General features: G+C 42.3%; 2 protein-coding genes and 1 long non-coding RNA gene across 8 annotated transcripts; 1 reads left to right on the top strand and 2 right to left on the bottom strand.

Moving 5' to 3' along the window:
• Positions 1-18356: 18356 nt before the first annotated feature.
• Paqr9 (progestin and adipoQ receptor family member 9) lies at positions 18357-20653 on the bottom strand. Its single transcript, NM_001271152.2, is given in 1 exon segment — positions 18357-20653. A coding segment is annotated over 1 exon segment (1122 nt). The 5' UTR covers positions 20512-20653; the 3' UTR covers positions 18357-19389.
• Positions 20654-31643: 10990 nt separating this feature from the next.
• Positions 31644-33381, bottom strand: LOC120094231 (uncharacterized). Its single transcript, XR_005488388.2, has 2 exons — positions 33213-33381; positions 31644-32776 (listed from the first exon to the last, which is right to left on the bottom strand). It is a non-coding gene; the product is annotated as an uncharacterized LOC120094231 (long non-coding RNA).
• Positions 33382-50894: 17513 nt separating this feature from the next.
• On the top strand, positions 50895-115957 carry U2surp (U2 snRNP-associated SURP domain containing). 6 transcript variants are annotated; one of them, XM_006243554.3, is made up of 28 exons: positions 50895-59269; positions 67557-67601; positions 69202-69333; positions 73832-73930; positions 76012-76126; positions 76576-76709; positions 77481-77548; positions 78022-78116; positions 78196-78228; positions 78322-78404; positions 79073-79238; positions 79415-79626; positions 80535-80578; positions 83532-83636; positions 84728-84794; positions 84875-85038; positions 86997-87159; positions 87533-87612; positions 90021-90108; positions 92017-92139; positions 95412-95568; positions 97006-97101; positions 97751-97817; positions 100116-100275; positions 106385-106495; positions 108497-108615; positions 109946-110122; positions 111354-115957. In XM_006243554.3, the coding sequence occupies exons 1-28, from the start codon at positions 59225-59227 to the stop codon at positions 111490-111492; spliced, it is 3087 nt and encodes a 1028-aa protein (XP_006243616.1). In that variant the 5' UTR covers positions 50895-59224; the 3' UTR covers positions 111493-115957. The 6 variants fall into 6 exon arrangements, with proteins under 6 accessions (XP_006243616.1, XP_038938488.1, XP_038938487.1 ...); XM_236501.10 differs by having other exon boundaries at positions 59103-59269; positions 78196-78231; XM_039082560.2 differs by lacking the exon at positions 109946-110122 and having other exon boundaries at positions 78196-78231.
• Positions 115958-144179: the final 28222 nt, after the last annotated feature.

Raw genomic sequence — 144179 nt, 5'->3', positions numbered from 1 at the left:
GACAGAAGCTTCCGTGTTTATCTTTGACCTCCTAACCCAGTCATGTCCTCTTCTGACTTGATTGGCCTTTGCTCTAACTGTTCACCTGCTGTCTGCCCTATGGAGATAACTGCCCCATCAGCAGACAGCAGTCACACAGCTGCCACGTTGGCTGCGTCTGTAAACTTTCCCCGCTTGACTCTTACCTAGGACCCAGGCCTTCACCACGGCCCTTGCATCTCTGCAAACAATTTTGTCATATTTCCATTAAAAGGGACAGCTAAATCAATATTTTTTATCTGTTTTGTTGCCAAAATTCGATGACCTGTCACAGTTCTTACCCAGCACAGCTGATCGTTAGTGTTAAAATGTTTTTAATGTTGTTTATGAACCTGTTCTTACTGGCTCCCTCTTCGGTCCTCAGAGTGAAACTTTGATACACAGTTTTAGCAACGTTTCCTTGTACTTTTCCTAATTCAGAGAAATACTGTTTCATGGTTAGTGGTGAATCTAATTGTATATGTCCTTTGCAACCATTCTCCAAGACTTTCCCCATAATTCCACTGTGGAGGGTTCTAACATATGCAAATCCTGAATTAGTCTACTAAGCTTCCTATTACGATAACCGTGGCTTGGCTTCCAACCTATAGACGAGACTCAGTCTACTGATGCTCAATATGCTGCTACAATTCTGTTAGGCCTTTGATGTTTGTTGCTACATTTAATGACTGGTAAATCTTCATAAACTAACTCCCTCACATCTGTAACTGTCGGTATTTGTAAGTTGTGTTGAATAATTCTCCTATGAGGCTTTTTGTTATTATATAAAGCAATCCTTTCAAATATTTTTTTTCTGTTGTGTCTATGTTATAATTTGATTTTATAGGTCAGAGGTTTGCAAACTTTTTTTTTCCTAAAATAGTGTCTCAGACGTCACATGTCATGCCATCTCTAAGTACAGCTACTCAGCCCTGCCACTGGGGCCCTATGTCAACCATAGAAAACACACGTGAATAAGAGTTGCTGGGGGGAAGCAGGGCTTTATTTATGGACATGGAAATTTGAACCTCGTGTCATAAAGTAGTACTCTTCTTTTTTTTTCTTTTTTTTTTCTTTTTTTTTGGTTCTTTTTTTCGGAGCTGGGGACCGAACCCAGGGCCTTGCGCTTCCTAGGTAAGCGCTCTACCACTGAGCTAAATCCCCAGCCCCAAGTAGTACTCTTCTTTTGATCTTTTTTTTTTTTCTTCAACCACTTAAATATGTGAAAACTATTCTTAGCTTGTGGGCCATACAAAAGGAGGCAGAAAGTTTGATTTGCCCTGTAGCTATCGCTTTCTAAGTATAGGACAGCTCTGGCTAGAGGCAGATTTAGGTTTTCTGGAGACCGAAGCATTTCTAATTAGAGGAACTTTAAGAAAAGGACACAGGGCTGAGGACATTGTTCAGTGCAGGAGCACTTGCCTACGGGTTGAGACCCAGGGATCAATCCCCATTACTTCCAAAAGAAGATGGAGAAAGAGAAGAGGGGGGGAAATCACATTTCCAAGATTAGTTACAGTGGTTTGTAAGCAAACCAGGCAAGCAGGAAGCTCTGGACACTGAGCTTTAGAATTTAGGTGATTCTGTCTCTGGGAACTAGGAAGATGCTGGAAGATTCTGCTGTGGAAATTGCTGTGGTTGGTGAGTGGAGTCACCAAGGGGACTTTTTCAACTTCAGGTTTCAAAGCTCTGAGAGATGGCCTGAGTTAGGCACTCTGGGGACTGAGCCTGAGAGTCAGTGACTCCCCTAAACTCCCCAAGATGAAGCTACCATTCGGCCAAGGCTGGAAATGTCTACTTAGTTTTTTGGTTTTGGTTTTGAGACAGCTGGCCTTGAATTCACAGAGAGCCTCCTGCCTCTGCCTCCAGAGTGTGGGCTGCTACACCCAACCTTCAACTCACATTTTATAACTGAGCGGATCCAACAGTACTGGTGCCCCCAATACAGTTGTTGCTCTGAAAACATTGCTTGCCAGGGTTTTATGATATTGTCACATACTCCTAGACCAAATATTTAGCTTTATCAAGAGTTCAGTATTAAGTGATCTCAGCTGAGCACACATACACCACACTCCCACACACTTCATCATCTACTCTCATGGTTTCTTTCTCTTTTTCTTTTATTTCTTACATGGCAGGGACTTGCTCTAGCCCAGGCTGGCCTGCGTCTTACTCTGTCACTCAGGCTGTTGTCATACTCACAGTCCTACCTCAGCCATCCAAGTGCTGGGATTACAGACATTACCACAGACTGGCCTATTCTCTCGCTTACCTTCGCGTTCACCCACGTGTAGTGAATGGAGTCATCGTGGACTCTGCCTGCTTTAGAATTCATTACTTGTTAATGTTATAGATCTAACACTAAGCATTTGAAATGTTGCTTTCCCGTTTCTTTTGTTTGTTTCTGAGATAGGGTCTTATGTTTCCCAGGCTGGTCATAAACACACTAGCTGAGCTCCAGATCCACATTTCTTCACTTTCCTAAATGCTAGCTAGGATGATAGACTTGTACCGCCATGCCAGACTCTTCAGAGTTGGAAATCTTCAAGTTGGCACACATGTCAGGTAATCTATGCAACAAATAAATGGTTTGTAAGGAATGTCTGACAGCGCTGCCATCGCAGCCCAGAGATTTGGGCTAATAAGCCTGGGCGTGAGGATCCGAGCTGTCGTTTGTTAAAGCCTAGGATTAATCATTGGATTTATATATAGAAGCCTGTCTTCATGTCCTGTGAGTACTTGTTTCCCGGGGCTTGTTCAGTTATAAGATTATTTCATTATGCTGAGATGCCTTCTTGATTGACATTGGGCCGATTTCTGTGCAGAACAGGTAGGCAGGCTGTTGAGCTCATTTACTTTTGGCCACTTGGGAGCCCACCTGGCTTTTAGTAAACAAATGCCGTGTCACTGCCGGTAATACAGCCCTTGTGCAACTGGACACTTCATTTCGGGGTCTAAGAAGGCATGGCCTCACTTTTGCACTCTGTTCTTATTAATAGGGACTTAAGAGTTTAATATCACAGGAAACTTGCAAACTCAAATGCCTCTAATTTTGTTCACTGACAGGAAGCAAAACTACTTTCTTTGGTCATTTGGAAGCATGTACTGATTTTGCCTCTTTCTGGGACCTCTCCCCTGGTTAGAGGTTTTCATTCTTGGAAGCTAAGCTTCTATCATGTCAAACTGCTTCTTCCAACAAGGACTGCCAAATTATCCATTTACTCATCTTTTCATATATACATACAGATATACATATATATACACACACATATATATATATATGTGTATATATATATATATATAGTGTGTGTGTATAGTGTGCTTGTGTGTGTGTGTGTGTGTGTGTGTGTGTGTCCTAACAAGGTGCCAGGGACTGTGATGGATGCTGAAGGTCCAACCTGTGGTCGCAGAGCCTGGGCTTTCCTGAGCAGTGTGTTGGTTGGGCTTTTTTGTCAACTTGACATAAGCCAGGGTCACCTGGTAAGAAAGAATGTCAGCTGTGAAGCTGTTCTATCAGACTGGCTTGTGGGCGAGTGTTCAGGGCATTTTCTTGATTAATGATCGATGTGAGAGGACCCAGCCTACTGCGGGCAGTGCCACCCTGGGGAGGTGGTCCTGGCTTATACCAGACAGCAAGGTGAGCCGACCAATCAGCAGCACTTCTCCATGGTCTCTGCTTCAGTTCCTGACCTCAGGTTCCTGCTCTGTGTTCTCAACACAATGGCCCATAATCTGCGAGTTGCTTCCCGAGTTGCTTTTGGTCCTGGAGTTTATCACAGCAACTGAGAGCAAACTATGGCAGAGGAGGAAACACAAGAGAAGGACACTGAGTGATGAGTGATGGGTAGGAAAGGAAATGGTGGCTGTATGATGAAGGATGAAAGGAGTCTGTCTATACAGACCTCAGAGAACAGCTACCATGAGCTGTCCAGCATAGAGGCACACTTTGAAATGGTAACACTGGTGCAAAGAAAACATGTAACATGGGGTTGGGGATTTAGCTCAGTGGTAGAGCACTTGCCTAGCAAGTGCAAGGCCCTGGGTTCGGTCTCCAGCTCCAAAAAAAAAAAAGGAAAAAAAAAGAAAAGAAAAGAAAACATGTAACATAACAAAAATGTTGACTTTAGTTATCTTTGAGGACATTATTTTAATTTACTAGCTATATTAATTATAAGTAGTATTTTATGTGTTTATATATTATATTTATATATTTATATCTATTATTTATAATTATGTTTACAGTATAAATGATTGAATTACTTATAATGTAATAATATATAATTAATATATAATTATATAATACAATATATAATAAAATATAAATTATATTTCTGTGTTATAACTAATTAAAATATCTTCAAAATATTGTATTTAAAGATAACTTTAGTCATCACTTGACTCTGTACTTTTAACATGCTTACTGAAAATTTTGTATGTGGTTCACACGTTGTCCCTATTGAAGCTCACTTATTGTCCTAGTTAGGCCTCTATGGCTCTGATAAAATGCCATGATCCAAACCATATTAGAAAAGAGCGGGTTTGTCTGGGTTTCGGTATTTTACAGTCCATTATGAAGGGAAGTCAGGGCAGGAACTAGAGACAGAAACTGTTGCAGAGACCATGCAGGAAAACTGCCTCCTGGTTTGCTCCCACGGCTCTCTCGGGGTGCTAGTTTTCTAAAACACAGGGCCATCTGCCCAGGGGTGGCTCACCCACGGTGGCCAGACCACGTCAATAATTAATCAAGATAATATCTATCTCGAGGACTTCCCCACAGGCTGCTGGCTGCTCCCAAATGTGCTCCTGTGGTGGCCTCACAGGAATCCAGTGAGAGTCTTGAGCCTTCTCTTCTCCCACCTACACATCACTTCCTTCTGCTGGATCTGAAAGAGGTCTTTCTGGGAGCCCTCTCATAAGCATAGTAACCCTGTGTCTCTAAGCATAGTTTGTGTGTGTGTGTGTGTATGTGTTGAGGTGCTAATGAAGTTTAAGAATTCTATTCCCAATTTGGGGTACAGCTGTTCCCCAAATTTTTTTGTTGTAAGGAACTTCACTCTGCCCCAACACAAAGTTGTGGACAATGACTACATAGCACCCCATTCAATTAACCAAGGATGATTCAAGACCCAAATGTGGCCCAGACAACTAAGGCCACCTATAGTTCAAGATGGCATGTGGATTCTCAGGAGAGGTTATGAACCGGCACCAGCATTTGTGGGGGGAGCAAAGGGGGCACTGTGACTTGAAAGATACTTTTGTTGAGACCATTTATGTAACTATAACAGCAAGAATAGAGAAAGTTCTCCAGTTAAGAGGATATACCACTGTGGTAGAGAACCAAAGTTCAGTTTCCGGAACTAAAGTCACGAGACTAACAACAGTCTGTAAGTCAAGCTCCAGGAGATCTGACCCACTATTCTGGCCTGCTCAGGCACCTGAACTTAAATGCACATGTCTATACCACACACACACACACACACACACACACACACACACACACACACACACACTCAAGAATAAGTAGAAGAAAGAGAAAGAACACTGAGTAGAGGGTTCATGGTTCATGTGTCAAAGCTGCCCCTTATGCATGCGGTAAGTCCCAACTTATATCATCTGAGTCAGATTGTTTTCCTTACATATTACGCTGACTCCTATAGATTAGCTTTGCATTTGGCAAGACAAAGGGAACACCAGAAATTAAAATGAGGGACTTTTGGCCAGGTTTCACAGCTGTCATTTCCATATTTGGCCTTTTCTCTAGAAGATAAAATTGACTAAAGTAAAATACCAAATTCAAGATTTAAAAAAAAAAAATCAAATCAAAACCAGAATAGAATCAAAACAGCAATAGCAGTGGAGGGAAAATAGAATGAGTGTAGTCTTCTTACGGCTGATTTACTGCATTACAGCAGAAACATCTGTCCTGTACATTTTATTAAATTGTTTTGTGGGTATGTATTTATGTGAGAGAGAGAGACAAAGAAAGAGGGAGGGAGAGAGATATTGAGGGAGGGGCAGTGAGAGAGAGAGAGAGAGAGAGAGAGAGAGAGAGAGAGAGAGAGAACCATGGTGTGTAAGAGAGAAAGAGAGGGACGGTGTGTGGTGTGTGTGTGCGTGTACAACCTGAAGGATTCAGTTCTCTCCTGCTATGTGGGTTCCAGGGATTGGACTCAGATCATCAGGCTTGAAATCAAGAGCCTTTACCAACTCATCCATCCATCTTGCCTGTCCCAGATCTATGGTTTGAAATCAGTTTCCTTTGGTGTTTTATGTTTCTGTGAACTAAAATCAGAACCTAAAGGAACTCTGAACTCACATTTATAGAACACCATCAGATCTACAGTGAGGTAAAAACCCACTCATACAACCACCACTGAATTAAGAGGGTTTGGAGCAGAAACCCTCACTCTCACTCTCCCGAGCTGCCTTAAGCCCTTGGCCATCATCCCGCCTTGACCGAAGAGCCATGATTATAGGTGTGAGCCACTGTGCCCTGCAATCAAATGGAAGCCATGATTATATCTTGAAGAGAATTATGTTTTATACTGATAAACATCCACACGATGTCCACCCTTCTGGAAGTTTCCTACACATTTTTCTATGTTGTAGAGGATCTGGGTGAGAGGGGAAGAAAGTGTGTGAGCAGGTGGACATGAATTCTCTCTTATTAATCCTATAGCTTTAAACATTACAGATTTTAAAAGCACCACCCCCCATGTTTAAAGGAATCATTTTACCTTGCAAGGAAAAAAAAAAAAGAGAGCAGGAACCGATAGTGGATTTCTGAAACAGGAAGAACATCATTCGCAAGTGGTTAAAAAGCACTGGAAGTTCTGTGGAACTGACTTCCTTCCCTTGCAGGCTGCGGGTGCTGAGTGCATGAGGAACCAGGATTCGTAGTTCTTCTCTTACCCCCTCTCACATGTCAGCGTTACGAACAGTCCATAGTTTTAGACATCCTTTTCTAGTATGTGCGTCTCAGTGTACTGTCTTCTTTGTGTGTTTGTGTTGGAATCTTTGTTTTTTAAGCATGAGGAATAAAGCCGTGACCTTCCTTTAGCTTTTTTTTTTTTTTTTTTTTTTTGAACTAGGGACAAGTTATTTAGGTCTGGCTAACCCTAAATGACTACAGAGGGCTGGAATTACAGGCTCACTATACCTAGTTTTAAATTTTTGAGTTTCCCTGTCTGTGTAGATTACTTACCTTTTTGGAACATTGACTGTTTGTATCATTGGGATCCCTAGACCAGACTCATTTAAAATTCTCATTAAAGGGGGAAATTTCTAGGTAATTGTCTTCCTATGTATCATTTCATTTTTATTTTGATTTCCCCATTTTCAGAATCGCCTCTAACACCCCAGTTTATGACAGGGTCCCATGAAGCTTCACTGGCCTCAAACTCATTCCGTAGCCCAGGCAAGCATGGACTTCAGTATGTAGCTAAGAACTGTCCTGAATTCATGATCCTTCTGTCTCCACCTCCCCATGATCTCAGTCACTTATGCCCAGCTTTTCTCACATTTCCGATCATCTTTTTCCCCCTCTCAGCTGGGGTGACACTTTGAACTCGGCTGCAGACAGCAGAACCCACTTAGGCGATTGGAGCGAAGAGTATTCATGATCAGGTGATGGCCACCTTACAAACTCACTGGATAAAACCACAAGAATCTAGAGCCAAGGTCAAGTTTCCTGAGGTCAAGAATGGCAATACGCTGGTGAAGCAGAAGTGCTGACCCTCCCACCCCCAGCAGTGGAATCCAGAGCTGCTGACCAAGACCTGGAAATGTAGTGCTGTCAGTGGTTTCTGTTCGTACTTTGAGACAGCTGACTTCACAAAGGCATGGCTGCAGAAGATAAGCCAGCAAGGGGACAGTGAGAGGAGCAGAAAGTTACAGGCCCTGGAGAGTGTCTCAAAGAGAAAGCAGTGGGAAAGAGGATCTCAGAAATGTCTGTCAGGCTGGGGGGATGGCTCAGACAGATTGCTGTAAAGCATGAGGGCCCTGAATTTGGATTCTTAGCACCCAGGGGAAAGCTGGGCATGGTGGCACAAGTCTGCAACTGCATCACTCCAGGGCAGAGATGCTCAGACCGAAGGGCTTACTGGGCAACCACTCTGGTTGAAGCGACAAGCTCCAGGTTCAGTGAGAAATCCTGTCTGGAAAACTAGGGTGGGGAATAATAGATGAAGACACTGGTCTGTGGCTTCCACACACCTGTGCATGGTCTAGTACATCTACATGCCTCCCTTCCCTACACACACACACACACCACACACACACACACACACACACACACACATACACCACACACACCCACACACACCACACCCACCACACACCCACACACACACACCACACACACACACCACATACACGCACACACACATGCATGCACATACACACGTACAAATACAAATAAATAACTAATTAATAAATTTATTAGTCATTGAGGGTGTGGTTAATAATTGCAGGAAGATGAATGGACTGAGGGCACAGTGGGTGAGAGGAGTAGGAGGTAAGGAAGAACAACATTCAAGCATCCAGCATCTTTCCAAGAGCTACTGTAAACCAGAGAGCAGATGATGGCTAAAGGGTAGTATAAGAGGGACAAGGCAATGTTCTTAACTGGGAAATGGAAGCCACTAGGAGTCCATGTTTTGATGCACTCATGACTAATTTGGTTGGGAGGAAATAGCTGAGGACACACTGTAGAGCAGTGCATGATGGGTAGGTACTGTGTAGTTCCTGAACAGGTGGGAGGTGGTGGGACCCGTAATTCAGGAGAGGTGAAGAGTCATGGGGTTAGAGACTTGAAATACCTGTGTGGAGGACTGGGGAGGAAGTACTATGAGTATCAGTGATGCAGAAAACCTGCCCTTACCCATGAAATATTGCAGGGCTGCCAAAAAGGGCTCAGCGGGTGAGCTGGTTGGCTTTCATCAGCCTGAAATAAACCTAGGCCTATTTGGGAAGAGGGACTTGCAATTGAGAAAATACCTCTGAGGGCCCAGCTCAATGTGGGTGGTGCTGCCCCTGGGCAGATGGTGCTAGGTTGGATCAGAAAGCAGTCTGAGCAAGCCAGTAGGAATGAACCAGTAGGCAGAGTTCCTTCAAGGCCTCAGCTTCAGTTCCTGCCTCTGGGTTTACCTTGAGTTCCTTCTCTGGCTTCCCTCAGTGATTGTGACCTGAGAGTTGTAAGCAGAAATAAACCCTTTCCTTCCCGTGTTGCTTTTGGTGTGGTGTTGTATCACAAAGAGAAACCCTAAGATAGCAGGCATAAGTGCTTGTCACTATGCATGCTGGCCTGAGTCCAATCACTATGTACTGTGTGACAAAGCTTTACCTGGGGAGATGTAACACACAGGTCTACTTCCCTAAGAGGGAACTTACAACAAACCATCAACTTCATGAAGTCCAACTTCATGAACCAATGAATTTTATTGAGGTTGCTTAAAAGGCTGTGGGTAAGGGGCTGCTTATAGGTGCAGAAATGACTCAACGACAACTGTATCACAAAAGGATACTACAGCATGGGTGACAGCTTTGCTCATATGAGAAGTCTTCTTTGCATCGGGGATGCTTAGCCTTTATTGCTTACACTGGCAGGGAGTGGGCTAGTGAATCTGGTCAGTTTCAGGGACTTCCTGAAACTATTTTAAGTTGTTACCTTCTTGTTTAATAGAATGTTTCTTACAAACTTACTACATGTTGGAAGTAGAGAACCAGCAATTTCAAATTGTCCTCTGATCTCCACACACGCGCTGTGGCACAACTCCCCACCCAATAGATAAATAAAAGTCATTTCTAAAATTTAATGAATTTTTACAAAGATTTAATGTGCAGATCCTAAAGAGTTGGGCTAGCTGAGTTGAGGTGGGCTGGGTTGTATGATCCAGTAAACCACCAGGCAGAAATAAAGATATTCCAAAGAGACACTTTCTTCTCTTGATCTATCAGACTATTGAGACAATAGATTCCAAGACAGGGGAATTTCTCTAGGCATCTCATGCTGGGAGGAAAGATCTCCTGTTGGGGGTAGTGCTGTGCAACTTGTCTCCAGAAAAGATATTTCACAGTTCTAAAAATCTTGTTTGGCTGGAGAGATGGGTCAGCGGTTAAGAGCACTGACTGCTTTTCCAGTGGTACTAAGTTTAATTCCCAGCAACCACATGGTGGCTCACAACCATCTGTAGTGGGATCTGATGCCCTCTTCTCTTGTCTGAAGACAGCGACAGTGTACTCATACATGTAAAGTGAATAAATAATTCTTTAAAAAAAAAACTTGTCAGACCACCTTCGAAGGCGAGACTGAAGCCCAGACAATGATGGGCCATCTCAAAGATGAACTTGGTGCGGTTGGGAGTGGGGACACTGGTTTTCTGTGTCTATCTTCCCAAGGTGGCTGCTTTTTACTCTAGTTGGCTATTTTAATTGGCTTTTTGTGGACCTGTTGCCAAACTTCAATTCTTGGGTTCAGACTCTGACCTCAAGTTTGATAACAGTCCTACTACACATGACTGAGGTAGACAAACCTTGCAGAAAAGCCAAGATAACTTTGAGTTTCAGCAGTAAATCCAATCTAAACTGAACCCTAAAATGAAGGGAACTTTGTAAGAGAAAGTCCAAAGGCTTCAGACACGGACTAAACAGTCTGCGTGTGACTGACTACTTGAGCCATGCTGAAGTTACTCTTTTCTTTCCCTTTCCTGTCCAGGCTAGGCAACGGCTGACATCAGTAACCAAGGTTGTACACTCAAGAAGGAAAAAAAGTAGAAGCCTGGAAAAGAAGAAAAATACCTTCTGCTCCCTTCCTTCCAGTCCAATCTCCTACCAGTTTACTCCACTGGCAGGATCTTTACACAGTCCAGGGAAGCCTAGGAGCAGCTTCTCCATGCAGACTGGGAGAGGGACAAGTGGCAAGTTGAGTCTGAGAGCAGCAGGAAGGTGTCTGAGCAGGTTCAGGAGACACCGGGTAGCCAGATGGAGTAGCCCTCTTCAGTGTGGCCTTATTTCATGTTGGGAGGCATCCAAATGTCTTAATGAATCCTAGTCTGGGGGGGGGGGGTTCTGGGGCTGAAGTACCAAGTCAGGGTTTAGGGTTGTCTTTGGGAAGTGGGGGAATGGATGCTAGAACATCCGGGTAGTCGGTGTGTTCTGTGACGAATGCTTGTATAGGGAGGACATGCGCTAGCTGCGGAGGGAGGGACCGGGCTATGGCTGCTACTGTTTCTGTATGTTAGCACTCTTCCCTCCTTCTGGCCTTCAGTAGGAATCCCATAGTAGTAGGACACTTGTTTGACTGCTTCAGGGACACAAGCTCTCACTTTCCTTTAAGGCAGCCTTGTCTTCATCCTCAATGACATGGATGTGTGGTTTGCCTCTCTACCATATGGCACTGAGGGTGGATGAAAAGGCTAGCAGTTAGTTTTGTCTGTCTTTCAGCCTTCCTGTGGGCAACTGTCTCAAACCTTCTGGTGGTTCTAAAAAAAGGCTCAAATGACAGCCAGCCATATCTTGTCTTTTTAAAAAGGTCATGTGACCTAAGGTAAGCCAATCAGATACTCTTTCCCAGAGTTTGAATTGGGGACAGACACAGCCAAGCTAGAGAGAAGCTGGAGTTGGCTTGGCTGGTAGCAGTGCCCTGGAGAACCACTCTGGAGAAGAGCAGGGGTTCTCAGCTGGACTCTCCCGCGTGGTCTGGCCATCAACTCTCCATATTCTCCGAACTGTCCACTGTTCCTTCTATAAACCTTGCTTCATTGAAAGGAAAATTTCCTGTCCCTAAGAACCAAAGCCTCCAAGAGAGTCGGTGTGATTTAAAGGCTTTAGTCCTAAAATGCCTCAGAGCTAAGTTGGCCTGAAGCTTTACTACTTTAGTGCTTAGTATGAAAATGCTTCAGACTTAAGCTGTCTTCCTTCCTAGTAGCATTTGGGAATGAAAGTATTGTAAATTCCCAACATTATTAGAGTTCGAAGAGAGCGTTCGCTGCCCAGTACCCATGGACCATGTACACACACCCTTTAAAAATCACTGAGTTTATTTATATCCTGCCTCAAAGTACCTTAGGAATTTTCCTTTTTCATTTAACTAATGCTGTAAAAAATAATATATGGAGGATTTTTCAGGGCAATAATATTCTTCTGATTGTCATATTTCCTTACACTTACCACGATTACACATGCTTTACTTTTTCCCCAGACAGTGGCTTGCTAGATAACTCAATACGAGGCTCAGGCCAGTCTCAGCCTCCTGAGTACTGAGAGTTTTCCCACACATTCAGTGTTAGTTTGGGAATACTTAGCTGAAGAATACACTCTGATCATTCACAGACACATATGAATCCAGGCCTCAACACTGTGTTTACAAATCATTTATTATTTCATACATTTGTGTTTTTTTGCAGCAAAAATGCATAGTTTATCGTTTTCGGATTCTTTTTTTCATATTCAAGACAGGAGAAACAAAAGTCTCAGAAAAGTAAAACCATAGCGAACGGCACAACAGAGATGAAAGGCAATTTGTTCAATCACATGCACAGAACTGACCCAAATGTCTGCTCCTATAGATGATTCGCCTTCATTTTTCTGAAAATCTGGAATTACGATGAAGTAATGCTCTTCTGTCCGAATATACCGTGAAGGCACCTTACAGTCCAGGTTGGAAGTTTTCACATCCTGAGAACTAATGCCTCTCTAGCTAAGTCAGCTCTTAGAGTGAAGACGAGTCAGGGTGGCCTAAGAAGAATCAATTTAGCAAGCACTGGAAAAAAAATTCTTTATGCCTGCATTCTTCTTTACTCCCATATTTCTCAGCTACCACCACTTAATGAGCCTTAGAAACTCCCCGTGAAACCTTTCCACACGATGTGTGAAGTCTCCCCTCTGCCTCTGCCCTAAGCCTGGGAAGACAGACAGCCCCTCAAGCGATGCCCTCATAAGGCAGATGGCTGAATGCCTAAGCGCATTGGGAATCCTTATAGGAATCTGTTGTCTTCAAGGCTGGATTTGTGGGAAGTGAAGGCGTCGAAGGTGGTTGGAATGGATTGGGGAAAGCTGGAATGAAGATTCAAATTCAGAGCTACCACATGCCTAAGTGAGAGGAAAAACCTGTGGAAGCCTCCCTTCAGCTCCCAAAGGAAAGCTTTTCTGTCCCGGCTTATGGCTTCCTTGTAGAGGCAAGAAGTAGCCAGGCCAAGCCTTCTGCTGTCTCTAGGGTTTGCTATGGTGACACTCCATCCACGGGAAATGTGCCTCACGCCCTCATTGCCTGGGAACTCGGTGGCCTCGTTAGAATAATTTTCCTCATGGCCCCAGAAAAGTAAACCAACTTGGCAGAGACAGATCTTTACGACCGAGTCTTCCCAAGACAGGGAAGTTAGTGACAGCTTCTAAGCAGACGACGTTAAAAGACCTTTTAAGTTTAGCTTTATTACACACCTAGAATCTATCTGATGCCTTAGAAAAAGAAGAAGCTAGCCTTTTTTTTTTTAAAACTACACAATATTTACAGTTTGAAAGACCCAAGAGGCTGTTATCATTTGGGTAAGAGCTCAGAGTGATTAAGTGCCCAGACAAAGATGAGGCTTTGGAAGAGCCCTGGTTCTCATCCGTGTGCTGAGGCTTGTTTTTAACAAACAAATTGCTATTACAAACTTTTTTTTTCTTTTTTTTTCGGAGCTGGGGACCGAACCCAGGGCCTTGCTAGGGCCTTGCTCTTGCTAGGCAAGCGCTCTACCACTGAGCTAAATCCCCAACCACAAACTTTTGAGATATAAAATTAAAATGTCTTTAAAAAATTTTTCCCATGCATTATTTCTGCATCCAGCAAGTTAAAAAAGAAAAGACTGTACTTTCTAAATAGAGATGGAACCAAAAGGAGGAGGAAGCGGGTCTCTATACTTCACCCAGAAACAGGGTTCATTGACATGGTGTCCTACCTTCCTAGGCGTGGTGGTAAACCAAGAGAAACAGCTAAACAACCATCTGAAGGCTCCTCCCGGCGATGCCTGCTTATTGTGTGTGTGTGCTTATTGCCTATTTTGGGTGGAACGGTAAAGCATGGAGAAGGTGGCCTGCCACTTTTACACATTGGAGAATGGATTTGCACACTCAAGATATTTCCTTGAGAAATGTCTCGTTCAGAACCAAAAGCATTAAAGCATCTGTGTTACATTCAGAAGCACAACACGGGGTGGGGACGGGTACTTCTAAGAACTTAAAGGGGCTGCTGCCCTGCACCAGATTGTAACTACGTATTGTTGCATACAGGTGTGTGACACACCCTGCCACCATCACTAGCTAAATGAGCATCTGGGGTCCTGACCTATCACTAAACCAGCCAGTTCTGCAGCTTGCTCACAGACTACGGAAGAAGCCATCACAAAACAAAGCAAAACGAAGAAGAAAAAAAGCCTACAAGTTGTTAAGAAATTCACAAACCAGAAAGGCAATGCATTTGTTCTCTGGGGAATGACAACAGGAATGTATGTTAAGTTTTTTGATTACTGAGAATGGATAATCATTTTGGAATTAAGAAAAATTTTTTGACAATATTGAAGACCTCAACTCTCCAGTAGGAAGGCTTGTGGCCCCTCATAAAGGGACAGCCTACAATGCCTCTTTCCACCATCCAGTGCTCTCTTCCGGGTGTCTAGACTCGATTGCTTTTGTTTGGCAATACGTGTCAGCAAATACGTGGCAATCTTTCAAGAAAACAACTTAAAATGTGATTCCCAATTAGCCCCTAATGCTTTTTTTGACCTATGCCCTAATTTTATGGAAACAAATTAAGCCACGGGATAAATGTACTACTCAAAATATCCCACGGCATGCAGTGTTGCAGTCAGAAGCTGAAGGATGTTGTTACGATGCCAAACAGAATCCCTCGCCACCTGTTTGAGCACGAACACTCTCAAAGCCCACATGCTTTTCTAGGGGCAGAACTTAAAACCAGGTAACCGTCCATAGCTGCGCGGCTGCCCTGTGCTGGCTGTCTGAGTCCAATTCTTCCTCTCTCTCTCAACAAAAGGATCTTAGAAGAGGGAAGGGAAAGGCCAGAAACATTTTGGAGATTTAAGCATTTAAACTCTGTCATAGGATCCGATGCCCCCTTCAGGTGTGTCTGAAGACAGCTACAGTGTATTTATATATAAACTCACGTGTATGTGTGTGGTCCTGCTTTGACTTTACAACACTATCTGTTTTAGGCACTTTGAATGAACCACTCTTAATGGTGTGGACGCTATAAACCTTGTAGCAGTTCATTGTTAGTACTGACGTTACCATGGTGATAAAAAATGCTAAACTCTGTTCTCTCTCTCTCTCTCTCTCTCTCTCTCTCTCTCTCTCTCTCTCTCTCTCTCTGTGTGTGTGTGTGTGTGTGTGTGTGTGTGTGTCTTTATACCTGAATTGTAAATTGTTTTCAAAAACATTTTTTAAAGCTAAGGGACAGAGGGAAAAGGTAAAAAGCTGCAGATAAATTCCTATTATCCTGATCTTATACCAATAGGAGAAAAAAAAAAAAAAACCAAACGTCAGCTCTGCTTTGCTATAGACAAAAAGGCAATTATGCGAATGGATCCTTGCTCAGCGTCTTACACACGGTAGATGTCCAGGAATCACTAGGAAGATCACATTGAAGGCTAGATGGACATCAGTCAAAGGAGCCTAACAGAGTCGTTCAGCAAAGGCAAACTTAATGGCTGAAGAACAAGATGACGGCGGAAATCATGTCAGTGGCTGGCAACATTTTAAGATTTTTACAATCTAATTTTAAAGGTACCCAGCTCTTAACGTGTCTTATTTCAAAATTGAATAGATATTAAAGGATATATTATCCATGATTACCCATGATATATCCAATTGATATCTGTATGCTTTGACTGTGTAATATAGACCTGCAGACTTACAGACACAACCGAGCACACAGCGATCTCTGCCTTCTAATAGCAGTTTGAAATTATGTCACCTTCGGCCAATGGTAAAACCATTAAAAAGTGACTTCGACCATACCTGTCGACTACAGCTTCGTGCCGATTACTAGCTGGGAGAGCTGAAGATTAAAAATCCTGCCTTAAAATTGTCCGACAGATTAGGCTAAGTGGTTTTCTGACTGAGCACTTACAGTGGGGTTTATGAATGGAAGCAGCCTAAGGCCACTCGGGACAGTTATGTAGCCCATACTTTTTCCTTGGGCTATTTATGGAACGTGTGTGGCCAGTGGGGAAAGATCATGTTTATTTTTACAAGCCAGTCACGACATGGAGGAGTCTGGACGACCTCTCTCTGGGAAGATCATCTTCTTCACCTGAGTGAAGGCAATCTGGGGAGGAAGAAGGCGTCTCCCTGTAGCCAACTAAACCCGAGCCTTAGGCAGCCAGCCCTAGAAGCAATAGGCACAGACATCAGTTATTTCCCAGGCACCCCTCCAAGGGGCTGCTCCTGGAGATGCCACCTAGGCTATGACTACAAACAAAAAGAAAATTGGATTTTATAATAGGCTTCAAATTTTTACTGCCAAATAGACTGTATAAAGATAGTGGAGTGAATTCTTATTTATAATTTGTCATATATTTCGAACTGTTAAAATACAATCAAATCTAATGCCTGTGGTGAAATGGAGAACATGGGAAAGTATTTTAGAGTTTTATTCTGATGGCTACATTACTCCTGAAATGTGTAATAAGCTGGGTTAGCTCTCTGCAAATAGACCGAGTAAATATTGGCTCTAAAACGGCATTATCTGCCTTAACAGAAAGAATATAGTTCAGCCAGTAACATGTAGTTAAACCGTCCCTGGTCTTGAATGGTGTATGTGGTGTATCTGCGAACAGGAAGGGAAGCCAATCGTCTTTTCAATTCGAATGTCCCATTGCTAATGCTAGTAGCACAGAAAGGGGGAAAGGAAATGTCCGGCGGAGAGGGGAGATGCATCCTCCTTTTTCCTGGAGCCTGGGAAAGCGGGTCATCTCACTGGCTCATGCATCATAATCACTTGAAAATGATATGGGTATGATTTTATCCTCAAGTGGCCTCTGCTTAAAGACAAAGACACACAGCTAGAGAATACCCAGAAGGTCTGCAACAAGAACCCAAAAAGACAAATTCTGGGTTTTACTTCCTGTTCCCACATTCATAGATTCTTTCAGATATCCCTCTCTTGAGAGGTCCTTCCAACGGGGGTGTCTCAATTAAAAAACAACAACAAAACCTACAAAATATTCCTTAACCTGTTTCTTTAGTTTATGAGTGAACACTCTTTGAGATGCTACGAGAAGTGACAGTGACATGCAAGTAAGTGTATGTGGATGCATCCTAATTTCCACAGTTATCCTTGGACATAAGTGCTCAATTAAGTTTCGTTGAGGAGCAGTATTAGTGGTAAGCACACATTATCAACCTCTGTAACCCAACAGAAATCTTGCATTTGCAAAGGATGAGACGTTGACATTCATCAGGGGTCATGCAAAGTATATTTTAAAATCCCATTAAGAAGTCCTAAATTCAATACATACATTCCCCACCACCCCCTCTCTTCGCTCTCTCTCTCTCTCTCTCTCTCTCTCTCTCTCTCTCTCTCTCACACACACACACACACACACACACACATTTAACTTCTGTGTGCAAGTGAACACACTCAGGGCATTGGTTCCTCCAGGGAATTGTGCCAAGATTATCTATTTACAAATACAGTAGCAAGTAAAAGCATGAACAAGACACCGACCTTTTCAGGAGCACCATCCTGCCAGTACTGAGGTAAGTGTTCGTATACCCTATGTGCTCGCCTTATGTTACACTACTATGCCAAGGCTCCCCATTCATTAATGTAGTGGCCTCTTAGCCTGAAGGACTTACCAAGAAGTGTGACGAATATTTAAATGCACTACTGTTAAAGAGTTGCCATTCTAATGACAGGTTAACATTTGTAAAAAATGTCTAACAACACTGGCCGATAGGGTCATTAGAAAGAATCTGCGGGCATGCTCCTAACTCTTCAAGGATTCAGGGTGACTACCAATCATTTCCACAGCTTGGATTCCAATGGGACTTTGATGTTTAACTGTACAATTGTAGTTCTTACTTAACTCAAAGATTCCAGTCGTAAATGAGATTCCTGCTTTCCTAGTAGAGCTTCCTCACGGATCCTGATTGCCTTTTAAATTTTAAGCAGGGATACATGCGCTGATGTCCATTCATTGTGGTTGCAGTAGGAACCTCAGCCACTTTAGTGGGCTGACCCTTGCAGAAGCGAAACACTCCGTACACCTTTAAGCTATTTCCGGCCTCACTACAAACCTAAACCCACCCCCATCTTCCCTCCCTTCCGTTCAATCACGATTTGCAGCAAAGTAGGAAAAAGAGTATGCTCTTTTCCCAGTACAAGAAGCTATGTTTGAGGACCAGTCATTTGGGTGTTGCTTCAAAAGGCACATTTATTTTAGTGGCAACTTAAATAAGTAGAGAGGAAAGAATCAGATTAAAAGGAAAAAAAAGAAAAAAGAAAAAAGAAAAAAAAAAAAAACCCCAAGGTGGGTTTTGTGGAATACATCAAAGTAAGTAGGAATTGGAGACCTATACAAGCCACTGGAGCCTAACCAATAGTCTAATCAGAGTCCCTAAGTAGTCATTCACAGTTTTATCATGACACTCACAGGCCTTCACAGAACACTGTTTAAAAATGTAGTCGAGAGCTCTCAAGCTTGCCCTAATGCCCGGCTCACGTGTGCAATGCAGAAGGCTGCAAAATCAAAACTACGTGACAAAGGAAATTCAGTGCATCTCACAGGCTTCGATAAATTATGGGAAAAAATCATTGCATATATTATCATTTAAATAACATCTGATACACATTTTTTAAATAATTAACCTGTGTTCACATTCCATGCATCGTCCGGTGGGGTAAGCCCCGGGTTTGCGTCTTTGTGCCCACTTCCCAACAAGGAAAGTTCCATTCTTTTGACAAATCCAATCATTTCAAGACCGCAGTAGCAGCCAGGGATTGGTGTTTAACCTCTTCACTGCACATCTGCCTTCACTAAGGGACACAGAAGACTGTTAGAGAAGCCAACTGCTTGGGGCTCTATCAGTAATCACAGACAATCCTCACTGTCTTTGCAAAATCCCTGGATATCATAGACAGTCCCTAATTTTCTTCCCGGAGGCCCTCTTCCTTCTGTTTCATCCCCATCTCTCTTTTTCCAAAGGCCAGTGGACTTGGGATTCCCCAACTATCAAGGAACCTTTCCCTTGTGGCCTGGAGCACCCTCTTCTAGCAAAGAAGGAAACAACAAAACTTGAAAACAAACCAACAATAACAACAGAAACTCCACGCAAACAGGTGGGCAAACCATAGCCTCCTCCGGGGGTGGAGGCTCACTTTTTACTGCAGAATTCGGTGCTGTTCAGGAACTTCCTGATGACCAGCCCCAGGCAAACCACCAGCAGCAGCATGTAGCCTACTGTGCCCGAGAAGGTGGGCGCGGCAGGGGGTGCCTGGAGGAACTGGCGCAGGCCCTCTTCCACGTAGTACACCTGGTCATAGATGCTGAGGAAGGTGAAGATGTGGAAGAGCTGGTGGCTGTGGCCGATGATGTCAAAGAGACCCGGCTGGATGCGCTCGGGGATCTTGCTCACGTTGAAGAAGGCGGCCACCACCAGCCAGAAGTAGCGGCGGTAGAAGTGCACGAAGAGCGTGGGGTTCTCGCCTCGCAGGTCGAAGAGCCAGCTCTCTAGCATAATGGGGCAGGCCATGCTGAGCGGCATGACGAAGACGAAGGTGCGCAGGGCGAACGGGTAGGAGCACCAGTCGGTGCGGCTCTTGCAGCAGGCTACAGTGCAGGCCACGGCCAGCACGAAGGCCACGGGCAGCACGAGCGCGCGGTAGACCGCGATGAGGCGGGTGCAGTCCACGTGCCAGCCCAGGCGCTGCTGCACGTATGGCGTCATGACTCTGGCGTCCAGCAGGCTCAGGCTGGGCAGCAGGTAGTAGTAGTAGGCCACGGTGCTGCCGAAGCCGTAGTAGCTGATGGAAGCGTAGTCCAGGTAGAAGAAGGCGGCGCGCAGGCGCAGCGACAGGCAGCTGAACACGTGCGCCGTGCAGCTCATGGCGAAGGTCAGCAGCACCCCCGACGCATAGCACCACAGCGGCAGCAGCCAGGGGTGGTGGAAGGGCACATCACTGCCGCCCAGGAAGAAGAGGCGGCAGAACTTACTGAGGAACAGCAGCAGCGGGATGAAGTGCGTCCAGAAGTTGAGCGTCTCGTTGGTGGGCTTCAGCACCGAGGCCAGGCACTCCTGCGCGGTGCACGGCAGCCGCCGGTAGCCGGACAGGATGAAGCACTCCACGAAGTCGTCGGGCACCTCGTCCCAGCGCAGCAACGGCTTGGTGGTGGCCGCCGGCGGGCTCCGGGGGACGGAGGAGGGATGCGAGCGCCGGGAGGTCGGGGCGGGCGGTCCTTTCGCGCCGGCGCCCCGCTGCTGCAGGCGCCGCGGCATGGTGCCCCGGGCTGAGCTAGGGCGCGCGCGAGGCCACCGCGGGCGCCGGTCGCCGTCGGAGCCTTTGTACGCGCGCGCGCGCGCGGGACCGCGGCCGCAGGTTGGCTACGCGGCCTCGGCTTGGAAGCTGGCTGCTCTGGGGGCTCGGCGCACCGGGCGAGAGGCTGCTGAGCGCGCGACTTGCCGGCGGCGTCCTCGCCGCGCTCGCGTCTCTCAGCGCGCGACCGGCCGCGCTGCGGTGGCGGCGGTGGCGCGGCTGACTGCGGCGGCGGTGGCGGCGGCGGCGCGGCGGTGACTGGGCATCGTGCGCGCGGGGCGGGCGGCGGGAGGCGGGATGTGCGCGAGGCGCTGGCGGGGGAGGGCGGCGCCGCGCAGGGCGGGGGGCCCCCAGGGTTAGGGTGTCTGCGCCGCGGCGGGCAAAGGAGGTGTCCCCTGGCTTGCGTCTCCTACCATCTCCCCAACCCCCCTTCTCGGGCTGCGGTCGCTCGGGCCGCCGCGTTAATGATTGATGCGGGGCGGGAGGCTGGCCAGAGACGCGGCCGCCGGCGCCCAGGGCGAGAGGGTGGGCGAGGGTGGGCGAGGGGGTTCGAAGCGCGACAGCCACGCCGGCGTTCTAGAGGACACAGGGGACCCGAGTTCGTGGGGGTGGGGGGCGGGGAGCCCGACTGGGCGGAGGGATGCTCTAACTGTAACCTGCGGAGGTGGCAGGGAGGGCACTGCGGTACCCGCTTAGAGACGGTGTCCAGATCCGAGCCTGGCGGTTGTCAGACAGCTGGTGCTGCCTCTCGGTCCTGCTCTCATCCGTGTGTGAGTCTCTCTCTCTCTCTCTCTCTCTCTCTCTCTCTCTCTCTCTCTCTCTCTCTCTCTCTCCTCTCGTGCGTGTGCGTGTGTGCGTGTGCGCCAGTGTTGCCCTCCTACTCAATCCACGCCAAACCTTAGTTTATCTCCTTGCTCTAGCGGTCCTATTCAGGTGCGTCACTATCCTCCCCTCTCTCTCTTTGTGGTGCCTATAAAGAGACCTAAAGGGACAGTTCCCAGGCTGATCTTCAGCTCAGCTCACCAACAAGCTTACCCCTTTGTGTCTTTAACGAGGAATCCGATGAAGGGCTCAGCAGCGCTCTACAATGGATTTAAAGAACAGTTTCAGATGGTGGTATGGGGATTCAGAACGCCTCTAAGGAGCTGAGAAAATTATTAAAAAGGGATTCCCAAACAGAGCCGTGCAGGAGCCTCAGGAGGTGTAGGTGACAGAAGACTATAAGTGTCTTCTGGAACAAACCTGAAAAGAGAGTTGAGATCTTTCTTAGAGACTTGGAATCGATGGGTTGGATAAACCTATGAATAATTCACCTTAGAAGGACCTGGCAAGGCTAGTTTGAGTTTATTCAGACAAGGGACCTGAAGAAAAGGATACTTGAAGAGTTCAAAGGTTTGTGATGAGCAGTGGTGTAAAAATTACCAAAACCTAGACTTCCAAGATGGGGTTTCCCTGTGACGTCTCAAATGTTCACCATGTTCCATCTCCCCGAGACACTCCGGGTGTGGTTTCATCTAACTGGAGTCTTCGCCTTGGTATCTATAACAAGGTCTACAGTTTTAAGGAGTTAGACACTTGTTTTATAGATTAAAAATATCTTAGATACTCTTTACCCCCATTTTGCAGATAAGGAAAATGGAGGCACCACAACCATGATAAGCATACCCAGGTGGTGAATGTGAACCCAGCCAAGCTACTTTTAGATTTTATGTATGAAACTAAAACACCCAGTAACCTCCTTCACTTTGAGGAATCGGGCGGGTAGGAAGGACCATCTATCCCATTCAGGAAAAGGCTTTTGATTTTCTTTTAAAATTTTATCTTATTCATTTTTATTTTGAAAGGGCTGCCTTCATCACTAAATCAAATCCTGTAAGAAGGTTAAAGATTTTCTTTAACAATCTGAATTATGAATAAGTTATTTGTAACTAGACTATCATTTTTGTATTGTAAATGTTTAAGATTAATCAAGTCTTTTTGGAAGTTCCAATCTACTCTCTGAAATAGTTTCCACTCATTGATTTTGCAAACTCTTGCACAATCAGGCCAAAGGTACATGTTGGTTTTATATCTTTCTGCCCTATCACATATTTTTGGTTAGTGGGTTTGCAGTGAATTTAGGTTTCATTGGCGTTATTTAACTGGTCATTTCTTTATCTTTTTCCCTTTTAGTTTTTTTTTTTCCTTTTAGAGTTTTAAAAATGAACTCTAGCCTCCTTTAACATGTGGAGAGGGGCCCAAGGTAATCTGTAAAACCAATTAGGAGTCAAACACTTAATTCAGGTGGAGGAATGCTAAATCTGAACTCCAGGCAAATCAGAGAAAGGAATTGTTCATGTTCCCTTTGCTTCCCCAAACCCAAGCTGTCACCTGGAAAAGGTGTTCGACGTCGTGCTATAGTTCCCACATTCGCAGCCCCTCGGTTGCATAAGCAACTCACTTACATAATCGGGAGAAGTTTTACAGATTTTCTTTCACACGCAGAACTAGATTTGTTTGAGACAAGGTCTCCCTGTGTAGCTCTCTGTGGCTTTGAATTTGCTAGGTAGACCAGACGGGCCGTGAAATCTAGAGATTGACCTGCCTTTGCCTCTGAACACCAGTATGCACAGTCAGACTCTTTAAAATCAAAGGCCTTCAGAGCAGGAGGTAGACGGGCTGGAAGAAGGGGACAAGTGGAGGAGGAGGAAGCAGAGGAGCTACCAAGGGGAGGAGATGGGTGAGCATGAACCAAGCACAATGCTACACATTAATGAAACTGTCACAATGGAACATTATTTGGTTAAAAAAAGAAACCTTCAAAATAATTGGATTGATGTGACTGTCCAAAATTTCTAGGTAGGTAAATGGTATATATTTTTCTGATTAAGACAGAATTGGCCAGGCATGGGGACACATGCCTTTAATACCAGCATGTGAGATGCAGGGGCAGGTGGATCTCTGTGGGTTCAAGGCCAGCCTGGTCTACAGAGCAACAGCCAGAGTTGTTACCCAGAGAAACCCTGTCTTGGAAAAAAAACCCGGGGGGGAGGTGGTTCTAATAAAATATAGTGTTGTTTTATAACGTCAATATTTTATAACGTCAAAATGTTTCAAGAGGTTCTTTTCTTTCAGAAAGTGCTCTTCTCTCATATTCCTAACCCCGGGTAGGACACAGAACCAACTGATGGAATGGACAGGGTGACAGGGTGACTACTAACAAGGAACCTGATACAGAAATATGAAAATGTATAGAAATCCTAAGATGCACCTCTAAAAGTGTCAAAACCAGAAGAAACAGGTTGTACTGCCAAAGGAAAATGGTGTTCATGAAAGTTCTGTGGTCTAGACACAGACAGCAGCCTTTGCTATATCCCAGTAGAGTGGAATATAGCAGTATTAATGAAACAGCCAAACATATTTTGAGCAGCAATGCTAAGTTTCCCTTAACTACTATCAGTCAATAGAGGTTCTCGGATTCTTAGTCTTGAAATTCGAGAGCCTTTCCCCAAGTCCTGCATGAGCCGGGTTGTACGCTTGGCCTCGGGGGGTCTGCTTCTTCAGAGGCATGTGGCCCTCTCATCAGTGTGCTTGGCCATGCAGACAGAAGCAACAGGCCAGCTGCCGTGCCACTGTATATGTGTACTGTATGTGAGGCATCTCGAGGAAACCAGGCTCTCTGCATTGTTCTCGGTGGCCAAAACCCACCAGGAATGATACTGGCAAGGTAATGCTGTCACTCAGGTAGAAACCAGTAAGGTCTCCCAAGACAGGAAAGGGCCTCAGTCGCTTTAAGAGCTGCAGCAAACCAGAGGGATTCTCCCAATATGGTTTTCTTTGGTTGTGTGTCCTTCTATTGGGAGTAGATGAAGCAAACAGAAAATTCAACCCACAGAAAAACAAGCCCTTTTATGCTATACTGTTTGCAGGGACATTTTCCTTCCGTCCTGGAGTTTAAACCCAATGCCTTGTGTATGCTAGGCACAAGCTCTGCTGTGGAACCACATCTCCAGACCCCCTTCTAACTTTGTTTTGACACAGTCTTAATTGCTTGGGCTGTCTTTGGGCTCACTCTGTAAGCTCAGGCACGCTATGCCTTGAACTGCCAATCCTCCTGCTCCAGCCTCCAGAATAGCTGGAATTTCAGGCCTTCCTCACCAGGTCTGGGAGAAACCCTTTCATTTCAGTTTCATTGTAGTCTCAAACCAGCCAACTGAGCAGAAGGCCATATTGGACCTACCCTCAAGAGTCTGCCTGAGAATCCTCTCGGAGAGTCAGGCTCGGCAAAGAGCGTCCACTCTCCTAAAGATGCAAATAGCTTTGCTGTGTTCTCAGCCACTCTGCCAGGCCAGAGCGAGTCATGGTAGCCTTAGAGAGGCTGAGCTCCCTAGGCATGGGGAGGACCTGTGGCAGCCTTTGGGGAAAGTCTGGTGGGAAGGAAGGCTGGGTTGGACTCAGGAGAGGGCGTTAGTGGGTTGGGTTCTTATCTGGAGCTCCTGCTTCTAAGTTGGCAGCAGTTGTCTTTTGAAAAGAAGCTAAGGAAGACTTACAGAGACTATGTCCACCCGTCAGGGCCAATGCCACATTCTTCCACCCCAGCCAGTCCCTGACCCCCTTTCCCTACGAGTGGTCTCGAGGGCAGATGTGGATCTCTCCATTTTCAGTGGCTGTACTGTGAGGATTTCACTTAGTAAGCGGTTCGAGGACATCAGTGTGTAAATACGGTTGGGTGGGGGAGGGGCAGCACTGTGACTGGTAAGGAGAGCGATCAAAACTTTTTTTTTTTTTTTTTGACCTCTGCTTCACAATCCACTGCCCCTGTTTGTCCTGTCTGCTGCCATCCTCTTTTCCAGGACAGGGCGTCGCAATCTGGAGTGTTTCTCCTAATTCTGCCCTCTGTGTATCCTGTCCAGAGCCTGTTTTATCCTTCTACACAGGCCTCGTACTTATTGGTTGTATTGAACCCAGTTCCAGGTTACCTTCTGGGGAGGAGCGCACCAATGAGTACTACTATTTGCTTTTGGTATGGCCTGTTGGCTGGCTGCCACTTACTTGAGAAACCAAGTGTGGAGAGCAGATTACCGAGTTCCTCATTACTTATCTACAGGTTTTCTTAAAACACACGGCCGTGCACTCCGTAAGCATCCGTAACACTTCACAGCTGGGGGATGTTTTCCGGATTATGTAAGCATGAGTTTAAGGTTGAGACTTGGATCTCAGAGCAGGGTTACTATGTAACGCTTCCAGCAGGGCAGGCGGACTTCCCATCCCTGGCAGTTGTTCTGTTTACTGACCGTATACTGCATTCGGCTACGGTGATAGAAGCTTTACCTCTAATCCTCAGAAAGCCCTCTGCAAGGTGACGAGTACACCAGCCCGATTTTGAGACAGAACATGAGACAGGCTGAGAGAAGTTTAGCAGCCAGGTGGCAGAGGCAGAGTGAATCCTTGTTCGTCCCCAGCCCCTCCCTTATACCTGTACAAAGCAACACCCCCTGAGAAGTTGCTGCACGGTTAGCCATAAGCATTTCTGGTAAAGTGGCTTAACCTCTTCTCTCTGAAATTTTTTCACTATTATTGAAAAGCCTTGTTAATAATTAAGTGAGCACAGTCGATGATAAGAACACATTGATGTGCCTGAAGGTTAGCGCTGAGTGTTATTGAATATGGGTACCCATTAGGTCTTGCTAGAGGGTCCCCAAAGGAATGACGTCACAGAAGACGTGATGTGAAGGCTGAACACCGATGGGGCACATTTAATGTAAAGAGCATCCTCCAATAAATGAATGTTGAGCCCGGGGGTTGGCTGGACCCTGGAGAGTTGAGGGAGGCAAGCAGTAGTCTCTGATCCCTTAGATGATCCTTATGTTTAGCATAATATAGTTGATTATAGCAGTTGATGGCCATAGGAGGGAAAGGACCCAGCTGAAACATCAAAGGGCGGGGGGACGCCTCAGTTATCGCTCTTCACTATTGGTTCCATTGAGTTTGAACATGCAATAGTATTCATTGCTGTGACCTCCATGTCTGTTGCAAATGTTTATGGGTAAAATGACCTAGGCGCCATTCACTAAACTAAGAGAAGCGTATCACACTCCTAAGTATTGATTTCTTAGGGTGTGCCGGTGATCTCACATCCATTTTGTGCCCCATGTGCAAACCACAAGCATTGGATTGGGGTCACCCCGGAGGCTCCTCTGCACACTTAAGCCAATTTTACGAAGGGAACAGGCTTTTTTCCCCTCTAACAACGTAATTTTCCTCATGATCACTCACTGATCTCTGTCCTTGGAGCCATAAGTTTCTAGTTTCTCTCTCTCTCTCTCTCTCTCTCTCTCTCTCTCTCTCTCTCTCTCTCTCTCTCCCCCCCCCCCTGCGGTCATGATCAAAAGAAAGCTAGAGGATGTGTGTGTACTGTTGTTTGTCTGTTGATGGTTTAGAACATTTGCCTTCCCTCCTGCCTCTACCTCCCAACTGCTGGGGTTACAAGTGGGTACCACTGTTAACAATAGGAATATTTTAGTCTGTTTTTTCCTTTTGGACAGAGTTTTATGTAGCCCAGGCTGACACCTAACTCACTAAGTAGCTGAGGATAACCTTGAACTCTCGATGCTCTTGCCTCTACCTCCCAAGTGCTGAGATCACAGATGTGGTGTTCCATCAGGTCATAGGCATGTCACCCACACCCAGCTATTCTATTGCATTCTTTTTCTTTTCTTTTCTTTTCTTTTTTTCGGAGCTGGGGACCGAACCCAGGGCCTTGCACTTGCTAGGCAAGCGCTCTACCACTGAGCTAAATCCCCAACCTCCTATTGCATTCTTGATCCCTGCCTTGTCCTTCTGGCTTCTCCCTATCTCTCCTTCCTTCCTGCTTCTCTTTCTCCTTCTACCAAGTCTCACCTCCAGCTGCCTCAATCTTAGGCACTTCCGAGTGCTGGGCTGGCGTCATTTGCTGGATCTGTAGTGAGAGTCTTTGGAGACAGCTCGCAGGCACTAGTAAGCATCATTGTGCTCCAAGCCAGTGCAGGACGTGAGGGTGTGGAGGAGAGAGAGAAGGTGGAGCGCCGGTAGTGCAAGCACAGTCCACCTTGTTTTAAGCTGCAGGGAGATGGCTCCGCCATGTTTTTACTTAGAGTAATTTACCTAGGGCAGCTGTTTTAAAGTCAGGAAAGCTCTGACACCACCCTAAATACCAGTAAGCTTTGGCTGCTTTTCTAAATGTCGCACTAAAGGGGCTGGGGAGTTGGCTCAGTGGGTATAGGCGTTGGCTGACAAGCCTAGGGGTGAGCTCAGTCCTACATGATAGGAGGAAAGGGCAGACTCCTGCAGGTGTCCTCTGACCTCCAGATGTTTGTGGTAATTTGCACAATCACCAAGCCCAAAATAAATCTTAAAAAAAAAAAAATAGAGACTGCAGCCGTCTCTGACCGTGACCTCGTGGGGGTTAAGGCTGGGGCAAGGGCTGAAACCTCCGAGTCCTGAACTGTCCACACAGGCTCATCCCTGGAGAACTGTCAATCCCCGAGAACTGGCCTCTTTCTCCTAGTGTCTGCACACACACCACCGGGCTCGCTCACTCGTGATTAACACATGGATCTGGAGCTGACCAGTGGGCCTTCCTTTCCTTCCCACTTGACATAGCATGGATGGCCACCTGTGCACGTTTCAGACTTCCCGATTACGCTAACCTTGTTTCTGGAGGATGCTTGGGACGGAGGAGTGGGAACCGAAAGGCTCTGTGGGCTCCCATTCTGTCCAGTCTTCCCAGCTCGAGTGTGCACTGCAGACTTTGAATGAGCATTTCTGACAAGGCACTCAGCAATGGACCCTCTTCACCGCCTCTTAGGGGAGACAGACGAAGCCCGTGGGGCTGGTCGGTGTGAACAGCACACTGCATTCTGTTCTCAAATTCCCTTTCATTTTCCACTGCCCAGTAGTTTGATGTGGGGATGTCAAAACTACTATTTGTTAAGGCTTTTAATATATTATGTTTATGAGCATTTCTCTTGCATGTATTTCCATGTAGCACACGTGTGCCTGATACCTGAGCAGGTCAGAGAGGCCATCGGGATCCCTGAGTTATGGATGGTTGGGGGCTGCCATGTAGGTGATGGGAGTCAAACCCACATCATCTGCAGGAATAAGTGTTCTCTACTACTGGTCTGTCTCTCCATTGAAACAAATCAGAAATAAAGCAGAAATCAAGTCTCATAGAAAAGAGAGAAATATCTGACTTATTTTTTGTAAATAAAAATATTAACTAATGGTTTACTCTGTTTTCATACTTAGCATGGTGACTTGGCTGTGTAGAATGTCTTGTGTATAGAATGTGGGAAGGTTAATGTTAATGTACAGATAACAGGGAAGGGCTAAGTCAGGGAGGTGAGTATTTCTCCGTGCGAATCTGATGCAGAAAACAGCCAGCCACAAGTTTCCATACCCAGTGTTATTGTCATTAAAGCTGATAGAATTTTAAAATCCTGGCGCTACCTGCTTGTTGATGGTGCCCTGCTAATGGTTAATGGAGAGGGAACCCAGGGTGGGGGGCAGGGGGGCTGCCTGGAATTCTATCCTGTGTAGTTGGTAGTGCTTGGTTTGAGAGATAAAGATTCTGAAAGACTGAGACAGGTGATTTCCAGTCTTCCTCCTCCTCATCTTCCTGGCTGTATCAGCCTTCCTCTGGTTCCTCTAGGTCTCCAGTGTGTCTCACTAAGAAAGGCTGCCTGTGGCTGTGCCCAGACTGTCTCCTGACCACTGGCCCATTTTAAGAGGAGAGGGCTCATCTACAGAGTCAGCCATGCTCTGACACCAGGCCCTGAGCCTGGCACGGGCTTTCTTCCCTGGAGAGGGGTTGTCTTTTTCTTAGTTCACGGGTAGGCTGTGAGCTGCCCAGGGCCCTTGCACTTGGTTTACTCTCTACCTCATTCTGCCTCACACGCTTTTCTTCGTCTCCCTCCCATTATTTCTCTGCTTTAGCATCACCCACGCTTTCTCTATGGGATGTGATATGTGTTTTGTTCATTTTATGTCTTCCCTGATGAACTATAAGACCCATAAAGGCAGGGTCCAAAGGCTTTGCCCATTGGTTTTTCTCCAGGATCTGGTGTATAGTGGGCAAACGATGAAGATCTATGGGATGCTTAAGGCTCTCCAGTGGGCCAGCGAGGTGGCTCAGGAGGTCAAGGTGCTTGCCACTAAGCTTAACTACCTGAGTTGGATTACCAGTGCACTCAAGTGCACACGTGCGCGTGCACACACACACACACACACACACACACACACACACACACACACACACAAATAACTAAAGGCTCTCCTAAACGCTTCCTAAACCCAGAGCCTAGGCTCAACTCAGAGTATTCGTATTGACAGTGATCTGGCATAGTCTCCACAACCCAGACCTGCTAAGCCAAAAATAGAAAACTCAAAAGCTGTTGGCTGTGAACCTCAAAGACCTGGGCAGTGGTTTCTGCTCTTCACCGTTAATCACTTGGGGACCTTAAAAAGAAGATTCATGCCGCATCTTCCAGCTGTTCTAGAAGAATAAGGTGTGCTGATGTGCTGCGCTGGTGATTTACCCGGGAAGAAACGGCACAGAACCTGGGTCATCCTGCTAGAACGAGTCCCAGGGTTTTCATTTGAATTTTAAAGGTCAATTCGAACAAAGTAGTTTGTATTAAAGGGAATTCTTGAAACCCCGTCTATTAATAGCATCATTTCGCACCCCTGCCGCTCAGCACGGCCTCCCTGTGTTCTCACCTCTCCAGAAAACACAATAAATGTCAGTGCAGATACAGTGTCGAATGAAAGAAATCTACACTCTTTGATTTTGGCCTGAGCTTTTAGCACTAACAGAACCTCCTGAGGGAAGCTGGTTTAAACGCTGGGAGTTTCACAGTTAGCCTCTAAGACTACTATGCACCGAAGCCAAGTGTGCAGACACACAGAGAAACTTCAGCTTACGTGGGAGTCATGTCCAGTCCTCACACAGGGAGTTGAGGTGGCTACCCAGACGCACACATGGCCCTCGGCAAAGCCCTGTTTGGGAGAAGGGTGGGAGAGCAGCTGGGCCTCAGTTGCGAGCAGGCTTATTGAGTGTGTCCTCCTCTGATGCTGACAAACACAGTACTTTCTTCAGGGGCCAGGTGACCTGGCAGCTCCCGGGGAGCATTAGTGCTAAAGATGCGTCCAGGGCTGGAGTCCAGAGCTCAGGAAGAAAATGATCTCTGGGAAATGTGGGTCTGTGAGAGGTTGAGGAAGACCTGAGCTTGGCACCAATAACGGACAAGTAGAATCCAAACAGAGAGTGTTCTGCTCCACTGAGATTGGATTTTTCCTTCCCCGATGTGTCAGCAAAAAAAAACCGGAGTCGTTTTGTGTGGGGGTGGGGATGAGGGTGGGGGTAGGGGTAGTGGTGGTGGTTGTCTCATTTTGGTTTTTTGTTTATTTGCTTGGTTTTTGTTTGCTTGTTTGGTTTTAAGACAGGGTTTCTGTGTAGCTTCAGCTGTCCTGGAACTTGCTCTGTAGACCAGGCTGGCCTCAAACTTAGACATTTGCCGGCTTCTGCCTCTCAAGCGCTGGGATTAAAGGTGCATGCCACCGCCGCCCAGCTGATAGTTTTGTGTTTGTAAGAGCTCGTGTCTGTGTCTTTTGGTATGGTGACATGAAGACACTGCAGCTGTAACAGCTCCTGGGCAAAGAGTAGTTCGCCTTCTTGCCTGGCCTTTTCAGGAGCATTGTTTCCGAGGTCAGGACTCCTCTCTCTGTGTTTCCCATGTTTTCTGTCACAGAGTCTATGATGGTATTTAGCCTTGAATGCAAAATGTATGTGCAAAATGTATTTTTCCTTCTATCCCGTCTGTAAATTCAGCCTCCCAGTGTAGGGGACTCTCCTTCCTATGGACCAATCCCGAAGCCCAGCCATATGCAGGAACATTTCACTAGACGTTCCCCAGCCAAGAGCTGCCCCACAGAAAGGTAGGGCTGAGGGGAAGGCCTGCACTTGTTTCTTCACACAATAGCTGGAGCTCACCCCTGGTTCTTTCTTCTCTCCATAAGGGAGGGACTAGCAGCCTAGGTGTGTGCTGCACAGCATGGCAGACGAAACACCACGACCAAGGAAACAAGAGGAAAGGGTTTATTCAGTTTACACCTCCACATCACGCTCATCATCAAAGGAGAAAAAATAGGAACTCAAAACAGGGCAGAAACCCAGAGACAAGAGCTGATGCAGAAGCCATGGAGGGGCTGCTTACTGGCTCGCTCCTGTGGCTTGCTCAGCCTGCTTTCTTATGCAACTCAGGACCACCAGCCCAGAGATAGCACCACCCACAATGGGCCGGGCCCACCCCACCAATCATTAATTAGGAAAATGTCTTCCGGTTGGATCTTATGGGGACATTTTTCTAATTGAGGTTCTCTTTTAGATGACTCTAGCTTGAGTCAATTGACATAAACTCTCTGGGACGAGGTGACAGGCCATAGAACCTGGAAACGGTGGAGCTAGGCTCAGACAACTCCCACATGAAGGAGGTGGCTTCTTTCTCTTCGCTGTTTGGCAAGAACAGCTCATTGAGACAGCTGTCATTTTTCTAATTTGCATAAAAGGAAGCTAGTTTCTTCAAGTAAAGAATTTCTAGGGAAAGAGAGCTAATTACTTACTAAACCATTGGCTACACTCACAATTCTCTTAAGTTGTTTTGTTTTGTTTTTTACTGAAACTAAAGCTGTTTCGTGTATCCATCATCCTCTGTATATGAACTCCACCCTGTGCTATTCCCTCCAGGAACAGCATCTGTCTTTTTCCCCGAGCCTCTGACCATTCAGCTCCTTTCAATGGCTCACCCTCAGGAGTGCTTGAGTCGCAAAACCTATGACTGGTCGTTTTAACATTTTCATTTGTTGACTTGCCATAAACTCCCAAGAACAGAATAAGAGAGTGAAATATGTGAACAATTGGTGCCTCCTGTTTCATCAAATTTCTTTTTAAGGAAATTAAAACAAACAAATAAAAAAACCAAAAAACAAGAACGCAGAGTGTTTCCCTTCTGTTCTCTATCGCTGCTTATCCCACAGGGACTCCCAGATGTGTGGGGACCTCTGCTGGGACCCTAGATTCACATCCCTGTGTGCAGAAAGGTTCAGGCAGGACCCGCCTCAAAGGCAGAGCGGAGATGCCGGCTGGGTGAGCTAATGCACGAAGGCTTCAGCCTTAGAGAGACGGCACAGAGGAAAGACAGCTTCTCCCTGCTTAAGAAAGTATTCAGTAAGGGGAGGGGCACAGAGTTGGATGGCATTAGCAGTTATGAATTAGAACACCATGAGATCTCTCTGTGATTAACAAAAACAAACCCCGCCGTTTCTGCACTCAAGCATGGAGATGCCCCTTCCCTCGCCAGCTGTACTTTGTCGTGGCAGAGGTCGGTGGTGAGTTAGGATTTCGGTACAGTACTAACCACAGGCCATAGCCCCCAAGCTTCTAAGGACAGGCACCAGCCTAGTACACCATCACCCTGTTCCAGTCTCCTGGTACCGGGTACCACATGACAGGAGCCCAATGTAGGTCAAATTCATGAATGAATGAATGTGATCCTAGAGATAGGAAATACGAGACCACCCAGCCCTACATCGGCAAAGGGATTTCCAAGTGACATGCATAGCTTAAAAAGGAAAAAAGAAATCGTACCGACACAATCCACGAGACTGCTGGGATGACATCACACCCAGCAAGAACAAAAGGGAATTCTTAATTCTGGGAAATCTTTTCATGAGACAAAACCCAATCAGGAATTTTCTGAGACGGCGCAGCATTGTTTTGACTCCTGTTGGTGCCCTTGCCGGGCGAGGAGAGGAGACTCGCTGAGTCAGGATGCGTCCTGCTCTATGGTGAGTGGCTTCCTTGCATTAATCATCAGGCAGCGTGCGGGGCCCCACCCTTCCTTACCACACTTTCAGTGCAGTGTTTCACAAACTCGCAAAGAATGAAGAAAAGCATTTTTTGAAAACATCATGAAGAAGATGTTCCCACTTCCAGCTCTAACCTTGTTAGTATGTAGCAGCCGACTGTCTTGTTCGCCCTTCTTGTTCTTTTAGTATATATTTTCGGTTTACTTCTCCCCTTGGAGTTCTAGTCTCCTACCATTTGCTGCCAGTTTTGTTTTTTTAACACTACTGGATTGCATCTGCTTGTTTTATTTAGAATTGCTTATATGTGTTTTCCTAACCGACACTGTGCTATAGTTTTTGTGACGTATAATTTGCTGGAGGTTTTTATAACATTAAGGATACACTGACATCGTACAGTGAACTAAAAAAAGTGGTGGGAGGGGCTTAACTTTTCCCGAGGTCAGAAGGGCTGCGGTGCAAAGATGGCCAGAGTCCTTGTTCCACACTGTATACTCCACTGCACTGGGAACACAACAGTGTCCTCAACATTGTTATAAAGTAAAAGGCGAAGTTATGTGACATTGACACGAGATTAAAAACAAAAAACCTGCCTGCCTGAGGTAGCGCAAGCTTGTAACCCCAGCACTAGAGAGGCAAAGGTAGGATGATTCCATGTTCGAGGCCAGCCTAGTCCATATGTTCCAGGGCAGCCAGACCTACACTGGGGGGTGTTGTCTTAAAAGAACCCAAACCAGCTAAACAAATTAAAAAGAAAATCAAGTAATAAGTAGTTGTTCCTTCCTTCATGAGGGAGATTGAACTTAGGGCATTTTGAATGCTAGGCAAAGTGCTATCATTGAACTGCAAACCAAACCCATTAATAATAGGAATATACTACTACTAGTAGTAATAATATAAATTCTAAGAACAATGGGACCACAAGGAAGCTATCTAAAGCCATCAATTACCACAGTTAACAATGAGCAGCATCATTTTACTGAATGAAAAAGTAAGGCTGCTCTCAAGATGATCAGAGACGAGGGCTGATGCTGAGCTCAGGGCTATGGTATAATTGATGGTTTTAAAGAAGGTAATATTCTCTGTCTGAAAATCTAATAACGGGAAAAGAGAGCAAGCCTCTGCAGTACACTTCAACAAAGCAAGGCTCCATTAGAAACATCTGGAAGCCAGTCATGGTAGCACAGACCTATGACCTAGCCTGAGGAACTGAGACAAGAGAACTGAGATTTTGAGACCTATTTGGGCTATACAGTGAGTTCCAGGCCAGCCTGGGCTACACAGAAAAACCTTGTTTCCAAAACAACAGGTTTGGCTCATTGCAAGACACATGTACACACATTATCAGCTTTACTTCTGTGACTACACGATACAGGTGTGAACATATTCTATTCACAAAACTACAAGGTAACAGCAAATTCATGCAAAAATACAAGGAATTAGATAAACGTCTAATATTTTATCAAAGAATCTAAGTGGGCATTGATCATGTGACTGAGCAGATCCATGTATAAATGTCAATCCTTAACAAATGCAGGCACACTTAATACAATCCAAATCAAAACATGAAGGCATGTTTTCTTCGGAGATGGATAAACTGAATGTTTGCAGAGAATAAATGTCCACCAGTTTATTAATTTTTGGAGAAGTGATCATGGAATTGATTTTCCAAAGAAGAAGCAAAGCTTGGTCAGCTTAAGTCTCAAGTTTTGGTTTTAGAAAACACATGAGCTTCAGTGATCCCTTAAATTCTACAATCCACGATTTTCTTATCTATGGTGAACTTCATACGGTGCTTTTTACAGAATGCCTCGTGTGTAGAAATTGATCAGTAAATGTGAGTTATCATTACATGTCATTTCACACTCTAATAAAAATCCCAGGTGGATTAGAAATATAAATGCTTAAATTACAGAAAAATACGGTTAAAAATTATAAAAATACGGAAGACTATTGGTAAAAATCTCACCATGGAGGACACCTGAAAGACAGCAATTCAAGAAACCACCAGCGACAGAAGGAGTACAGTACAAGAACATAAGCGTTGAGTGCAGACTGGGAAATGGGTGACCCTCAGTGTTGCTATAGGTGACCCTCAGTGTTGCTCCTGGAGCTCCCAGAAGTGTTACATCAGCTGACAGACAATAAAATTTATACAGGCGTTTTTGACTCAGAAGTCTCAGTTTTGAAAAATTAGCTTATAAAAAGAGAAATGTCAATATAAAGGGCATATATGTTTAAGGAAAGTTGTCATGTGTATAAATATATTACATCATCAGAGGGAGGAATCAAATAGAAAATAATCTGAAAGTTTTTTAAACAGAGAAATAGGCAAACAAGTTATAGAATGTTATATAGTTCTACAAAAGAATAACTTACATGTGCATGCAGTTTTCATGTGAAATGATAGCGCAGGGGTTATGAGACAATAGCTAGCATGTAAGCTAACATCTCGTGCTATGGCTTGGACAGCATCTTGTGCAATGGTTTGACCTCCAAACCAAATAAAGCCCCAGGGATGTATCTCCTGTACAGGAGGCTTAATGTTCACTGGAGTAGGACCGAGAGGTGGTTGACCTTTAAAAGATGGGGTCTAGAGGGAGGTGATTAGCTGATGTCCAGGTCACTGCACTTGAAAGATATTAAGAAAGTTCCATGGGACCCCAATTAGTTCCTATCCAAGTCATCACAGCAGAGCATTCATGAGCCCTCATTCTCTCTGGCTTCCCGTCTCACATATTTCTACCATTTGCACAGCACCCCGCCTTGTCCCACCCCGATCTCACAGTCAAGGAAGCTCTCCCTGACCTGACAACTGCACCTCCAATGATGTCAGCTAGGTACTCATTTCTCTATAAAACAGTCAGGCCATTTATTGTGATGAAGTTGATAGCTGTCCTATACCAGTCCCTCTGGGTGTGAGGCTCTTGTCAGTGCTGTCACCAGGCTATTCTCTTAGCTGCATCTGCCTTCTTTTCCCTGATATTTTCTGGGTTTTTGCTTTCTCTGCTCTGCTTATCCGGCTTCCAGCTTTGTACTGTTCGTCGGTGGCTTCCTCCCCTATTCTCTTTGATGATTTAATTTTACCCCTCTCCTTTTAAAAATATCAACACAGTGACAGTCCCTGGAACAGGAGGAGGCCAACGTGCATGCCTAGCTGGCTTCCTTGGGTGAGAAGCTTTTAATTTCATGCACACACATGCATTGATCTGTATAGATTTCTCTGAGGGCAGAAGGTATTTGAAGGATACAGAAGAGTTAACATTTGACTTGACACTTGTTTGTCAAACATCGATTTGTCCTTGACTAGAAGGCCCTATGTTATGAAGAAAATCATCTCACTCTGTAACTGTGGGGTGACCTGAATCGACAAAGCAGTCTTTCATCATCATCCGGTTTGGTCCACTTTGAGCTACTTTTTCATAAAGAAGGCAAAACCCCCAAGCTGCTGAAGCAAACGACCTCCAGGTCTCCAAGCTGATTATCGCCTTTCTAACTGCAAACAGCTAGGGGCAGGCGGGACTTCTTCAGGATTGATGACATCCCCTGTCCGTGAGCTCACTAGCCACCACACTGTCTCACAGGCTTGGGTAGCTTTGCCTGCAATTTTAGTTTCTTCATTCTTGAGGTTTAAAGTTCCAGATCAAGGTCCAGCAGGGTCAGCTGCTAGCAAGAGCTCGTTCTGTCTTACAAACAGCGTCCTTCTCACATGGCTGGAGCAGTGTGTGTGGCAGCAAGGCGGGGCGGTGTGTGAGGTGTGGGGGGTGCTTCTTCTTATAAAAGGGCACCAGCTCAGCTGCATTAAGAACCCATCTCTATGTTTGTTTTATTTGTTTGTTTGTTTTTTAACTCCTATGACCTCTCAGAGGCCTCCTGGCCACCTACAACTGCGTTGAAGATTAAAATTTCATCCTGGGAACATGGGGGAGGGACACCATCCAGTCTTCAGTAACTATTTCTCAGATTTCTTTGTTAAATTTTAAAAAGGCCAAAGGCAGAGAAAAGACTGTAGGGAAAGAAACTCTGTCTGAGTGTACCTTGGTGACATTGTCTGAGAGCATAGGGAGATTTGAAAACTACCGGACCCTCTCGCTGTGCATGCGGTTGTAAAATGATTTTCTTTGCTTTTCTGCTAGCCAGTGGGAAAAGCTCATTAAGAGTCCGGGGAACAGCATGTTCCATTATCAACACACTAAACCACAGGATTAACGAATATTCTAGCAAAAGCAATCACATTTATTAACATTCCCACAGAGCTGTGGTCTGAAACAATAACCTTAACCATAATAATTTCATAGCCATTAATCAAATAAATGCATGACTTCTTCTGCTCTTCCTAGTATATTGCAAACTCCCTGGTAATCAAAGGAGGGAGGAAATGAATATTTTATTTTTTACGAGGGTAACTTTTGAAAGAGAATAAATTAAAAAATATGTAAGAAATTAATTGGCATTTCCTCCCAGGCTGTGATTCAGGCAAACCACTGCACAGTTTTAATGAGCCCCGTTTTCTCCGTAGTTAATGACATGACAGAGCTGAAGGAGAACCCACGTGATTGACAAGGAAAGGCTGTCTGAGATTCCAGAATACAGGAAAGAAGAGGTCGTTTCCTACCCATTCACCAAATATAATTCAGTGTTCCTTTTAAATATCTGGTTGTGATGGCTAGTGTTAATTATTAGATGTACAGAATCACTTGGGAAATGGGTCTCTGGTCATCCTTGTATGTAGGGGTGGGTGTTATCTTGATTGTATTGAAGTGAAAAGACCACCGTGGGTGGTGTTATTCCCTAGTAATGAACTATGTAAGTGGGGAAAGAGAACAGTAGCAGTCATTGCTCCCTGCTTCTCCACTGTGGGTGGGATGTGAACATCGCCCCAAGTTCCTGTGGCTGTCACTTCCCTGCTAAGGTGGATGGTAATCTGGAACCGGGAGCCAAATAAACTCTCACTGGGCTCGATTCCCCCCCCCCGCCCCCCGGGGGTATTACAGCAACTGGAAAAGAAACTAGGGGAGGGGTCAGAGAGGAGGATGGTTTGCAGGGCCAAAGAGAAAGAAAAAAACACTTGACTCGGAACAATGAGTGCGGAACGGTGATTCAAATGCAAAACCTCAGTCTTTATGACACCACACGTGGTGCAGTGGTCCTTACCTGCAATTATTTGCTAATTCCCTGTGTTATCTGGCCTGTTGCTCCATGTACCCCTCATATCCTTCTCATATCATATCTCGAGAGTGCCCCCTCGTGGCCACTGTAGGGGACAGTGCACTTCCTGTTCTATTTACTATCTCTTTGGCGAAACCTGCTGGAAGAGTGTGTTCATTCCACTCCAGCGAGGTCTTTCTCTGGTGTCACACACGCTACTGTCAAATCTCTTGCTCCCGTGGTTCCCTCCAAACCACTTTCCATGTGGCAAGCAGGGTGACCTTTGAGAAGTAAACCGTGTCATCTTCAACAAGAATAACATCTCTAGCCTTTCTGTGGACTCTCAGCTCTGTGACAACCCCTGCTCCACTGTCTTCTCAGGCACCATATTCTCCCTTTCCCTCTCTCCCTTTCTCCCTCTCTTTCCACCTTCCTCCTCCTCTACTCACTTTCTCAATTATTGTGGGAAAACACATACATAAGGGAACATATACACAAATGTTTATTGTGTTGTTGCTTTTACACAGCAGTTGAGGGTAACCTTGTGTCCTGCTTCCGTAGGAGCAGCGTGTGAGTGTCTTAGTTCCTTTCCTATTGCTGTGGAGAGACACCATAATGAAAGCAACTGTAGAAGTTTCACTGGGGCTTATACTCTCAGTGGGTAGAACTCACCACCATCACAGCCGGAAGCCTGGCAGCAGGCAGACAGGCGTGACACCCACCACAGCAGTAGCTGAGAACTTACATCCTGATCCGCAAGCACAAGGCAGATGGAGAGCTAACTAGAAATGGTGTGGGCTTTTGAAACCTCCAAGGCCACCCCCAGCATCACCCCTCCTGCAGCAAGGCCACACCTACTGATCCTTCCCAAATAGTTCTACCAAGTGGGGACCAGGCATTCAAATGCATGAGCCTAAGGGGGGGCATTCTCGTTCAAACCATCACAACTAGTGACTTGTCTCCCTGCTCTGGTAAAATACCCTGATGAAAGCAACTCAAGATAGAAAGCACTTATTTCAGCTCACAGTTCCAAGGTTTAGTCCACCGTGCCCAAGTCATGGCAGGGCGCCAGGATGGCTGGTCACATTGCATCAAGTCAGGACGGCTGTGTTTATTGTGTCAACTGACTTTCTTCTTTTTGTATAGAGCGGAACCCCAGCCCATGCTCAGTAGACAGCTATTCCAACCCTGACCACCCTAATCTAGATAATGCTTCACAGGCATGCCCAGAGCCTCCCTCAAAGAGGGTTCTAGATCAAGCCGACAGGATTGACCATACAAGGGGCCCAAACACTATGTATAGCTTTCACCCTTTGAACAGCAGAATTTCATGCAATAGGGGAAAAAAATCTAAAATGTAAGTTAATGTTGGTCAGTTTAGCAATGTCTATCAAAATTAGTTTCCCCCTGAGAGATTTATCCTGAATTCATGCTTGCACACTTGGAAGTGACTAAGTACAAGGTTCCTAGTCTAGCACATGCTGATTAACAAGGAGCTGGTTAAATTATGGACTAACACAGGCTATCATGTGTCCATATTGTCTTAGGGTTATGTCTATTACTATTGCTATTGGTATGATTTGCTTACATGCCCACTTTGTTGTCCATCGCTTAAGGAAATCGGGACAGGACCTCAAGCAGGGCTGGAACCTGGAGGAAGAGGCCATGGAGGGGTGCTGCTTACTGGTTTGCTCCTGTGGCTTTGCTCAGCTTGCTTTCTTATAGAACCCAGGACCCCTAGCCTAGGGATGGCTGGGCCCTCACCCACCAGTCACTAATTAAGAAAATGCCCTACAGCTGGATCTTATGGATTTTCTTTACTGAGTTTCCCCCCTTTCCAGTGATTCGAGTTTGTATCAAGTTGGCATAAAACTAGCCAGCACACATGGTCTGAACAAAGATGCTCTGACTGAAATGGAAGGCACTTCAAGATGAAGAACAGCAATGAATGTGCACAATATTTTTTATAAAATGGGAAGAAGAAACATCTGGATACTGTTCACATTGGTTAGGATGCATGAGAACACTCAGTTGTCATAGGAAATAGCAGGAGTTACCTACGAAAGTGGTGTGGGATCCGTGGAGATGAAGGACAAGAATGGGAAGGGAAACTTGGCAGAATATTTGGTATTTGGAACTTCAGAACATGGACTTACATAGCAGGATGTGTTCCTGCTGGAAGAAACACACCGACTTTCTCATGGAAAGAAAGGGAACAGATGTGTGTGTGTGTGTGTGTGTGTGTGTGTGTGTGTGTGTGTATGAGTGTAAGTGTGTGTGAGTTTGAGTGTGTGTGAGTGTGTGAGTATGTGTGAGTGAGTGTGTGTGTGAGAGTGAGTGAGTGTGAGTGTGTGTGTGTGTGTGTGTGTGTGTGTGTGTGTGTGAGAGAGAGAGAGAGAGAGAGAGAGAGAGAGAGAGAGTGCAGTCTTAACTCTGCCCTACAGAAAGGTTGGACAGGCTTCTTGTCATGGATGTTATATGTAGACATACTTCCTTTTTATTCTGTTTTATAGGGGGTAGGTAAGGGATAGGCCATATGCTTAAAACCCAAAAAGTATTAAAATATGGACAGAGAGGGCTGGAGAGATGGCTCTGCAGCTAAGAGCACTGTTTGTTCTCCCAGAGGTCCTGAGTTCAATATCCAGCAACAACCACGTGGTGGCTCACAACCATTTATACAGGGATCTGCTGCCACGTTCTGGCGTGCATGTGTAGATGCTGATTGAGCACTCCTATACATAATTTTTTTATTTAAAAATATTTTCCCCACTCTTTTGTTTTGTTTTGTTTTTCTTTTCAAGACAGGGTTTCTCTGTGTTGCCATGGCTATCCTAGAACTCTCTTTGGAGACCAGGCCTCAAACTCAGAGATCCACCTGCCTCTGCTTCCTGAGTGCTGGGGTTAAAGGCCACACCACCATTGGCTGGCCTTCTTTCCTATTCTTGTCTCCAGTCTACACAGAAGAAGGGCTGGAGGAAGGAGTCTCGGACTTGCAGGTTGAGGGGACAGAGAAGGACTATTCTTTTAGCTGTGTGGCTCAAGTTAGTTTGCAGGAAGACCATAGGGGCAGGAGATGGAGCACACGCCTTGCCTGACACCCACTAATCAGTAAACTGCAAATAATTGAATAAAAATGTTGTTGGGATGGAAAAACTATTGGGCAGATCAAAGGTCAGGTTCCTTCCAAGAGTACATAATGGTGCTAGTCCAGACACATGCTGGCACCAGACCCTTGAAGTGTTGTGAATCTGATTTGAGATACAATGAGCATGAATAGACGGGCTGTATTATGAGGATTCAGAAAAGCAAACTCATTGATGACCTTTAATACTGACTATATGTTGAAATGATAATGTTTGAGTACATTGTGTTAAATCAATAAAAGTAAGTTGCTTCTTTATTTTATAGACTAGATTTTACTAAGTCACCTAGGCTGGTCTTTGTTTTATTTCATTTTGCTTTCTTTCAAAACAGAGTTTCTCTTTGTGTAGTAGCCCTGGCTGTTCTAGAACAAACTCTGTAGAACAAGCTGACCTCGAACTGACAGTGCTACGTCTGCCTCTCCCTCCTGAGTATTAGGATAAGAAGCATGCACCACTACCTGACTCTAGAGTGGTCTTAAACTCACAAATAATTGGAATTATGCGCCTGTGCTATCAGGCTTGGCTTGGCTTCTATTTTAATGTAGTAACTACTTGGCCAATTGCAGTCACAGGTGTAATAGCTAGGACTTTATTTATTTATTTTTAAACATTTATTTATTTATTATGTATACGTCATACAGCTTTCTGCCTGCATGTATGCCTGCAGGCCAGAAGAGGGCACCAGACCTGATTATAGATGGTTGTGAGCCACCATGTGGTTGCTGGGAATTGAACTCAGAACCTCTGGAAGAGCAGACAGTGCTCTTAACCTCTGAGCCATCTCTCCAGCCCTAGGACTTTATTTCTATTCGGCAGAGTCGGATTTACAATGCAGGCGAAAGGGGATCCTTAGGGGATCAGCTCAGCGCATGACTGAAAGTCAGGGGCAGGAGAAGCATTTTGGGAATGATCCTGTGTGCCTTTGGGATCCAGGCGGTATTTGGGTTTTTCTTGGCTTGCTGGGAAGAGTTGGTTTCCAAAATACAGGGCGGGAAGTAGTCTGGGCTCGGCAGGTGGCTGGGTGAAAGGGTGTCTTTGAAAGCTTTCCTAATTGGTTGGCTTGGGAATTGTCTAGATTCTCTTTCTGTCATCCAAACGTACCTCCTCCTCTAGTCTTAATTGGCTAATAAGACCTGGAAATCAAACCCTTTTACACAGTACTGTTCCATGATTAACATTAACCTTTCTCTTAAATGTAAAGAAGACGTTCAGAGCTGGAGAGATAATGGTTAAGCAATCGAAGGTAAATACCGCTCATTCAGAGGACCCACATTTGGTACCCAGAACCTGTGTCCAGGGACTCACGACTGCCTTTAACTGCAGCTCCATAGAACCCAACACTCTCTTCTGGCCTTGGTGGTTACTGCACTTCTATACACAATACACAAGCCCATTTGTATAATCACACACGAATACTCACAATTAAAATAACAATAAAATCTCTTTTTAGAAATGTTGACCCTCTGGGGTTGGGGATTTAGCTCAGTGGTAGAGCGCTTGCCTAGCAGGAGCAAGGCCCTAGCAAGGCCCTGGGTTCGGTCCCCAGCTCCGAAAAAAAAAAAAAAAAAAAAAAAGAAAAAAAAAAAAAGAAAAAAAAAGAAAAAAAAAAAGAAATGTTGACCCTCTAACGAAAAACACAAAGTCAGATGCTAGGAGACGTTGCTCATGTAGTGCCTTGATCAAGATAAAAACAAAATGAATGAATGAATGAATGAATGAATGAATGAAGCATAAATCCTGAGAGCAAGCAATAGAAAAATGAGGTAAGGGGGTTTGAGGAAGATGAACCGGCAGCATGTGAGGGAGCTTCAGTTGTGTGTATCTTTGGATTCAATCCAATATTTATCCTACAGACACGGGCAAGGCAAAGCAGACATCTGTAAAGTGGAATTCATTGGAACACTGCTTTTAGAGAGAACTTTAGTGGAGACTGGATTTTAATAGAAATGTAAGAGAGCATCGCTTCATTAAAAGTGGCGTGACTTTAATGGTCCGCAGCTCGCAGACAATGAGCAACTCCACGGGCAGCTGCAGGAGGATGACTAAGAGTTTAAGTTGGAAAAGGAGGAGGTAGCAGGCAAGGGGAAAGGAAGCACAGAGACATTGTTTGGAGAAGAAGTTGTCATAGATCTGCTGAGCTAAAGGTCAATAAATATGTTTTTGTCAGTGAAATATAAGTAATTAGTAGGTGTTGTCTTCCAAGGTGGGGAAGCTGTCGTAGGCAGAACAGGAGAGAGAGAGAGAGAGAGAGAGAGAGAGAGAGAGAGAGAGAGAGAGAGAGAGAATTGACCTTTCAATGTGTACTGCTTTGTACTTTTAAAGTCTTTATGATATAAATATGTTGCCAATAGGACAACTTAATTAAAAATCGTGAATGCTTCTATTTAAGCGGGGACTCCTCTTTCCTTTGCTTCAGTCTGCGGTGCAGCATTTCCCCAGGCTACGCCCCTTGTTACTTACGAGCAAACTGGAATTCTTTCCTCCCGTTCTGTCCTGACAAAAAGTTTTGTGCATCTATTTGACTCCGTAAGCCAGGGTCCCTACTTTAGATTTCAAAGATTTCCCCTTCTCTTTCATCCCTTTCTGCAAACTTAAACATTTACCATGCGACCAAGTCAAGTTGATACATGCCCATAATCCCAGCTCCTGGGAGGCGGAGACTGGAAGATTAGGAGTTCCAGGCTGGTCTGTGGTTTTCAGTAGTTTGAAGCCAGTGTGACATCATTCCACACCTGTGGATTTCTTCTTCCTCCTCTTCTTCCTCTTCTTCATCTTATACGGAGAGCACTCATCTCCTATTCTTCCTTGTTGGAAATGCTTTGAAATCTACATTTTGATTATATAAAATTGAAGCGGGTGGGAGGTGTTGAGGAAAGTCAGGCAAACCCAAAACCCTGTGGGTGATGTGCCCTCTAGTGGTTAAATACTCGAACTGTTCACTAGCGCCTTGTTTTCTCAAAAACCAAGGACTGCATTATTTTAAAAAAAATTTAAGTGAAAACTCTTACTCCAGGGTTCAGGGGCTGGCTAAGCGAGTAAAGGTGCTTTCTACGCATGCGTGGAGTCTTGACTTTGATCCCACAGAAAAGCGGAAGGAGAGAACAGACTCTACCTACTTGTCATCTTTGTGGCATATGCACCCCCCACATACAACACATCCTACATGCATAATAATAAAAAAGTTTTTGTTGTTGTTTTTGGAGACGAGGTTTCTCTGGGTAATCCTGATTGGCCTGGAACATTTTAGAGCAGGTTAGCCTTGAAATCAGAGATCCGTCTGTCTCTGCCTCCAGAATGCTAGAACTAAAGCTGTGAGCCACCACGCTTGGCATAAATTAATTACCTTTTAAGTTCTATACTTTCTAAAAACAAAACAAAAAATGCACACAAAAAAGTGGGCACACGCAAATGTGTATGTCAAGAATTGTGGGAGAAAATGTATATCAAGAATATGACATCGTTGTGGAAGAAAATGAGTAAAATGTACTTGGTTCCCACCCACCTTTCCCAAGACAAGTGGGCTACCGTCACTCACCCAGGAGTGGAAACCTAAACTAACTGCAGTCTAAGCTGCTCCCGAAAGCACCAAGGGAGTCAATAAAGCACACAGTCACTGGTGTGGGTGATGAAAGGCGCCTCGTTTTAGTGAATGATCTAAGAATAGGTAAGATTCAGAGGAAATAAGGAGTTTCATTTGAGGAGTTGTCCTTGTGCCTGCTATGATAAATCAGGGTCTCAGAAGAAGCTTATGGAGAATGGGGCTGTGGTTCTCTGAGAGCACTTCTGACCAGTTGGGCAGGAAAGTCAGCTCCAATCCGAATGAATTCTAGTCATCTTTATGAAGGCCTTTGTAAAGGCCCTGGTGATTGCACCAGGGTCACTGTGGGAGATTATCCTGCAGGACAGCATATACTACAGCTAAGGGAAGAGCATCTCACTTCTGTGGCTGTTCACTCTGGACCCTGGCAGAAGCTCACAGGTGCTCTGCAGACCACTTTGCTTGGATTTATCACCTGGGAAAGTGGCTCTGATATAGAGTAACCCATGCCTGTGATTTGGTCCCTGGGCTAGCCCTTCATCTTTCTTGGGCTTTTTTCCTCCTTAAGTTTGTTGGGGTAGAAATCTCGGCTCATGTTTGGACAAACCACACTAGGCCAACATGGTTCCACATGGAGAGATTTAATGAAAGGATGAGGCAAGGGAGAGGAACGAGAGAGAAGAAGAAGAGTAGAAGAGGAGAGGAGTAGAGGCCGGCCATGAGCACGTGGAGGGAAGAGGGGAGGACAATGGGGAGAGAAGGGACAAAGGGGGAAGAGGGGAAGAGCAAGAGAGAACAAGACCAAGAGAGTGAGGAGGGGACAAGCAGCCCCTTTTATAGCATCAGGCAAACCTGGCTGTTGCCAGGTAACTGTGGGGGTGGAGCTTAGACAGAATGCTAACAAAGTTGACCATTTTAACATTTTATGGGACATGTGTACTGAAAGGACTGAAATGAACAATGATTGTGCTTCTTTTCCTCCCTGGGCCTCAAGTAAAGGCCTTCAGTTCATTACAATTCTCAGTTCAGGGCCACCATCATTAGTCTGCTCAAGCTTCTTTGTGATTCATTCATTCATTCATCCATTCATTCATTCATTCAATTGTTTATCCCCCACCCCCATTTTGAGACTTTGTCTAGTGGCAGTAATTGTAAAGTGTTTCATGTGTATCTTTTTGTTTGTTTACTTCTTGTTTGTATAACTTATTGTTTTGTGCGCATCTTATATTTTTCATTTATTCAGTCTGTTTGTTTGTTTGTTTTTGGAGATCCCAGGCTAGCCTAGATTTCCCACCCTTGTCAAGGATAACCCTGACCTCCTGATCTCTCTGCCTCCTGAGTGCCGGGAACATTGCCGCCATTCCTCGTCCTGACGATTGAAGCCAGGAGCACGTGCGTGCTCGGTGAGTATCCTACCAACTAAGCCTCATCCCAAACCCTTTTTGTTCGTTCATTTGTTTGTTTGTTTTTTGAGGTAGGGTCTTGTCCAGGAAAAGTTACAAGGTCAAGAGTCAGATATAAAAGAAAGAGGGCGGGTAAGTTCTACTCCCACCCCCGGGGACCGAACCCAGAGACCTTTTCTCTATCTGAAGATGGATCAATTGGTGAACCTTTCGTTGACCTTTATTATGAGCAGCACTGACAGACTCATCCATTCTAAGAACAATCTAGTATTACAATCAAATAAGTATGTGGTGCCAACTGGCCTGGAATTACTATGTAGATTGGGCTGGCCTCAAACTTGCAGTGTTTCTCCTGCTTCTGCGTCTGGAGTGCTGGGATGACAGGTGTGTGCCCCCACAGCCAGCTCTAATACAGAATACTCCTTGGTGCGTATTTACTTTATGAAAATCCTCTTACCAGATCGAGGCTCTCCAATTATCTCTTAAATCCCTACCACCAAAATAATACCCTGTCCTTCTAAAACCTAAGAAGGATGTTGTTGGGATATATACTGCAGGGGAGGGGATTTCTGAGCCATGGAGTATGAATATATTTAAATTTAAATGAAGTGCAAGTTTGTTCTCAGAATGGATGAACCAGTGTCGTCTTCATTGTAAAGGTCACTGAAAAGACTATACCTTCTTTGTGGCAACTCCCACAAAATGTTTCAACTTAAAAGTCCCAGGTCCAGTCTGTAGGGGAGGAAAGAGTGGAGCTTGTTTTCCATCTGTCCGTCCTTTCCCTTAGATTGGATTTAATCTTGTACACTTTTTGAATGATAACAGCATTTTCTAACTCTATTGTGTGAGATCTGCACCAGAGTTCAGGAACTTACAGTTCCCAGTGTTGAGCTTGGAGCCCTTCCAACACCATGCAGAAAAGCGCAGGCTCACCTCTCAGAGCGGAGAGACACATGGAGAGAGATCTCTCAGATCAGTCTCCTCAGCGGAGATGCCCAACACTTGAGTGGGCCATGAGATTCCAAAGCAGAAAAGGGATGTCAAGCGGAGCCCCGTCCAAATTCCCTACCTACAGAATTGTGAGCTAGGAAAACGGTTGCTTTAAGTCAGTAAGTTTCGGGGTGCTTTTCTTTGTGGCCATAGATATAGAGTAAGCACCCACCAAAAGACTCGCTGTTTCCCACATCCCCACAGCTGCCTGACATTGGCCAGCTTTCTAATTTTTACTCCTCTTACAGTGATAACCTGATAAACTTGTTTGTTATTTTTCCAGAATTGCTATCAAAGTTGTGGGTTGTTTTTTTGGTGTTTTTTTTTTTTTTTGTTGTTGTTGTTTTTTTTTTAATATCTGTAGTAGACTTTAGCCTTTTCCATTTAAATTGTTTATCTTTTGCTCAGCTGTCTTATTAAGTCCTATCAGTCCTTCATGATCTTCTTGGGAGGGGTGCCTGTATGTCCCAGGTTTTGGCATCATCTTCAAAATTGAAGAAGCACACACAAAAGCTGAGTAACACAGGATTTTATTCAAAGGCGAAACTAAAGTACAAAGGAGAGAGCACGGAGAGAGCAGCTGCCTCTGAGAGACTGGTGCATCTCAAGACTGTGCCTAGTCACTACTCGGGGGGCTGTCTTTCCCGAGTGCAGATACTACTCGGGGGCTGCCTTTCCTGGGTGCAGTCACTACTGGGGTGGGGCAGCCTTTCCTGGATGCAGACACTACTGGGGGACTGCCTTTCCTGGATGCAGACACTACTCGGGGGGCTGCCTTTCCTGGGTGCAGACACTACTCGGGGGAACTGCCTTTCCTGGATGCAGACACTACTCGGGGGGCTGCCTTTCCTGGGTGCAGACACTACTGGGGGGCTGCCTTTCCTGGGTGCAGACACTACTCGGGGGGGCTGCCTTTCCTGGGTGCAGACACTACTCGGGGGGAACTGCCTTTCCTGGATGCAGACACTACTCGGGGGGCTGCCTTTCCTGGGTGCAGACACTACTGGGGGGCTGCCTTTCCTGGGTGCAGACACTACTCGGGGGGCTGCCTTTCCTGGGTGCAGACACTACTCAGGGGGCTGCCTTTCCTGGGTGCAGCAAGAGCTGCTCACTAGAGGCAGAGCTCACTGGTTTTCTATTTTGATTGGCCGGCTTAGGTTGTGCAAGCACTTCCCATAGCCTTTCCCACAATGCATCTGGCTTTGACCACAAGCATGCGCGATCAGGCACAAGCATAAGACGACATGTAAAGGATTTTCCATAAAAGTTCACTCACAGGATGTAGTTTGCATTCCTACACATGCACCCGAAACCAGTCCAGATTGGTTCAGCCCGCTGCCCTAATTCCAGTATATGATCCGAGAATGTGTTTGATCACAAAAGGAGCGTTGTTACAGGTTTCTAGGGACCTATGGGTCAGAGTGACCAGTAGCTTTGTTTGGAGAGGGGTCTGTATACATCCTGTTAGATGGAGGAATCGGAGAAACTGTTGCTGAGTGCTTTGGTAGGAAAGGTGTGCATAGTTAGCTCAAGCCAAGATTGTTGTGTTTTATAAAAAGGAGAGAAGGAATATGTTTGGTGAAAGAAAGATACGTTAAGGTGTGGGGGAAGTGCGCGCCTCCGTGGGCCATGCTGAGGCATCCGTTTTCCCTGAGGGACCAGCCACAGGATGGAATAGTATAGAATAGAGTTTATTCAGGGCATGGGGAGGGGAGTTGAGAGGGCAGTAGAGACAGAGAAAGGCAGAGAGAGAATAGAGGATAGAGGAATAGAGGAGTAGAGGCCAGCCATGAGCACGCGGAGAGAGGAGGAGGGTATTACAGAGAGGGGGGAGGGGCAAGAGGAGAGAGGGAGAGCAAGAAGGGGCAAGCAGCCCCTTTTACAGTGAGTCAGGCACATAGGTAACTGTGGGGTGGAGTTTAGACAAAATGCTAACAAAGATGTCACATGTGTATTTCCCTCAATAACTTTTCATTTTTTATCTCTTCAATTCTGTAATCCCTCTCTGCGTGTATTATTCCCCCTTGAGACAGGGCCTAACTATGTGGGTCAGGCTCATAGGTTATACTTCCTCTGCCTTTCCTCTGCTGGCATCACAGGTATGTATTGTTGTTGTAAAAATATAAAAATAAAAAAAAAAAAGTATTGTTGTCTTTTACCTTGCTGGGTCCGCACCGCGGTGTCCCAAGGTATCTACTAGATATCTCTGTGGAAACACATCCCAACTCCGCCACAGCGGCCCAGCGTCTCCAGCCGCCGCGCACTTTCTTACACTCAAACCCTCACATAAAAGAACACATAACACAATAATCTTAGATCCAATTGATAAGATATAACTGCCCACCTAAACATACAAAGCCCAGTACCATCCATCCCTTAAGAACATTGATAACGGGGCTGGGGATTTAGCTCAGTGGTAGAGCGCTTACCTAGGAAGCGCAAGGCCCTGGGTTCGGTCCCCAGCTCCGAAAAAAAAGAACATTGATAACAACCTGTAAATACACAGAGCGAGATCTTTACAACAGCCTCCATTGTCCTGCCACTGCTTCGCTCCCTCTTGTCTCCCTCCCTTTTCGTTCCAGTCTCCTCCTCTTCGTTCAAACTTCTCTCCCACCCATCCTTCCTTCTCCAATGACAGGCCTCCTTCTATCTTGTACCTGCCTCTAACCTGTACTTTACAAATTCAATGGGGGAGGTTTTGGTGAAGTCACCTGATTCCTGAGTAGTGACTAGGCAGCAGTCCTTGGGGCAGTGGAATTAGCATCAAAATACAGATAACTCCAGGGCAAACCACAACAATGTACCACCAGGCCCTGCTCTGTTAATCTCTACTTTTAAGTCATGATGGTTTCTAAACACAAAATTCTTAATTTTTAGTGTGATCAAATGCATCTGTTTCTTGCTTTATGGCTTATATTTGTAAAGTTTGGTTTGAGATGTTATATTAGTTAGGATTCCACTGCTGAGGCAAAACACCACGAGGCAACGTATAAAAGGAAGCATGTAATTGGGTTTACAGTTTCAGGGGGTTAGAGTCTGTGATGGCAGAGAAAAGACATGGCAGCAGGCAGCAGGAAGAGCAACTGAGAGCTCACGGCTCACAAGCAGGAAGCAGGGGGCACACAGGGAGTGACGCTGAGGCCTCAGTGGCACACCTTCCCCAACCAGTTCACACCTCCTAATCCTTCCCATACAGTTCCACCAACTGGGCCGCCAGTGTTGAAACAGGAGGCCCATGGGGACCGTTTTTATTCAAACCACCCCAGATGTGCTTTCCTGCTGAGTATGTGGAACACACATGCAATTCCAGTATTCAAGAGTCGAGACACAAGAATCTGGAGTTCAAGGTCAACTTAAACTATGGAACAAAAATAAATAAATAAATAAATAAATAAATAAATAAATAAATAGGCTTTCTGACCTGAGTCCTCTGGAAGAGCAGCCAGGGCTCTTAATCACTGGACCATCTCTCTATCTCCTTATCTTGATTTTCTGCCTCAGTTTCTCCAGTTCTGGAATTATGATCATGAACTGCCACACCTATTAAAGTCAGTATTCTTTTTAGGGTTTCTATTGCTGCAATTAAACACCATGGTCCCCCTCCTTCTCCAAAAAGCAAGGATTTACTTGGCTCGCATTTTCACATCATAGTGCATCACTGAAGGAAGCCAGGACAGGAACTCAAACATGGCAGGAACCTGCAGGCAGGAGCTGATTCAGAGGCCATGGAAGGTACTGTTTACTGGCTTGCTCCTCGTAGCTTGCTAGGCCTGCTTTCTCATAAAATCCAGGACCACCAGCTCAGGGAAGGCACCACTCATAATGAACTGGGCCCTCCCTATCAACCACTAACTAAAACACGCTTTACAGGCCTGCCCACAGCCCAGTCTTAGGGAGGCATTTTCTTAATAGAGGTTCCCTCTTCTCAGACGACTCTAGCTTGTTTCAAGTTGACATAAAGCCAGCCAGCACAGTATTATCTCAAGTTTACACTTGAGGAAACTGAGATCCCAAAAACTGAAGTTCACTACGCTGCTATGTTCATGTGCCCATACCATGGAGCAGGGTCTAGACTCTTTGCCTCTTATCCCACACAGCGTGCCTGGATTTTCAGCTCATGGTCTATTTACCCTCCAAATCCACTCAAGGCCAGTGGGGCCAGGTGAAACTCTGTCATCTCCGTTTCTGAGTGACTACCTGAAGAGCTAGTAGCCTACTGCTCTTCTTATTCAGATCCCATAACATATGTTTTTAAACAGCAAGTCTGGTGCCAGCAATGATTAAAGTTCTAAAATCAGTGTTCTGTGCTGGATTTGGGTCACACCGGTAGTAATTTACAAAAATCGACCCGTGGACAGCAGGAATGATGTAAAAATTTGTAATTATAATATACGCGATTCAGCTAAATGATTTAAGGAACCAGTGAGTCTGGGTAGGTCCTCACAATAAAAAAAAGAGGTGGGGCAGTGGTGGCTATGCCTTTAGTCCTAGCACTTAGGAGGCAGAGGCAGGCAGATTGCTGAGTTTGAGGCTAGCCTGGTCTACAGAGTGAGTTTTAGGAAAGACAGACAGACAGAGAAACCCTGCCTCAAAAAAAAAAAAAAAAACAAAAAAACAAAAAAACAAAAAAAAAACCAACCAACCAAACAAACAAACAAAAAACACAGAGAGAGGGTGTGTTTTCTCCTTTACTCTTCCTCCTTTCAGCAGAGCCTAGATTTTGATCAGATAATGTATCCCCATGTCAGCAGTGTGTTCTGTATAATCCCATCCTAGCCATCGTATTCTTCTGATCATTGGTTGGTTTAACATGGACATCTCTGGCCACATGGGGAAAAATTTTGCTGGGATGGTTTCTAGGAAGTGCCCTCCATCAACCCTCTAGTCTTAAAGAAGGGTGGAGCATATATATGTATGTTGTGCCACTAGTCAGTCTCCTGCCTCCAACCCTTACCTGCTCACTGCCAAGGCATTAAAAACAAAAAAATTATACCATGGTATATGACAACACATTTGAAACTAAGCATCGAATTCAGATAGTGACGGGCCAGTTGCTGTAGTCCAAGGGTGAGAGGATTGAACCAAGAGTAAGCTAAGGATATTGGGAAGTGACTAAGCAGGTCCTCATAGGAGTTAATCACATGAGGGGCCAGTCAGGGCCCAGACAGAAATCCACAGGGCCTAGCGGGAGAGCTGGAGCTCAGGGTGCAGCTGCAGCACAGGGGAATAGCCAAGAAGCAGAGGAGATGAAAGGAAGGCAGTTCTTGTGTTCACTGAAAAAAGGGAAAGGAAGGAGTCTTTTCCAGAGGCAGTGATGGGAAAGGTGCCCAAGGAAAAGTCCACTGCTTTGTGGACTGTGAATGTAAGCAAATGCAATATATTACATATACATACATACTTATACTGACACACACATATACATCACATACATCATATACATATATTTACATTGTATACACATATACCTATACACACATATACATACACACATACACAGATATACATATATGTCACATATATGTACACATCATATACATATACACCTATGTGCACATACACATATACATACACACATGTAAGAGTTCCAATTTTTGTTTATTGAAGAATGTTAATGATATTATGAAGAATAGTGGTTAGAGTACTTGCTGCTCTTGCAGAGGACCTGCGTTAGGTTCACAGCACATGCATCACCATCTAGAACCATCTAGAACTCCAGTTCAAAAATTCAGTGCTCTCTTCTGTCCTCCAAAGGCACCAGGCATACATGGGGTGCACATACATAGGTGGACAAAATACATACACATGTAAAATAAAAAAATTAAAAATCAGTATCCTCAAACTTTTATACAGAAATATAAATTTTCAATTGAAAAATCCCACCATTCAATTGGCAGCCATACCCCGGCACATCTCAAATAGGCCTGCATGGGGGCTGCGTACTCCCGTTGCCTGCTGCTGGCAATGGGGGCTGGAGATGAGGCTTAGTCTTTGTGCTTGCTCAGGCTCTACTGGTGCTAGAGTTGGAGTGACACAAGAGCATTAGCGTGGCTCCTGTGTGAGGACGGCATACAGATGTGTGAAATGATCTACATTAAAGAAAAAAAAGTCTCCATAAGAGAATGTTGCAACTCTTTAATACATTTTTTTTTTAAGAAAAAAAATTATGCACAGTACAATACTGTGTGCCTGAATCCCAGCACTCAGAGTTGGGAGTTCAAGGCCAAAGTAGGCTACATAGTAAGACATCATCTCAAAAACAACTCAAAATGAAACGATAGAATTATGACCTGTGGGGACAACACACACACACACACACACACACACACACACACACACACACACACACACACACACACACGTTCAGAAATACCCCTGAGAATTCGTGAAACATATCAACACAGAAAGCAGTAATTGCTTCTGTTGTGTAGTGATTTAAACATTGCTTTTGTCTTCATCTGAAGCAATGACACATCTCCAAACAAAGTGAAAAAGAGCTACAGTAAGAGAGTATGTGTCCCGCCACTCTGAGCCCCAGAATCTTGTCTTCTTCCTCAGTGCCAAGTAGAGTTTCCGGTTCTGAAAGGAATAGTGTGTGCCTTCACAATTAGACCTTGTTACATTACATCGGGTAATTTGTTGTGTGACAAATGACCCAACATTTCACTGGTGCCAAACAACAAGCATTACTTTAAAGCCTCGTATTCCCCCTGCCTCAGAACTGGGCTGGCTCTAGTGGGGACTTCCTGAGACAGGCTGGTGGCAGGCTACCAGCTGGTGCAAGTCCTCTGTAGCTCTGCTGAGCCCCCTGCTGGCAGGACAAATCTCCTCACAGGTTATTGGACAGGCTGATTCATTTGGTCCCTGGTTTTTGGCCTGAGCCTTCCTTCAGAGTTTTGCCACATGGGCCTCTCAATGGGAGCCCGGGAACTGGATGCATTAGAGCAAACATGGGAACTGGACGCATTAGAGAGAGCGCGCGCTCTTGGAACGGCAGCCTGTCAGTGTTATAATCTGACAGAGACCAGTTGAAGCATCCGTTGAAGGGAAGGGACTCAAATGAGGGGCTGACCTAGCTTGGAGGCCGTCAGAGGCCACCTGCCACGCTTGTACTGTATTTTTAATCTACACATGCATTTAAAAAAAAAAACACACACTGACGCGCGTTTCTGTGCCATGCCTCCTTCCTTATTTTCCCCCATGAAGCTGCACAAGCCCCATGTGGTTCGAGAGGCTCCCCCTCATTCCAACACTGACGTGGCATCTCAAGCCCACATTACATAGCATTCTTAGGGTGTGTGGCTGTACTTGAAAGACCCATATTGGCAGACTCAGGGATACTTGGGGTTGTTGTTGGCCACACACTGGCTTCTCAGCATGTGTATTACATTTTAATAGCTACAGCCAAATTGCCATCAGGGGAGATTGAACTAAACTACACCCCAAAGCAAGGACTGTCTGCTTTATCCACAGCATCATGATACTTCTCCGTGTCTATGGAGAAGTGCTAGTTAACTGTTCCATCGCTAGACTCTCCCAGAGGTTAAAAACCATTTTGTACCTTGAATTGAAATGGAATTGGTTGTTCCATGCCTCCAGGAACGTACAGGGAATATTTGCTCCTTGTGAACTGTTCCTGTGGCCTCCAGCCTTGATCTCTTCTGTCCCTCACTTACAGAGGAGTCACTTTTTGCATGCCTGGTCACACTGATTCTTCTAAACATACTTCCAAGGTGAAAAATCAAAAGTGTGGAGTGGGAGGACTCCCACAGTACCAGTCTTTCTATGGGTCCCCACACGAGGATAGTAGGACGTCCTTTGCTGGAGAGATGGCTCTGTGGTTAAGAGCACTGGCTGCCCTGCCAGAGGACCCAGGTTCAATTCCCAGAATCCATATTGGGTAACTCACAGGAGACTGAACTCCACAGACCTGTGTGGGCATGCACATATCCACACACAGGTACATGGGATTGAAGAGAAAGTACTTTTTTTTTATTTAAGAAAAGGAACGTTAAAATGATAAATTCTATTATGTGTCTTCACTACAGTCAAATTTTATCTTACCATTCCCAGTAGCATCTCCAAATGTACAGAAAAAATGTCTACTGCTTGTCAGATACCTGTTTTTCATACAATCTGTGGATAATTTTGGATTACCACGTCTTTCTTTTTTTTTTTTTTTTTTTTTTTTTCTTTTCTTTTTTTTCCGGAGCTGGGGATTGAACCTAGGGCCTTGCGCTTGCTAGGCAAGTGCTCTACCGCCGAGCTAAATCCCCAACCCCTTTTTATGTGTAGCCCAGGCTGGCCTCGAACTCGTGATCCTCCTGCCTCTGCCTCCTTCAGCAAATCCTACCGGTGTGCGCCACCACAACCGGCACGTCTTTCTTTTCTTAAACACTTGTTCATTCCAAAAAGAACTCTTGGATATGTTTATACTACGAAGGACTGCTTTGCTGGACTAGTAGTTACTTGAAAATGTTATCACTGTATACCTGAGTGAGAAAATAAGCTATCTGTATAAATAAAAATTGGGGGACTGTTTCAAAGGTTATAACGCTTGCTGTTTATGCATGAGACCCTGAGTTTGGGTTTCTAAGCACCCACAGAAAAAGCCAGCTGCAGTGGCATGAATTCATAACTTAAGTGCTGGGGGGGAGGTGCAGAGTCAGGCAGAGAGGAGGAGGCTTGCTGGCCAGACTCTCTGAAAAGGTAACCTTTAAGGTCCTGTGTTCAACTCCTATGGTGGACGGAAGTCTCTTGAATAAAGTATCAATTAAGCAGCACAGTGGGTTTTGGCTTTGATTTTTCAAAGCCTACTTTAATAAGGGTTCTTAAACACTTCAACCTCCCTCCTAGCCTACCACCTGCCAGAGGTAGTGGAAAAGAAAGTTTACTAGGAAACGGGGATTGTGGACCTGCTTAGAAATAGTTCTTTGGGGTTATTCCAATCTTCGTTGTCAGCAGTTCAGTCCTCTAGCAAAACACCACTTCCAAATCAGGAACTGATGTTCCAACCAGAAGAAACCCAGAGACTCCCGCCGGTCGGCCTGAGTCCATGGAAGTGACAGGAAGCTGCTGGAATGTCATTAGAAGTTCTTTGGCGAGCTAATCTTTACCAGATCATGACAAAGATCAGCAACACAATACAAGATGAACCGATGAGGATCATCAGCAAAGACTAGCGAGGCAGACATCACCGACCTTTCTCCTGTCTGCTTCAGCAAAACATCCTTTCACTTGTCTGCCCTAGTAAAACACATGACATAACTGAATTTCCAAAGAAACCCGAAATTTCTACTTCAGTAAGCAAGGGCTTTACTAATTGAGCTACACTGTCAGCCTGGAACAATTATACATTCAAGGTCACTTTCAATATAAGATTCCACAACCATTTTTAAAAATTTCTTTTCATATATATGCTTGTCCATTCATGTCCAGGTAACCTGAAGAACGTGTCAGAGCTTCTGTAGTTGGAGTTACAGGTGGTTGGGGGTTGGGAGCCACTTGAACAGGGGTGCTGGTATTTAAATTGCTGTTCTTTAGGGGAAAAAAAGACCTCATGGGGATACTGTGGAACAGGCCATTTGAGTTCTTAATCAGGCTCCGGATTCAAAAGAAAGCTTGCTCAAGGTCAGTCTGGAACCAGGCCAGAAAATGGAGAGGCATCCTAGATAGAGGTAGTTGAAAGTAAAGCCTTATGGAATGTGTCAGTACAACCAGTTATGCAGGTCACCATAAAACATCAAGCTGACCAGGCGTAGGGTGGGGATGGGAATGAGTTCACACAGGATGCTCAGGTAACTGGTGTGGTTGTCAGTTAGAATTTTAGCCTCAGGATGCAGAATGTTTTAAGTTAAGCTCTGATAGGCATGTGGCAGGGTAGGTTTCAAGATCTTTTTTTAACTCATTGTTGGAACCCTGCTGTTTTTAATATATAAAAGCCTCCACCGTGTTGTGACTTGCAGAGACAGACATAAGGCTGTACAGTGTAAAACTTGGGAAAAAGGAGATTGCAAAGTAACCCTGTGTGTAAATGCTGCTGAAGAAAGGAACAGTAGGGGAGGGAGCTGGAAGCAATCATGAACTTTGAGTGTAGGAGTAGAGTGAGCAGACGGAGACACAGAAGCAGTATGTTTACCATACAGAAGTTGAAGTTTAGTTTTCGATTGATGGGGGTAGAGTGAAGGAGGTCGGAGGATCAGGGAATTTCCAGGGGTCTACATTGCTGAACTCTCTAAAAAGGTCAATAAAGTTTGGTGGCAGGCGCTGAGGTATATACAAGGCTAGCAGGGGTAGAAGCAATAATAACAGGAATCCAATGATCAGAAAGTAATGGTTGTTATACATGAAAGTACACTAGAATACTGTCGTGTCCTCTAGCCCAAATGCATTCATTTCCATTCTCAAATCCTGTCACACTTCTCCAATTCTGAGCCTCTTCTCTCAGACTGACCCTCATCTGTAATTGAAATCTAGGTGGTGGCACACACATTTAATCCCAGCAGTTGGAAGGCAGATCTTCAAGTTTGAGGCCGACCTAGTCTTCAGCTCAGGACAGCCAGGGGTGGGTGGGTGGGTGGGTTGGGGAGGTGGGTGGGTGGGTGCTATGTCTGGAAAAAACCAAAACCAGACCATCTCCTGCTCCTGTTCCCCTCCAATAAACAAAAAGCTGAGGTGTAGTGGCCCAAGACTTATCTCCAGGACCTGAGGCAGGAGAATCAGCAGTTCAAAGCCATCTTCTGCTACACGTTTGCAACTACACTTCAAAGAAACAGGCACTAGCAGCCAGAAGCCTCAGAGGGAAAAAGGCGCTTGCCAAGCAAACCTGCCAACCTCATTTCAATCCCCGGATCCCACCAACTCCTTCAAGTTGTCCTTTAATCTCCACAGTTGCTAGGGCGTGCCTGCACTGCACAATAACAATAAACAATACACAAATGATCGATTTAGACCAGAGTCTATATTACGACCCCTCTCCCCCAAGTCTCCGCAGGTACCATGCTCAGATGTCCTAAACGCTTTTTATCCGATTACTCTGGTTTTTCTAAACTCTGCAGTCAATGCTCACCATTTTTAACGTGAGCAGACAGCAAATTTGCCTTCCCACCAAGGTCTGCTCCCGAGGTGTCGTGACGCAAACAAGTGTCTCGACCGTCAGACTTATTAGCTGAGCTGAGACGCCCGGCTCACGTGGCTACTGCAGTTCTTTTAAAAGAGCATCTTCCTTTCCCCCTCAGGAAGTAGAACACGCTCGCATCTAACAAGGGTTGGCTCTAGGAAGAGAGTGACCGAATTATCAGTTGATGGCCTTGAAAGTCGGGTCAAGGAGAGTTCCTAAATTCCGCAGGCGCGTGACGTGACTAGACGCCGCAATTCACCGGAAGACCAGAGGGATGGGCGGGGCGCGTGAAGCGACTTGACGCGGAAGTCACGCGGCCCGGCGCCTCTGAGTTCTCTATTTCGGCATTCGGCTACTGGGCCTGGCAGGCTTCTGGCGCGCTCCGCTGATATCTGTTCTTTCGGTGCTCGACTCACCCGCGCTGCTGCCTCCGCTGAAGGAGGAGCAAAGCTCAAGATGGCCGACAAAACGCCAGGCGGATCTCAGAAGGCCAGTTCAAAGGTAGTTTCTCTTAGAGATCTCCGTCAGTCAGTGGGTCTTTGACTGTGGTCAGGAGCCTACAGAAATCCCTGGCCTTCGAGAGCTTACCGGGGTGAGGGGCTGAGGCCTGTTCGCCATAGTGGGCCTGGCACCGCTGCACCAAGGTGCGCAGGTTGAGAGGCCCGAGAGCGCGCGTCCGTCCCGGCTGAGATTCAGCCCCACACTAGCGTGCCTGCTGGCGAGCGGGGCTTATCTCTCGTTTGACTTTGGGGTCAGACCAGTGATTCAGACAGTGGTCCGGTGTCCTTGTGTCGCAGCTTGCTGCCCTCGGAGGCCTCCGGCTTAGCGACTGGGAGAGGCGGGAAGGTTCCCGATCTTAAGTGTCTGTTTCTTTCCCTCATCCCCCTTCTTTATTTTGGATCTCACTCGCTCCTGGCCTTACTCAGTTTCTCTCATTACCTTCCAGGAAATTAGCCTGGACGGTTGCAAGTGTGTGGGAGAGGCCCGCCGATGGAGGGCCTGGGGTTGGGACGTGCGGAGAGAGCCGCTCTCTGAGCCTCTGGATTAGTGCCACACTTCACATGTGGCTTTCCCCTCACTTCCCAAGAAGTGAAAAGTGAACATCACTTTTGAGGGCCGCAGACTCAGGGCCTCTATCCGTATGTGGGGTTTCCACTGGAAAGGAAAACTACGGTAGACCTGGAAATTGCCCAAAGGCTAGTGCCTTGCATTTGAGATTACAGGGAGCTCTGTGCATTGCTTGGGAAAACCGTTGAGCTGTGAAAGTAGTTTAGCGTTACTTAGTAAGGTTGTGTTAACAATTGGTATTGGTTGCCATCTTGGCCATCACGTTTAGTCCTATTTATTTATTTACTTAATATTATTTTGCTTTGAGATTCTCATCCCTATCTCGTTACTAAACCAGTTGTGAGGCTTTAGATGCAGAGACAAGAGTTGGGTAACACGTAAAAAGAGTCTAGGGACTTAAAAGTGTAGGATTATCTGCTTGCATTTGCAGTTTGGTTTGAGAAACAAACCAAACTTGCCTTTTTTACAATAAGGCTGACATTTATTTATTTATTTTAAAATTTTTGCCATTTTGCGGAATGATTGCCCCATATTTACTTTGCAAATGGTAATAATGATCTTACTAGACATTTACTAGTCCGGTGAAACTATGGTAGGGGGCCAGTTCTGGTTGTGCTTACACCAGACCTTTTACTGTAAGTCAGTTTCCTTTTTCTCCAGTAGATTTTCCCTCCTCACCTTTGTGGGGGAGAAGGTGAAATGAAAGGGTATCTCATGCTGCCACTCCTCCCTCAAACTCAAGACAAAAACAGCTGCCCACATCCATAATTACTCTTTGTTTTTTCTTTTTCTTCTCAAAGCATTAAGTATTCCCTACATGAGGCCTGGATAGATTAAGAGTTTTCAAAGTGTGTGTTCAGACTTCCTTCTAAAGGAATACTTCTCAGGACTCTGAATGTATAGGTGCTTATGACTCTGAATATGCAGTTTTTAAGTATTAAGTAACTTGTTGGATTTTTCCATTGATAATGTTGTCAGCTTATAGTCCTTTAGATGTCACTAAAGGGTTTCTTACTGTGTCTGGAAAGGGAATATTTAGATTCAGTTTTGCCAGGATTTTTCCATGTAATGGAAAATTGTTGGAGTAGCAAGGTTATAGATTTTGAAAACAAATGGCGTTTAGATTCAAATCCTGATTTAGTAATTAAGTCTATTTGTGATAATATTAAGGCAGATTTTCTGATCTCTTGAGCCTCAGGTTTGCTCATTTTATTACAGGAAAAAATATCTTTATAGGGCTGATATAAAGATTGAGTTACTATCTGTAAATGTATAGCGAACCTTACTTCAGTTTCTAAGTCTGTATATATGTCATCCATCCATCCTGCATACTAGTTTTTTTTTTTTAAATTTTTTTTTTTTAAGATTTATTTATTTATTATATATAAATACACTGTAGCTGTCTTCAGATACACCAGAAGAGGGCATCAGATCCTCTTACAGATGGTTGTGAGCCACCATGTGGTTGCTGGGAATTGAACTCATGACCTCTGGAAGAGCAGTCGGGTGTTCTTAACCACTGAGCCATCTCTCCAGCCCCCATACTAGGTTTTTGAGACAGGGCCTCACGTAGCCCAGGCTGGCTTGAACTTGTACTATAACTTTCAGCATTCTGATCCTCCTTCCTTGCATTTTCCCAGAGTTGGGATTATAGGCATATGTCAACTGTTTCCAGCTCCCTTTTCTTTTTTAAAGTCCTAGAAAGCACTGATTTGGATTATTAAGCCATCAGCTATCATAATGACTGCTGAAATTGCTGTTTTTTAAAATTTATTTTGAATGTAAGTCTAGACATTATTAGAATATAAGGTCATTTTGACCTTAGTATTTGGAATTTCCAGGGTTGATTTCTTTCTCTAGAAATAACAGGTATTTACCTTTTATTCTGTGCTGTACATTAAGTGAGTAGAGACTTCTATTTCATGCTTTTTCTATGGTAGTTAAAGTTCCATTAATATGGATAGAGGTGTTTATTAGTCATTTCTACACATTGAAGGGAATATTAATTTTGTATAAGATGCAGGGTTTTTGCCATTGACAATGGTGGACTCTCTATCTTTTACAAAAGTGTGTGTGTGTGTGTGTGTGTGTGTGTGTGTGTTCACATGCACACCCTCATGCTGCATATGTGAAAGTCAGAGGCCAACACCAGGTTCTGAGGATCAAACTCAGGTCTTCCGGTTGTGGCATATGTCTGCATTCTCTGAGTTATGCTCTTGGCCTCATTAATGTTTCTTAATTACAAAATACATAAACCACTAGAATTCTTTTTAGCTTTAAAATTAATTTCATGATGTACACAGTATATGTAGTTGTTCTTGCTAGGGGGACTTGATGGGGGGTTGCCCTTCCACGTTCCCTTTTATTTTATGTAATTGTTCCACACTTTTCATTTTTAATATTTCCTGGTAGACACTGAGCATATATTTTAGAAATGAACAGAATTTCGTTTGCATTTTTCCTATTGCTAAGGTATTGTTGCATGGCTTCAGGAGGGGTTTTGGAGTCATTGTAGCTCTGCTTCAAAGCAGAGAGACAGAACCTATGGTTGTTAACCTGAGATATTGTTAAACATAAAAAATAAGTTTATTTAAAAATACGTTATTTTACCAGGCAGTGGAGGCCCATGCCTTAAATTCCAGCACTTAGTATACAGAGGCAGGTTGATCTTTGTGAGTTTCAGGGCGGGGGGGGGGGGGGGGGAGACTATACACAAAGAAGCCCATCTTGAAAAACAAACAAACAAAAAAGAAAAAAATTATTTGACCCTTACTTTGTTTGCATGTTTATACATGTGAGGATTTGAGGACAACGATTATATTTCATTGTGTGGCTGTGACAATACCTGTCTCCTTTTTAAAAAAAACGTATTTTATTTATTGTGTGTGAATGTATGTGGACCTGGCTGGAGGTTAGAGTTTGGCTTGAAGGAGTTGCTTTTTCTTCTCTGTCATTTGGGTCTTGGAGATCATCCTTTGTTAAGGATGGTCAGACTTGGTAGCAAGCACCTTTACCTGGTAACCTGTTTTGCCTGCTCCAGTACCTTTTTCTTTTTTTAATCATTTCTTGGTAACCCTTTCTATGGAGATGTCTATGTGAGCAGACGTCTACTTACTTACTCTAGGTAGGAAACTGACAGGAAGATACCAGCAAAGTTCAGCTTGGTGACCCAATGTGTTTTATTGGTTTTACTTACAGAAGTGTGGAATAGAGGTTATTTACAGGAACAGAAATGATTTCAAAACAGCTACATGCAGTTGGTCTGAGCGTCTTCTGGGTACTGGTCTGTTTCAGTTGTCTTGGCTGGGCCCAGAATATCTCTTAGCAGTCCTCACTACTTTTAGTCTCTTGTAGGGTATCTGGTTAGTTTGAGGTACTTTCTGAAGCTTTTGGATTGTTTATTTTCTAAGTGTCTCTGCAGGATGAAATGTTTACCTCCATAGTAGAATATTCTGTGTCTGGAGATTTGCTCTCCAACATGGTGGTTAGCTTGGAGAGAGTTGCTGCACAGCACCATCAGAAGCTGCCTTACGGAGGTAGATGAACGAAACAGGAATTACTGAGTCTGAGCGTGTAGTACTGAATTGACAGACTGAGTACTAGTTAAAAATAGTAAAATTAGAATCTATTCAAGGCTTGAAATTTCTATTTATCACGTGCACGCAACATGGAGATTTAAGTTTGAAAAATAGTTTGTCAGCTTGAAACTGACCTTTAATATGTTATGATTGCAGCTTTATCTTAAAATATAAAATGGCTCAACTTTTTAGTGGTTAGCTGTGTTTTGAGTGGAAGTAGGAAGTATGGCACCACCTCTCCCATTTCTGAGAGACAGGATCTTACTATGTAGCCCATGCTATCTGAACTCACTGTGTAGCCTAAATTGGCCTTGGACTGATTTATTCAGAGTACTAGGATTATAGGCCTGAACATCATGTCCAGCTTAAACAAATTCTCTCCTTTCTTTTCCTTCTTTCCTTTCTTCTTGCTCTCTTCCTTCCATTTTTCTTAGACATGGTCTAATGCGCTAGCCTCAAACTCTCTATGTAGTTTTGGATGACTTTAAACTTTTGATCTTTATGTCTTCTGCATCCAGTGTTGGGCAAGTACTCTACTAATGGAGTTACATCCTTAGTCTCTGACTTTTTATTTTCTTGATTAGTTTTGGACTTGATTTTTTAGATACATTTATTTTATGTATGTGAGTGTCTTGAATGAATGTACATCACATGTGTATCTGATATCCAAGGAGTCAGAAGAAGTCATCAATCCCTCAGAACTACTGGTGGTTATAAACTGCCCTGGTTCTCTGCAAGAGCAACAAGTGCTCCTAACTCTTCCGACTTTATTTTTGACTTATTTTATGTATATAACAGTTTTGTCTGTTTGTCTGTATATGCACAACATGCATGTCTGGTGCTTGTGGAAGTCAGAAGAAAGCATCAGATCCCCTGAGATTAGAGTTGTGAGTTATAGACACACCATGTAGATCCTGGGAATCCTGGGTCCTCTGCAAGAGAAAGTAACGAGTATTCTAAACTATTGAGCAATTCTCAGCCTTCCTAAGGCCGTGATCCTTTACACAGTTCCTCATGTTGTGATGACCCCAACCATAAAATTATTTTTGTTGCTACTTCATAAATGTAATTATGCTACTGTTACGAATCTTAATGTAAATCTGTGTTTTCTGATGATGGTCTTAGGCCACTCCTATGAAAGGGTCGTTTAACACCTCCCTCCCGTCCCCCCCAACCCTCAGAAACCCTGAGAACTGGGCTCTAGATCATGTTTTAGACTTGAACCTGCAGCACTGTTTTGCTAGATTATGACTGTTGGTGTTAAAAATATTCTCTTACTGGACTGATTTGTTTCTAAAGATTTATCTTTTAATTCTTTTGGCTTTCTTTTGTGGAACTCCTCCCCTTGGAAAGTAAACCTTAGGAAGGAAATACAGCTGCTTGCCTTAGTAGTAGATGAATGAAGAGGTCATTCATTTGCTGTACAAATCGAAGACTTCTGTATCTCTAACCCTTTTTACAAAGAGCATAATTTTTAAAATAAAATTAATATTGGAGATTGCCTCTTAAACTGTGTTGTTGGGAATCGGTTCTAGGATCTTGCACACACTGAGGGCACCCTCTGTCTCTGAGGTATGTCTTCAACCTGGAAATAACAGTTTTGAAAGCCAATGACACCTGAGGCTACTGTTAGAATTACAGGTTTGTTCTTCACCTTTTAAGAAAATTTAGAAACATCAAACATGTATTTAAGCATTTCCTATTTGATAGTATTTGGGAGTGTGAGTCAATAATTAACTATATTATACACAATGTTTTAATACTCTTGAAAGCATTAAAACATTCTGTATAGTATAGTTAGTTATTATAAAATATTATTTTATGAGTATGGGTGTTTTGCCTGCATGTATGTCTGTACCATGTGTATGGCTGGTACCCACAGGGACCCAGAAAAAGGAGTTACAGATGATTGTGACCTGCAGTGCAGGTGTTTGGAATTCAGCCCATGTCCTCTGAATAGTAGCCAGTGCTCTCTAATCACCGAGCAGTCTCTCCAGTCCCAATGTTTTTTGTTGTTGCGTTAAGCCGAAACTTTTGTTTGTGGCTTGAGTAACTACTTATTAATGAGAGGGCAGAGTGGTGTGTAGTCTAGAGTGTTGCATTTTTGGGAGGTACTTGTGTAGCATGTTATATATATCATATAGTTATGTTGAAACTCTTTCTCTTGCCTGATCTTGAACTTGATGCTGAGATAAAATTTCAAACAAGAAACTTCCTGAGTTTGAGGGAGCATGGTCTGTATCAGGAGAGAGTCAGTACGAATAATAGAGCAAGGCAGAGCTGTTTCTGAAAGGAAGGAAATGATGCCTGCCTGAGTGGAGATGGGAGCTGCTCAGAGCTTAGTACGATTTGGCTGAACAGTGAGCAGAGTTCTGAAGGTTGTATTTTGGGGAATAAGATGAAGACTAAATGACTGGGAAATCAATTGTTAAATGTACGTTCATAGGAAGAATAAAACTAAGACTGGAAAGATGATGATTGGGCTAAATTGTGAAAGGATCTGGATGTAGGAGAGAAAATTAGGGGGACTGGACAGTCCTTAGGATAGTTGTACCAAAATATAAGGGAGAAAGGGTTTGGAGTCCCAGAGGTGAGATAAAGGCGCTGCATTGCTGGCTCAATGAGGTTTGCTCCCCATACCGCCACGTCCTTTCCTGGAAGCTTTCCCCAGGAATCTTCCTTTTTCTGCTAGGGATTTGCCTGGCCAGATGTGCTCTCGGTGGTATAGTCACATTGTTTCAGCTGCCTTCCCCCCCTACCCCCCTTCTTTAGTGTCTAGGAGGCCAGGGACATGGCTCAGCAGGTAAAGGTGATTCCTATCAAGCCTGGTGACCTGAGTTCTGTCCCTTGACTTGGGTGGTAGAGGAGAGAACTAACTTCTACACATTGCCTTTTGATCTTCACAAGACACACACGTACTCATGTATGCACATAAAGTAAAAAAACCTTATGAGCCTCAGCTTGCATGTCTTTGTGAATTCTAAGCCTACAATTACTCTGATTGGAATGCTGGGTAGCTGCTGTAGCACCTCTGGTAAATGGTTTGTGGTCTGACAGCTGACATCTTTAGTTGACATCAGCTAGTCCATCCTCTCAGGTCCTGCTGGTGCTGCTTTGTTTAAAGTTTATCACATTGTAGCTGACCTTTGAACTAGATACTTGTGGATTTTGAAATTTACCAACTTGATGGACCGTTATTTAAGTGACAACCTTTTTAAATTTTTGGTTTGCACTGCTATTTCTAATGCTATTTGTAATGTTTTCATCCCAAGCCCCACCACATGCCAAGGTATTGAATGGAGGTCAGAGGACCTCTTGTGAGAGCTGGTTCTCTCACCAGGTGGATCAGGGATTGAACTCAGGTTGGTGGCACCTTTATCTGCTGTCTGAGTGACCCTGAGAGATAGTCTTGATGATTAGATTACAAGTGTCTTGGAGTCAGAAGAGACTGAACTATGAGGAAACAAGTAGAGTTGGTTATGCCACAGATTAAGGATGTGCTGCCCCTTTAAGCTGCTCTCTTGCAAGCTCTCTTATAACAGGCTGAAAGGCAGATGTTTTGAGATTTGATGATAAGATCTTTCTTAAACTAGTTCTACAGTGAATTATTGTGCCTTCTGCTGGACAGTGAAGGTTAGTGTGTGTGTGTGTGTGTGTGTGTGTGTGTGTGTGTGTGTGTTTTCTTTCTGTTACAACCCATTATTTTTGTTTGCTCTGAGTGACTAGAAGAAGAGAGGGTGATTTCTCTTGTACTAAGAAGTTGCTGCTATGGCAATATTAGTTCTAGGCCTTGTGAGAAGCTTTTGTACAAATGTTTTGTTATGAATAGTGGTTGGTTCCCAGCCTGTAATATGCCAAGGTAATTCTACTTCAGATCTTTGATTAGTATTTGTTTAATATCTTTGGAAATATAGATTAGTATTTGTTTAATATTTAGAAATATGGATTGTTAATTTTAAAGAATTAATTTAGCACATTGGATCACAACTTTTTTGTAAGTTGGAGAGTGCCATTGTTTAGTTTCATTAGCTGAGAAGCAGTGGCTGAAGCTAGGGGAGATTAAACCTTGCAGCTGAAAAAGCAATGTAGACAGAATTTTCTGGTTCTTTAAATATGTGCTTTTTTTGTTTTGATACTTGTAGAGCCGATCATCGGATGTTCATTCATCTGGATCTTCAGATGCTCATGTAAGTATAAAAGATTTAGCTTGGGGTGGGGATTTAGCTCAATGTAGAGTGCCAAGGCCCTGGGTTCAGTCCTCAGCTCCAGAGGGAAAAAAAAGTCTTTTTATATATGTATGTATGTATGTATGTATATATATATGTATGTATATATGTATGTGTATATATATGTTACACGGTAAATGAATACAGTTATATGTGTGAACATCTGTGTCTTCCTTTGTGTTTTGTTTATATAAACTTCAAATTGTATTAGACACTTGACATGTATTTAATTTTTTATTTTACTTATAAAATTCTGTATACATAAATGACCCCTTTCTTGCTGCACTTTGTACCTGCCTTTTGAACTCCCTGCAAATCAGCTGGCATAAAGTGTGCTGTTCACTTCTTTCTCATGGCATAATGTTCTACTATAGAAAGATAGACTTGTTTGTTTTCCTAGTGGGTAAGTAACTTTTTGTTTAAAGTTTTTTGGCATTTTGAATACTGCAATAAATATTTTTCCACATGTACTGCAGTGTCGTATGCAGACTCCTACTACAAGTTGTTGAACGTTTTCAGCAGTATGTGAACTCAGAATTATTTTGTGGTAGGAGCTTTGGGAGATGGTACCTGTGTGAAAACTGGTCATGTTTCGTATCACCTTTGTTCAGGGGTACCGAGATAGGTAGGTAGATGGATCGGTCCCTGGACCACCCTGGCCAGCCAGCATCCATGGCTATTGAGTTCCCGGTTCAGTGAGAGACTGCTTTAATGAAAGGCTGGCAAGTGACTAAGGAAGAGAGATACTTCCTCTGGTCTCCAAACGTATGCACAAACAAGTATACACATGCTCTTCCCCCATGCCTCATGTAGGCCAAAATAAACCCCCTTTCTACAAATGCCAAGGCATGATTTACCTTTTTCCTTGTGTTTGCATCTTCCCTGCTAGTGCCGAAACAACTGGTAGGTGAACGTTAGGCACATTAGCATGAATCAAGGAAAGTGGCTCCAAAATACACTGTTGTATTCACTCCCATCTTATACAGTAAAATATGCTGGCTTAGTATTTCGGTGGGTGGGCCTAGCGTCTGAGAGGATAAAGCAGAAAGATCATGGGACCAGGACATTGAAGCTGAATCACTACTCAGGAAAAAAAAAGGAAGAAAAAAGGGTATTATTTTTCATGAAGTTATAAAACACTGAAGACTGAACTCATGCACGGGCCTTTCATTTTCATGTCCTGTGTGGTGGAACAAGTACATGTAAGGTCCTCTACTTCCTTGTTTGCAGTGGGGGTGACTACGCTGAAGACGCAGCTCTAGTCTGTGAACGACCCTTCTTGACAGAACGCCTGATGTATAAACTTGTTATCTGACTTGGGTATTGGACAGTATTTTGTTAACTGTTACTTCAAGAGTAACATGTTTCCAGTGTGATATTTCAGCTTTCAAGGGCAAGCCAGAGTTCATGAAAACTTAAGGAATTTACTTATGAACTTGGCGGTGTTGTTAATGTTTTAGATAACAGTGAATCTTGTCAGTATGTAGACACTTTGGATTAATTCTAGTTTTTAGTACTGTGGATGTCATATTTGAAACCATTTTTAAAACTTTATCTGAAGATGGACGCATCTGGACCCTCAGATAGCGATATGCCAAGTCGAACACGACCTAAAAGCCCAAGAAAACACAATTATAGGAATGAAAGTGGCCGTGAAAGCCTTTGCGATTCTCCTCATCAGAATCTCTCAAGAGTGAGTATTGCTAAAGATGACAGAGGACGGCTGCCGGTTTTACTCTGTCCTTGATTGAATGTAGTAGTTCTGTACTTGGTTCTTTTTTTGGTGTTTGAGACAGATCCCACCACATAGCTCTGGCCGTCCTGAAACTCGATTTGTGAAACAGGCTGGCTTCAAACTCAGATATATGCCCGCCTTGCCGCCTGAGTGCTAGATTAAAGATGCATGCCACCACTGCCTGACCTTGTTTCCTTTTATGCTATTTGAAATTAATATTCTTTATTAATGATAATTAGATGTTTCATTAAAGGTGTTTAATTTTTTAATTTTCTTGAAAAATAAGCATTTGAATGTAAGTGACCATTGTCATAATTACTGAGTTGTTAGAGACATTCAGGCGGTGGGACAGTGGTGGTGCTCACCTTTAATCCTAGCACTTGGGAGACAGAGGCAGGCAGGTACCCGAGCTTGAGACCAGCCTGGTTAACAGTTTAGTTCCAGGACATCCAGAGCTGCACAGAGAAACCCTGTCTTTAAAAAACAAAACAGAACAAAAAAAAGGAAATATTTAAGCAGTTAAGACAATCCTTGGATCTGGTGAAGTTGCTCAGAAAGGTGCAGGCTGTGTAACCCTAGAAACAAGTTGGATTGCTAGAGCCTGTGTACAGGTGGATGGAGAGAAATAACTTTACAAAGTTGCCTTCTGACCTCCACACACATGCCTTGGCATGCACATCCACCTACCTACAACATGCGTATATATGCACAGGGTGAAAAAGGATGTGTTCCTAGTGCTCTGAGAGCTTATGTGTTTGCTCTGAAAACAAACAAGAATAGATGTTAATCACTTGGATAAATGAAGTCCTAGTACAATCAGGAACACAGAGATTCTCCGTGTTTGTGTATGTGTGTGTGTGTGTGTTGTACACATATGTGTGTGCAAGTGCAAGTAGAGGCCAGAGGTCAACATTGAGAATCTTTCTCAATCACCCTGCCTTGTTTATTATGAACCAGGGTCCCTTACCAAATCTAGAATTCCACTAACGTTCTGCCGGCCCAGCTAGCTATTGGGCTCTAGACCCACGGTACTGGGGTTACAGACATGTTCTCCACTCCCACTGACTGCGTTGGTGCTGGGGATCCATACTCAGGTCCCATTGATACAGAGATTGCACTGACTGAGTTTCAGTCTCCCCAGCCCTCTAGAATTGGGTTTGTTACTACAGAACATCCCTTAAGTCAAGTTTTCTAAAATCTATGTAAAAAATAAAATTTTCTTGAGATAGATGTATGTTAGTGTATTTATCTAGCATGTATGAGGTCCTACGTTCAATTCCCAGCACTATTTTAAGGTGTACAACTTAAATAATTTTTCTCGTGAAGAAGTTTAGAAAATACTGTTATCAGTCAGCTATCATTAAACATTGATCATACTTAAAAAAAAAAGGACAGGAACTCTTATGTAGACCAGGATAGTCTTGAATTCACAAAGATCTTCTGCTTCTGTCTCCATAGTGCTGGGACTAAACACATGCTCCACCATGCCATAGGAACACGTCTTAAATTAGCTTTCTTTCTTTCTTTCTTTTTTTTAAACTAAAAAACCTAACTTTTACATAAAGGATTATATTCTTCATTTGAATAAACACTCAGTTTTTGATTTTGTTTTTGTTTTTGTTTTTTTTTTTGCCATTTCTCTTTTGGATATATAAACAAAATTTGAGCATGCAAAAATTGAGATGTTTCTTTTCTTTCTTCTTCTTTCTCCTTTCTTCGTTCCTTCCTTCTGTTTTTCCTCTCCTTCTTGTTTTGAGAATGAGTTTCTCTGTAGCCCTGACTGTCTTGATCTTAGCCAAAAGGCCGAGAAGGGATAGCCCTGGCTGACTTAAAACTTGTTCTGTAGACCAGGCTGCCTTCAACTCAGATCTACCTGCCTCTGCCTCTAGACTGCTGGGATTAAAGGTGTGTGCCACCATGCCTGGCTACAAATTTAGCTTCTTAGAATTGTGATTTTCCTCCAATTTCAATGTAATTTTCATTTGAAGCTAACTCTAATTACAGTGAATGATGGCAAGACATTTTATTCTTTTTGGAGGGAAACATGATTTTGAATCTGTTTGAAAATATGATTTTGGGGGCTGGAGAGATGGCTCAGTGGTTAAGAGCACTTTTGCCCAGGACTGGTTTAGTTCCCAGTAACCCACAGGTGACCTACAACCATCTGTAACTCCAATTCCAGGGGATTTGACACTCTCTTCTGGTCTCATCGTGCAAAACACTCATAAAATAGAAATCTTAAAAGAGAAGGAGAGAGAAAGAAAAATGACTTGTGCTATCAACTGCTTATGTTTCACGGAGGGCTTCAGAATAGGTGGTCTCAATGTTTGTCTACCAACTGTACTTCCAGAGTCTAATTTAGTACTTTGTTAGCTTCTCATTTTAGTAAGGAAGAGAAAAACTCCAGATTTCAGTGTTTAGGCTGTATTTAATAACTACCCTACTACCTTTTACATTTGTGAGTCCTGAGTAACATGAAACAACCAAAGGCCTATAGACTATTTAGATCAGATTTCAGAAGGAAACTGCTTCTAAATTGTACAAACGAAGGTCTCAGTAAAATGTTTCTCTGGACAGGTAGGTGGATCAAGTTGTAAGGGTTCTCGCCACCAAACCTGATGCACCAGCTTGCTGCTTGGGACCTCCATAGTGACGGAAGAGAGCTAGCTCTCTGAAGTGCTTTGGCCTTCACACATATGCTTTGCATATGTGCCCTGTCTCTAATATGAATACACACAAACACAAATAAAAATTTATATATATGCATTTTGATCAAATCCACCCTCTATTCTTTCCCTCCAAACTTCATGTGCTTTTTCTTAATTTTTAAAATTTTAATTACAACTACATCATTATTTTCCCTTTCTCGTTTCTCCCTCTATCCTCTCCTGTGTTCTACCTTCTGACTTCCTCTCAAATCCACTCGCCCTTTCTCTGACTATTATGGGTATGTGTGTATGTATGTATATATTCACATACATATCTAAATATAACCTGCTGAGTTGTTTTAGTGTTGCTTGTGTATGTATGATTTCAGGGCTAACCTCTTGGTATTGTAGAACCAGTTGAGGGCCTCATCCCTGGGGAAGACTAATTCTCCTTCTCAGCAGTCTTTAGTTGCCTGGCTTCTGTCTAGAGTAGGGCCACCAGAGATTTCCTTCTTCCGCTTTAGCATGTCTGTTGGTGGTGTTATTTCAGGTCATGTTTGGGCAGCCACATAAGGTTCCATGGGTGTCATTTCTCCTCGTCATTTCTAGGAGACAATCTCTCAGCAGACTTCCTGGTCTCTGGCTCTTATCTGTCCCTACAGTTGTGCTTTAGATGAATTCCTCAGGCTTGAGTGCCCCTCAGTCAGTCAGTTATTCCCTGTACTTTGAACAGTTGTAGTTTCTGCAGTGGTTTCTCACAGTTGCAAAGAGAAGCTTCTTTGAGGGTGAGAGCTGCTCTGTCAGGCAAAGGTAGCTCCAAGCTTGGTCACATCATAGCTGTGCTGTGCTGTGGGGATGGCAGTGAACAGGGACAGGATGGCAGAGGGAAGAAGGAATTCCACTCTGTATTCTCTAAACCCAGTGTGTTCAGTCAGTGCTGCCACGTACTGTTTTCTTATAGAAATTGACTCATTTATATGAACTGCTTGGCATGAGAAGTTTATTGGATTTCTTTTTAAGATTTTGACTTCTGGAGTATTTTCATATGCTGGAGGTGTCTTGGGCCCAAGACTAAACATGACTTTCATCTCTGTCTTATGTATATATTACACATACTGCCCAAAGGTAATTTGTTGCACAGTATTTTGCACAGATTTTGACCGCCATCTGTTCTTTGAGATCAGGTATAGAACGTTCCACTTGTGGTATTGAGTTTTTCAGATTTTGGATTTTCCGATTTGGAATGCTCATATGTGTTCAGAAAATATTGATAAAGTTTTATATGTGCTGGAATCTGAATGCAAAGTAGATGGTACATTCTCAACAAAAACATGGGACTATGTTATGTCACTGTTTTTGATAAATGAGGTACTTAATTAAGTTTTAAATGGATGTGGTTTTAGTACCTGAAATGGAAGTAGATGGTGACTCTGAGAGTGGGGAGGACACCTTCCCATCTGAGGATGTATCCTGCCAAAGCTACTTTTGCCCTCCCCTCTGCCCTGCCCCCAGCCTTGATATTTATTTCTTTGTTATTTCAACCTTTATTTCCCTTTAAAAAATGGCTCTTGCCTGTAACTGGCTTTGAGTTAGGAAATAAAAAGCATTCCTTAATTAGTGCTGTTACATCAGAATGACGCCTGATAGGCATCTAAGTTTGGAGTATGCCAGCTTTTCTTTGCATTAGTACTTTAAATTAGAAACACTTCTAAAGATGAAGTTATCAATTAAAGTATGTTAAATGTTATAGGTAACATTAAAATTTGTATGTAAAGACAAAATAATCTTTTTGCTTTTCCTTTTTACAGCCTCTTCTAGAAAACAAGCTTAAAGCATTCAGTATTGGAAAAATGAGCACAGCAAAGCGAACTCTAAGTAAGAAGGAACAAGAGGAACTGAAGAAAAAGGTAATGTTTGAAGTGTATTTTAGGTTATACTTAGAAGTGACCATGTAAGGGGGCAGTAGCAGCCATGTTTCCTATAGAATTTGACTTCTTGATATTTGCAACTCCACACGAGTCAAGTCTTTAACACAAGAGATGTTCAGAATTTTGTTCTCTGTCTGTCTTCTGATCTATAGCTCTATGTGATGATGTGTTCTTGTTGTCAAAGTGTGAGTGTGTGTTTGCGTGTGCATGTACGGTATTGTACCTATCTTCCTTAGATGAATGCTCTAGAGTGAGGGTACTTTTCTCTATTTATCTTTTTTAACTAAATGATTTATCTTTGTGATTACTTGTAGAATAGAAATATTGAACATTTTTATAGCTTTGTAGGGATTTGTGGTTTCGCTCTTTGGACATTATATTACAAATGATATGTTAGGAATGTTATGCACAGGTGCATTTTGGTTTTCTTCTAGTTTCCCTTTTGAGACATATTCCTGAAAGGAAAATTGTTGGAATGGTAAATTAATAAATGTGGTTCTTCTGTACTTGTCAATATTGTTCTCTGTAGGGCAGGGATATTTTGTTCTCTGTCTGTAATGTATTAGTGATGTCACCACCCCCATACACTTGCAAGTAGAGATTATCCTGAGGGAGTTTTTGCCAGTCTGTGGTGTGAAAAATGATGCCTGAGTGTTTGAATTTGCAATTCTTTCAGTGGCAATACAGTTCACCAGCCCCCTGCCTCCATTTTATTTTTATTTCCCTTCTGGTTTCATTCTTCCTTGTAAAAACTGTTGTTATAATCAGTTGCCAGTCTTTCCCCACAACTTCTGTGTTTTTAACCAAGTTTTTTCCTTTCTTTTCCATTTCTGGCTTATAGAGGAATTTCTCTGTATTTTCTTCTAGGATCTGTATTCCTAGGAGAATCCACTAAATTCCTAGGATTATTTCCTAAAATGTAATCTTCATGTAGTTTTTCATGTTACATAGTACAAAAAATTGATTTTGCTTTATCTTTTTTCAAATATTTGTCAATAAGTTAGGTGGTTTTGTTTCTGGGAAAGTCTGTGTTTCCCTCTGACACCAGATGCTTCTTTTATTGATTGATGTATTTACTCTGTAATTGAGGAACACTTTTCTACTTGTTATTTGATGTATTTCTTTTCTGATTTGTTCTATTCTGTTGGACTTGGGTTTCTGAGGTAGAGTCTTCCATAGCTTGCACTGGTCTGGAATTCTGTCTTCCTGTCTGATGTCTGAAGTGATAGGCATGTGCTACCATTCTTAGCTTGGCATTTTATTCATACATATTTGAGGATATTTGGATGGTTTATAAGTGAGAATGTCAGTTCTGCTTTTTTAAATGCCTTGTCAGGAGTACATACTTTGCTGGCTTTGCTTCTATTGTATCTTTGATTATTTGAGAATGAAATTTTTATATTTGATAAATTAAGTCATGCCTTGGAGAACTTTTTAAATAGTAATAGGATAATATGTTCTTATATAGTCATTTATCCTACAGTTTGACTCGATTATTTTAAATACATTTACTTGTTTATCTGCATGTGGTAAGTTCTTTCTGCATCTCTAATAAAGGAGCAACTTTCTAGTAAAGGAGCAAAGCTTTTTTGTTCTAATTTTTAACATTTAATTATTGATAATATATAATGTCCGAGTATTAGATACTCGATTTGAGAATGAAGAGGTTTATATTCTATTTCTTTTTTTTTCTTTTTTATGTATATGGGTGTTTCGTCTGCTTGTATGTGTGCCTGGTATCTAGAGAGGTCAGAAGAGGGAGTTGATCCCTTAGGACTGCAATTGCAAATGGTCGTGAGCTGCCATGAGGATGCTGGGTCCTGGGTTCTTAGGGAAGAGCCAGTGCTCTTAACTGTTGAGCTTTCTCTCCGTGGTAGTTTTGCCTTTAAGCCAGCATTTGGCAGTCAGATCTCTGTTCAAGACCAGTCTGGTCTACATATCGAGTTCAAGTCTGCCTGGCCTCCACGGTGAAATCCTGTTTCAAAACAAAAATAAAACAAATCAGTCAACCATACCCAAATGGCAATTCTTGTGTAACTAATGTTTCATTACGTGTTTAGGAGGATGAAAAGGCAGCTGCTGAAATTTATGAGGAATTTCTTGCTGCTTTTGAAGGAAGTGATGGTAATAAGGTGAAAACGTTTGTTCGAGGCGGGGTTGTTAATGCAGCTAAAGGTCAGTACCAAGATCTGGCTTTGAACAAGCTTTGGATGACATGACAACAGATTAATTATGGAAGACATTTGACATTGAATTCACGTTTCTTTTCTATGAGCACCATCTAGTGGTTAGACTAATTAACAATATAAATGACCAAATATGGAATAATGAAGATTATTGATTAGCGGGACTGTATGAAAGAGATGATAATAACAACAGCAACAATAATAACTAATACCTCTCAAGTTTAAACAAAATGAATTATGTTACAAAGTTTTTAGTGTTTTATAGTTTTGGTATAACATGGTCAAATTGTGATTTTATTTTTTTTAGGTTGAGTGGTAATATGTAAATTTAATTTTATATTCAAATTTTAATACTAAAAGCATCTTAATTTTTATAAGTAAAACTAACAAAAAATAAAATTATATGTAGTTTTTACAACTTAGTATTTTAAATTTCAGATGAACATGAAACAGATGAAAAAAGAGGTAAAATCTATAAGCCATCTTCAAGGTTTGCAGATCAAAAGAATCCTCCAAATCAGTCATCCAATGAAAGGCCACCATCTCTTCTTGTGATAGAGACGAAAAAGCCTGTAAGTCATTAAATAATTGAGCATTTATTTTAGAATCTGGCATTGTCATTGGTATTCTAAGTACATCCACTCTACTAAATTTCTTATGGTTGATGAGTCTTGAAGGTAAGTGTTGATTTTTGATGTTGTCCAGCCCAGTAGTAATTCATGTAGATAAGCAGTGATAGATTAGGTCAGGACATGGCAATGATAGTCTTTGAACATTTGTTACTGTGTTCATCTTATGTATGTACCGCAAGTCAAAAGTTGGGTTGTCAATGTAGGGTGATACTGTTTTTTTAAACAGTTTTGAATTATGATCCTTAAATTATTAATAACATGTAGTACATGTTTCTCGGGATAGTTTTAGGACCTCTTAGGAATTACTATCAGAGTTGATGTTTCCATTTTCTAAGTTCTCATTATAGAGTTTTTTTCATTGGAAATAGGAGTTTTAGAGGAGGTAATAGGTTGATAAATGTGGGATCAGGTCACTTAGAACCACATTTTGTTAATTAAATATGATTATATTAAATAGTGAGAGGAACTTTTCTTGTGTGGTTGTCAAGATACCTCTAAAAACAAAACACAACAGCTTTATGGCTGTGTAATTCATATACCTTAAAATTGGCTCTTCAAAGTGTATATCATTAGGTTGGCTCTTTTAGTATATTCATGGCTATTCAAAAATTGCCATTTTGCCTTTCCAGAAACTTTTATCACTGCAAAAAGAAACCATAACTTTTTCTTAATCTCTTTTATTTCAATTATAACTTATTATATTCTTCATAGCCACTGAAGAAAGGGGAGAAGGAAAAGAAAAAAAGCAATTTGGAACTTTTCAAAGAAGAACTAAAACAGTAAGTTTTATAGGAGGAATTCTATCATAGGCATGTTGGACTGATAATTGTAGCTGTTAGTGCGTATACTTGTTTTACCAGCTGGCCGACAAGTGAGCTTTCTGTGGCTGCCAATAGATAGGATGTGCTCGGAAATCAAGTAGCATTTATCCAGTGTCTGTTGCTGCTTGTGATGTATAGAGTTAAGTCAGTTGGCTTATGTTCTGTCTGGAATCCTGTTTACTCTTTGGGGTAAAAGTGAGGTGTCATCAAATCTATTAATAGCAAAAAACATAAGTAGTAGTTTTGTGTTGAATTTCCTTTACACCCTGAAAGAGTCATCATTCTTGTCTTGTGACCAAGGGGCTCACTAATCTTATAATTATTGCTAATGCAAATACATTACATTATTTGAAGATGATACTTAGATAAGCTGTTACTAACTATGAATAACTTGTGGCTTACTCTCAGTTAACTATAAATATTTTCAACAGAATTCAGGAAGAACGTGATGAGAGACATAAAACAAAAGGCAGGTTAAGTCGGTTTGAGCCTCCTCAGTCAGACTCTGATGGTCAGCGACGTTCCAGTAAGTGATGTTTGTCTTAAAGCACATATTTATGTCTCATTGTCCTGGAAACTAAGTGTTGTTTTTTCCCCCCTTTAAGTGGATGTGCCTTCAAGAAGAAATAGATCGTCTGGTGGTAATACCGATTTTTTGCTTTTTTAAGCATTAGACATTGTCTCAACTTTGTATTTTGCAGGGTGTAACTTGTTTTTTCCCCTTGTTCTAGTTCTTGATGATTATGCACCGGGCTCACATGATGTAGGAGATCCCAGCACTACAAACTTATACCTCGGAAACATTAATCCACAGGTAATGTAAAGAAAAGAATAGGAATGTTGACTTATACTCAGTTGTTTTATTTTTTATTGTTTTGATAATTAGATAAAATTAAGATTCTAACATGACAAATCTGATGGAATTAGATAGTATTTAATAATTGTTTTTGAAAACTTGGTACTTATAGTTAGATCCAAATTGTTTCCTGTACATTCATGAAGATGTGTCTTCCTTTTTAATAATTAGTTTGTGCTCTTTGAGGCACCTCTTTCTGATATGTAGCTTGCTTTCTTATGGAGTTCCTCTTTTTTTCCTCCTTGTTCTCCTGTTTAAGCTGGAGCTTGGGCTCCTTGTATTTCCCATCTCCCCTGTGCTCTGGTTGCATAGATGTTTAGATCCTAACCAAGATCTCCAAACAGGAAGAGAAGTCAGACATGCTTTTGGTTCTAGTAGCTCTTAAGATGCTAAACCCTAGCTGTTTATTTAAATAAAATAGAAGGTTTCTAATATGAAAATTCTTCAAATGCCCTGTTAGGACAGGGTTTTTGCCCATGTAAAGTTTCTAGTATTTGAATGTAATACTGTAGCATTAATATGTTGCTTTCTACTTTTTAAAATGATTTTGCTTTCTGGGCTGCATAGAATTCTTAGCCCCTCCCTTTCATTTTGTTGCATAACCAAACACTCTGATCTTTTAATAGATGAATGAAGAAATGCTGTGCCAAGAATTTGGAAGATTTGGACCATTAGCTAGTGTAAAAATTATGTGGCCTAGAACTGATGAAGAAAGAGCACGAGAAAGAAATTGTGGCTTTGTGGCTTTTATGAATAGAAGAGATGCTGAGAGAGCTCTAAAAAATTTAAATGGTAAAGTTCTTATTGTCCATTTGTAGGACTCAGGTATTTCTTTGGTGTAGAAAATTAGTCATAAAAACTCTAATGAGAATTGGATTACACTGGAAAACATATGGAGGAAATTTAATTCAGAAATACTTTTTCTCTAGAGCTTGTCAAAGTAACGTTCTTTCTTTTTTCTTTTGTAGGAAAAATGATTATGTCTTTTGAAATGAAGTTAGGTTGGGGTAAAGCTGTACCTATTCCTCCACACCCAATATACATTCCGCCTTCTATGATGGAACACACACTTCCCCCACCTCCATCCGGACTGCCTTTTAATGCGCAGCCTAGAGAGCGATTAAAAAACCCCAATGCTCCCATGTTACCACCACCTAAAAACAAGGAGGATTTTGAGAAGGTAATTTTAAAGATGTACATAGGACTGCATCTAATATGTAAATATCTGTGGTAGTGTTTCTTTTCAACAATTTTATAGAAATATGTGTGTTACTTTGGCAACTCATAAATAAGTAAATATGTTCCCTGCCTTAGCCCATGAAAACCCTATATTGAAATATTAGGTCATATTTAATATTTTTATTTGTGGCTACCATCCCTTTTGACCACTTGATACGCATTCCCTCCCCGCCCCCTAGCATTGTATTCAGTGTTTGGATTTACTTTGTTTGGAGAACGTGATAGTTTTTATTTGGTTAAGTGACTTTTTAATTAAGAAAGCCCACCTAAATAGTTATAAATTGTTTGGATGACAGCAAACTAACTTAGCCTTCAAGGTCTTGAGTTATTAGACTATATAATAGCATATATGATATTTCAAAAATAGCTAAGCTAGTAAAAACAAAGGGTGAGTATTTTTCTTTATTAAACATAAAACCAACTTAATTTCAAGTTATAATAATTTGTTGGTTCTATTATGAGTTACTTACACTTGAAATGCCAGGGCTGGTTTTAAAGGCTTGGGAACAAAGTAGCAAACTGTGTGGTCAGAGGCAAACAGTTAATTACTTCACAAATTAAATCTTTATCTGATAATTCTCAGTGTAGTACCTATTTCAATGCATTGATGTGCATTCTAGCAGGAATGTTCTGATGCTTTTGCATTTGGTGAACATTAATTGTTCGCTGTGAACACATCATTTGCATTTATGTAATTGCTTAGTGTATAATTACTTCAATGCAGAGATTGCCTGCAGAACTTGTGATTAGATGTGTAGTGTTTTCAATGCATATGTATATTTTTGCTTGTTACTTGTTAACAATACTCACATATTCTATGTTTATTATCTGATGTGACTTCATATACAGACTCTGTCGCAAGCCATAGTCAAAGTGGTTATCCCAACAGAAAGGTACATGTTTTTCTTTATTATTACTGATCTAAATATAGACATTATCCCCTTCTGAATTTAAAAGAACTAGTGTTGAGGAAAAGGTAATATCTTGACTGAGCAATGGCTCCTTCCCAGTACGTTTGGGGGGATGTGTAAAAATTAAGTTTAGTACACTTTGCAATTTTATGTCATCTTTTCTTTTGTTTTTATTGTTATCATTTTAGAGAGTTTTTAAATAGCTTTAGAAATTAGAATGTTTAAATAGACTAATATGGAGTTGTTGGTCTGGTAATTTAAAACTATTGTGAAGGGAAAATAGGTATATAAGTAAGATGAATTTTAAATTTTAGATAATATTGCAATTTGACCCACTTTATCTTGGTCTCTGGATTATCTACATTAAATATACAATCTTGGTTTTAGATCTTAGTAGAGGTGCAATTGTATCGTTTTGTTTTGTTTTCCTAATTGATTTTTAAGAAGAAGTTCCAATTGTTTTCATGGACACTAGATATGTTAGGATCTTTTAGTCATGATAACAAAGGCTTTGGACCTCTTTTATTTTTCTTTCTTCTTTGTTTTTCTTTTTTGATACACTGCCAATGAAGAGCAATCATGTAGGTTTGCTCTTGCTCAGTCAAGCTCAGCCTTTTCCCAAACACAGAGACACAACACTGGTTGAATAATAAATGAACACAAAAGAATTCCAAATTCTCTTTGACATTGGCCTTGGTGAGCAACACCAGCTGAACTGTCTGCGGCAGCGGGGGACCAGGAAAGCATCATGGGATGGATTGGGAAAGTATACAATTTTTGACCAGACATTGGTACGATTGACTCCAATAAATGTGGTTTTTATTATAACTGAGAGACTTTTTGTTGTGGTTACCCAGAATAAGATAATTACTGTTTAAAAATAAAATAATGCACTTTAAAATAAAAAATTTTTGTACTACACTGTTTTGTTTTGATAGAAAAGGTAATTTTTTAAATAAGAAAATTATATAATCCTTAAGGGAAGACTATACCAATGTTTTCCTCTTGATTCCAAGTCAGCAGCAACTAATTGTCACATTGATTTTAAATTATATGAAACATTTTAAAACTTCCTTTAAACTTGTAATTTAATAAAGATAGATTTTTACTATTTACAAGTCTGTTTAATACTATAGTGGGTTATTTTCTACTCTTAAAATGTTTGCAGGGAAAGTATTTTTTGAGGCATTCAAAAAAAAAAAAACAAAAAACAAGTCCAGGAATTTTATGTGAGACTCAGCTTATTTTTAAACAAAATTATATATATATATATTTGCTGAAAAGTTTTGACTTATTAGTAGTAGAATGAATCCTTTGGTTTTAAACTTGATAAATCATTTTTCATGTTCTTTAAATTACTGAAGTCAAGTTGTTTTTGACTATTTTGATAAAAATCTCTGGGTCTATAACATTTGTCCACCTGGTCAACGGTCATGTTTTATGATTTGCACATAAAACTTCCCTGAGTTTTAATTTGCCTCATAGCAATGGGGATTTTAGAACTGATTTAACAACTGCATGGCCCTTTTCTAAACAGAGCCACAAACTGCATGGGTGTTGAGAGTTCCTTTTTACTACAGAGCAGTACCTTATACTTCTGTGAAGAAAATAAATTTTAAGTTAAAATTAAGTGATTTGTTTTTTAATAATTTGAAATTGAATTGATAGTTCTAAACATATAATATCCCGTTTGCAAAAATTTAAACCTCCATGTAATTTTTTGGTGTTTAGAAATAATTTTTCTACTATGTAGAAATATTAGTGTCCATTTAAGTTGGCTTGTTTGAAAACTGTAGAACATTTAGTTCATAATTAAGATTATTTGACTGTCAGGTACTTTGAAACAAAGTATTCTGGAGCCCCTTCACTCCCCATCCCCAAATCTGTCTTCTATAACTGTATTTATATTCTAGCAGTTACATGGACTTAATTGAACTGAGAATGCTTAAGATATATGTGTGTCTTACACTATGAGCCAATATCCTTTTGCTTTTCCCAGTTGTTACTTGCCAACTTTGGACAACTTGAGGATTGGTGAAGGCGAAGTCAAGAGCAGCTTATGAATACATAAGCTGAGTCATTTCTGCCTGACCAGACATTAGTCAATGTCTGACATTAATTTGGAATCTTTATTAAAGATTTTCAGATTAAAAAATTCTTTCTATGAATGCAACAAAGTGACTTAATAAACGGTTACTCATATCTTCTTGGCTTAAATATTGGAAGATGAGCATTACAGAAAGTGGGCACCTTACCATTATAATTTTTCATTTGGTTGATAATATATAAGCAGGATTAGATGTTAGGAATTCCAAACTAATTTTGAAATGTTCTTCAAAGGGATGTTGCCTCATTAAAGGTCAGATTTAGTAAAAACTCCATCTGGTATGTGTGTATCAGAAACACAGAAATTTAGATGGGTCTTTTTATTAAGTCAGATCTTAAATTTGTTAGTTTTGCAGTTTGGTAAATTAAAGTTATGGTTATAACATTTCACTGTCATTATGAAAGTGACCTGTATTAGGAATATTTTCTCTTAAAATTTTTGCATTTTTAGATGGCTGTAACACGCAAATTTTAAGTTGGCTGATTTTACATATTTGCAGCTATCCAACTAGTTGTGATTTATAATTTACTTTTTTGCATTTTGAAAATAATGTTAAGTGGCATTTAGAACATTAAATCTATTACTATCAGGCTGTCTCGTGGCTTCCCATACTCCTTCACCTCTCCTTCCTTCCTGTTCCTCTGCCCTCACTGCCCTGTTCCCTCTTAATGCTCAAGGCCTTTAGTGTGTGCTCCAGGCTACTTTTTGATATTAAAATCTGTTAGCAAAAATGATTTTTAACTGCACCATTATAGTAACTTAAGTCAAGAGTAGTTTTATATAGGGATATGTCTGAATCCATTTTCTTTAACTGTGTTGTTGTTGTAGGAATTTACTCGCCCTGATACACCGAATGATAGAATTTGTTGTACGTGAAGGGCCAATGTTTGAAGCTATGATTATGAACAGAGAAATCAACAATCCTATGTTCAGGTGTGCTTCTTTTATTATGGTAATAAATCTGTAATAAAATTAGAGTTAATTAATTAGAGTTAACTGTGTTTGAGGGCATTAAGTGCATTCACATTACTATACAGCATTACATCCACCCATTCATTTCCAGACACCATTTCACCTTCCAAAAACTATACCCAGAACCCGTGTAGTTCCAAAGCGTGAAAAGATTTCCAAATGATGTCCTTTGGCTGCCATTTGCTTGCATGAGTACATGCACATGTGTCAACAAATAAGTGATAACATATCCACGAATAAAATTCTAAAAAAAAAAAAAGATTTTTGCAGGGTGAAGTGAGTCTTAGTAGTTAGACTAGAATGTGCTTAGGTTGGTTTCCATCACTTACGTAGTTATGGTGTAACAACTCAGCATTTTCTGGGAGGAAAATAGTGTTTCACTATGCTTTTCGATGGAGGAGTCATAAGCAAGCTAGAATTGAGCGAAATGCTTTGAGAGGAAGTCCTCTGAATTGCTTTATTAAAGACATGAAATGTTAAATGGGCTAAAGGTTTTTCAAATTTACATGTTGAAAAAACTCTTTCCAATATTCTAATACATCTTCTTGTGTTTTGTGTTTTATAACAAACAGTCATGCCGAGTATGGCGTGGTGCTGTATGCCTGTGATCGGAGGACTTGGGAGGGGGATGAGCTCGTGGGTCTGAGGGCAGCTGTTGGAGTGCATACTGAGTTCCAAGACAGTCTTGGCTATGTAGAGAGACCCCGTCTCAAGCAGAAGTTTAAAAGATTCTAAGAACAGTTAGATGACTTACTGAGACGCATGTATTCCAGACGTTCATATTATTCATTTGTAAGACATTCCGGGGTGCAGGAGGGTGGATACCATAGACGATGAAGGACCCTGTCTCCTACCCTTTTGTCCCAGGATCTTTGCTTTTGGTCTTTAGAAGTAAGGAGGCAAATAGTATTTCTCATCTGTTTTATTTAATTGTAGCTTTTTTTTTTTTTTAATTGATTAGGCTGACAGGTAGCTGGTTTTATGTAGATAGTAAAGTAGATAACTCTCTCCTGAAGACTATGGTGTTTAATGTTTTTGTTTGTTTTGCTTAGGTTCTTATTTGAAAACCAGACACCAGCCCACGTTTACTACAGGTGGAAGCTTTATTCTATTCTGCAGGCAAGTAGGATTGACTTCTCCACAGACTTTAACTGTGAGGTGTAGACCGTTCAAATAACATTCTGGGTATTTGTTAATAGGGAGATTCTCCGACAAAATGGCGGACAGAAGATTTTCGGATGTTCAAAAATGGATCCTTTTGGAGGCCACCACCATTAAATCCATACCTTCATGGGATGTCAGAGGAGCAGGAGACAGAAGCGTTTGTAGAAGAGCCTAGTAAAAAGGGAGCACTCAAGGAAGAGTAAGATTATTTTCTCTTATGTATTCAGGAAAGTTGCTTTAATGGTTGCTTCCATTAGTGTCTTGCTGTAACTATTTTGGCTTGGGAATGTTTTATTTATACTTTATGATTTTAGATGACCGTAGTGATAAATACAAATACTTATCCTGTTGACCTTGACCTCTTCCTGATGAAATAGTAGTGATCATCTCTTAAACACAGTTGAGCCCTTTCTGTAGCATTGCAGTACTTACACAGCTCACTTAGAGACTGTTAGGATTCCTGCCAGAGTGCAAGAGGAAGAGGAAAAGTTACTGCCTTTGGCTATGCAAAGCCTTCCCATAGTTAGTGTGTGTAGCAGTTGTGAGATGGCGGCAGGGAACTTTAGTATTAGTGCTCACTGGTGGCCCACAACCATCTATCTGTACCTCGGTTCTAGGGATCCTGTGTCCTCTTTAGGCCTTTGCAGGCACCAGCTATGTATGTTGTGTATGTTTGTTCATTCATTAAGTAAAACCCGCAAACATAAGATAAACAATTAAACCTTACAAAAAAATTAGTGCTTGCTCTGCACTGGTGTAGTGAGTTATCTGCATTTTAAGAAATGGATGTATTTAATAAGCGTTTACAAGTTCTTCATATGAAAAATGTTGGCCAAGAGATTTTAGTGTGGGGCTGGAGAGATGCCTCAGTGGTTAAGAACACTGGCTGTTCTTCCAGAGGACCCTTGCTCAATTCCCTGCACCCACAGGGCTCTAATTCCAGTTCTAGGGGCTCTGACACTCGGACACGGACATATGCGCAGGAAGAACAGCAATGTACATAAAATAAAAATAAACTATTAAAAAAGACTTTAGCATAAATGTTAATTACTTCCTTGTAAAGAGTGTGAGGCTTACTACCCATTGGGTCATTGCGTTGTTGGTGACAGTGGTTGGTTGGTAGTGGAATCCTTGAGCTGTTGAATGTATTTGTTCTTTAGGTTTATGCTCATTACGTAAGCTGCAGACCCAGTCCATAGTCTGGTTTTGTAAATAGAGGTTAATGTCCTGACTACATTGACTTCCTGTACTTTGTGTTTTGGCCATATGCTATGGTACATATGTGGAGGTTAGGGGACAGCTTGCAGGACTCTGGTTGTCTTTTCCCTTTCACCTCGGGCCATAGGGATGAAACTGAGGTGGTCAGGTTTGGAGGCAAGTGCCTTCAGCTGCTGGTCCATCTTGCCTTCCAGGTAGATAAAGTTTTCCACACACACAATGGTTCTTGTTTCTTTGTGTGCATGTAAGAGTGCCTTGGAATTACAGCGGTAGAGGAGCTGTCTTACAGAGACTATGTGGCCTGCAGGACCTAAAGTCTTCGTTTTCCTTACAGGAAAAGCTTACCCTACTTCAGTTCCTTGTAAAAGTGCTAAAGTAATACTTCTTTCAAAGGAAGGATGTGGAGAACTTGTAGGTTTTCTGTTTTAAGTGGGGATAGTAAGAGTGGAATACTTTTGGAGACTTAAAAAAATGGCCGTAATTTAAAATTTACTTACTATTTTTTAAAATTTATTATTTTATGAATGTGAGTACACTGTCTTCAGACACACCAGAAGAGGGCATCGGATCTCTTTACAGATGGTTGTGAGCCACCATGTGGTTGCTGGGAATTGAACTCAGGACCTCTGGAAGAGCAGTCAGTGCTCTTAACAGCTGAGCCGTCTCCCAGCCCCTTATTTTGTTTTAAAAAGTCACTGGAATATTTTATTAGTTTTAAAAAAAGTATTCGTCTTTTAAGTTCTTTAAAAAATTGTAACCAATTTGGGGAACCTAAAAAAACTTGGTCTTTTAAAACCATTTATCTGAGTGGGCTTTAAACAAACTAGTTTTTGTGAGGTGAGCATGGTAAGTGTTATACAGAGCAACAACCATGAGAAGCTAGTTATTGGGGCATTTAGGATCCATGTTTAAATATTTATAAGTGAAACTTATATTCAGACAGCGGGATAAATTAGAAGAAATCTTGCGAGGATTAACTCCAAGGAAAAATGATATTGGAGATGCCATGGTTTTCTGTCTTAATAATGCTGAAGCTGCTGAAGAAATAGTGGACTGCATTACTGAGTCACTGTCTATCTTAAAGACCCCGCTTCCCAAGAAGGTAAGGGCAGTGGTCTTCTTCATGAACATTTAGTTTAAGAGAAGGGGGAGAATAATTGACTTTAAACTGGAACTTTTTAAAAATTATAAAAAGTTCTTTTTTGACATAAAGAGCTTGACTGATGACATCTTTTCTATATAGTTTTACTTTTCTTCTGTTGGAGAAACCGGTTGAAATGTAAATAAATTAACATTGTATTCCTGCAAAAGTCACGATTGTAATGATGTTGGGTCTCATATAACTCTAATAGTAGTTACTATTAAATTATTGCTAAACTTAGCCTCTTCCAAAACTTCAATATATGAATGAACAGGGTTGTTTCTAGATAATGCTACCGGCTAATGTTTTCATTCTGCCTCATTTTGTATTACAGATTGCCAGATTATATTTGGTTTCTGATGTTTTATATAACTCTTCAGCCAAAGTTGCCAATGCTTCATATTATAGGAAATTGTAAGTATAAGATATGAGTGGTCCTCTTGAAGTAATATATTTACGGATGAGAAAACCAAAGAAGAGGGTTGTTCTCTTAGCATTCTTCATTAGTAGGAAATAGCTTTAAAGGTTGTTGAGATAGCTCGTTGGGTTAAGGTGCCTGCTGTGCTAGCCTTGTGAACGCATGTAAGGGAAGGGAGTAAATGACTCCATGAAGTTGTCTTCCAACCTGAATTCAACTCCCAGTCCCACAGTAGTAATAATAAATAAAAATTTAAAGGTTATTTTAATCTACTCATTTAGTAGAATTTTTAAACAAGTAAATTCAAGGTTTATTGAACTGAACTAATGTAAGCTAAATTAACAGTTTTTTGAAAACTTTTTTTCAGATTTTCTTTTTTATGACATTTGTGCATGTGTCTGTGTGAACATGGAACATGGGACATGGCCCATAATTGGAGGTCAGACGACTAACAACTTGTAGGGGTTGAGTCTCTCCTCCCACCACACGGGAGTGTGTTTAATCCACTGAGCCATGTAGCTGGCCATTGTTGTTATTAGTTTTTTATTGAGCTAAAGTCTCACTTTAGCCCAGATGGCTTAGAACTTACTGTGCAGCCCAGACTGACCTGAGCTGTGGTAGTCTTCTTACCCTAACCTTCCAGGTGCTGAGATTTTAGTATGAACCACCATGCTTTATACTTTATTTTTAAATATTGACAGTAGAGCAAATAGGTGGAGTTTAAAAAATTGAAAACTACATTATTTTACCTATTTAGCTACTTTATAATAAGCATAAATGGTATAATAAGTAATGGCATGTAAAAAGAAGAAACTAAAACTTTTAACATCATTGTTTTAATAATAACTTTAAATTTAAAAAAAAAAGATTTATTTTTATTTTTTCCTCATGAGGGCTTTGCCTGCTTATATTAAGTGCGCACATATGTGCCTGGTGCCCATGTAGGTTCGAAGGTGTCAGATCCCATGGAATTGTTATTTGTGATCTGTCATGTTGGCACTGGGAGCTGAATGAACCTAGTGCTCTAAACAGCTGTCTCTCCAGCCCTATTCATTGATTTCCTTGTTCCTTTTTGCTAAAGCAGGAGGGAGAGGTAGTGGACATCCTAATTCATATGTAAATCTTCAGTTCCACAGAGCCCCTCCCCTTCTGTGCTTGTTAATAATCAGCATGTTATAATAATCAGGCTCGGGGAAAAGAATTGACTCTAAAAGGAAATCAGAATTGTGACCTGGGCTGGGAATTGTAACCCAGTTGTTTGAGTGTTTTCCTGGCATGGAGAAGCCCTGGGTTTGATTCAGCACCACACAAAAACAGGTGTGGTGCTGCACGCTGAGATCCTGGCATTCCAGAAGTAGAGGCAGGGAGATCTGTAGCTCAAGGCCATGCTAGCTAAACTATGTGGTGAGAAAGTAACTGAGGACTGATTTGCATTTCTGTCTCTCATTCGGAGTCTGTCTGATTCCTCTTTCTCTTCAGCCCCACCCGTAATACTTCTTATTGATATAAATAAATATATTTTATAATATATCTAGAAGCTGACTGGCACCACTTTTCTGGCTGCTGGCCCATAGTGCCATTTCTGGCTGAATTACAACAGTAGTCTTCTAACTGGTTTCCCTCTTCTACACCTTGGTTTGTTTTCTATACAGCATCCAGGTGATCTTTGAAAAATAAGTCACGATCTAGGCATAGGTGGAGTTCAGTTGTTAGAGTACTATCTAGTGTATCCAAAACTCTTGGATTTGATCCTTGGCACTGTACAAAATCAGCTGTGGCTGGGAGGATAAGCTCCAGGTTCTCCTTGGCTACATAGCAAGTCCTAGGTTAGCTTAGGCTGCATGTGTGTGTCTATGTGTGAGTGTGTGTATGTGGACAGTATTAGGAGAGCACTACGTGTGTGTGTGTATGCATGTGTGTGCGTGCGTGCGTGTGTGTGAGCATGTATTAGGAGAGCCCTACGTGTGTGTGTGTGTGTGTGTGTGTGTGTGTGTGTGTGTGCATGCGTGCGTGTGTGTGAGCATGTATTAGGAGAGCCCTGCATATGTGTGTCTATTTGTTTCTATGTGTGAGTGTGTGTGTTTGATTGTGTGAGTGGCATTGGGAGAGCCCTGCATATGTGTGTCTATGTATGTGTGAGCGGTATTTGGGAGCCCTACTTGAATTCCACTCATACTCTTCTGCCTCATGTGCATCTTTCACCTTTGACATTTTTTATGTGACACACAGGACCAGATGGCTAAATCCATCCTAAATATAAAGTTGCTTGCTAAAGAAGGACACTGGTATTGTGAATTTCTTAATTTGCTTTATAAGAACAGGAGAGGTTTTCATTGGCGAGTGGGCTGAAGAGAATGTGATTTTTTTTTAAGTTGTTTTAAAGAATGTATTGTTTGAATTTCAGTTTTGAAACAAAGCTATGTCAGATATTTTCAGACCTCAATGCTACTTATCGTACAATTCAAGGCCATTTACAATCTGAAAATTTTAAGGTATGTATATTTCCTTGTTTCTGCCCTGATGTGTGAAATGGAGGAGGGCATTAGAGGGCTGCAAAAGAACGTACAGCAAGTGGTATATTTAAAACTTGGATCTTTTAGGAATTACTCTTAAGTTTTTTTTTTAAAATATTGTATTATCAGGTAGTTTTTAGTTTTATATTTTTATTTAAAATTTCTTTAATGATTAGTTTTAACTATGTATTCGTGTTTCTTTGTGGGTGTATGCACATGGTGTACAGGTGCCTACCCAGACTAGAGGCATAGTCTTCCCCTGGAGTTAAGTTACAGAGAATTTTATGAACCAACTGATATAGATGCTGGGAGCTGAATTCAGGTCTTCATGCCTTGTTTAAATATTTTAATACTTTTTTTGTTGTTGTTCTTTACATCCTTCAGAACACATTCAGAAAACTTGTCTGGATTAGGAACATATATTTTAGTTATTTATGGTTGTTTAGAAAGTATCTTCAGGGCATTGGTGGTTCTAGTATGGCAGGTGGTTGTGATGTGTGGCCTCACATGCTGTGGCATAAGACCTGGAGGTGCCATCCAACCCTGGATTTGCTAAGGAATTAGCATGCTTGAGCTGGGGTGAGGATGTGAAACTGAGCATGATGTCAGCAGCCAGCCACACCTTCTAGGGTCTCAGAAGGGCCTGGTGCTTTGGGAAGACTGAGTAGACGGAGTGGCTGTCTTCCACAGGATGCCACCAGAGGAGGAAGGCCTGTGGACCCAAGTGTGAAGTATGTTATTATAAAAATTGAGTGTCTTCAGACATTGTTCTGGACAGCTGTGTCCAGGTGCAGAATTTGGTAGAAATACAGTGGACGTGGCATTGGTTTCCCGGTTTGCAGATGGGAGCTTGAAGCTGACCACTACCAGCTAAACAATGATGGGACCCCAACTTGGCTTAAGATGGCCTTGATGATGATTTGAAAATTTGATCTTCTGGAGTTGTATGGAAGACTTAATTAAAGTTTTAGGAATGTGAGGAGTGTTGGACACTGCTCTTGTTTAGATCATGAATACACATTTTTAAGACAGGTTGTTAATAATTGTAATGAGCTGCTTTCAAGGAAAAAAACCTATTCCGTTTTATTTTTTTCAATAACCTCTTAAATGAAAGATTATGAGGCTGGGTGTGATAGTGCAGCCTTTAATCCCACCACTGGGGAGGCAGAGGAGATGGATCTCTGTGACTTGAGACCAGCCTGATCTACAAAGGGAGAGTCCAGGACAGCCAGAGCTACTGCACAGAGAAACCCTGTGTCAAAAAACAAAACAAAACAAAAGTAAAGATCGAGAACCTTAGGTTGTAAAACAATGTTAAAAAGAGCCAGTAAAAGCCCAAGGTAGCAATTGAATAAATGAATAAACTACTGTGGGGAGGTCTTGTTGGGACCCCATGGCCATCACATAGGTATTCAGACAAATCCACTGAGACTTTAGTCTTAAGTTTTGATTGTTATACTTCCTAGGAAAGTGTTAGCCAGGACCCAGGAGTGCTCCATTGGATTATAATGGATTCAGAATAAAGCTTGATTGCTTTTGTTTCTAGTGGTCAGAAGGGACGGTGAGATTGTTTTTCAGGATTTGGCTTGTATACACTACTGACATGAGAGTTGACCTTAATTAATTAAAAAAAAAATCCAAGTTTTTTTTTTCCCAGCATTTTTAGATTATGCTGGGATAGATCTTTATTATGTTTCCTTAGAAGATAGCATTGAATTGCTTTAAAAAAAATGGGAATGATATGTGTAGTTATTTTTTTTTTTAATTTGACAAAAAGATCTAGCATCTTAAAGGAAAATTCAGCAATAACAGTGGTATTCCCATGAACTGGAGTTTGAGGCACACTGTTTCAACTAGACATTTACTGTCTGCTTTCTATTAATTTAGCAACGGGTAATGACCTGCTTCAGAGCATGGGAAGATTGGGCAATTTATCCAGAACCATTTTTGATCAAACTTCAGAATATTTTCTTAGGACTTGTAAATATCATTGAAGAAAAGGAAACAGAGGTAGGTATTCTGTACTTAAAATTTTTTCTGGGGGAGGGGAATGTTGCATGTATAATATTTTTTTGTGAAAAATACCTCTTCTTGCCCTTAAATAATCCAGGAGTCAACATTATATAAGACAGGGATTTTCAGTGTGTTCTTATGAGATTGTGGCTGGTTTTTTTTTTTTTAATAACTTGAAAAGATTTATATTATAGTAGAAAACAAATATTACATATAAGCCCCTCAACTAACTAAGTAAATCTCATCATTGAATACTCGTACCAGCATGACTGAACCTGAGAGCTAGCCTAGCCTAGTTTGAACATCTCACAAAGCTTAAATTATCCTATAGCTGGGCAAAATGATCTAACAGGAAACCCAGTTTTAAAGAAAGCATTGATTATTAGGTCTTGTAACCTACTGAACAACTAACCATTCTGTTAAAGAATGGTTGCAGTGCAGCACTGTGGGTACTGTTAACCCAGGTGATCGGATGCCGCAGCTAAGTACCACTGCCCAACACGAATGAACACATCGTATAAAAACGTCAGAGTTGGGCAGTTACTACTGAATTGTATTGATTTGCACCATTGCAAATTTTTAAAAAGTATAAGTCAAATCATCCTGAGTTGGGGATTGTGTCTGTGTAACAGCTTCCATTTTGTTAAAGCTAGCTGAAAGAGTAAGCGTACACTAGGAAAATGCAGCATGACTGTTCCAGATGTGTCCCTGTCATTCTCTTGCTCTTCCCCTAGTTTGTAAAATTCCATCTTTGTTTCTGGTGGTCATGCATGATTCTCTTTGTCGGCCCGTTGAGATCTTTCATGTTTGAAGTTATTACTGAGAATTGTTTTCTAATGGTAATAATTCTGATTGTTCATTGTTTTTTCAGTTTATTTGTTCTTGTTTCTCCCCTGTTAGGGTCAGGGCTTTGCTGGTTTATCAGGGTGGATGATGGATTCTTTCCTATCTTTTCTTTGTTTATATAGTCCTCTCCGGGAATGTTTTCATTCCTGGATCTTGCAATTGAAACTGTCTTCATCATCTTTTTTAATTTCCTCTTCTTTTTTAATGAATGGAAGATCTTTTTCTTTTAAATTTATTTATTCATTGTCGCTCTCTTTAGACAGACTAGAAGAGGGTATCGGATCCCAGCGCATATGGTTGTGAGCCACCATGTGGTTGCTGGGAATTGAACTCTGGAAGAGCAGCAGTCAGTGCTCTTAACCACTGAGCCAGCTCTCCAGCAATGCCTTACTCTTCTTGTATATAGCATTTAAATATCTTTTGCGGTGCTGGATTGGTGCTTGTGAATGCTTTAGTTTATGCTTGTATTGAAATGTTTTCATTTTTCAGTTTTTAAAAGACAAATGTGCTGGCAGTTTCAGGGTTTGGTTTGTATCAGTTTGTGCTCTCCTGCTTTGGGGAGGGTCACCGGGAGACATGTTACTCTGATGCATCTGCCTTTGTAGGTGAGTTGACAGTTTTTTCCTTACAGCTTTTACTGTCGGCTTACTTTGTATTTTTGATGTCTTAGTTATGTATGCTACAGAGAGCTTCTTAGCTACTTATATCTTTTGGGGTTTTTCAGTACCGTTTGTTTTTAAAAGAAAATTGTAGATTTGCGAAATTTTCTGCTCCTTTATTTCATTGAATTGATTAGTTCCCTGTGTTTTTAGTGCTTCTCTCAACTTTGTTATGTCCTGTGGATGGTTCTGTTGGGCTGCTGGCCATGGTCTACAGTTCTGGGTTGTTTGTGGTCATGGTTGTTTATTCATTTGTTTCCCTTATTGATAATTGGGTGCAGTATTTCATCTACTTTGTCCTCCGTCCCTGATTCTTCTGCTTGATAGAGTCCTACTGGGCTGCTTCATGCTGTTTTGTTCTGCCTTAGATTTATGTGCATGAGTGTTTTGCCTACATGTGTGAGTGTACAAGTCATGCCTGGTGCCCACAGATACCAGACAAAAGGATCAGATCCTCTGGAACTAAAATTACTGATGATTGAAAGCCACCGTGTGAGTGCTGGGAATTGAACTCAGGTCTTGCAAGAACAAGTGCTCTTAACCATTAAGCCATCTCCCTAGCCTGTCTTCCCCTCCCAAAACCAGAGTAGGGACTCTGACCCTCCCAAAACCTCCCCTCCCCCCCTCCGCCTCTCTCTGTCTCTCTCTCTCTCTCTCATTTATATATTTTTACTTTTTGATCTTACAGTATGGATAGGCATGCGCTTGCTACAGCTCTCTAGAATCAGGCAGAAGACAACCTCAGATTAAGTCTGTGTGCAGGTGTCTCTATGTGCCATCTACTGTAAATTTTATTTAATTCACTGAGGTTTTCATTTCGAACATTCAAGTTATTTTTATCCATATTGTTAATCTTAACATTTTCCTCTCTGTTGCTGGCTCTTCTTTTTGGGCCTGGATTGTATCATTCATTATTCTTATAAGAAAATTTTGCAGAATTTAGTTTCTTCTGACTTTAAACCTGTATCAGTATCTTTTAGTTCCCTAGTAAAGGACTTGTTTCTTCTTTCTCATGTTAGTTACTGTATTGCAGCCTACATATCCTTTTGGGCTTTTGTAGTAGAGGAATCTCCTGGGTCTTGATTTTGAGGGCTCCATCTCCCCTGCCATTGGTGAGGTTGAGGTGAATTGCTTTCGGAAGCCAGGGAGCTGTGCTGTGTGCAGCACACATCCGATTCTGTTCGTCTCCAGAATCTCGTCACTTCCTTCAGGGATGTTTCTCACTCTCTCCCCCTCACTAGTTGGTGAGGGGACAGCTACTCTTCTGCCATCTTCTCAGACTCTTGAGTGTATAGTGTTTCTCTTCCTCTGGTCTTTGTATGTGGTCTTCTCTCTTTGGGTTTTCTGTGTTAGCAGATCTCAGCCTAGGTGTAACTTCAGTGAACCTTTTGACTTTAAGGGAAATTTAATTATTAAATAGTATAATAAGATGGTGATGCACGCTTTTAATCTACTGTTCTAACGTATCTTTTTTAAACAACAAAAACCTTTACTAAGCTCTTTGATAGACGAACCAAGCCTGATTTTTCATCCTGACTCACATACTTGATACTGAGAATAAACATTTAGTATATATTAGGTAAATAACTGTACAGATAGGTGATCACTGCCTCTGCAGGCTGGATAATAAAGCATATACTTACCATGTGTTTGGAAATAAGGATATCCAGCCATGTTGCTATGTACTGGATTTTAAGTTAATTTAACAGTGAGAGACTTAAGCAAGTTAAAAAAAAAAAATTACAGCAGTGCATGGTTCTGTAGGATGTGCCAGATGATCTTGACGGTGCTCCCATTGAGGAAGAGCTTGATGGTGCTCCTCTGGAAGATGTGGATGGAATTCCCATTGATGCTACTCCCATCGATGATCTTGATGGCGTCCCTATAAAAAGTCTCGATGATGATCTGGATGGAGTGCCTTGTAAGTTTGGATTTTAAACATTAAGACTAACAAGTTTAATTGCTAAAATGCTTTAAGTTTTTCACATGATAGTATGCAAAAGTGGTTTAGTTTTAGACTGTGTCAGGTCACTTACTGTCAACGTCTAGTGCATTGGGGGCCCTGGGTACAGTCGCAAATAACCAGGACTAAGGGGATGCAGAGCAAATGCAGAAGCAACTGCACGCTGTTGCAAACTTTATTAATCCTTATATAAATATGAATATGCATGACCTCAATTTCCATTTTGGCAAGATACTATAAGATAGTTATTCCCACGATACCAGGAGCAACTGAGGCAAGACTAAACAAAGAAATACGACTAAGCAAAGCTTCTTCTCAAAATATTTACATAACAAATCACCCCTCTTCTTATTATCAAAATATGCTTGTCATAACCCAGAGAGCATGAGAGCCACTTCACAGAAACAGGACATAGCAGAACATAGTTTAAGGCCAAATGAGAAAAACATTTTCTTCTCAAGGGCGGCATGCCAGCCCCTACTTGCACCTGTCACCAGTCCTTACTTGATCCTGCCCGGGAGCTGCATCTCTATGTCTCCACAACTTACCTTTTCTGACAGTTTAAAATTTAAGTATCTAGGGGCTGGGGATTTAGCTCAGTGGTAGAGCGCTTACCTAGGAAGCGCAAGGCCCTGGGTTCAGTCCCCAGCTCCGAAAAAAAGAACCAAAAAAAAAAAAAAAAAAAATTTAAGTATCTAGTAATATGTTTGACTGTCGCAAAGGAAAGGGCTTTATTACAGTCATCTTTTTGGGGGACTATCATCCTATAATATTAGCAGGTTTTTCTTTTTGTCTCAGTTGTCTGAAATTTACAGGCAACATCTTGTGTTTGTGTCTAGTCAGATGCCCAGAGTTATCTTTGTTTCTTTTTTCTCCCCTCCCCTCCAAATGCTTCACTTGTACCCAAGTTTCCTATGAAGTAGTTCCTCCACGCCAATTTTTTTTTTTTTTTTTTTTTTTTTTTTTTGCCTTTTGATAGTTAAATTTAGCCACTGCCAACTCTGGTCTGCAAATATCAAATGGAGAGTTCAAGAAAATTCATAAATTGTAGGCATCATAATCTATTCTAACAGTTGTCCTTTCATGTTTGTTTTTATTACTTTTTTAGTGTGCCTAATTTAAAAAAAGTGTGTGTGGACAAGAAAACATAGTCAATGTATAATTCAGAGCTGGTCATAGACTCGGGCACTTATTAGAGGTCTTGGGATGTGGGTAAAAGGGCTTACTTTGCTCTGCTTAAAAATTTGGTCTCAAGCAAAAAAGTGAGGTAATCATAATTCTTGTTCTTGATACTGTCAATGTTTTCCCACATGCGGACTTATTTTTATTTGCTTTTTGATAACACTATTAGTTTGAATCTCTGATATATTTAATAGCTCATCTTTCCTTCAACAGTGGATGCAGCTGAAGACTCAAAGAAGAATGAACCCATATTTAAAGTTGCCCCATCAAAGTGGGAGGCTGTAGATGAATCTGAGTTGGAAGCACAAGGTGGGTAAATTACAAACACTGAGCTTTTAAACAGTTGTGTGCTGGGATAGTGGTGTCATTGAGTAGTATAGTGCCTAGCATGTGCAAGGCATTGGGTTGGATCCCTGACACTTGGAACGGAGCGGGGGGTAGAAAATTGATTTGTTAAAATTATTGCTATCTTTGTATTTGTGTGTGTATGTTTACCTTGTGTGTAAAACCTTTGTTCTCATCCTTCAGACTCACTGTTACTATGTTTTAGTCTGTCATAAGCATTCATTTATTGTTGGTGCTCCTGTAATAATGGAAGTTTTGAGAGTAATCAAATATGCACATGCGTGCTGTGTCAAAGGAAAATGTAGATAGGAAGCAGTATGCACTTGAAATCCTCTTAGAAGGCCAGTTTCAGAGGAATTCTGATAATTCTTATTAGATTGAGTTTACACTGCCTTTCCTGGGACCATATCTGTTACATCATTTCTGACTTTGCATATAGTATAACATATGAGAAAAGAAGATGTATAGCACATTGTTGGCTGCTGGAAGAAGAGATAAGCTTAAATAAAAGCTCCTGTAATAAAAACTTTCAGCTCTAAAGTCGGGTATTTACTATGTTGTAGGAAAAACGGCAGTTTACCTTATGGAATTACATTCTCTTTTCTCTGTGTAGCGGTGACAACTTCCAAGTGGGAGTTATTTGACCAGCATGAAGAATCAGAAGAAGAAGAAAACCAAAAGTAAGAATCTTAAGTTTTTAACATACCCAGTTCCTTGCACTTATACACTCCGTCTTTTACTAACAGGTTTGGTTGAAATAATAGTCCTTGGAGAGAATCATCTTTAGTCTCTCTCTTTTTTCCCCAGTGAATAACGAGCTTCGGTCTCTGGTCTTTACACCAGGCTTCCTCTCAGTGTGTTTTCTACATGAGGATGAATACTCCTGCCTTAAAGCTACTATTTTATCACTTGTATCTGTTTCAAATCATTGTTATCAAATACTGCTTGAGATCCACAAAAAGTGATTTTTAAAATGTTAAGTGGGAAGATTATATTCCTATCCTTGTGGGTAGTGCATTGCTAAGTACTGTTTTGTTATTTTAAATGTAAACGTGTCAGAAGAATGAAGAGTGTATACAGGGGAGCTTTGTAAGTACAAAGAAATTATAGTTTTGATAGTTTTCTCTTGTAATTACTAGAGAGTTATTTTTGACATCGTAATGGTAGGTAAATAATGTTTGCATTGATAAATTTTAGGGAGCTTCATACTTTTTACAGTCATTGCTGTGAATATTGAGTTTTACAAAGAAAGAGCTGATATAGACAGTACTAGGAAGAGACTTTTGTTTTATGAAAACTAAACAGTTGTATTCTCAGATGGGAGAAGAAAAGGGCAGCCTTTGATGTCCTAGCACAGCGTGCACGTGTGTGTGCGCTCAGCCAGCAGAGTACAGAACTGTCAGTGTGTCCTCAGAGATGCTGCTGTGACTGGAACAAGGCAGTGATAGTGAGAGAGAGACTTAGAGAGCAGGAGTGTGACTTAGCAGTGGAGATAGCTCTCTGAAACTGTAGGGTTCTAGACTTGAATGATGCACTTTAGTTCGCTTGGAACTGGGTTCATTGATTTAATTTATGTCCATGACCCCATCATTAACAGTAACTCAAAATGTTAGTTAGCATTAGCATATGTACTGTACTGGTCAGGTAACCCTTTTAATTTACAGGGAAGGGTAGAAAGTCCACCAACAAACTCCAGATCGTTAGCTTCATTTTATTTCTGAAAGCATTAGGGTTTTGGGCATAAAATTGATTTTTGTGATTTTTGTATTGCTTTTGTTTTGAGTGTATTTTAGTACTGATGTTGCAGTAATCATTGGTAGAAGCATAGGACAGTAGAAATAGAATTCATATATTTTTTTTGTTTCAATTTTCTTTTTTTTTAAATTTATTTAATACTTAATAATAATTCTTTGGTTTCTAGAATTCATATTTTTAATTTTTCATATAACTCCAAGTAAATCATGTTAACATAAGCATAGGTTTATGAAACCACATTGTAAGGAACACTGATTTCCACGTGGCTTTCTAGTCCTTCAGAATTTCTTACAGTTTACTACTGCTCTCTAGTGGTTGGATCAGAAATGCCTTTTTACTAGGGCTACTTCATAAAACTGTTGCATTTGCAACAGAGATAGAATTTAAAATTAGTACTTGTAATACTTGGAGAGAAATGTTAAAAATTTGTAATGAATTTAGTACAGGTTTAGGATTTTTAAATTTCCATTTTTCACAAAAGTGTAGCAGGAAGTGCTCAGGTTCAGAGCACTTGTTCTTAAAGACCTGCGTTTGATTCCTAGTGTGCTCATTGAAGTTCACACCCATTCCTTACTCATCTTCTGCTGTCATGGCAACAGACATGCACATGGTACACGTACATGGATGCATGCAAAATACTCATACACATAAATTAAAATTCACAGAAGGACAGACTTCATAAACATATACAGGAAAGAACTGAATGGACAACTGTAATGTAGTAGTTGAAGTTTTCTAATATTCAGACTTTATAGTCTTTACTCTAGTATTATTAAGCAAATGGGGTCCTTAAGTGTTAGATTGATTTTGTTCTATAGTGATTGTGATTAATATGTTCCAGTTTATAGTTTCTAAGGAAGGAGGGGTGAACATTTGGCTTTTAGAACAGAAACCTTCCTGAGTTTACTGAGCTGAGGAGTGTGCACTCGTTGGTGGGTCATTTTATTTCATTGCATGACAGTGTTGCAGGCTGCATTAACATGCAGGATTTATTAAAAGTGTGACTATATTATTGTGCCGAAGCTCAGCTTCTTCTGTAGAGGAAATGTTTCTCAGAACTGTCTAAAAATATTACCTGACCAGATATCTGTAGAATGTTTTATAAGTGCTTATGTGCTCTGCAGTGTCACTTAAGTTCTCAGACCATGAGAACAGATGTCCAAGTGTAAAGCACCAGGTTTCCTTTTCCCTGCTGTGACGTTCGCTGTATCCTGTTTCCAAAGTCAGGAAGAAGAGAGTGAAGATGAAGAAGACACCCAGAGTTCCAAGTCGGAAGAGCATCATTTATATTCTAACCCAGTCAGAGAAGAGATGACTGAGTCTAAGTTCTCTAAGTACTCCGAAATGAGTGAGGAGAAACGAGCTAAGCTCCGTGAAATTGAGGTTTATATTGCATTCAAATCACAACTACATGCGTAGCCTTTAACTTTCAGTGCCCAGTTACCTCCTTGGCATGCTTCTGTGCGTAGAGACCTCCATATGGGTAACCCTCTGCCTCTTAGTTCAGATGCCCCTTCCTTAGTGCTGGCCTCGTCTTTGTCTCCACATTTGCTACCTTTTGTGCGTCTCTTTCTGGTTTTGTTTATGGTATGCGTATTTTGTTTGTTAGACTTGCTTCCTTATTTGTTGAATGTCTATTTCCTATTAGGCTGCTATTTTTGTGCAGGGAGGAAAAGGATGTGTCTGTCCTGTTTGAATGCATCCGTGTATGGGCAGCCTCTGAGGAAGTGGGTTCCAAGGAATAGGATTGATCATGTAGGAAACCGATTTAATTTTGTTTGAATGCATACCATATGACAAGAAAAAGTAAAGTATTTTCTGGCACATTCAAGTTAGGTTTACATTTTATTAATTATAGTGATTTATTTGAAAGGTTTAGTGATAGGGTATAGAGTATATTGCCTAAGTCTCTTTTTCTGGATTTTTTTTTTATTTACATTTCAAATGTTATTTCCTTTCCTGGTTTCCCAGCTATAAGCCCTCAATCTCATCCTGTTTCCCTTCTGTAAGGGTGTTCCCCCTCCCTAAACACCCCCCTTTCTGCTGCCCCCCTGCCCCCCGATGTTCTCCTGCACTGGGGGATCAAGCCTTGGCAGGACAAAGGGCTTCTCTTCCCCTTGGTGCCCAACAAGGTCATCCTCTGCTACATATGCAGCTGGAGCTGTGGGTCTGTCCATGTGTACTCTTTGGATGGTGGTTTAGTCCCTGGGAGCTCTGGTTGGTTGGCATTGTTGTTCTTATTTTCAGTTCCTTCAATCCTTTCTCTAACTCTTCCAATAGGGACCCCATTCTCAGTTCAGTGGTTCGCTGCTAGCATTCACCTCTCTGTATTTGTCATGCTCTGGCTGAGCCTCTCAGGAGACAGCTATTTCAGGCTTCTGTCAGCATGCACTCCTTGGATTCATCAATATTATCTAGTTTTGGTGGCTGTATGTGTGTATATATATATATATATATATATATATATATATATATATATATATATATATATATAGGCTGTATACCCAGGTGGGGCAGGCTTGAAAAGGCCATTTCTTCAGTCTCTGCTCCAAACTTTGTCTCCATATCCCCTTCTATGAATATTTTTGTTCCCCCTTTTAAGGAGGACTGAAGCATCCGCACATTGGTCATCCTCCTTCTTGAGCTTCATGGGGTCTGTGGATTGTATCTTGGGTAATCAGATATCAGTGAGTGCATGCCATGTGTGTTTTTTTGTGATTGGGTTACCTCACTCAGGATGATATTTCTTTTTTTTTTTTTTTTTTTTTTTTTTTCCTTTTTTTCGGAGCTGGGGACCAAACCCAGGGCCTTGCGCTTACTAGGCAAGTGCTCTACCACTGAGCTAAATCCCCAACCCCAGGATGATATTTCTAGTTCCATCCATTTGCTTATAAATTTCATGAAGTCATTGTTTTTAATAGCTAAGTAGTACTCCATTGTGTAGATGTACCACATTTTCTGTATCCATTCCTCTGCTGAAGGACATCTGGGTTCTTTCCAGCCTCTGGCAATTACTGCTATGAACATAGTGGAGCATGTGTCCTTTTATTAGCTATGTATAACTATATGTGAGTTTCATGACATTTTCATGCGTGGATATAAGTTATTTTGATCATACTCAACTGTCATTACCTTCTTTTATCCCTTGCCCCACTTTCTCCCATTGAGCCTTTTCCTGTTTCCAGTCAATCTTTTACTTTCTTGATGTGTGTATGTGTGCGCGCGCGTGCATGTGCATGTATGTGTTTTCCTGGGGTTGTGGATCTCTGCTAGAGTAGTTGTTTTAGCATGCAAAAGACTTCAATCCTCAGGTCTGGGTGGGAATAGGTTATAGAACTAAAGATTACATTCAGTTACATTCAGTGAAAATATGTTTTCTTGGTAATTGGAGTTATAATGCCAGTATAGGGCTGGGGAGATGACTCAGTGGGGAAAGTGCTTGCCACCAAGTCTGATGACCTGGGTTTGATGGCCATTACACACATGGCAGAAGAGCAGAACCCAATTTGACCTCCAGTTGAAATCCTGTGGCATATATTTGGGGCACACAAACACAAATGAATGTTAAAAATAATGGCAGTAGACTGCCTAACTTTTAAAATGATGTTTCCTTATTAATATAAAGAAAAGAAAAGCCCATAAATAGCATTTAGTTGTTAGCTGAGCTTCTAAGCATTATCATTTTCAAATTCTCTATATAAGCATGTGGTATGTATAGCTTGTATATACACACACATAGCTTATATATGCACTGTATGTGTGACCTGTTGTAATTATTCCTTAGTTATTTCTTAAGCTTGCATAGTACCTATCTCATGATTAGAAAGATAGCCAAATTCTAGATTTAAGATGCAGGTTTTAGCTTCATCTTGGTGTTGGCTAAATTATTTTCCATTGTTCCTCTGAGACATTTAAGTCATGGAACAGAGCTTCACCGCTGTAGCAGATTCGAATTAGAACTTGGGGCTCACAAACTTGTCTCACACTTTCTTACCCTGCTTCCCTGTCTTCTTACCAGTTTTTGTTTTAAAATTCAGTGATGTATTAGAGATCCTTTAAGTAAAGAATACAGTTCTATATTAGTTTCTCTAGGTAGTTTTATTATGTACTATATCTTATACTATAGTTTTTCTTCTCGAAAGCTATCCTTTACTCAAATGCATGCTAATAAAAATACCTAACAGTTAAACATACCTGAAACCTGTAATTAATATAAACTAAAGGATTTGTAATATTCTCTATAAAAATACTTGAAAACCTATAGCCATGTATTGTGCTGACTAGATGTCACTTAAGTGTTGTAGGTACCTAGGTCATTGCTATCTTTTCCTGTGTTGCTGCTCCTGGTTTTACCAGCAAAAGATGGAGCAGGTGGCTAGGAGCCAAGTGGAAGGGCTTTGGTGATGGTGGTGGTGGTGGTGGTGGTGGTGGTGGTGGTGGTGGTGGTGGTGGTGGTGGTGGTGGTGTGGTGCTAGTGGTGCTGGTGAGGAACCTTTCCTTCATTTTTCTAACAAAAGAAGGGCTATTAAAGTGAGGGGTGGTGCCAAGTTGTGGTTTCTGCTGTGGCAACAGGAATGACTTAATCCTTGTATGGACTATTTTGTGTTGAGAAGTGTTCTCATTCTTTATGAGTATCTTAACTTGTATTTGGCCTTAGTTAGACCCTGTTATTAGAAACTTTTAATGTGGCATTTTATAATGGTTTTGAAAAATATTTTCAGCCATATTTGATGGCAGATGCCTGTAATCATTGCAGTTGAGAAACAGACACTAGGAATTACGTTTCATTCTAGGTTGGCCACATAATGAAACTCTTATAAAAAGGCTGAGAGATAGTACGTCTGTAAAGTGCTTGCCATGTGATTTAAAGACCTGAGCTAGATTGCTAAACCCACGTGGTAACAGGGCTTGATACCGTGCACCTGCTGTGGCAGCGTGAACCGGAAGTTGCATAGTTCCTGACCAGCAACCCATCCTAATTGCTGAGCCCAGGTCCCAGTGGCCCCAGGTTGCTGGCTATCCTAAGGAACAGTGAGGTTGACCTCAAGCTCACACACATATACAATTAGAAGAAAATTCTCTCCTAACATTCAATTTGCTGTTTACTTGGTTTTGGTTTCACCCAGTGAACTCAGGTGTGGTATTTGCATTGTCCTGTCTTTTCCCTCAACTTCAGCATCAAACTGTCTCATTAAAACATGGAAAGTGCAAAGACTAATTTTAAGATTTTTGAAGGAAAAGATGGAGAGAACCTTAAGTCTCTGGTTTATAGAACCCTGCTATGGAAATGAATTAGGCAGAAAAAGGACAACAATCAAGAACGTACAAGATACAGTCTCTGAGTTCAAACCCTGTGAAAATACTGCTTTGATTTACAGGACAGGAGAGGATTATGCCATCTCTCCAGTGCTCAGGCTTCATTTCTGGAATGCTTTAGTAGCAGATAGTCTATTTAATGGTCTATCAATTCACACAGAGTTGGGTGTTAGCCTGGTGTGGTCTTCTCCTAAGGAAAACAAGCTGAACCAATGTGGAATGGCCCTGTGCTTCTCTTCTCTCCCTGCCCCACCGCTTTCCTTCTCTTGAGTGAAGAGGACTGTTGCCTGTTACATTTCATGAACATCTAAACTCCCTGGACAGAGAGGCAGTTTTTATTTTAATAATTTTATAATGTCTTTGTGTGTGTACGCATATGTGCAGGAGGACATGGCAAGAGAGGAGAAAGCAGGTGCCTGTGTGGAAGTTAGGTCAACTTCAGGGGTCGCTTCTCTCATACCTTGCTGAGGCAGGGTCTTGTTATTTCGGCCACACTGTATGCTCCAGGATAAATGCCTAGCAGACTTGCCAATGATTCCCTATCTGCCTCATATAGTGCTAGGAGTACTACAGACACGGTCACTGGGTCACCAGGTTCAGGTTCTAGGGTTGAACTTAGGTTGTCAGCCTTGCGTGACAAAGATTTTTATCTTCTAAGCCATCTTTCCAACCCCAGTTGTCTTACTTTAGAATATATCATGAATTTATTGGCTTTTGAAAAGTTTTAAAATTATATGTATTATTTGTATATGTGCCACATATACATGTCACAGCAGTCAAATGGCAGTTAAAAATAACTTGTGGTTGTCTCTTTTAGCCCTACAGGTTCTTGAGCTCAAAGAGACCATCAGGCTTGGCATAGGCACCTTTACCCACTGAGCCATCTCACTGGCCCACAGTTAGCTAGCTCTTTTAGTGGTCTTCACAGAACTGTAAAACAAATTTTAGTCAGGCATGGTGGTGCATCCCTGTAATCACAGCACCTAGGAGGATTACAGGTTTGAGGTTAGTCTAGAATACATTCCAAGACATTGTCTTCAGGAGTAGAGGTGATCAAAATATTTAACTCTCTAGAGTAAAATATGAAATTTTACCCTTTGTTGTATTTTCTTTCTCTGTTACTGATTTTACAAAGTTGGTTAATTTTTTAGGGGGTAGGTGGAGGTGGGTACAGACTTTAGATTGTTATCCATTGCAAGTGTGTGTAAATCTGTGAGCGTTGTGTATAGCTAGCCAGAAATCTTGGGATGAACATATTGAAGTGGTCTACTAGCATGCTACAGGGAATATTCATCATATAAATGGCTTAGGTCGTTCTAAGTGATTCATTTTAAGAAATAGAATAAAATAGGAAATTCTGATCTTTTTAAAGTCAGTATTGACTTTAAAATCCTAGCACTTGGGAGACAGAGGGTCTCTATGGGTTTGAGGCCAGCCTGGTCCTCAGAGCAAGTTCCAGAGCAGCTAGGGTACTGTTACATAGAGAAATCCTGTATCAAAAAAGCAACAAAACAAGACAAAACCCCATAGTGTCAGTATTTATACTCTTATTGTTTTAGAGGTATATTCTGAATTTGGTTGAACCCTTTGTGTTTTGATGGTCAGTGGTTACCCTGTGCTATAAATAGAGTAGCGTCTTCACACTGTGCATAGGTGTATTTTGTTCTGAGGAGCTGTGACTAGAGCATCATCATTGTTTTATTATTGCTTTTAACCTATGTCTTGCTGATTCTTAAATCTTGCTCCACATATGCTTGTCTGTACTTATCTTTTTTCTTCTAATTCTTAACTAGATAATACATGTATTGTTAACTGTGAGGTGAACATGTATGTTCTTTTTTTTTTTTTTTTGGTTCTTTTTTTCGGAGCTGGGGACCGAACCCAGGGCCTTGCGCTTCCTAGGCAAGCGCTCTACCACTGAGCTAAATCCCCAACCCCTAACATGTATGTTCTTAAGGATGTGAAGCCATCTTTGGTTTTAGCACTCTCCTGGCTGTCTGAGAACATGTGTGCTGCTGGTGTTTGATGGCCTGAATTTTGTGTGGTGGGCTTGTCTGACAGACTTTATACTGAGATTATATTTGACTGAGTCCTAATCACTTAGTGCTTTGCTATAGGAGAAATGCTTGAAAAAATTGTGGCAGAAAATTCTTATTTAAAATGTCTTATTTTACAGCTAAAAGTTATGAAGTTTCAAGATGAATTGGAATCTGGAAAGAGACCAAAAAAACCCGGCCAAAGCTTCCAGGAGCAAGTAGAACACTACAGAGATAAACTGCTGCAGCGAGTAAGGGATAACTGTTCCTTACCAAAGCTACTTGTTGGTCTCTGTGGACTATTGTGATAACAGCATTCCAGATGATAGCCTTTGATACATGTACACTGAATGACAATTAGAGATACTTTATTCTGGATACTGCTCATAGATTAGACAGTCTTTTAGATTAAGAACAAACTTTCAGAACCGGAAAACCCCATGGGAAGACATTACATTGATGATAGTAAGAAACCAAACTAGGAAGTCACACAGATGGAGATGGAGACGGGCTTGCTGTTGAGAAGGAGCAAGAAGGGGTAGAACGCCTACCTACCACCCCGGGAGTTCCGGGCTTCAGTGCAGTGTCCAGGGCACCACTCCAAGGGCCCCGTGTGCTGCCTGTTGAGTGCCCAGACTTCTGTTGGAACTGCTGTTTTATCCTGTACCTTGGCTGTCATGACAATGGTAATAAGAGTATGAAATGAGAAAGGGCATGCCCAAGAGCTTACACTTACAGAATTGGTGGCAGGGAGCTGCCTGGTAAAGTCACTCGAGCTATGCGGACCTAGGGATCCCATGCCATTTCTGCTGTGTGCCGCAGGGTTTTCTTTAGTAGATCATAGCTAGTGTCAGTATTTTTGATCTGTGGTGTTGTCAGAATAAGTCAGTTGAAAATAGTTTAACTACAGTTTGTATAAAATGCAGTCAGTCTGGAAAATGTATGCTACACATCATTAAGGGAAGTTGATCTCTGTGATGTAGTTGGAGAAAAGAAAAGTGAGATTTATAACTTTGTGCTGGTTGTCCCTGCCCCTTGAGTCCCTTCAGCCATGGTGTCAGGTTATTAGTGTGCCTGGAAGATTACATGTTGAGATGTTCCCTGCATCTCAGTGGCAACAAACTAAAAATAGATAACACGTCAATTACAGTTTAGTCTCCTATATACCGTGACTGTTAATTGGAAACAAGATTTTGTTCTTAGGAGGCATATGCTGAAGGTCAGCTAACTACGGTCTGTAAATACATTTACTAGAGCACAGCTATTGCCTCTTCACTGGGTAGGATCTGTGGTTTCTTGTCGCTGTGGTGCAGTTGAACAGCGTTAAAGGATTGACCTGGAAGACACAATGGGTTCTTTTGGTCTGGCTCTGTAAAAAGTTTGCCAGTGTGTAGTTATAAGATTTTTTTTTTCACTTTTTAAAAATGAGAAGCAGTTAAATCAACATTTTTTATGTGTGCCAGTCATAAATTCCATTTCTGTTTTTAAAGAACTAAGTTGGTTCAGTGTCTTAGGCACTACTTTACTTATTCTATCATTAATAGAAATTAGAATTTCATGGGAAAGTGGCAGTTAGGAGAACTAGAGCTAAGCATTTATTTTTTTTGGTTTATATAATTATGTAATCAGTTTCTAAGTTAGGATTAAACTTCTTTTTATAATTACTTATAAAACCTTTGATAAGAACTCATTTATTAAGAGTCTGCTATATTTAGGTAGAATTGCTTTCTTCAGTATGTGATGAGAAGGTCGTGTTAGCTTTTTCTGTGTGTTTGTCTCTTCCTTCTCTACCCTTCCCATCTTCCTCTTTCCTTCCCCTCTCCTTACTTGTCCTTCCACTTTGTTGTGGTAGGAATGAAGAGGGGCGGAGCTCTTTGAGTTCCTGACTGTCTGTTGTGACTGTGGCCATTGCACTGGACCTTTCTGAGTCCAGTGCTCTGTATCTAGAGTGAGAGTAATGGTGTTGTAAAAGGTCACATAATGGTTGGTACATGGGGAATTGTTACCGTATTATTTGGATATGATAAACAGTAAATATTTAGCTGCTGTACAAGGATGATGATGATGATGATTTAGTTGATAAGAAATGACTAGTTGACTGAAAAGGTAGATGCTTTTTGAAAATGAGATCATCCTTTAATTAGTATTTTAAAAATTCCTAAAAGAAAAAAATACGGTTAAATACATGGGATAACCTAGAATGATATATTTCTTTAAGGAACTAAATATTTTTTTTTAAAAAAACAAAACAGGAGAAGGAGAAAGAATTAGAAAGAGAACGAGAAAGAGACAAAAAAGATAAAGAAAAATTGGAATCTCGATCCAAAGACAAGAAGGAAAAGGATGAATGTACTCCAACGAGAAAAGAGAGGTATGGCACATGATAGGTAATCTGCTTTATTTTAAGATTTGGAGTGCTGTTTGATTTTAAGGTATTTCCATTATCAGTATCAACAAACCATAGGAAGTTTTCACAATAAACATGTTTGACTTTGCCTGTAGGAGGCGGAGTTAGCTGAGACTCAGGGCTGTTGGTTGCTACTTGGCTTAAGTAATTAGGACATCATCTCTTTACTTGGTTCATATGGTATCTTAGCCTTAATTCACGGCAGGAATTCAGTTACACTATCAGGTATCAACCTCACGGCTTAAGTAACAGCTTGTTGTATCTCCTGTTGCTGCCACTGTAGGCATCTTCTTTTCTGTTTTGAAAGGAGACCGGGGATAGAAGAGATCGTGACTTGCTTATCATGTTAAGTCATTTGTTTCAGCTTTTCTCTTTTGAGTTTTTTAACTTTAACTTTTCATTTGTTTAGTTGGGGGAGAGGGGTTTATGCTTGCCACTGTATCCTGTGGAGTCAGAGACACTTGTGGGGTTGGTTCTTTCCTTCTGCCTTGTAGGTCCCAGAGGATCAGACATAGTAATAGTTGGACAGTGATGACGATGGTGATGAAGTGATAGCTCTCGTGCTCTTACGTGCTGAGTCACCTCATGTTTCTTACTTTTGTGGTTTTAAGTGCCTAAGTGTAGTGAAGCCTTTGCCTTAGTAAACAGAACCAAAGTTTTCCACATTACAAAGAGTGGTTGCAAATGAGAAACCTGGCTTACTCTGTATGTACTTATAAATAACAAAGTTATACTAACTGGTCTTTTCTGTCTTGATTATGTATAGAACTTGGCTATGTGTACAATTTTTTTTTTATAGAAAAGTTACAAAAATCGTGTAGATAATCCGTCTGTACCTTCCACTCACATGTTCTACCTACTCAAATGCTTCCATTTCTTTTAGTTCACTTCACCTCCAAGCAGCTAGTTATAATTAGCCAGCACAGTGTCCTGGGCTCTGCATTGTATCATTTAGCTGTAGTAAAAGAACCACATTAACAAATTAGCTTTGAAAAAATACACATTCATTGTTTTCCAATGCAGAAAGATCAGACTTACTTCATCTTCCTACTAATCATTACAGCAAAAGAAAACTGAATTTAGTTGAGTTCATTTGTTTTTGGGCAAGCTGTCTAAAGACTTACTTGTTCATTAAATAAAGGACAATTAACATTGTTGGAAAATGAGACTAAAATGGCTAGTGAGAGTTAAGTCAGCATACGCTGGGAGACACTGGTAGCTAGTTAGTAAAATTTACAGCTGGAATGCCTAGGTCTTTGCCACTTAGGGAGTTTGTATGTGCTTTGTTTTGTAGGAAGAGACGACATAGCACCTCCCCCAGCCCATCTCGAAGTAGCAGTGGTCGACGAGTGAAATCCCCATCACCCAAATCAGAGCGGTCCGAACGGTCAGAAAGGTCTCATAAAGAAAGCTCTCGGTCCAGGTCCTCTCACAAAGACTCCCCTAGAGATGCTAGCAAAAAAGCCAAAAGGTCAGTTGTGCCTGTGTCAGTTACCACTTAGATAATTCCACAAGCTTCAGAGTAATGTGCGTGCCACTTTTTTTTTTAACCATTTGAGAAAAACAGAGAAATGGCATTCTTGTGTTATCCCTCTTGTTCCCCTCGGTTTTTGTCACGGTTCAAGTATAGAAGAAGTCTAGCAAGTTAAAAACTGACCAAGGATTTTCATATGTCCACATTTGGGGGTTGGGGAGCTGTGTTTATTCTTTTCTTTATTTCTATATAATAAATAGAGTTTGTCAAAGCTGAAAAAGAACACCCCTTCCCTACAGAAATAAGTGTTTGGGTAGGGAGATAGAATACTGTTTATTGTCTCCAGTGTGTTCTTTAACAGTTTATATATTTAAGTTCAGCCTTTTTATTTGATGTCACACAGGGGCCTTTTCTTCACAGCTGCACCTGAGTTTATATGCTAATACTTCATTATCATAATCATAGACTTTCTCCTTTTCCCACTTGTACGCACGTGTGTATGTGTAGATGTATATGTATGTGTATTTTTATATATATAAAACTTAACAACATTTCTGGTGTCAGGTGTAGTGGCAGATGCCATTAATCCCATTCATTACCTGGAGGCATAGGCTGGCTAGGGCTACATAGTGAGACCCTGTATCACAAACACCAAATTATGTTGTTTATATTATAAATGATGGCCTTGAATGAAAATATTTATCCCTCAAAATTATAGAATACGCAGCTTCTTTGCTTTTCAGGTTGCATGGATGTTTTAGTTGACTCTTTGTATTTTATCTTGTGGATAAGAGGTTCAAATAGGGGGGGAGGGGTAATCAGTTACCTGGAGAGCTTATTAAAAACACACACATTCTCACTGGAGCAGGATAAAGGCTCAGAAATCTGTCTTTTAAAACAAATACTGTGGGGTTGGGGATTAGCTCAGTGGTAGAGCGCTTGCCTAGTAAGCTCAAGGCCCTGGGTTCGGTCCCCAGGTCCGGAAAGAAAAAAAAGAGAGAGAGAGAGAAAAAGCCAGTCAACCATTATAAAACAAATACTGTACTGATTACTCATGAATATAAGTATAAAATAAATCCATGTGTGTATACATAGTAAAGAATACATTTGAGTTGGCTGTTTTATTTAGTTAGTGGCTTATACGCCCTCTAACGGCTCATTTTAAGCCGTGTAAGAATGTGAGCAGTTTGGTAGCTGGTTCTTAAGCATTGTTCTTGCTTGTTTACAGGTCACCGTCTGGTTCAAGGACACCTAAAAGGTCTAGGCGGTCCCGGTCTAGGTCCCCGAAGAAGTCAGGGAAGAAATCCAGATCTCAGTCCCGGTCTCCACACAGGTCTCATAAAAAGTCAAAGAAAAACAAACACTGACATATATTTTTAAGATGCTGTCACTTATTGGAAATGCAAGTTTGTTTTGTGCCTGAATGGTTTTTTTTTTTGTTTTGTTTTTTTAATAAAAAAAAAAAACCATACACACAAAAACAAGAAAAATTCTAATGAAAGAGCATTCCTGGGTTTGTTTGTTTGTTTGTTTGTGAATGCATGTGTAAACTCATGAGTAACTGCACCTGTAGACCTGTCATTGTTTTATATTGTATAAATTACTTTTGTTGTGGCTGTTTTCTCAAGATGAAATTTTTATTGTGCTAATGAATTTCATCAGAAATGTGTACAACGGATCTGCTGGCAGTAGTAGTATTTTGTTTTAGGATGTTGTGACTTAGACACATAATACAGATGTCTTCCCCCCCTTTTGTAGCTTTGACAATTTGAATTAGATTTCAAATAAAATCTGAACAGAAAACTATAATGTTGTTTTTTTGCCCAGTTGGTGACACCAAGTCCCTTAAAGACCTACTAAGTGAATTTGGCACCATTGCTGTTTCTTATCCCTAGTGCACTTTACAAACTCCAGTGTTCAAGTAGCTAGTGTTTTATAGTTACTAAAGTGACTTCCAAAAGTTAAGGGACCCAGCACTCCTGTTTGGTAGGTTTTGCTTATCCATTTCTGGAAAAAGGGTTTCAAACCCAGAGATGAGAGGGCTCGAGTGAGAGGGTACGGTGTGCATCTGTTACTGTAGTGCCTGGTTCAAACGCCCTTTCTCAAAGAAGCAATGTGACTTCAAAACACTCAGCCCATCTTCAGAGCAATTAATGTATTTAGGGTTAATTTAATTTTTATCTTCTATCATGAAACAAGTTTATTTATAAAAGGTTTTATAAAAACAGTTTACCATAGAATTCTTTTGTATAATAGTTGCTTTTTTATAATTGTCTGTAGGTTATCTTTAAAACACTGGTATCATGATATTTGTACAAATTTGTTTGAAACAGCTTTTTGATTTGAAGGATTTGGTTTGGAGTACAGCTTTAAATAAAAATTGAAAAAATTAAATGGTTTTCAGGTAATTTTAACACTCAATGATTTATAAATTTAAGTAAAAAGTTGACTTAAGTCAGAGTTGAATTCTAACAGGAAGAACTTGGCAGTGGCCTGGGGAAGCAATAGGAAACCTTGTGAATGTCGATCCCAGCCCCGCAGAGAGTATAGTGTAAAGGAGGTGTGGACTTGAGCCGGCCTCAGGGTCTGTCAGTTTTGCTTTCAGGTTTGCATCTAGGTACTATGTGCAGTGTTTTGTGTTTTTTTCGGTAATAATGGATTGTTCGGATTTAACTTATTCTTTTAAAATCGTTTCACCTTGTTTACTTAATCTTGCCCAATCACAAAATAAGGCGTCTTCTCCCCGTGATTTGGGGAGTAGTCATATCAGCTGTACATAGAGTAAGGCATGTCTTTTCCTTCTCCAACACATCTACAGCAGCTTTCGAGATGAGCCAGTCACACTGCTTTACATCGTGGTTCTTAGCATGAAAATATTCAGTCCTTTGTTTACCTCCTCTATTAGGAAATGCTAATTCCTTAAAGTTGCTCAGAATAATTAATGTGAACATTTGGTGCTGATCCTTAAAGATCTATATAAATACAGCCATTACAAGCAGAACACATTTTCCTCCTGTGTTCATTGTCTGGGAGAATGGCATTTTATATCTTTCTTTTAAGAAAAATAGTGTCCAATTGCCGTTAGTTGTGGTTTCCTCATTCCCTGAGTTTTTAGGTAGACAAAGAAATAATTGGTCAGAAAGTGGTTTTCTTTTTTTCAGGCAAGTTACGAAGGGTAGTTACTTTTCTCTCTTGATTACAACATTTTAGCTTGGTTTTGGGTGTTTATTTGTAGTGTTTTCTACTTCATTAGATCCATGTTGTAGCTATTATAGTTAATTTTGGAATGGATAAAACCGGCTTTCTTTTGGGTAGGCAGACAGTTACTTGACCTGATAGAATGAATTTTGGAGTTCTTTAATGTATATATTAGGTTGCGTTGGATTTTGTTTTCTTGAATTGTAAATAGCATTAACTAGATTATTTCCCATTTTTCTTTATGAGGAACCATCTAGAATAAGCTGTTAAAATTCACAGTGGATTCATACACTTGTTATCCCAGCATTGAGGCTACGTGACTATATGCTCAGGAGTTGAGACCACCTTGGGCAGCAGAGAGATCCTGTCTCATAAACAGGGATCAGAAATGGGTCTTACAAGAAGGAAGCTGTTCTACATATTTTTAATTATAGCTTAGTTTTCATATCTAAAGAACACTTAGCATAATTTCTGTGAGTTAAATATTCATAAATGATCTGAGAGTTATAGGAAAGATGGTAACCGCTATGTACCGCACAGCTGTTGGCCTCTACTAACCACGTGTGTGAGGAGATGCTCTGTTCATCACAGCGTTCCTCACACAGGGATTCCCTACCACCCGATGCCATTGCACTTCTCTCTACATGGGGTAGAAGTGACATGTTGGCTGCTTTCTTACCAAAGAGAGAGACCTGAGACTAACAAGGATTGTGAGGGTAGTTTTTGTATTTTCGTTTTCCTGGGAGTCAGCATGTGGGGGATTCTCACTGTGGTGAGCTAGAGGTTAAGGGACTAGTGAGGCACAAAGCCATGATCCCAAAGGATCCTTTTATTTGGTTCACAGTATTTTTGGCTTTTTTTTTTGCTAAATTTTGCAGAAATTTCTTTCTCTATGCTGACCTAATTTTCTTCATTGAGACCATTCCTATGAGAACTGTATTCTAGTTAAAGAGTGTTGGGAGAAATACTTGCTTCTGACCTCTGTGTTTTTCCCATTCTTTAATATTCTTGAGTGCTTGAAAAATACCTTAAAAGAAATTCTGTTCATGATCAAATATAGGTTTATTAGAAATACCCTATACACTTTTGCCTTGACGGTGGTATAAGTTCTGAGAAGTTGCATGATCATGAAAATAGTTGATTATGGTTAAAAATAAATAGATAAACCTGTTGCCAGAATGAGTTAACCTATTATGACCACAGCTGTGTGATTTCTTTAGCAGAGAAAGTCGTCTTCAAAAATCAACTACCGCTTTTCTAACACTGCATTTTCAAAATAAGCTAGTGTTTGTTGTTTTCTCTTCTGACTTGTAGTGGGCAAGCCTACAAAGACTTGAATGCAGGTATTCGTGAAGACAGAATAAGTTTAAAGGGTCTTGTGATGAAAAGCTCACATTTAACAAAATGTTTAGGGTTTTCACACTTTCACGTGCATGTTTTGGAATAGATTTTAGGGAGTGTTTATCATCATTTTGGACTTTTTCCTGTTTTTGTTACCAACTTCCTAAGATTTAGCTAATAGAAGAAGACAAATCCCAGGGAAGTGTAGTGGTAGAGTAAGGGGTGGGAATGTGCTGCTGTTCAAAGTGAGCCTTGTTCCATTGTTCAAATGTCGATGCCTCCTGTATCCAGTACCACCTCCTGCAGTTCTAATGTAAATGGTATGTGTATATGTATAGTTTTGTAGAGAAAACGTCCTCGTTCACTTTCATATGTAATTGTGCTTAGAGTATCAGCGGTTTTTATCCTTTTTACTTCAGGCTCTTGTATGTTGAGTCTCTGAAATAGCAGAGAAGACAGATTTGTAGAATGGCTCAGCCGAAGTGCCCTGCAGTGGGACAGATGCCATGGAAGGCTAGTGGGCTGCCTTCTGGATGAGACTGGCACCGTATCGTTCTCTACGGAAAGATCAGTTGCAAGCAAAGTGTGTAGAATTCACTTGTTTTTCTTTTAACTTTTAATTACTTAAATAAAATCCATTGTTTCATAGTAAATGTAGACTGCGTATGGAATTTTCTGTGTAGTTTTCTAACGGGAATTCTATGTGGCCATCTAGCTTTCAGCAGTTTCCTCCCATGCAGACTGGTGATGGGAGGAGCTTTGTCTGTTCGCTGTAGCAACAGAGCCACTATGTTTTACGCACTTAAACTCTCACCAGATAGTTTCATGATAGGTGATTCCCTACTAATTAGGAAATTTCACACCCTTATTTTCTTTGTTAAGGAAGTCTGTTCTGTTTATGTCACCGAGGAAAACAACAATGGCTATCTCACCACCAACCTATAAATATCAGCTCGTTATTATACCTGTTTTGTTTTTAAACATAACATGGCGTCATCACACTAAAACCTCCGGGTTCCTTTTTAAGGTTTTGTTTATTTTTAGTTGTGATAAAATGCTCTTGACAGGATTTACCATCTGAAGCATTTTTGACTGTACCATTTGCTGGTGTTAGGTGTGCTCACATTGTTGTGTGACCAACCTCTATAACGCTTTCATTGCAAAACTGACACTGTACCTGAGTCCCCTCTCCTCTGCCTGCCCTGTAGCCACGGTCTACTTTGTTGCTGTTTGGCTAATCTAGAAAGTGAAATATAAACATCATTTAATTAAAATTCTTTACCGTTTGTACAACTTGGTGTGCTCTGTGGTCTCTTTAGTGGTTTGTATGATGTCATTTCACACCAGCACGTCATAGCCCGGGATGCTACTGAAATACACTGAGGAAGAAGCGAACTGACTTGGACACCGCACTGGATTAGTACTAACGGACATGCTCGGACGCTTGTCTGGTTTCTTTATTGCCCTTCGGAAAGGCGTGGCTTTAGTACTTGCCAAGCTCTGTGTTTGCTTTGATACTTACTTTCTACCAGAAGAGGGGAAGATAAGTCGCTGATTGTGGTTTTTTTTTTTAAGGTTGTTTTCCCTGTTTTAGGAAACACAGCATTTTCAGATCGCTTTAGAGCGGACGTCCTTTTGTATCATTAAAACTTGAAAACTTGGCGTTGTGCGACGTGTAGCAGTGAGGAGGAGGCAGAAGAGCCTCGGCTATGGACTCGTGGTGTGGGCGGTGATGTTTTTTCTCACCTAGAAACTGAGGGTGATAACTTTAGTTACTGTGAGGTGTACACTACTGGCACAGGGCTGTCTTTAGTGACACTTAATACACACTCTGATGTGGTGGTACACACCTTTAGTCCCAATTAGAGGCAGGGAAGTTTGAGGCCAGCCTGGTCTACATAGTGGGTTTCAGGCTAGCCAGAGTTACATGGTAAGATCCTGATTCAAAATAAGAAAAATATAAAGTAAAAATACCTCTTGTCAGTTGTGTGGAATTCCACTAGTCAAGATGTCTAGAAGGAGTTCTGACCATGAGCGGCTGAAACATGGTGTGGGATGAACCTGGTCAAGGATGGTGTGGGATTTGCTGTACAAGTTCAAGGTTTATAAAAGATCTACACAGATTAACAGAGCTGAGCTAAGATATGCACTGTACATAAGATTGACAATAAAGCCCCCTAAAGAAAGAAAGAAAGGATAAGCGGGTGTGATCACATTTGTGTTTTATGTATATTTGCAAGTCGGAGTCTGTAGCTTCAGATTAGGCAAGAAGAAATGTGCCCTACAACTGCTTTGAGAAGAGATCTGTGACTATATGGAGTTTGAAAAGGAACCCACACTTTAGATGCTATTCAGAAATGACAGCTTTGAGGGAGTGTCCTCAGGACTTTGGCAAAGCTCCTTTGGAGTTTACTACAATGTAAGTGAGGAATCTGGGGGAGCCACCTGATTGAAGGCGTCATGTGCTGGCTCCCTAGAGTGAAGCACTACACTGAGTAAAGCCTCACTGCAGACAGCCGCTGAACAGCCCCGTTCTGAGAAGTGGTACTGGTCGGGGTTATTGTCTGTTCCAGCGTATTTTACAACACTGGGATACTGGGTATGACCAGTCTATTTAAGGGTTCAGGAAACTGCTGTTCATCAAATTTGCTGTGCTGCCATTGCAATAAAGGCTGGTGTATCTTCACAGGCCTCTCCCGTGAAGTGTAGTGAGGTGTTAGACACTAGAAAGTTTTATTAATAAGGAGCTATCTTTTCTAACTGCCGTAATACTTAGCCCAGCACTGCCTATTCTGTATGGATGAGTGCCACAGGGCAGAGGGATCGCTCATCAAATATTTCCCAAGGAGCATCTGCATCTGTGTCTAAAAATAGTGGTTTAATTCTGAATTGATTGCCCTGAAGCGTGCTTAATTTGACTTAAATAGCAGGTATGTTACAGAAAGTCTTTAAGTGGGGGCTGATCATTTTACTTGTTTGTTCTCATGATTGACATAAGAACTTGTTAAAGCTTTCTAGAATATTTGCATGTATTTTGGGATGAAATCTAGAGGAACTTTTACATGTGGATATTAAATGATAAGGCTAGAGTTAACAGTTGCGGAGAGCGGAACACGGTCTGGGGTTAAGAATAGTGTTTCCTACTCCATCCATCACATCTGTTCAGTGTCAGGACTCGGCCATCTACAATAGCTCTCTAAAACATCTGTGACTTATAATCATGGCCCAGGCACCCACAGTGCCCTGTTCAGCGAAGAGCTGGGGTGGGTGATACTTTTTCCTTTTATTGGATTTTTTGAAATTTACATTTTAAATGTTATCCCCTTTCCCGGTTTCCCCTCCAGAAACCTACTATCCCACCCCCATCCCTACCCCTGCTTCTATGAGGGTGCTCATCCACCCACTCCCACCTCCCCACCCTGATGTTCCCTACACTGGGGCATGGAGTCTTGACAGGACCAAGGGCTTCTCCCATTGATGCCCAACAAGGCCATCCTCTGTTACATATTCGGATGGAGCCATAGGTCCATCTCTGTGTTCTCTGGGGATGGTGGTTTAGTCCCTGGGAGCTCTGGGGGATCTGATTGGTTGATAATGGTTCTTCTTATGGGGTTGCAAATCCCTTCAACTCCTTCAGACCTTTCTCTAACTCCTCCATTGGGGACCCCATTTTCAGTCCAGTGGTTGGCTTTGAGCATCTGCCTCTGTATTTGTAAGGCTCTGGCAGAGCCTCTCAGCTACATCAGGCTCCTGCCAGTAAGCACTTATTGGCGTCTGCAGTATTGTCTGGGTTTGGTGGCTGTAAATGGGATGGATTCCCTGGGTGGGGCAGTGTCTGGATGGCCTTTCCTTCAGTCCCTGCTCCACACTTTATCTCCATAATTTCTCCTGTATTTTTATTCCCCCTTCAAAGAAGGTCTGAAGCATCCACACTTTGATCTCTCTTCTTCTTGAGCTTCATATGGTCTGTGAATTGTTTCTTGGGTAATCCAAGCTTTTGGGCTAATATCCACTTATCAGTGAGTGCATACCATATGTGTTCTTTTGTGACTGGGTTCCATCCATTTGCCTAAGAATTTCATTAAGTTATTGTTTTTAATAGCTGAGTTGTATTCCATTGTGTAGATGTACCATAATTTTTGTATCCATTCCTCTGTTGAAGGGCATCTGGGTTCTTTCCAGTTTCTGGCTATTATAAATAAGGCTGCTATGAACATAGTGGAGCATGTGTCTTTTTTGTATGTTGGAGCATCATTTGGGTATATGCCCAGGAGTGGTATAGCTGGGTCCTCAGGTAGTGTAATTTCCAATTTTCTGAGGAACCTCCAGACCGTTTTCCAGAATGGTTGTACCAGCTTGCCATCCCATCAACAATGGAGGAGTGTTCCTCTTTCTCCACATCCTTGCCAGCAACTGTTGTCACCTGAGTTTTTGATCTTAGCCATTCTGACTGGAGTGAGGTGGAATCTCAGAGTTGTTTTGATTTGCATTTCCTTGATGATTAAGGATGTTGAACATTTCTTTAGGTGCTTCACAGCCATTTGATACTCTTCAGTTGAGAATTCTTTGTTTAGCTCTGTAGCCCATTTTTAAAAGGGTTATTTGATTCTCTGGAGTCTTAACTTCTTGAGTTCTTTGTATATATTGGATATTAGCCCTCTATCAGGTGTAGGATTGGTAAAGATCTTTTCCCAATCTGTTGGTTGCTGTTTTGTCCTAATGATAGTGTCTTTTGCCTTACAGAAGCTTTGCAATTTTATGAGGTCCCATTTGTCGATTCTTGATCTTAGAGGATGAGCTGTTGGTGTTCTGTTCAGGAAATTTTCCCTGCACCCATGTGTTTGAGGCTCTTGTTCACTTTCTCTTCTATTAGTTTGAGTGTATCTGGTTTGATGTGGAGGTCCTTGATCCACTTGGACTTTAGTTTTGTACAGGGTGATAAGGATGGATCAGTTTGCATTCTTCTGCATGCTGATCTCCAGTTAAACCAGTACTATTTGTTGAAAAAGCTGTCTTTTTTTTCCATTGGATGGTTTTAGCTTCTTTGTCAAAGATCAAGTGACCATAGGTATATGGGTTCATTTCTGGGTCCTCAATTCTATTCCATTGATCTACCTGCCTGTCTCTGTACCAGTACCATACAGTTTTTATCTATTGCTTTGTAATACAGCTGGAGGTCAGGGATGGTGATTCTCCTAGAAGTTCTTTTATTGTTGAGGATAGTTTTGGCTATCCTGTTTTTTTTGTTTTTGTTTTTGTTTTTGTTATTCCAAATGAATTTGCAAATTGCTCTTTCTGACTCTGTTGAAGAATTGACTTGGGATTTTTGAGTTTGAGTGATTTTTGGTGCCAGATGCCATAGTGGAATTCCAAGTCCTTAGTGACACAGACTGTCAGTTTCCCAAGAACCTTCTACCTTAAAGAACTCAGATGATCGGAAGAAAGCTGCAATCTAATCTAATTTGGTATCTGATGTTACACTTGCACCCTGGGTTGGTTTATATTGTGTCTTTGCCCGATACCCCAGGGAATTGTGGGACGTTGATAGTCTTGCAGAAGCTCCCGAGCCTGTTTATAATTTTCCTTTACTGAAAGGAAAGATGTACCTGTGGTGGCCTTTTGGGGAGGGGACAATGTCCTCTCCAGATTTCTTCTCTGCAGCTTTTAGCTTTTTTTCTTTGCAGAGTGTGTTGCAAACAGGCTGAAAAAAAAAATAACCTGGTTTTATCTAGAATGATGTGTCTCTTCACTGCTTAAGGTACATTTTAATGCGTGATGTGTATCCTTTGATAAAACTGCCCAATTCAAGAAGACTGGGGCCAGGGTATGGAAGGCTAGTCACTACTCTCATGCACGAATGAATCTGAGTTTTTTAGGTAATTTGTATGTAAAGTGATTTTGGCAGCTATACTCAAGATTTTTATTACCTTTTGTATAGGTGGACTCCCACAGAGAAATCCACTGTGGAGGAACTCAGTAATGGGAGGGGCCTGGCCCAAAATCGAACAGGATGGCGTTGGATGGCAGAATGTTCTCAAAAATGGAAAACAGTATGATAGGGAAACGACAGGTAGTCAAAAGGAGGGTGGCAGTGCCTGAGCTGAGGGTTCAGTAGCTGGTTGTGGGGACGGGAGAGAGTTCCGGCCTGATCTGGCTGCAAGTTAGCAGTGCCCCTGGAGACACAGTACCCCTGCACTGACGAATAGGAGGCACTGAGGTACAGGGAGGAATGGAGGCTGCTGCAAGAGGAGGCCAAGTACAGCCTGGTATTTTATGCAAGGGCAGCAAGATGCAGTTTGAAAAGGTCTCTCTGACCACTGTGCAGACAGGATGGGGAAGAGGAGAGCAGCAGGGAAACCAGAGAGGAGCCAGGTTAATGTGATCGGGCGGAAGGTATCTAGCTCTGTCCCAACAGGTAGTGGCTGTCTAAATAATTTAAGCAGTCTCCTCATTTCCTTGGACCCTGTGGTTCCTACACACAACAGACTTAAGTCTTCACCCAGATTGACTTCACTTGGCTTCTTATGCCGAGACCTCCCACCAGCAGATGACCAGGACGTCTTGCTCTTGCTGGCACATGAGGAACCTGTCTACTACACAATGACTCTTCCTGTCTTCAGTTCGCTGCCATCTGCCACCACCACCTCCCTCCTGCCTCACAGCGGAGGGTTAGTAGAGTAGTCGGAAAGCCTACTTGTGGGATTATCTATGTTGCGCTCAGCAAGCTGCTTTGCAGGAACCCTTCTCAGGACCGCACATGCGTACAGTGTCTCCACAGCCAGAGGATGGCATTTCTGAACCTGATTTCAGGAGGGTAAAACACTGCCAGACACTTCGGAAAACTCTTTGGAACTCGTTAGGCAAATTTCAGGGTGTCTTTTGATTAAAAGTAGACGGTCTCTAGCTATATTAAAAATGAAGTCTCTTGGAAGACCTGTTTAGGGGCAGAGAATTGACAACGGAGCCGAAAATCGGTCGTGGGATGTTGCAGGACTGGAGAGAGCAGCCCGTTTTAGCAACTCGCCAAGGGCAATCCAGCAGGTCCCCGCCAGGGATGATTGAAGCTCCAGTCTGCAGCCTCTTGCTTTGGGTAGAGGTTCAGATTCCAGAGAGGGACTACCTGACAGATTCTGCCCCCTCCCTATCAATGTTGAGAAGAGATAGAGGTCCCCCCCCCAATGTTGAGAAGAGAACTGTGGGGTACTTATGATCAGATCATTCACTATAATTTACTTTGCCAATATCCTGCTAGCAGCCTTCCTTGGTTTCTTTCCTCCCGTTCCACACAACGCTGCGGCGACTGTCACTACGTCTGATATCTTTGTTAGTACACATAAAAAGTTTGGAGTTATTTTTACATATGAGGACTATTGGGTCAAGGAATATAAACATTTTAAAGTTCAAAGATGAATATAATCAGCTTTCTTTGAAAAACAAAACAAAACAAAACAACAAAACCCCCAAGCAAACAAAACCCCACTGTTTTAGACCTGTGATGTTGGGAAATGAGTATATACCACACCTCGGCCAGCCCTGGGAATTTGTGACACACTGTTTTTTAAAAGGAATTCAAATTGGATGAAATTGCTTGTCCCCAGCTGGGGAGATTTCTGGTCTCTGTGAAGCAGGGGAGATTTTGGCAGGCTCTCTGGATGGCTGAAGTAACTGGCTTACTCATCTGGAGAAATCTGTGGGTCTAAAGCAGCCCCACTGCATAAACCATGCCGAGTGGCAACCATGTCCCCAGACACTCACTGATGTCCTCTGACAGCTGAGGCACAGAGCCAAAGACACCCAGTGTGAGTCTTTTGGAGCCCATCTCCCCCCTCTTTTCTTTTTTTTAACCACTGAACTATTTATATAAGAGAGAAGATATATAATAACATCAGTGCATGTCTTTGAATGACTTTACCTGTTTTCAGTTTTCATGTGTAATTTTGTTGGGTTAATTTGGTGTATGTGTAAATATGTAGCCCTATGTATGAGTGTGTGGCCAGGTGAGGAGGAGGGAAGACATCTATGTTTTTAATAAAAAAATCAAGCTGAGCTATAACGTCCTCTTCCAAAGAAGAGCGATCAGCTGAGTTTCTAGATTTCTACTGTGCACTGGAAGATGGTTTGATTTGTGTTTTTTTTTTTTTTTTCAAAATAAAAGATTCTCTTGAAACTCAGGGGCACCTCTTAATTTTAGGTCCCTTTAAATCAATAGACAAATCCCATGCATCAAACATGCAATGTCACAGGATATCATTCTACCACCCAGCAGTGTGGACATAAGGAAATAGTGGTCGAATGCAAAACCAAGCTCCAAATGGAAAAGCAAGAAATCCAGTAGCACCATGACCGAGTATGGGATTTCAGTTTCCCTCTGCTAAGGAGGCTCTGCCCTCCAGCTTCTCTTCCTGAATCATGCAGCTCTCTCTCCTTCCCTGTACGTAGCTCTCCTTGCCAGATGTCAAATAATTCTTACATCTTCAACAGATCTCTATTGCAACTCAGGTTTCACGTTCGCAACTTTATGAAGTGCCCTCTCCTCTCATTGGTCCTTTCCCTCGCAGAACCTTCACACAGGGACTCCCTTGCCACATACACTCTGGTATCAGTTGCCTGAGAAATATGTCTTCATGTGAGAACCCCAGCAACTGGAGTGGGGGCTACCCATAAAGCTACTGCCAGGCTATGGAATCTGTTTTGCTACTGGGCTACCTTGTCTGACCTCAGTGGGAGAAGAAGCAACTGATCCTGCAGGGACTTGGTGTGCCAAGGCAGGGGGACACCTGGGGGTGGAGGGAGAGGAGGAAGGACTATAAGAGGTGGGGGCTGGAGTGGGGGCAGCGGTAGAGATGTAAAATGATATTAGTGGAATAACACGATGTTTACTATCTGACCGCACTCCGATTTTAAATGAATAGTAAACAAGTCACTAGTGAGTACAAAAACTCATGCAGATAAATAACTGATCACTGGGTGATGAATACATCAAAGAAGAAGTCAAAACAAATAGAAACCTTGGAACTAAGTGAAAATAAAAACATAGCACAACAAAACATCTGAAGCACACTGAAAGCAGGTCTAGGAGGGAAATTTCAGGTTCTGATTGCATAAGATAAAAAAAATCAGCAAGAGCATAAATAAGTGACCTAATGATTCAGCCCGGGAATATGGAAAAGGAAGAACAATGCAAACCCAAGCCCAGTAGATGGTTAGCAATAGTAAAAACCAAAGCAGAAACTAATGAAGAGAACAAGCAGACCTTAGGAAGAGTCAGTGAATCTAGTTCTGGGTGAAGGAAAACAAGGTTGACAGATTCATCTTCTAAGTGACGATCGGGATGGACTGTTCCGAAGCTCTTCTTCACTGAGAGCTCATCAGAAACTAACCTCCAAGTCTTATTTTGTGTTTATTATTTACAAAGTAGCAGGAATGAGCATCAAACGTGGCCATGTGGAAGAGGAGGACATCCCTCTCTTCACCCTGAGTGAGGCTACCCAAGCTTGTTGTCAGAGCTTTTGATGTGGGTTGCCTCTTTCCAAATAGTGATCAGGTTGTCAGATTAATAGTGACACCCCCATCACCAGAAGGCAAGAAGAGACCCACATTAAACCAGACATTCAACCCTCCTTTTCCTGCCATGACTTTTTTACAACCTGATCTTCCACTGTTTCTATAACCTCTGTATTAGGTCAAGGACCTTAAGGCTGCCACTCAAATCAAGCCACACCTCCTTGCGACTGACAGACCCTGCTGTGGTTAGAGGACACAGATCTCAGGGTGTGAGTTAGGAGAGCAAACTCAGCCTTTCCCTTTTATAGCTACAAGATAAATGTATGGTCCTATGAATTCCTGCCTCCTTGGCATATAGGCTATGCTCCATTAAATCATGTGATGGGGAACTTCCCATCATCCCCTGAATATCTGCAAGAGTTGGAAAATCTCCGTGGGGAGTTTCTCTGAAGATTCTCCCTGCCCACCCCCATGCTCTACATGAGGGTTCTCCTGCTTTTTCAAGCTATTACTCCTGCATTCTCAGAATGGTCCTATGGCTGCGAGTCTTGCCCTCCTACTGAAGCTCATTCTTAAGGTTAATTGGTCTTAACTTCCTTCTCCACGAACCAAATAAATATACATTTCATTTTGTGACAACACCACTGTGGAGGTCCGAATGAGAATGGCCCCCAAGGGCTTGTGGGTTCTGATGCTTGGTCCCCAGTTAGCGAAACTAGAAAGGATCCGGGGAGGTGTGACTTTGTTGGAGAAGAAGTGGGACAAGTTTTAAGGCTTCAAAAGCCCACACCAGGCCCAGTCTTTGTCTTTCTGCCTGCAGCTTTCAGATCGGCTGAAAATCAGCTCCATGCTTGCCTGATTACCGACTTACCCACTGCAATAACGATCATGGAGTAACCAAGCACGTCCCCAGTTAAATGCTTTCTTTTATAAGAATTATCTTGGTCATAGTGTCTCTTCAAGGCAATAGAACAGTAAGACAACCACTGAGGCTGAAACAATTCCCTTCACCTTAGGTTTTATATAGGCCATCCTCCCCTCCAGTATCCCAGTACCCCTGGGACTGGGGCCTCACTATACTGTCCGTCATTCAAAACCTGGCATCGTTGGCAAAACCTTCTGCATCCTTAACCCCTATAAGGTTATATGTTATTTATCTGAAAAAAAAAAAAACATGAAAATGAGGATACAGAAGGTTTCGCTAAGGCTACACTCGGGCACTGGAGGATGGCTGGGGGTGTGACCCCCATACAATCCTATTCAGAACTAGCAGCCTTTGTCTGCGAGTCATCCCGCACACGCAGAAGACACCATAATCCTCACAGATCAATCAACCACGTGAGAATGACGTCAGGCAAGACGAAAGACCCCTGACGGCTCCCAGAAGACCGGGATCCTTCTGGATGTGCGCTTTGAAACTGGGACAGAGCATCGAGTTACTTAGGAATGGAAAGCTCACAGGTGCCCGCAGGTGTCTCAAGAAGGACCTGGGTCAGAGCCAGGTAACTTAGCTTCTCCACGAGCCCAGCCCGGGAAAGACATTGTTTGTCCTCAGGCTCCAACTCCTTTGAGTCAAATCAATTTCCCAGACACCACCAGCCCACAGACCAACTCCGTAAGAATCACGCAGCTCTCAGGAAATCAGATCTCTGTTCCAGCAAATCTGGAGAAGGGCCTGGGACTCAGTATCCTTTTGATTAAATTCTAGAAAAATTCAAACTTGTGTGAAAGGAGAAGGAACAGTACAGTGGGTCCCAGCCTCTTCAACCCACTTTAGTCTGTGTAATTCCCAGGCATAGGACCTTAATTATACACAGTCAGCTTCTTTCTTCACAAGATACAGGGAAGCAAGCAAACAGAAGCCTACGATACCTTAGCCTTGTGTACCATGAAAAGTTACTAGTGAAGCCTTGGTATCTCGAAAGTCCTGACTGTGTTCATGAATTCACCATTGTCTTATAAAGTTTTTCTTTTTTTTTCATGTGAAACCCAAATCAGGTTTAGTCAAACAATCAATATTTAATCCATGGATATACCCCAATTTCACTTTTCTTAAAAGAAACCATTGCTTTCTTTAGCCTGACCCACAGTCTGGGGTTTGTCAACTATACCCCACCTATGTTACACTTCCTGAAAATCAGCAATTTGACCTGGAGTCTAGGTTGGTCTTAAGTCTACGCATATTAATAAGATTAAATAACAGGAGGTTGTATGCGATCCCTCAGGGGCACATGGGGTCTGCTTGTGTCTCTGTTTGTGGCAGGAGTGGCTGTTGGTTTCTAAGTCCATTGATTTTTACTTTTATTTCTTTGGAGATGCAATTGGCCATCACTTTTTCACTGATTAGGAGAGCACATCCCCTTGGGGACTGTCTGCTTACTCCACGGTTCAGTTCACTGGGGACTGGCGACTAAGTGTAGGGTTCTCTCGTTTTCAAAGTCACTCTGCTGCTGGCCATGATTATTGTCCTCCAGTGTGGCCACCGTTACGTTCAGGGTCTTGTAACCTTGTTGATCCTGATGTGTTTGGTGGGCTTTAGTCCTTCACAGCTCTTATCCTTCTAATTCCTCTCTTTGGCTAGTGTGACCCCCTATAAACTGCCTCTGAACATTTTGATAGCTAACATTGCTTTCTCCACCCCACCCGGAGCATTCTAGTTTGCAGGAATAACATATTCCCAAGGTCCTCTTGTACGCTTCTACCTTAGACGTGAAACAGCCATTTCTCCAAGGAGCTTTAGTGGGATTCATTATTAAAAAAAACCCAAAAACAAAACTCCTCAAAAAATGCAAGCTGTCAACCTCTGGCCTCCACATTCATGGGTACATGCGGGGACACACACACACACACACACACACACACACACACACTCCTCAGGTGATTCTGGCTGGACATCAAGCTTAAAGATTGTTGAGTTAGATCTGACTTTCTAATCCAATTCCAAAATGCTAGGTTTTTTTTTTTTTGTTTTCTTTTGTTTTTGTTTTTAACGAGATATCTTATTGGCTTTTTTTCTTTTTCTTAAACACTAGGCATTTCCCCAATGCCTCCTTTTAAAGATTTATTTATTTATTTTATTTATATAAGTGCACTGTGGCTATCTTCAGACACACCAGAAGAGGGCATCATATCCCATTACAGATGGTTGTGAGATACCATGTGGTTGCTGGGAATTGAACTCAGGACCCTCTGGAAGAGCAGTCAGTGCTCTAACCGCTGAGCCATCTCTCCAGCCTCCCAAAAATGCCATTATTATCTTTCCTGCTAATTGACTACAAAAATGTAGTTTAAAAGTACATTCTTAACATTTTTTATTTTAAAATACAGAACTCTTTATTTAAAAAAATATAAGTTGAAACCTATATGTGATGTATATTCTTTTTCTTTGCTCATTGTACCATAAACTGATATAACCTTAAAAAAAAAAAAGTGTGGATATATAGCCCATATCCTAATTCTCTGATGTGCTCGCACACCTTCTAAAGTCCCACTTTTAGAAGGTGGGTCTCAGAAAAAGAATTGGAAAGAATACAGAAAAAAGATGAATACATCAGAGTTTCATCTGGAATCTGCAAAACAAAAACAAAACCTATAAAAACATGTAGTCCAAATATCCAGAATCAAGGAAGTGGTTTGGTAGAATGCTGGGAGGTTGCTGGAAATAGTATTACGAGGTCAAGTAATGCATAGGAGGGCTTTGCTGTCAGATGCAGGATTATAAAGCAATTAGGGTGTTTTATTACAATATGCACATGAAAAGGTTTAAATGGAATATATCAAACTGATTGAAGTAGGTTGACATCCATTAAGTGATTTCTCCTCCTTCCCTCCCTCCTTCCTTCCTTCCTTCCTTCCTTCCTTCCTTCCTTCCTTCTTTCCGTCCTTCTATCCTTCCTTCCTTCCTTTTTGGTAACTGACTTAAATATGGATTTTTTTTTTTGTTCTTTTTTTTTTCGGAGCTGGGGACCGAACCCAGGGCCTTGCGCTTCCTAGGTAAGCGCTCTACCACTGAGCTAAATCCCCAGCCCCTTTAAATATGGATTTTATAATTCTCTAAGTCCATTTTAATTTATTTACTGTCCATGTGACTTGGAAAGAGCAAGTGTCCGGGACGGGGTGTGCAGAACAAGTGGCACCACTAGGCAGGTGACAGTGGGGAGAAGGAAGGGCCCGGGTGCAGGTGATGAGGCAGCCCCACAGCTCTGCCTGCCTCCACCGCGCTCGCACACACCTCTGCTACACCGTGGCTTTGGCTCTGCCGTGACTTCTCGTCCCTGGCGCACCACACACATGTCATCCCTGCGAGTATAGAGGAAGGGTTTTGCTCCAAGGACATCTGTCCTGTGGGGTGATTGTCCATCCTGGCATAGGAAAGCACTTGGTAGTAAACAGATGGTGGCCAAGCATGGGGGCTTGCCCTTTATTTTTTTATGTTCTATTGGATATATTTATTTACATTTCAAATGTTATCCCCTTTCCTGGTTTCCTGTCCATAAACCCCCTATCCCATCCCCCCTCCCTCTGATTCTATGAAGATTTTCCACCACCCACCCACCCACCCCTTCCCGCCTTCCTGCCCCGAAATTCCCCTACACTGGGGCATCAAGCCTTGACAGGACTAAGGGCTTCTCCTCCTAATGATGACCAATAAGGCCATCCTCTGCTACATATGCAGCTGGAGACATGGGTCTGTCCATGTGTACTCTTTTTTTTTTTTTTTCATTTTTTTTTTTTTGGTTCTTTTTTTTCGGAGCTGGGGACCGAACCCAGGGCCTTGCGCTTCCTAGGTAAGCGCTCTACCACTGAGCTAAATCCCCAGCCCATGTGTACTCTTTGGGTGGTGGTTTAGTCCCTGGAAACTCTGGTTGGTTGGCATTGCTGTTCTTATGGGGTTGCAAGCCCCTTCAGCTCCTTCAATCCTTTCTCTAACTCCTCCAATGGGGACCCCATTCTCAGTTCCACGGTTGGATGCAAGCATTCGCCTCTGTATTTGTCAGGCTCTGGCAGAACCTCTCAGGAGACAGCTATATCAGGCTCCTGTCAGCTTGCACTTCTTGGCATCAGCAATATTGTCTGGGTTTGGTGGCTGTATATGGGCTGGATCCCCAGGTGGGCCAGTCTCTGGATGTCCTTTCCTTCAATCTCTGCTCCAAATTTTGTCTCCATATTTCCTCCTAAGAATATTTTTGTTTCCCTTTCAAAGAAGGACTGAAGTGGCCACATTTTGGTCATCCTTCTTCTGGAGTTCATGTGGTCTGTGGATTGTATCTTGGGTAATTTGAGCTTTGGGGCTAATATCCACTGATCAATGAGTGCATACCATGTATGTTGTTTTCTTTTTGGGTTACCTCACTCAGCATGGTATAGCGGGCTTGCCCTTTAATACTTAGATAATGAGCACCTTCTCCTGGGCTGTGCATCTTATTGCTCTTCAAAGATCTGGAACCCCTCCTCACCACCTCCTCCATCTAGACTGGAGGTGACACCTGAGGCAAAACTCAGGGGAGGAAGGGGAGAAGCCCACATTCAGCCACCAGCCTACCCCCTGTCTATTTAACTCAACTCCTGGCATCTCCTTAAGGGGACCTATCTCTCCATTTTTTTCTCTCTTACTTAAGAGGGTGTGAGAGTGTGAGGATGGGAAGGCAAGGAGGAACCTTGTTACAAAGTGATGGAAGTGATAGGCTAAGACTTTCTAATTCCTTCTGTAGGCGTCTGGTGTGTTTAGAGTGAGGGAGGAATAGAAGCTGACCTGTACTTTAGGAGAACTGGTTGCACTGTATTTCAAGTGTCAACTGCATGGCCCCAAAGTCCAGGCATGGAAAGAAGACTCTGGTTACGAGACACACTTCCCAAGCTCTTCTCATTTCCATATTTTATGAGGTTTCCATAGGAGCCTACTTCTCAGAAGACCTGGCTTGTGGAGAGGCAGCCTAGACAGGTCCCTGGGAGGCTTCATGGCACCAGGGTGAGGATTGCAGACATGACACAGTGTGAAAGGGGGAATGGGTTGGCTGATAGTTCAGGTCTCTGGTTGGAAACAGATTACTTTTAAACTTTAACTTATTTTCTTTTCTAATTTTCATGTGCATTGATGTTCTGCCTGTGTGTATATCTGTGTGAGGGCATTGGATCCCCTGGAACTGGAATTATAGGCAGTTGTGAGTTGACATGTGGGTGCTGGGAATTAAAGCCCTGTCCTCTGGAAGAGCAGCTAGCGCTCTTAGCCTCCAGGCCTTCTTTTCGGCCTCTAAGTTTAACTTCTTAAAATGTAATATTGTGTGTGTGTGTGTGTGTGTGTGTGTGTGTGGCTATATCTGCTAGTCAGTGAGTGAATAGCCAGGTTTTTTAAACGTATCTATTTATTTTTATGTTATATTATGTATGTTATATCTACATGTATATCTGTGCACCATGTGCGTGCCGGATGCCCTCGGAGGCTAGAAGAGGTGTCGAATCCCTGGAATTGGAGCACAAACAGTTGTGAGTTGCCCATGTGGGTTCCGGGAATTGAATCCAGGTTCTCTGGAAGGGAAGGGCAGCAATGTCTGCGCCTTCTCTCCAGCCGCCATGCCCAGTTTTAATGTAGGCTCTGGGGGTCCGAACTCAGATTCCACACTTTCACAGAGCACGGAGCCATCAGCACAGCCTTCCCCCAAACCCCCACATTTAATTTGCCTTGGATCTATGTTCTTGTCAGTGCCTATAAATCTGCCTTGTTCTTAGCTGACAGACATTTAACTTGTTTCCATTTTGTTTTATTGCACATGTGGTATGAGTAGGCTTTGAGCATTGTAAGAGCACTTCAAGGGATATCTCCACGGAAAGAAAATCCCTCGGGGTGGAATTGCTGCTGCATTCAAGAGTAGGGGCATTCTACAGTTTGGACGGGCTTTTAAATTTTCCTCTTCAAACATACCAATACCCTTTTTCCTATGAGGGGCGGAGGCCGTGGAACCAAGAAGGCGGGGTAAGGTAGAAGGAGGAGGGGACCAACGGAGGAGGGGAAAGAGCCAAGCCTGAAGAGGAAGGACGCAGCTTTGATTAATATTCAGTTGTCACTCTACTGAAATCATTAACTTGTGAATAGGTGGCTCTGGAGTATTTTTTCCCCTTTACCCAACCCCCACCCCCATACCCTCAAATTATGGACCTCGTCTTGTCAGAGGCTAAAACAGACAGAAATAGGTTTGAGGGTATAGGTAATGACCATTGGTATACTTGGTCTGGATGACAGGGAATGGACCTGAGTGTCTCTTGGGAAGGCTGGCTTCCTAAGGAGAGGGCTGGTCTCATTGTGCACCCATGGGATCTGAGGACCAGGGAGCAGATTGACTGGGGTGCTAGCAAGAACATTTATTGACTCCCCTGAGTGGCTCATTTGGGAACTTCTCTAGCTCTAGAGTGTGGTCCCAGACCAGGAGCAGCAGCAGCCATGGGAAATGGTTATTCTTGGACCAACTCTGGGTCTGCAGAGATAGGAACTCAAGAGGGCCCAGCAATCAAGGCCTCTAGGTGACTCCAAGAAGTGCTCCAGTTTGAGAGACTGCACCAGAATCCAGAGGGGACACAGCAGAGTTGATTTCTGGGAAAGGATCTGTATTCTGCCCTTTCTGGGGCAGAAGTGACTCAGGAACAGCACCTATCTCTCCCGAGGCCTGGACTTCTCCCTCCCGTGCCAGTGAGAAAGAGCCCTGAGGGTGCGCCAAGGTCTCCCAGGAGGTCAGCTTCTCTTTTCTCTTCTCCATCGTGAATGTAATCTATTGGGCTAATAAAATGCCACGCAGGCCTCATTCTGTAGGTCCCCTGGTGGATTCAAGATAGAGTCTCTAATAAGCACTTCCCACATAGTGGGATACAGGAGAGCTATGCAAAGAAGAATAGCCCAGCAGACTTAGTAATGGTGTGAGCCCTGCTTTGGAGGAGATTAAAAACCACTGTGATCACTAATAGCTTCACCATCATATTTTAGAGTCCAGGAAGTTACACATATCAAAGGTAAATATCTTTGTCAGGAAAGGGGCCTCTTGGGATACAGAGAATATGAGGATATTAGAAATGAAAAGGGCAGCTTGAGATGGTAATAAAGTCGGATCTCTTCTAGGAATAATATTGAAAAATGCTAACACAAATGATTGAGACTCTCCAAGGAGTTGCTGTGGTTCACTAAGATGGGCCTTGGAGACACTGTGCAGAATGGAGTTCCAGAGGGATTCCGGGCGTGATGGATGAACCAGGTCCGCATGCTTCCATCCACGAGAGAGGGCAGATGCTACCGGAGCTTGACTCTGGCTTACGGAGAAGCTATCTGTTCTAAGTGGGCAGAGACCTTTCACTGTGCTCTGAGACAGGAGCATAGGCTGAGGGTCGAGGTGGGGTGGCCAACCTCTCCTACTACAAGAATAGGGGGAACCCCAGGCCCCTGTAGGGGCACGAGGCTAATGGCAGGGTGACCATTTCTGCTTGTATATTTCCATACTATGTGGAGGGTCGGGGTGAGATTTCCCCTCCCCCCACCCACCTTTCTCCTCACTCTACTAGTACTCATGAGCCACCTTGTGCTGGGCCTCCCTCCCGGAGGTGGGGAGGTGAAATTTTGGATAGACAGCAAGAGAGACAGAACACAGGCACCCTTTCTCTTCTCTGAGGTCCCCACTAGGGTTGCCTGCTCCGGGGCGGGGGTGTGGTGGGTCATGAAGACAGGACCTCTGCCAGGCTCCCTCTCTACATCCTATTTTAGCATTTTCGTGGTAGCACCTTCCCACAAAAGGAGCCTCTGAGTTGCCCTGAGGCCAGTTGGCCACAGCCACCTCTGTGCTCACTGGAGATACGTTGAGGGCAAGGGTGCGAACGTGCACGGGTGAAAGCTTGATTCACAGAATTTTCTCTAAGCTGCAGGTGAGAAAAAAAAATAAGATGGGTTCAAGGTGTTGTAGAGGATGACAAAGGTTGGGCAGAACAGAATTGCTTTCCCAAGTCCCTGACATCAGGCAGGCAACAAAAGGACTCTGGTCTGAGCAGCCGGGAGCTGTTGGAAGCTCCTTGCTTGTGATGCCAGCCCAGGGCCTCTCTTGTTCATCTTGGAGGCATTTGCAGTGAGAGGGAACATGATACTGTTGGGAGGGTTTGCAAATAACGCTGTGTGACAGTCTTTAATATTTGTGGGCATCTTGACCTTGTAAGATTGAAAAGACGGCCTTAATGAAGGAATCTTCTTGAGATACAGTGCTTCACGCCCCCACCTCTCATCCAGTGACCTTTTCTTGGGAAGGCTTCTTGTGCTAGCGGCGGCTTTTCCTCCTTCTGGACTCATTCTTTCTGATAGGATTAACAGGTCCCTCGCCTCTGCCTCTGCTGCTGTGATTGGAGGCTGCAGTTGGTGAGCAGAAAACAACTTGCAAGATGAATTCCTCACTCAGGTCCTGCAGTGATCTCGGTAGCAAGGAGGAGATACAAGGCGGGAAAGCACGGGCACCCGTGGTACACGTGGAAGCTGCTGAAACACGAGTGCTTTGCAGAGCTGTGACTTGCCTCGCTGGATCTGGACAGACTCCCTTCTCTTCTCTAGCTAGAGCCAGTAAATCCTGAAGTCCAAGCAGGCTGCTGCACGGCTGCATTCCCACAAACTGCCAGAAGGAACTGCAACATGGTTGTGGATATGTAATGGAGTCCTTTTCTCCTCTGTCTCTGACATTTGTAGTCTCCTCTGTAAAACAAGCTGGGTCAAAAACACACGCACAGACTTGCTCCATCCACATCACTTAGCAATGCCACTGTCCTATTTTCATTTTTAGAAGTGTTTTTTTTTTTTTAAGGAGAATTCAGTGAAACAAGTGTTAGCAGGTGCACATGATAGGAGAAAAAGCAAGGCACAGGGACCCCGGTGTTTGGGGCTTGATACTGTACAAAATAAGGTTCTTCCCTGTGTGCTTCATGTTGAAAGTTAGCGTATCCTAGAGTCACTAGGAAAGAGGCAAGGCTGACTTCAAGAATGGCAGAGGTCCCTACTCTAGCAGTACAAGTGGTCTCAAGGCCACCATGTTTGAGACTCTGCTATTCTTGTCTTTGCACTGGGGATCAGAGAGGCTGAGAACAAAGGCCAGGGGCTTCTTAGCCCCTTTTGGCCTTACTGAGTGGGAGAGAGGAGTGAGGGATGGGTTGGTAAGAGGTGGATTCTGCTCTCATTTAGTGACATTTCCCCGTAAGACAGGCTTTGCTTTCTGGGGAACTCTCTTTTCAAATCTTCCCCCCATTACTTTCTTGAGTTGATGACTCAGTACATTTCTTATTCTTTCTGGGCGGTTCCCCCCTCCCCAATCTATATTGGGGAATTTCTGGAAAAACAATGTATAGCTTAAGAGATGAGATCTAGTTGATTGCCAAACCATACAGCTAATATTAAGCACTTTTTATTTCTCTGATTCAAATGCTTATTGTGAGCAGTGTATTATGTAGTATATTTGGAAATGTCTGGAGTGTGCACGCCCCCGGATGCCTTGATCTTTCATTTTTATTGAGTAATTGGAAATAAAAGAATCTTATTTGATGCGTTTTGATTTTTCAGAGAAAGATAATGTTCTAAAGCCATAACCTCAAAGAACTAAGCAGTCTCTCGATTGGAGCCCATTATTTGAATCTGTACTTTTAATAGAAACATTTAACTCAGAATCCATTGATCTAGAATTCCAGCCCACTTGCTTTAAACTGCACAATTGGTTTTCCCTAACACATCTGTTGAAATGTATTGAACATTCACTACAGCCTGTCATTAGGGAGACGGAGCCTTGAAGACCTGGCCTCGAAGCGTTTGGCCTGTGGAGTTTCTGTGCTTAGCTGCTGCACTCTAAGGAGGAGCAGGGCTGCTTAACCTGAGCTTGCCTCGGGGTCGGGTGAGGACCTTGCCATTTGATTTCTGGTTTGCTAACCAGGTCAATCTGCTTTAAGGGCTTTGCTCCAGCTTTAGTCTTCCTAGCTTCTCCCAGTGCCTGCTCTGAGCACCCATGCTTCGCCTTCCGCCTTCTGTTATGGGCACAGACCGAGTGTGAATCATTGCCTCCGTCATTGCTGTCTTCAGCATCATCTACGTTTCTCGATTTGTCACGTGTCACACGTAAACCATCTTTTAAGCTTTCAAAAGCAAATAGTACTCCGTCAAAGCAAGTGTGTGTGTGTGTGTGTGTGTGTGTGTGTGTGTGTGTGTGTGTGTATGTGTGGCACATGGATTTAGAAATGGCATGCTATGAAAACCTGAACAGCTACTGTCAGCAGAGTGACTCGTGGCTCAGAACATCCTATTTGAACCCAGAAGACCACCCACTCCCTATCTGAGAACATACCCATTTTTTTTCTTTTTTCTTTTTTCTTTTTTTTTTTTTTCGGAGCTGGGGACCAAACCCAGGGCCTTGCGCTTGCTAGGCAAGCGCTCTACCACTGAGCTAAATCCTCAACCCGAACATACCCATTTTATGGATGCATTTGCAACAGCTAAGGGTGGGCAGGGAACCTGAACGTGTTGATAGGAATTTCCTCTGTGGACTCTAAATCAGACAATGGCATTTAGGAGGATGATACCTGCCCGTCATTCATTGCAGTGGCTGTATCTGCATGAGGCCGGGGCAGTCTCTTGGCCCCTCTACCTGGAGTAGACTTCTTGACTCTATACTTCATGAGCTTGACTCTTCTGCGATCTTCTTTGGCTGGTGAGTGGATCTTCCCCGTAGCCCCTTAACAGAATCGATTTCTCTCTGCCAATCGGACCCAGCTCCTGTTCTGACCGATATACTCTTGACAGAGTTTCCGGGAGACATAAGCTGATGGGATGTTTCTCAATGGTACACAATAAACATTTACATTTTCAATTATATATTTACCATAAGGCACACTGAGAAAAACTATAAACATGGTATTATTGCTTAGAATAACCGAAAAATCCACGTGCTTGAATTTTAAAACGTTGTTTTTGAGGAAATCGTGTAGTGATGGGATGGATGGATATCTGACTCTCGGGGAAATGCAAATTTGATGGATCAAGGTCAAGGGGCACCACCTCAGCTGCTACATCAGGAAGCAAACTCTAGATCTGGGTGTAGGGAAGACCTCTGCACTGTCAGGGTCAGGGATGCTCGAATGAGGAGAGGCTGGAAACAGTCAAAACTGGGGGAACCCTTCTGTCATGGCTTGGGGAAAGACCCACAGATGACCCCTCACACATCCCTTTGTATAGCACTGAGAATCTGGTCAGGACCTAATTAACGTATGTTGAATCTCAGTGGCCAAATTCACGGTATCTGAGATCAACTAAGAGCCATGCCTGTGGGCACACACCAGGGGGGATTGTCTTGATTAGGTAAATGGAAATAGAAAGTCTCAATGCAGGTGGCACCTTCTGGTGGCAGCTAGACAAAAGGGGGTCCAAGGGAAAATCTTTTAGTTTCTGCCCGGCTGCCTTCCCGTCTCGATGGACAGCCCATTACGCTGCTTGTGACTTCTTCAACTCGGCTGCTGTTACTGCCACGACCTCTGAGTTCCTTCCCTGGTAACAGCTCATGTTTGTGGTTTCCAACCGGGTCTCTCAGGAATCCTTCAGATATCAGCACCAGAGGACTCAGCAGGCACCAGGTTCTCAAAGTCTCTTCAGTGTAAAGACAGCCAGCCTGGACTACCTAGAAGTATTGGTCAAGACAGAATCTATTTTAATGTAGGTTCATTCCGTCGGCTCTTTTCCTGATCAATACGCTAGCTAAATGCTCAGCCACAATACTACACCTTCCTTCCTACCATCCCCTTCTTGACCTGAAGGCATAGCACAAGCAGCTGAGGCAGAGCAGAGAAAGGCGCTCTGAGAGTCCTCCATGAGCACCTTATCCTTCTTTCTTCCCTTCTTCTTCCTCGTCTCGTCATTGCATGCTCCCCAACTACTCCAATTCCCAGATCAGACCAGTGGTAATCAGTCCAAGTGTGAGGCTCGGAGGTCCCCTTGCTCCTAACAAAGTGGGATGTGGAGTGGGACGCCTGTGGTGGTTTGAATGAGAAATGTCCCATAGGCTCAGGTATTTGAACATGTAGTCAGCTGCTGCCACAGTTTGGAGAAGGGGAGTTGTGGAACTTTAGGAGCTAGAGCCTTGGGAAGAAGTAGTCACTGGGGGTGGACTTTGAGAATTCACAGTCTGGCCCCGCTTCTGTCTGTTATGTGCTTCTGGTTGAAGGTGGGATCTCTCATCTCTCTGCTATGCTGGCTGCCTGCTGTGCCTCCCTGCTATGGTGGACTCTCCCTCTGGAACTCTAAGTACCAAATAAACTCCCTCTCCTACTGAACTCCCCGATCATGCTATGAAATCTGGGACAGAAGTAACAGTTTTGGGCTGAGATCCTTATATTATCTACTAAAGGTTTATAAGATTAGGTCCATTTCTTAGAATGTTTGCCCACAGACAGCTATTCTTTTAAAAAGGGGAAAACTTGTGAGATTTTATTTTGATCTTTTGCATCAAGCTAATTAAAGGCTTTTAAGGATGAGTGGAGTTTACAATCTGGTGAAAGCCATGTGGCTTTCTGTTCAATATGCTCCTAAGGTGAGCATTCAAGAACAGTACAAGAAAGATACAGCTATGCTCAAAGACTCAAACAAATAGAGGACTGAAAAGTGGAGACTGGAAATTTCCTTCCTCTCCCATAGTCTATCTCCAGAGCAAACATTGTAAGCAGTTTCTGTCCTAAATCCTCCTAGCATTTGCCATCATGAATTGATTTAATATGTCTGTGCCTCTACTTCTTGGTTTAGGAGCCTTCCATGGAAACTTTTAACTTCCCTCTCCCAAGAAGGAAGGCTCAGAGGACAATGGGAGTGCATGGGAGGAAACCACAGGATACACGCGTGTGTAAGAAGGTCAAGGCGGAGTCCATCGAATCTCTTCTTAGCTTAAATAAAAAAACAAGTGAAATACACTTTAACTCATGAGTACCACTGCTTGTTGCTTGTTCCTTTGCCTAAATCTTCTAGAGGCTGACTTTCACCCGAGATGATTCATACAGAGTTCTCTCTTCTCCCCCACCCCCTTCCCAGTCTCCCTCTCTGCCTCAGTTCATGCCTGTCCTATTCACAACACATGTTTTACTAAAGACTGTTTCACTCTCAGTTCAAACACAGATCTCCATCCTGTGTTCACTCTGAATGCAAAAACCTGTCAAAAGCCTTTGTAAAAAATGCTGTTATGCATGTAGAAGAATGCAGATCGATCCATGCTTATCACCCTGTACAAAGCTTAAGTCCAAGTGGATCAAGGACCTCCACATTAAACCAGACACACTCAAACTAATAGAAGAAAAACTAGGGAAGCATCTGGAACACATGGGCACTGGAAAAAATTTCCTGAACAAAACACCAATGGCTTACGCTCTAAGATCAAGAATCGACAAATGGGATCTCATAAAACTGCAAAGCTTCTGTAAGGCAAAGGACACTGTGGTTAGGACAAAACGGCAACCAACAGATTGGGAAAAGATCTTTACCAATCCTACAACAGATAGAGGCCTTATATCCAAAATATACAAAGAACTCAAGAAGTTAGACCGCAGGGAGACAAATAACCCTATTAAAAAATGGGGTTCAGAGCTAAACAAAGAATTCACAGCTGAGGAATGCCAAATGGCTGAGAAACACCTAAAGAAATGTTCAACATCTTTAGTCATAAGGGAAATGCAAATCAAAACAACCCTGAGATTTCACCTCACACCAGTGAGAATGGCTAAGATCAAAAACTCAGGTGACAGCAGATGCTGGCGAGGATGTGGAGAAAGAGGAACACTCCTCCATTGTTGGTGGGATTGCAGACTGGTACAACCATTCTGGAAATCAGTCTGGAGGTTCCTCAGAAAATTGGACATTGAACTGCCTGAGGATCCAGCTATACCTCTCTTGGGCATATACCCAAAAGATGCCTCAACATATAAAAGAGACACGTGTTCCACTATGTTTATTGCAGCCTTATTTATAATAGCCAGAAGCTGGAAAGAACCCAGATGCCCTTCAACAGAGGAATGGATACAGAAAATGTGGTACATCTACACAATGGAATATTACTCAGCTATCAAAAACAACGAGTTTATGAAATTCGTAGGCAAATGGTTGGAACTGGAAAATATCATCCTGAGTGAGCTAACCCAATCACAGAAAGACATACATGGTATGCACTCATTGATAAGTGGCTATTAGCCCAAATGCTTGAATTACCCTAGATCCCTAGAACAAACGAAACTCAAGACGGATGATCAAAATGTGAATGCTTCACTCCTTCTTTAAATGAGGAAAAAGAATACCCTTGGCAGGGAAGGGAGAGGCAAAGATTAAAACAGAGACTGAAGGAACACCCATTCAGAGCCTGCCCCACATGTGGCCCATACATATACAGCCACCCAATTAGACAAGATGGATGAAGCAAAGAAGTGCAGACCGACAGGAGCCGGATGTAGATCACTCCTGAGAGACACAGCCAGAATACAGCAAATACAGAGGCGAATGCCAGCAGCAAACCACTGAACTGAGAATAGGTCCCCCGTTGAAGGAATCAGAGAAAGAACTGGAAGAGCTTGAAGGGGCTCGAGACCCCATATGTACAACAATGTCAAGCAACCAGAGCTTCCAGGGACTAAGCCACTACCTAAAGACTATACATGGACTGACCCTGGACTCTGACCCCATAGGTAGCAATGAATATCCTAGTAAGAGCACCAGTGGAAGGGGAAGCCCTGGGTCCTGCTAAGACTCAACCCCCAGTGAACTAGACTATGGGGGGGAGGGCGGCAATGGGGGGAGGGTTGAGAGGGGAACACCCATAAGGAAGGGGAGGGGGGAGGGGGATGTTTGCCCGGAAACCGGGAAAGGGAATAACACTCGAAATGTATATAAGAAATACTCAAGTTAATAAAAAAAAAAAAGAAAAGAAAAAAAATGCTGTTATGTAAGTATCATCCCCTTGAGCCAGCTATGAGCTGAAGCAAACTGTAGAAGATTCAATCATTTAAAAAACAATGCCGGGAAGTCCCACACCCGAGGATCCCGGCCCGCAGCAGCTCTCTGCTCCCAAACCCCGTGGGAGAGAGACCTCACCGCCTGATCAGGTGGGCACTCCTGAGGCTGCAGAGCGGAGGAGACCACCAACACTGCCCACCCCTGCCCACATCCCTGGCCCAAGAGGCAACTGTATAAGGCCTCTGGGTTCCCGTAGGGGAGGGCCCAGGAGCGGCAGGATCCCTGCGCCTGAGACACCGACGGAACCTGAAGGAAACAGACCAGATAAACAGTTCTCTGCACCCAAATCCCGTGGGAGGGAGAGCTAAACCTTCAGAGAGGCAGACACACCTGGGAAACCAGAAGAGACTGCACTCTGTGCACATCCAGATGCCAGAGGAAAACACCAAACGTCATCTGGAACCCTGGTGCACGGAGGCTCCCGGAAAGAGCGGCGCAGATCTTCCTGGTTGCTGCCGCCGCGGAGAGGACTTAGGCAGTACCCCACGAGCAAACTTGAGCCTTGGAACCACAGGTAGGACCAACTTTTCCCCTGCAAGAAACCTGCCTGGTGAACTCAAGACACAGGCCCACAGCTGAAGACCTGTAGAGAGGAAAAACTACACGCCCGAAAGCAGAACACTCTGTCCCCATAACTGGCTGAAAGAAAACAGGAAAACAGGTCTACAGCACTCCTGACACACAGGCTTATAGGACAGTCTAGCCACTGTCAGAAATAGCAGAACAAAGTAACACTAGAGATAATCTGATGGCGAGAGGCAAGCGCAGGAACCCAAGCAACAGAAACCAAGACTACATGGCATCATCGGAGCCCAATTCTCCCACCAAAGCAAACACAGAATATCCAAACACACCAGAAAAGCAAGATCTAGTTTCAAAATCATATTTGATCATGATGCTGGAGGACTTCAAGAAAGACATAAAGAACTCCCTTAGAGAACAAGTAGAAGCCTACAGAGAGGAATCGCAAAAATCCCTGAAAGAATTCCAGGAAAACACAATCAAACAGTTGAAGGAATTAAAAATGGAAATAGAAGCAATCAAGAAAGAACACATGGAAACAACCCTGGACATAGAAAATCAAAAGAAAAGACAAGGAGCTGTAGATACAAGCTTCACCAACAGAATACAAGAGATGGAAGAGAGAATCTCGGGAGCAGAAGATTCCATAGAAATCATTGACTCAACTGTCAAAGATAATGTAAAGCGGAAAAAGCTACTGGTCCAAAACATACAGGAAATCCAGGACTCAATGAGAAGATCAAACCTAAGGATAATAGGTATAGAAGAGAGTGAAGACTCCCAGCTCAAAGGACCAGTAAATATCTTCAACAAAATCATAGAAGAAAACTTCCCTAACCTAAAAAAAGAGATACCCATAGGCATACAAGAAGCTTACAGAACTCCAAATAGATTGGACCAGAAAAGAAACACCTCCCGTCACATAATTGTCAAAACACCAAACGCACAAAATAAAGAAAGAATATTAAAAGCAGTAAGGGAAAAAGGTCAAGTAACATATAAAGGCAGACCTATCAGAATCATACCAGACTTTTCGCCAGAAACTATGAAGGCCAGAAGATCCTGGACAGATGTCATACAGACCCTAAGAGAACACAAATGCCAGCCCAGGTTACTGTATCCTGCAAAACTCTCAATTAACATAGATGGAGAAACCAAGATATTCCATGACAAAACCAAATTTACACAATATCTTTCTACAAATCCAGCACTACAAAGGATAATAAAGGGTAAAGCCCAACATAAGGAGGCAAGCTATACCCTAGAAGAAGCAAGAAACTAATCGTCTTGGCAACAAAACAAAGAGAATGAAAGCACACAAACATAACCTCACATCCAAATATGAATATAACAGGAAGCAATAATCACTATTCCTTAATATCTCTCAACATCAATGGCCTCAACTCCCCAATAAAAAGACATAGATTAACAAACTGGATACGCAACGAGGACCCTGCATTCTGCTGCCTACAGGAAACACACCTCAGAGACAAAGACAGACACTACCTCAGAGTGAAAGGCTGGAAAACAACTTTCCAAGCAAATGGTCAGAAGAAGCAAGCTGGAGTAGCCATTCTAATATCAAATAAAATCAATTTTCAATTAAAAGTCATCAAAAAAGATAAGGAAGGACACTTCATATTCATCAAAGGAAAAATCCACCAAGATGAACGCTCAATCCTCATCTTCGATTGGTTTATATACAAGTGTGCAATTTCTAGGCTTGAAAGTAAAATGATGCTATCTGGTGCTGGATAGAGGAGCCTTATTTTTTATTATGGCAGCTTGCTATTTTTGTAAGATGGTGATTTGGTTGAACACAATAAAGTACAGTAGTAACTGATCTCCCCCTCTTCCTGGATGAGTGAGGAGATGATTAAATGTTGATGTCAGCATCCATGAGCATATTCAGATGAGCTTCTGCTTCTGTTGAAAATGATGCTGTGTTTGATTGTGGTCTGAAGCTTTGAAGCACTACTTGGCATCTCCTTCCTTGGAGGTCTCACTGTTTAAACATAACAGATTTGATAGCTTGTTGGTAAGGTGAGGTCCAGCTTGTCTCCACTAGGTCATCTTCATGTGAATCCGGTGGTTATACGGTTTTGTTTTAGGGATATTTCATTTTTTTAATAACGGTTTTAGCTGACATTCATGGAGAGAATGAATCCTTAGAACTGTGCCACTAGTGAAAGGAAATCCTGTCTAGAGTATGTTTCTTTACAAAGCTGTGTCACACCATCCTTTGGGCCCTCTGCTGGAAAAGTAGAATCAAGTCTCAAATAATGCCTTTTAAATTGTATCCTCTAGTATTATAGATGTAGGACAGTACTGTATCATACCTCTGTGGATGTAAAATAGCTTGTACCTGCTTTATGATACGTAGTAGTGACCGTGCTTTATCAGAGCTGTTTTTAATGATGTTGCTCAGAATGTTTTCTTTCCAGATGATGATTGAGAAGCTAATTTAAAAAAAAATGGTGCCAGGTACCACAAGAGTAACAGAACTGCGCTGTTTTCTCGGGTTTTGTTTTTTTACTTTTTTTTTTTTTAATGGAGTGTGCTGGATGTCTCTACAGTTTCGTTCAGATGACTGCAGAACCTGGAAAAGCTGTTGCTGCTGTTGATGCATAACACAGTGCTATTATTGGTCTTTTTATATAAATATAAATATATATATACAGATATATAATTTGAATTTTTGGAAACTTTAGCTGTGCTGTCAACTTTCGAAAAAAGTATCCCCGTTTACTGTGTTGAGTTGGCACTGTACAGAAATTAACAGCCATATTGGTCTAGAAATGTTGAACTTAAGTTTTTTCCATTTGTACAGGGGTAACACACTGTATTAAATATGTAAGGTCTTATCTACGTGGGTTTGATTACAAAAACTAATAAAGTATTCTCTAAATTAAAAAAAAAAAACAATGCCAAGCAACCCGTCAGGGCTGGGTGTGGCTCAGGGGAGAACACTTGCCTATGTGCGAGGAGCCCCCAGTTAAGTTCCTGTCGCTGCAAAACAAAGTAAAAGGAACAAGAAAACAAACAAAGAAACGAACGGAAAAACTCCATCAAGAATTAAAACAAAATGGACAGCCATCTTGGCTACTCGAGGAGACTCCCCCTAATTCTCAGTGAATTTTCCCCTAAAAGTTTCCTTTACTTCCGTAAGCTTGTGTTCAATCGAACCGTGAATGTGCTATTTAAGCTCATTGAGTCCGGCTTACTTAGTTCTTTCTACTAAGATATGGAATAAATCTTTTGAGTTTTAACTGGAATGTGTTTTACTCTCACAGTTGACTCGGTAACATTCTTGGTAGAAAATAAGTTTCCATTAGATATGGAGTCGACCCATCTCAGCTGATGGTTTTTTCTTGTCGGGTATGATCTCATAGGTGTAATAGCATTGCTATTTGATAGGTGTCGAATTTCCTGAAAACATTTCTCATGTCTCTACTTTCCTTG

The sequence above is a fragment of the Rattus norvegicus genome, chromosome 8, assembly GCF_036323735.1.
Source record: "Rattus norvegicus strain BN/NHsdMcwi chromosome 8, GRCr8, whole genome shotgun sequence".
Classification (NCBI taxonomy): Eukaryota; Metazoa; Chordata; class Mammalia; order Rodentia; family Muridae; genus Rattus; species Rattus norvegicus.
Note: the sequence above shows the minus strand (reverse complement) of the source record. Positions and strands in the feature narration are given on the sequence as shown.

Coding starts and splice junctions, on each gene's coding strand:
- U2surp (XM_236501.10), top strand. CDS start 59,225: ATGGCCGACAAAACGCCAGGCGGATCTCAGAAGGCCAGTTCAAAG. Junction 76,127..76,575: donor GGTTGTTAATGCAGCTAAAG/GTCAGTACCAAG, acceptor TTTAAATTTCAG/ATGAACATGAAACAGATGAA. Junction 87,160..87,532: donor AGACCCCGCTTCCCAAGAAG/GTAAGGGCAGTG, acceptor TTTGTATTACAG/ATTGCCAGATTATATTTGGT.